Raw genomic sequence first — 138,468 nt, forward strand, 5'->3', positions numbered from 1 at the left:
TGGGGGCAGAGTCTGACTGGAGGAGGAGAGGGGAAAGGCCGTCAAGGGGACTATATAGAGGAAACGGCAGGACTGGAAAGGGACTGGGAGTTTTAGTTTCCCTGTCAGAGGGACTTCCCCTTCGTGGGGGATTTTGGCTGGAAAGTTATAAGCAATCCGGATTCCACTGTCCCGGATAGTCTTTCCTCAAAGGTGCCCAAGAGTTGAAAAGAAACTAAAAGTCATGAAGAAGGGAGGGAGTTGGGGCAAGGGCAGGCTCCACACAACCCAGATAACTGGGTTGAATTTCTGGTGACCTCATAAAGCTTGGGAAATTGAGCCAGGAGCACGAGACTCTGCTTGCTATCAGGGCAACCAAGCCCCGCAGAACTGAACTAGGCAGAGAATGTGCCATCCAATCGGCATATGTGCCATCCACCCTGCCCTGGCACCAGTAGCACCTCCAACCCCTACATACACACTTGAAATGAAAGGAAGGGGAAGGAAAAACAAAACAAAACAAACAAACAAACAAACAAACAAAAAACCCAAAAACCAAAAGTTCAGGACAGCCTAAGATTGCAAAAGGGAATTTTCAGAACTCCCCTGAAGCAGCCCAGAGTTCACTCACTCTCTCAAGGCTCAGAACTGACCAGGAGATTACAGAGCTGATACCTGCTGATAACTGAGCTAGAACCCAGAGATGCCAGGACCATGAGAGGTAACCCTGGGCCCAGAAGTCAGGATTTGAGGGTCCTGTCCTTGCTGGGCTCCTCTATACCAAATCCCTGACAGCTCTAAAACACCTAAAGTGTTTTTCTGGATGCCTCCTGCTGAGCCCAATGCTTGGTCCCTTTGTTTCTGAGTATCAGGAAACAGTTTATTGTTGTTGTTGTTTTCTTTCTGGTGCTGGCTTCTTGTTTTCAGCCTACTCCCCACAGAAGCTCCTGTGCTGGGATTCAGCTTCCTGTGACAATGGGAACTGTGAGGGTTGTACCTCCCGGATGCTAGGACAATGTATTCAGTCAATACCATTGCCGTCTGTCTGAAGATCTCTCCTGTGCTCAGGGATCTGCTTCAATCTCCATTCTGGAAGTTCTTGCCTCAATCAGCTGGTTTCTTCTCAGGCCCTCCCTTGAGGCCTGCCCCACCCAGGCAGTGCTCCCGAAGCCTGGGTACTTCCTGGATGACCTCACACAGCAGAAATCAAAGGCCCTGACTCCCCCCCACACACACACACCCCCAACCGTTAGTTGTGCGTTCAAACTGGCCTGTTGTCCCTCTGAGGTCACTAGCTGCACTGTAGGCTCTGGCCTTTGGCTCAGGAAATATGTGCATGTCACTTGATGATCTCCTGGACCTCCCTTGGACCCCTCAAACAAGATTCAGCAACTCCCCAAACTCCTTTAGGATGCCCAGCCTCAGCCACTGGCTGTCATCCAAAACAGGAAGGGAGGGGCAGCATCACCCTGTCCCCATTGTCTCTACACTCAGTCTCTGTATCCTAAGGTCCTGTCTCCCAGACTTGTCCCAGGCTAGGCCCTTCCTTCTACCCCTACCTGCATAGGAAATTCACTGCTTCCACTGTGTACCGCTAATCTAAGCTCTTCCACCACAAGGCCCAAGGGCCCCTCATCCAACCTGGAATCTGGCTCTTCCTCAAATCACTGCATTGTCTCTCCTACTGGATAGAAAACTCCCCATGACCACACAACTCTGTAGTGTGTCAACACAGACCCGTAGTGTGAGGAGGAGAGATCCCAGTATGTCCTCATGAGCATGGATAAGGAGCTCACTCACTGTACAGGTCAGTAACCTGAGGCCAAAGAAGAGAGAACACCAGCTATGGAGCCAAGCGAGGTGCTGGCCCAGGCCAGATCTGAGGTTTCTGGTCAGGAAGATGTTTCGGGGGACGTGGACCCTGCAGCTGGGATCCAGGCTACGCCAAGTAGCATTCTCTGGAGCCTGGAGAGAACCAAACGCCCTTGGAAGTCTCCACCGATCCCAAGGGCATCCTTCACAAATGCTGTTTTCTTTATTTTGCGCTCTGTGTGTGTGTGTGTGTGTGTGTGTGTCTGAGACAGGGTTTCTCTCTGTAGACCAGGCTGGCCTGGAACTCACAGTAATCCCCCTGCCTCTGCCTCGAGAAAGGCCAAGAATCCAACCAGAAAGTCTCAAAGAGGCACCAGCTGTCACCAAAGCTCTCTAACTCTTAAATATACTGAACCAAAGATGCAGAATCAATATTTGTTTGTACAACAACAAATGTACCCACCTAGGGTGGGTCGGCCAGTCTGTCGGTCTGTCTGTCTGCCTCTCTCTCTCTCTCTCTCTCTCTCTCTCTCACACACACACACACACACACACACACACACACACACACAATCACAAAGCCATACGAAGTCACACACAGCAAGCAGACACAGTTGCTCATAGGCCCTGGGAGTCCTAGAACAATGGAAGCATTGTCTGTGTTGGCAGCAGCTGGGGAGAAAGGAGCCACAGTGTGGACAGGAGGCCATGGGGGCTGCTGTACACGGCCTCCACAGCCCCGGCCTCTTTCCTTTTCCATGAGTCAGATTCTGCTAGGACCTAGATGTGCTGGGGCCTGGCACCTCCTCCTCAGCCTCCTGGTGAAAGATGCAGAGCCTCCACTGTCAACCAGGCTCTTAGGGGGCTCTGGGCAGTTGGGGTCTTTTAGCCCTGATGGCCTTTCCTCCTGGGATCTCCCCAGACACTTGTCTCTGTCCCCACCAGGCAGTGCCTGGAGAACAGACGCCTTGAGATCTAGTCCTAACCTCTGATCTCACCCCTTCCAGGACACACACCCACGCCCTCTGAATCCTGCCAGCCAGTACAGGCAGCAGCTGGCAGCACTGTGGGTCTCCTAGTGTAGTTGTGTAGACAGAGAGCAGGTCAGATAGAGGTACTGTGCCATGAGGGGCCTGCAGTGGGGACATGGTGCCCTTCCTTATCTGCAAGTAATTCTTTTTTTTTTTTTGGTTTTTCGAGACAGGGTTTCTGTGTAGCCTTGGCCATCCTGGACTCACTTTGTAGAGTCCAAACTCACAGCGATCTGCCTGCCTCTGCCTCCCGAGTGCTGGGATTAAAGGCATGGGCCACCACGCCCGGCTTTCCAAGTAATTCTTATCAGGCAGCCCCGTGTCTGAACAGGAAATTCCTGCAGGGGTTTTTTTCACCCTTAGCTACGAATAGCAGCTGGGCATGGCACTTTCCTATTCTGAACCAGGGGTAAAGTGAGAGAGAGGCTAGTCCTGGAGTGTCAGAGTCAGGGTGGGAACGAGGGACAGAGGAGTAAAGAGAGCGTAGAAACCACTTCATTCCTCTGTGGTCAGCTCCCTGATTTCTCAGGCCCCCCGAAATAGTCCATACCTCACAGCCTCTGGCCTCCCAAGAGGCCTCCCCTAGGAGAGAGGGACATATTGAGCCATTCAGGATGCAGCCTTTCTTTAGAAACACTTGGCTGCCTCTAGCCCCCATCCCTTTTCTACTAGGGGACAAGAGGAAGCAACTGTGTGTGCCCAAACATCTATCTGGGCCCAACTAAAGACGCTGGGGTTCTCACTGGCCTACCTGGTTCAAAGAAGGAAATGGAAAAGCACCAAAGTCTTCAAACAGGGTAGGTTTGGGGGGCGGGGGGCGGTTAGCCCTAATGGTGTGCCTCAGGTATGGAGGAAATCCAATGTCTTCCGTCACTTTCAGGAACTGGTGTCTGAAGTCTGTTGAGTGTCACTGGGAAAGCCTCAGTCTATGGGCACAGGCCTGAGAGGAGGGGAAAGCAGGCCCAGGTCAGATCCAAGTCAGCATCTCTGAGCCCCAGGCTCTTTTGCTTACAAAGGGGGAAGAAGATGCAATGACTTAAAAAAAAAAAAAAAAAAGATGCAATGACTTTTGGTCAAGGGCATACACACACACACACACACACCACCCCTTCCCCTGCCATGGACACACACACACACATACACACACACCCCACCCCTTCCCCTGCCATGGACACACACACACACACACCCCACCCTTTCCCCTGCCATGGACACACACACACACACACCACCCCTTCCCCTGCCATGGACACACACCACCCTTTCCCCTGCCATGGACACACACACTCACACACACTCTCTCTCACACACACACACACCACCCCATCCCCTGCCGTGGACTTGGTAATGGATCCAGACTTCGAGGAGTAAGAACTGGCTAACAGACTGACTCTTGGATCTCACCATTCTGACCTGAGTGACCCAGCGTTAGCACAGCTCCCCAGGTTGGCTGCAGTAGACCCGCAGGGACGTGGGTGGGAATTGACTTCTGGCCCGAGGGGTTGCCTAACTCAGAGGCGGGGGGGCTGCTGCGGGAGTTTTGGACAAATTTCTAGAGCATAACTCAGCGGCAGGCGTCTGACGAGTCTGGACAAGTGAGCCCTTCCAAGAGTTCAAGAAGCCCGTTTAGAAGCAGGGAATGGGGACCTCTCCACTGTGGAGCAGGAGTCAAGCTGAAAGTGGGGCGGTGAGAGCAGGAGATGACTGGATGATTCTTCATCGACGGCCTCCTCCTAGTCCATCTCCCGGCGGGATCCTGAACCCTCCCTCCCTAGGTAGTGCCATGTGTTGGGGGAACCAGACGGCTGGCGTTGCCCACTGCACGAGAGGGGCCCGGGCTCAGGCCCGACCCCGCCTCCGCCCCCGATTGGGTGCTCATTTAAATGTCCGGCCCCGCCCCGAGCCCGTACATATAGGCAGCTCGGCGGGGACGGGCGGCATTCTGGCGCGGAGCGCAGCAGCGGCGGGCGCAGCTAGCGGGTCGGCTGCGGAGCGGGGGTGCAGCGAGCTTTGCCCCCCGTACCCCTCCCCCTCGACGCAGCTCCACCCCTCGGCCCACCGGGCCATCCCAACCGAACTATCCCCTGCGGCGCCAGTGCGGGGCGGCTCCGGGCGCCCCCAGCAGACCCCCATCATGGGCAGCCAGAGCTCCAAGGCTCCCCGGGGCGACGTGACCGCCGAGGAGGCAGCGGGCGCTTCCCCCACGAAGGCCAACGGACAGGTGGGTGCGCTCGGCGCGGTGGGCCCCGGCCCCCTGCCCGCGCGCCTCGCCCCCTCTGGGGCCCAGGGCCGGGGCCGCGCGCTTTGTCCGGCCCGGGACACGCGGCGCCCCCTCCCCCGCCCGGTCCCTTTGTTCTCGGCGCCGCAGCCCCCGCGGGCGAACGAGGGGAGGGGCAGGAGGGGGCGCCGGCCGGGCTCCTCGCCTTCTTTGTTCGCGCCCGGACCGCGGGCGCTGCCCCCAGGCCGCCCCGAAGGCCGCGCGGGAACAAAGGCGCTGCTAGGCCGCGCCAAGGGGGCGTCTGGGGCCGCGGGACTAGTGCTCGGCGCCCAGGGCGCCCCATCTACAGCCCGGATCTCGGCGGGCCGCGGTGGTTTTTGAAGCGGCGGGGAGGGAGCAGAGATGTGGCGAGACTCTGGGGTGGGTGGGGGCTGTTCACACAAAGCGCGAGCCGGGGAAAATAGGCCGTCCAGGTGCAGGGAGGCAGCGCCCCGGGGACTGCTTCCCGCCCAATAGCGCCCGGCAAGGCTTGCCCGCCAGCCCAGGATCCCTGGCCCGGTGAGGTTCCGCGCGGAAAATAGAGAGCGCGCCCCGGGGGAGGGGGGTGGGGGCCCGTTCCCCAGCGCCTCCTGCTGGCTGCGCCCGTCCCCGCGCGCCCGTGAGGGGCGAGGACGATGTTGCATGGGAGTGAGGCCAAAGCCAGACATGGTTGCTGCAGACCCGGGCAGGCAGTGGGATTCCGTAGCCTTCGAAGGGCCAGAAGTGGGCTGGGGGAGGGGGACAAGGGCCCCGGCCCTGACTGCTGTCTCCTCTGCCCCGCAGGAGAATGGCCACGTGAAAAGCAATGGAGACTTAACCCCCAAGGGTGAAGGGGAGTCACCACCCGTGAACGGAACAGATGAGGCAGCTGGGGCTACTGGTGATGCCATCGAGCCAGCGCCCCCTAGCCAGGAAGCTGAGGCCAAGGGGGAGGTCGCCCCCAAGGAGACCCCCAAGAAGAAGAAGAAATTCTCTTTCAAGAAGCCTTTCAAGTTGAGCGGCCTGTCCTTCAAGAGAAATCGGAAGGAGGGCGGGGGTGATTCCTCGGCCTCCTCACCCACAGAGGAAGAGCAGGAGCAGGGGGAAATCAGCGCCTGCAGCGACGAGGGCACTGCCCAAGAAGGGAAGGCAGCTGCCACCCCTGAAAGCCAAGAGCCCCAGGCCAAGGGGGCAGAGGCTAGCGATGCCTCCAAGGGAGGAGACACGGAAGAGGAGGCAGGGCCCCAGGCTGCAGAGCCATCCACTCCCTCAGGGCCCGAGAGTGGCCCTGCATCGGCCAGTGCTGAGCAGAATGAGTAGCTGGGTGGGGGCAGGTGGGTGATCTCTAAGCTGCAAAAACTGTGCTGTCCTTGTGAGGTCACTGCCTGGACCCGGTGCCCTGGCTGCCTTCCTGTGCCCAGAAAGGAAGGGGTTTGTTGCCCCCTCCCAGCCACGTTCCCTTTCTCCCTCCTGTGGATTCTCCCATCAGCCATTTGGTCTTACTCTTAAGGCCAGTTGAAGATGGTCCCTTACAGTTTCCCTGTTGCCCTGAGTTAGGTTAGTGATGTGAGATGCTCCTGTCCCTACCTTCTTCCCAGGCCCCACCCCTGCAGAAGGCAATGGCTGGCTTTCCTCCCCAATTCTTTTCCAAGTACGTTTTGTTTATCCCACTTCCCAAACCCTGAATGTCCAGCCTTTTCCCTTGTTGAGTTTTTAGTCTCTTGTGCTGTGCCTAGTGGCACCTGGGGAGGACACTGCCCCTGCCTGGGTTTTTATAAATGTCTTACTCAAGTTCAAACCTCCAGCTTGTGACTCAACCATGTCTCTGACTTGATAAACAAGTATTAGGCTCTGGGCGGGAGGGAGGTCTGTAATGTGAAACAACTTCTTGTTGTCTTTCCCCCCTCTCCCATCGTTGTAAATAACTTCTAATGGCCAAACCCTGGATTTGTACTTTTTTTTTTTTTTTCTAACTGCTAAAACCGTTCTCTGCCACCTGGATTTACTGTAACATTTGGAAAAGGAATAAATGTTGTCCCGTTGGTGGTGCTTTCCTGAGTGGTCTTCTGGGGCACAGGGTGAGGAAACAGGTAAGCTAAGGGAGTGAAGCCAACCAGGGACACTGCTGACACAAGCACAGGAGGGTATAGAAATGTGCTGTTTTATTACAAAGAGTCTCACAAAATGAAAGTTATCTCAAAAAGGAAGCTAGGCTAACAACCTCCACCTGCAGAATTGGGGGAAGATGATAAGTTTTTCTGCTTGCCTGAGACCAGTGGGAAAGTATAAACAGAACCAATCTAAAGATGGCTGATGGTATCTAAGCCTGAATGAGGGGTTCCAGAAGACCTGGTCACCCCATCTAGAAAACGTAATAAGGGCATCTTCACAGAGCTCCTAAGCAGGCACTTGGCAGTTCAGGATCTTGTCTTGCGGTTGTTTTCTTTCCACTCAGACCCTACATTGTTCAAAACTAAAAACCTGGGGCAGATGGACCATGTAGCTTTGGGAAGAGTTCTCCCAGCACCACTGCCCTGGTCCCTACTCAGTCCCTGGGGACATTATATTTAATATATTTTTTATAAATACACAGAGGAATAGAAAATATAAAATCTGAGAGATTGGGAGAGAGGTCAGAGCTGTAGATCTTGCTCAGGCCAACTTGGCCTCTTCTTTGACCCTGTGGAGAGAAGAGACATGTGTGAGAACACGTACCCTGGAAGGGCTTGTCGCCCAAGAGTGGCTACAGACCCCGGCTGCCCAGGTGACGGCTGGGGTAAGGAGCTTCCTGGTTATGCAGAGACAGACAGACTCGACCCTGAAGGAGGCCTTTGTAAGCTGGAGCAGCCACCCCGGTTTCTCTCCTCCTCTCCCTCAGTGGCAGGACACAAGGGGTGGAGACCTACAGCTCACTCACCCTCTGACTTCTGGCTTTTCCTCCTGGCTTTTCTCCTCTTCTGTGACTTCTAGAACATAAGAGCAAAGGTGTGGTTGAAGGCCTCATCTGAAAAGACCCAGGTCAAGCAGTGGGGCTCTTCTTTTCTGAAACCCCTACTTCAATACTACAGTTCACTGGTTATATAAAAATGAGAAAGGCCCATCCCAGGCCTTGAAAACAAACTGGTTAAACCAGTTTCCAGGCCTGTTTCAGCCAGAACACAAGCAGAAGCAGCCCCCTGGGAAGCGGCAAAGTGCTGGGAAAGAGCTTGGGTGGCTTGTGCGAGGCAGGCTCAGTCAGCCAGCAGGGACCGAGAGCCATTGTTTTGTGGGTCTTGTCATTTCTAGAAGCCACTGAAAGGCTCAAACCCAATAAGAGCTCCAAAGGAGCTGGCTGGGCCTGGGTCAGCTCCTTCCTGTGCCCTACATAGACCCAAGTCCTGGTCCAATCCAAACCCACCTTTTTTCTCTTCTGGATCTTTCTCTTTTTCATCCTCTGTTTTGACTCTTTTGGCTTTTTTGAAGTTAGATGAATTCTTGCGCCCACCTTCTCCCTCCTCATCTGAATCGGAGAATTCTTCCTCACAGGCAATTCGTTTGTCAGAGGAGCAGACTGGGAGGCAGTAAAGAAGCATTAGTATAAAAGCAAGGGGCCATATTTCAGGGTCTATGCCCAATGCCTTCCCAAGTATCCTTCAAAAGATGCCAGCGGCTCCCATCAAAGATACCAAGACAGGTGGGGGCAAGGGGTCTCAAAGCTAAGGTTTCTTAACAGCTAGGCTGCTTGGAGATGAAAAATGAAGGGAAGTCTAGAGCTGCCTACTGAACAAGGTACAGGCCCCAGATCTAGGTCTTACTGGAGATGCGTTTGTCAGGGTCTTCTTCGTCCTCGTCACCACTCTCCTCTGGGATGGCATCCTCAGGTATTGCCTGCATTTGGACCCCAGGGGCATGGGGCAACATCCTCAAGTTCTCAAAGAGCCGCTGCCTACAATTAAGAGAGAGAGTAGACGGGCTCTGGTTAGAGACCATCCAGGGCCTGGCCTACTGGACCTGAAGGTAACGTGACAACTCACTCACTTGATCTTCTCCAGGTACTCGTTAGTGTTCTGGTTAGTCATATTGGAAGGGCTGATGTGAAGCTTGAAATCTGGCCCAAAGTATTCAAAGTAGTCATTGTAGGGTAGCTCTGGGGGAGTACAGGAGAGGACAGTCAAGACACAGCCAATGTATCTTCTGCTTCCTTTTTTTTGAGACAGGGTCTTTCTGTGGCCAGGCTGTGATTACTTAGGACTCACTGTGCCTGGCCAGAATTTTAATCTTTTTTCTTTCTTTCTTGGTTTTTTGAGACAAGAGTTTCTCTGTGTAGCCTTGGCTGTCCTGGACTCACTTTGTAGACTAGGCTGGCCTCGAACTCATAACAATCCGCCTGCCTCTGCCTTCTGAGTGCTGGGATTAAAGGTGTGTGCCGCCACACCCGGCCTTTTTTTTTTTTCTTTTGGTTTTTCCAGGCAGGGTTTCTCTGTGTAGCCATGGCAGTCCTGGACTTACTCTGTAGACCAGGCTGGCATCGAACCCAGAGATCCGCCTGGCTCTGCCTCCCAGAGTACTGGGATTACATACAGGCTGTGCTACCAGGCCCAGCGCAGAATTTTAATCTTTATTCTGTAGAATCAGTATCAGTGGAGTATGTGTCACTAGGAGGGCAGCTGTTTACTAGCCTGTGCAGTGGAAACCCCAAACATGTAAACAGCTGATAATGTCCAGAGCAAAAACAAGCGGGAGAGAAGACAAAACTAGGGGAAACTGATGGTTACAGTGTGCCTAGAGAGAACAGGCAGGAGCCTCAGCGTGAACAAGAGAGGCCTTATGACCAAATGGAAAAGAAGTTGTGAACAAAGGGGCATGAGGTCCAGCTCCCACCCAGCCCAGCTTGGCCCTGCAGCTAATACCATTAGGGATCTCTGTGTCCAGGGCCACGGCTGTTTCGTAAGTCCAGCACCGAGCGACATTACGGATGGTATAGCCACCTCCTCCCAGCATTAGCATAGGCAAGTTGAAACTCTTGACGAACTCCACACACTTGGCATGCCCTTTGGAAGGAAGAGAGGTGTTGGTTTACAGGGGTACCCAGCAGACCCTGCCCACCTGGGTGAGTGCTACCCGGTCTCACCTTTGATGGTCAGATTGAAGCAACCTAACCGATCCCCAGACAGGGAATCTGAGCCACACTGTAAGACCACTGCACTAGGCTGGAACATCTCCATTACTTTGGACATGACCTAAAGAGATACACCTTGGTTATCATCAATCTCAAAAAAAGTGTGTGAGGTTCAAAGGTGGAAAGGACTGGTACAGCATTTTCTTCCTTTTCATTTCCCCGATACTGTGTGGTAGACAAGGCTTTTCCTTTTTTAACCGCCAAGCTCCCAAGCTGCTTCCTTTCAGAGGCTTCCCAGTCTCTAGCTGCATCTGCTCTACTCACTTCTCTCTATAGACTTAAACCACATACGGCTACTTTATTTTTGCTTTTTTTTTTTTTTTGGTTTTTCAGGACAGGGTTTCTTCTCTATGTAGCCCTGGCTGTGCTGGAACTCACAGTGACCCACATGCCTCCAGAGTGCTGGAATTACAGGCATGCGCCACCACCACTTAACACATATTTTATTCTTAAACCTAAGCACATAATGCTACTTAGGAGCCTGTACCTGAAGCTTCTGTCATCTTTCTTTTTTCTGAGACAAGGTTTCTCTGTGTAGCCTTGGCTGTCCTGGACTCCCTTTGTAGACCAGGCTGGCCTTGAACTCACAGAGATCCACTTGCTTCTGCCTCTGCCTCCCAAGTGCTGGGATTAAAGGAGTATGCCACCACACCTGGCACTTCTGTCATCTTTACTAGTGAGCACATAGTGGGCACTTTCTGAATGACCACATGACTTACATTAAATAGTTTACTAACAGTTTCTGTTAATGAAAGTTAAATTCTTCTGGGGCTGGAGACATGGCTCAGAGGTTAAGGGCACTGGCTGCTCTTCTAGATGTCCTGAGTTCAATTCCCAGCAACCACATGGTGGCTCACAACCATCTATAATGTGACCTGATGCCCTCTTCTGGCATGCAGGTGTACATGCAGGCAGAGCACTATATGCATAATAATAAATTAACAAATCTTTAAAAGAATTTAAATTCTATGCTGGGCGTGGTGGTGCATGCCTTTAATCCCAGCACTCAGGAGGCAGGGGCAGGTGGATCGTTGTGAGTGCGAGGCCAGCCTGGTCTACACTGCGAGTCCAGGACAGCCAAGGCTAAACAAAGAAACCTTGTCTCGAAAAAACCAAAAATAAATAAATAAATAAATAAGTAAAAATTAAGTTCTTCAAGCCAGGTGTGGTGGCGTATGCCTGTAATCCCAGTAGTCTGGGAAGCAGAGAAATCCTGTCTTGAACAAACAAACAGAATTAAAATAGCTTCAGGAATTCCCTGAAACTTGAACAAACTCCCCAGGCCTGCTCCCTGCCACAGTAAATAGTAAAAGATTCTCAGATCAGACCAGCTAACTGCCTGGAAAAGGTTGAGACCAACTCAGGCCCCTGAAAAGGATGCTTTCCAACCTGTTGAGCTGCCTGCAGGCTGGGCAGTGTGCTCCAGGTGCCCAGCTTTGTGAGCTGTCCTGCATGCTGGGTTAGGCCTTGGTGACACAACTGTCTTTCAGTCACTTCTGTTCCTGAGGGTACTCTATTACTCTATTACCAACTCTCCCGTCAGTAATCCCAATACAACTGCATGCTTCACCAGGCCAGACTCCAGTCTGTTGTGGGTTCTCTGTCACACAACAACCGAGCACAGGCTGTTGGGTAAATATTGTTTACCGCTCACAAAGACTGTACCTTACATGGTACTGTATTGAGCAAATGGTCACCCTCACAGAAGGCAGAAGCAAATTGCATAGTTTGTCTCCCATCACCACATGACAGTCAAAATTGGAAATACTTCTCCTTTCCCATGGAGCTACTGTGAGGAGCAACCTGAGCTGCCGCAGGTGCTTTGCCATCTTCCCCTAGAGCAATCCCAAGAGCAGCCCACGGGGTGAACCAAGGCACTTACTGGCTTGAAAATGGCTTCATAAGACTCATCATCGATCCCATCTCGGAGCGGGTAGTTAACAGCATAGTACTTGCCTTTGCCAGCTCCAATATCCTAATCAAAAGGGACATTAAAATAAAATTGAAAGATAAAAACAGAAGGGGCCTCAAAGATGGGGTTTGAAGGCTAAGAGAGAGGCAGTGGTTCTATGAGAGACAAACTGAGAGCATGAGATTTTAGCAAGGCCAGCTCACACCGCCCGTACTCCCGAGCTGGACTGGGCAGACTTAATAGCCTGCCCCACAGCACAGGGTCCCTGCCTCTAGCCAAGAGCGAGCCTTCCTCCCACAACTCTGGCCAGAGTTTTACTGTATGTACTCTCCTCTACCTTCATTCTGGCCTTTCTAGGAAGCTGTGGAGGACAATAGTCAGAGAAGAAAGCTTCTTCCACTTAACTTCAAAACAGTAAAAGCTACTTATTTGAATGTTCACTGTATCAGACAACTTAATTAGTAGCATTTTCCACCTAAGGGCAACTGGCAGGGCAAACAGATCTCACTATATTTATGCTAACAGAAACAGATGGAGCAGCCTCAGGAGCGGCACAAGTCCATTAACTGTTCTATGTAAAATTCAGGCTTCCGTGTGTTTTGGGGAGAGTCCATTGCTTTCAGTCATACTGCTAGAGGGGAAGGTGACCTAAAATAAAGAACCTTTGAGATGCCGCCCAAGAGTCATCTCACTGCAAATTCAAGCTTAAGGGACTTTAACAGCGTGAGGGGGCCCAGCTGTGATCAGGAGGCAGCGACAATGAACTAGAAAACCTGGATTCTTTTGGCCCCTTGTGCCCTAATATCGCTCTTCCAGAGTAAAGAACGAGAGATTGTAAAGGTGCCCCAGACAACCGCTGACACCCTGAGTGGCAATGAGGCAAGCAGTGGTGTTTAGTGGCACAGGGTGGGAGTGTTAGAGCTGAAGGTGAGTTGGTTGGTCCCTAAAGGGAGTCTCACCCGTAGGTCCCCAGTCCCTGGGAAGTACTCTCCGTATTTATGGAAGGACACGGTCATGACGCGGTCCGTGGTGTAGAAGGCCTCTTCCACGCCGTCGCCGTGATGGATGTCAATGTCAATGTACAGCACCCTCTGATGGTACCTAGGGTCAGAAGGCGGTTAGCGGCCTGGGCCTCTCTGGGGATGGGACGCGCCAAGGGCGCCAGGTCCCAGCTTACCGGGCTAGCTGCCTCCCTCAGGTATCTCTAAGCACCAGAGACGTGGAAACTGGCTGAAGGAAGGTGGAAGAGCGGCCGGGTGTCTCCAGAGGCCTGACCAAGCCGGCCATGTCCGATCTTCCTACTCTACAGCCAGGGTCAACTCCAGTCACACAACGGCTCTCTGGAGGCAGCGTCTGAGCAGCGCCTGCCCCAGATCTTGCCGTGGGCTCAGATCAAACCAAGACCCCGTCAGGGAGAGGATGGCCAGAGACACTCATGGGACACATCCTAGCCAGCACACCACAAGAAAAGGAAACTAGGGAAGCAAGCCCAGAGGGAAAGGGAAGGGGGAACCTGGCCTAAGTGGTCCTCCAAGACACAAGGCCAGGCAGGCATACTTTAGCAGCTCCAGGATGGCCAAGACGATGTCATTGACGTAACAGAAGCCAGATGCTTCAGACTTCTTTGCATGATGCAGGCCCCCAGCCCAGTTCACAGCGATGTCCGTCTGCTGCTTATTAAGTTTCACAGCACTAGCTGAGCATGGAAAGAGAACACAAGCCTGTTACTAAACCATTCCCTTTCCTCCCAAGAACCCAGTGAGAGGTAGTTTATTATACAGTGTAGACTATAAAATTCACTACTCACCCACTTCTCATTTCATTAGGAAATAAACCTAAGCCTGACCACTTAAGTTTTCAAATCAAGGATGATAACCCATTTATATCCTAAAACTGATTGAGTAGGTTATACATAGTTAAAAAAAAAGCAAAAAACAAAATAAAACAACAAACAAAAAAACCACACACACCAAAAAACAAAACAAAACAAAACAAAAAAACCAACAAAAACCAATCAGAGTAATAGTATAGGTGACTATTCTTTTACTCAAAGAACTTGACTGTCACAGTGAATGAGTGAGTGTGCATACTTATATGCATTGCATACGCACTGGAGTATCCTTGAATGCATTTGTGAAAGTATTAATTACTGTGGTTCAGTTTAAAAAAAAAAAATCTCAAAAAAATAGGAAGGATAGCACTGATTCAAAGTACAAAGAGAGCCGGGCGTGGTGGCGCACGCCTTTAATCCCAGCACTCGGGAGGCAGAGGCAGGTGGATCGCTGTGAGTTCGAGGCCAGCCTGGTCTACAAAGCGAGTCCAGGACAGTCAAGGCTACACAGAGAAACCCTGTCTGGAAAAACAAAAACAAAACAAAACAAATCAAAGTACAAAGAGATCCAAGAAGATGAGACAAATGCACACCTATGTGTAGTGACAGCAATATTAATTTTAAAAGCAACAGTGATGCATGATCCAACAAAAGGGACCAATTTTATTAAAGTGTGCATAGCATGCAATCACCATGCAGCCCCCAGAAACGTATGTAGAATACTACACACGGTTTAAAGTTAAAGTGTGGCGGCACACGATTAGAGCACAATGCCAGCCTGGGCTATAGAATGGGATTAAAAAAAAAAAAGGCTGGTGGAATAACACAGTTAAAAAGCTCCTACCACAGACTAGTGATGGAATCAGGCATATTGTCACCACACCTGGTTCATACATTAGTATTTTAAAGAGTACAAGAGACCCTGTCTAAAAAAAGCAAAAATAAAAACTTAAAAAGGTTGCTAGGTATGGTGGCACATGCCTTTAATCCCAGCACTTTGGAGGCAGAGGCAGGTACATCTCCAAGTTCGAGGCCAGCCTGGTCTACTTAGTGAGTTTAGTTCCAGGTAAGTCAGGGATACACAGTGACCCTGTCTTAAATCAAAACCAAACCAAACAAACTAAACTAAAACAGAAATGTTGCAGTACACATGCATATTGTGTTTACTGCTGTATGAGCATTTGGATGTCTGCATGTATGTTAAGTGCACCAAGCCAGAAGAGGGCATCAGACGTCTTGGAACTGGAGTTTTAGCTGTTAGTTGGGAACCAAACCCCTGTGCAAGAGCAGTAAGTGTTCTCAAATGCTGGGTCATTGGGCTCTTGCCCCTATTTTTTTTTTCTGGTATTTGATTTAATCTCACATTATTCTATTCATAAAGGTCCTGGGAAATAATACGCCATACTATATGTAAAGCACACGGCCTAGATATCCAAGAGGCTAGCTATACCATCTAAATTTGTCTATACTATAATATTTATACAACAAAACTGTTTAACACCACATTTCTCAAAATGTGTCCCCATCCTAAAGCCATGTATGGCTGCATCTGCTAGGGTTTAGGGCGACGCTAAGGTAACTCAGAAGCTGCAGTGGAAATGTCCTTAAGGAATCACAAGTTAATGACTTTTCTTTTTCATAGGACACAGATGTTGATCCTTCATCTTACAGACAAAGTGTTGCTACAAACAGTATCTTAGCAACTCCTTAAAGGCTGCAGGGACCCTGTAGATACGCTCTCTGCTGCAGGGACCCTGTAGATACGCTCTCTGGCAGGAGAGGAGGGTTAAGAACCCCTGTCAGCACTGTGTCAAAGATCTAAGTAAAACCGCACAGGACCATCCTAGCGGGCATAGGTCAGGGCCTCATCTAAAAGGCAGATCTCACTGCACTAGCCCAGCCCAACCCAGCCCCAAGGAGCAGCTTTGGTTTCCTTACCCACAGAGCCACCAGTAGACAACTGACAGAATTCAAACAAGCCATCAAATACTGGACAGTCCTCACCAACGTTGACTTGAAAGAGAAAAGCAAAAGGTTAGTTTCCAGTTTCTATCGGTTCTATTTAGGTATTTATGAGTTGATGAGAAGAAAAGCAGAACTATTTAGATTCAGAAGGCTTGGGTTCTGGCCAAGGTTAACTTCTTGGAGATTTAGTCTATTAACTATAATAAGCAATAATGAAACTCACTTCAACCAGCCAGTGAGAAAATTAAAGAGACCCCTCCCCTGCCATTCTGGAGACATAGTCTCACTGTGTTCCTCAAACTGGCCTTTACCTCCTGGCTGAAGCCATCCTGCCACCCCAGCCTTCTGAGCAGTGAGGACTATTGCACACACGGGAAAAGCATTTAGCAACTTAAAATGACAGTAAAGAGAAACCCACGTAATTCTCATTTGGTGAGGTTTTCAGCATGCCATCACTTTTAAGCACTTTAAATACCTGGTGCATTTATCCTCACACAATCTTCTGAGGTAGAGTTTGGTCCAATCTATAAATGGGGAAATGGGCTCAGAGAGGTAAACTACTAATAAATACTGGAGGCCTCACAATTTGCTCCCCGTCCTAAAGGCTTAAGAAAATGTACCCTGGTCTTTTCCAAAGTGCTTTCACATATACACTCATTTGATTCTCACAACTCCAAGGGTTGGGCAAGACAGGACCACTGTGCACTGGAAAAAGACATGCAAAGAAGGTAAGTGGCTGGCTGAGGCTAGATAACCAGGTACTATCAGAATGAGAACAGGACCTGGGTGTGTTGACTCCCACACTCCAGTGCTTTCTACTACACCCAAGTGACAGCTAGAGTTATTTCAAGCCCATGAGGTAAAAGTACAAAGTAGGGCAAGATGTAGAAACACATGCAAACACTAATGCAAATGAAACAGAGGAAGCACACCTGGAAGGTGGGGTGTCAGAGGAACCCCAGGCCAGCTCCACTCACACAAGAAGGAAACTGTTGAGGCCAGGGCAGGAGTGGGCCCAGTCTGCTATCAGGAGGGGCTCTCAATGCGGAGCACAGAGGAAGAGGCTGAAGAGCCTGGGAAGGGCCATCTTGGACTGTGGTAACATCCCAAAACACAGCTGTTATCTGCAATAACCTCCAAAATGATCACCTCTGGGCCAATGAGCTGGCTCCATAGGTAAAAGCGCGTGCTGTGGAAGCCTGATGACCTGAGTTCAGTCTCATACCTCACAGAGAGGTGGAAGCAGCCAGCTCCTTGTGCCTCCACCCAGACACTGTAACATGATGGCTGCTCCACCACACACACACATAAAAGTTTTCTTTTTTCTTTTTAAAGAGCTAACCTTAACAGCTCCCCAAAGCTGGTGCTCACTTAGGGAGTGGGCAGTAGGTGGCATATCCTCACTTTCCTGGAAAACACTGGAAGAGGCTATGTCATAAGAACTTTGCTCCCTGGGGTCAAGCTGTTTGTCAAGGGCAGTAGTCCCCCGCTCTGGCTGTTTCCCTCAGGTCGAGGTACCTGAGTCTCCATAGATTGGTTTATACTCCTTGTGGGATATGATGTCCCCGTGGGAAGGAATGGGTATTTAGACATGAGAAAAAGATGAACCTTCAGGGCCCAATCAACACACAGCTCAGTCAGCCCACTGATTCTCAGTTCAAGGAGTTGTGGTGCCGAGCACAGTAGATCCCACTGTAACCTCGGCGCCTGGGAGACCAGTCTGTCTTTGGAAACAAAGCAAGCCTGGGGGTCATGGCTGTGGTGTCATCACTCAGGAGGGGCTCTGTGAGTTGAGACTAACCTGCTCACAAAGCAAGTGCCAAGCATGTCTAAACAGTATTAGGCCCTGTCTCAAGTAACAACAACATGTGGCAGCACTGAAGGAAATTGTATAGGATTAAACACTAACTTTAGGTTACAAGTTACACCTCAGCAATAAAGTCACAGAATTGGGGGGGGGGACACATTGCATAGAAACAAGCTGTGCTCGGGTGGCGTCAACTGTACTCATCATGGTTTCTTTCTTGGGCTATGAGGAAACACGAGGTTCATTATTTTTTATGATTACTTTTGAGACATGGCTCACACTGTAGCCCACTCACTCACACATTGGCTGATCTTCAGCTGGAGGCAGTCCTCTCCCCTGAGCCCTTGACGTTAGGATTACAGGCATGGCTTACCAAAACCCTGTGAGGCAGGATAGTTGTTATGGTATACAGCATAGGGAAAGACCCTAAAGGTGAGTACAAAGGCATTCTCTGTTTTGAGACAAGGTCTAATCTAGATCCAAGATGGCCTTGAAGACTCATCTTCCTGCCTCAGTCTTCCAAGTGCTAGGATGACAACGCCCTGGCTGTGAAGGCTTTCTTAAGAGTGGGCAGGAGAACTACAGATATGGAAGGCGCTCCAGATCAGGGGTCTGGAATGCTCTTCTCTAGACTTCCACCTGACCACGTGGCCACCTCTAGGACCAGTCTATAGCTACCTTACCACCCCACCTCCTCAATCCTTCTCATCCTTTCTTTTTTCTTCCTTCTTTCTTTTTTCCGTTTTGGCTTTTTGAGATAGGGATTCTTTGTGTAGCCCTGACTGTCCTGGAACTCACAGGTCTGCCTGCCTCTGCCTCCTGAATGCTGGGATTAAAGGTGTGCGCCACCACCAGCCTCATCGTGTTTTCACTGTGTGGTCACATTCTGATTGTCTGCTCCAGAAATTATATTTATCTAGGTGCCCATTCTGAGTCAATAAATATTAGCAGAGCATTTGATCAAGGCTGTCAAAGTCTCCAAGCAAGTTTTCCTGTGAATGAAGAACACACACAGAGTTGGTATAACTCAGGGTCACACCCCAGGTTAGCTACTATAAGCATTACTAAAGAGCAGACATTTCAGCTAGCACTCCACTAAGTGACAGCTTAAGTCCTGGCTGCTCTGACTCCTGTAACTAAGAATCATGTGTGCAAGGGTTCATTAACTTGAGACTCTCATCCTGTCCACCTTCTTCTTTAAGATTAATTTTGATTTTATGGTTGTGGATGTTTTGGATCCACATATGAATGTGCACCATGTATGTGCAGTGTCCACAGAGGTCAGAAGAGACTATCGGATCATCTGGAGCAGATGGCCATAAGCCCACCATGAAGGTGCTGGGACTCTAACCTGGGTTCTCTGCAAACCCAGCCAGTGCTCTAACTACTCAGCCATCTGTCCAGCTCCACGTCAACCTTTATTTTCAATAAGAAAACTATGAGCCTAATATTTCCCACCCCAAGACAGGGTTTCTCCAGGTAGCCTGGCCTATCCTGGATCACAGCGATCCACCGTCCTCTCCCTCAAGAATGCTGGGATTAAAGGTGTGAGCTATCACACCCAATTTAAGAAATTTGGGGGGGGGGGGGCTGGAGAGATGGCTCAGCGGTTAAGAGCACTGACTGTTCTTCCAGAGGTCATGAGTTCAATTCCCAGCAACCACATGGTGGCTCACAGCCATCTATAATTTGATCTGATGCCCTCTTCTGGCAGAGCACTGTATACATAATAAATAAATAAATAAATAAATAAATAAATAAATAAATAAATTTTTAAAAGTTTTTTGGTTTTTTGAGAGAGGGTTTCTCTTGTAGTCTTAGCTATCCTGGACTTGCTTTGCAGACCAGGCTGGTCTCGAACTCAGAGAGATGCACCTGCCTCTGCCTCCCCACTCCCGAGTGCTGGGATTAAAGGCATGCACCACCATGCCCAGCTGAATTCATGACCTTTGGAAGAATAGTCAGTGCTCTTAACCTTGGAGCCATCTCCCCAGCCCCCTACTGTCTTTCTTATAGAGAGGGAAGGCTCTCTATAAAAGACTCAAAGACTTGGTCAAGACACATAGTTGAGCAGGAGAGACGGTTCACTGGGTAAAAGTGCTGGCAATAAAAGCCTACGGCCTAAATTCAATCTCTGGAAGCCACGACAGGAGAGAACCTACTATCTAAAGCTGTCCTCTGGCCACTGTCACATGCCCCCCACCCCCAAAGAAACAGGAAGGGAGAGATGAGCAGCTCAGTAGGCCAGCACTTACCCAGCAATCTTGGAACTCTGGTTCAGAAAGCTACACCCCAACACACACACACTAGGTGGAAGCCAAGCATTCAAACCAAGACATGAAATCTAAGGACCACCAAGAAAGCTCAGCCAGAGGTGCTTGCCGGCAGGGAGCCTGAAGGCCTGCTTTTGTTTTGTATTGCTTTTTAGTTTTTGAGACAGGGTTTCTCTGTGCAGCCTTGGCTGTCCTGAACTCGTTTTGTAGACCAGGCTGGCCTTGAACTCACAGCGATCCGCCTGCCTCTGCCTCCCGAGTGCTGGGATTAAAGGCATGCGCCACCACACCCGGCTCTGAAGGCCTGCTTTTGATTCCCAGACACAACATGGAAAAAGGAGAGATTCAACTTCAAGCTGTCCCTCTGACCTCCACATGTGCACAAACAGAGACAAACACACAGAAAAGAAATGCTTAAAAAAGAAAGGAAGCTCATTTTCTTGCTGTGACACCTGGCTGCCTCTAATGAGAGCCGGTTTTGTTGATACCTGAGCTCACTCCTCAGTGCGAGTGTTTCATGGAAACCCCAAAGCCTTCTGCAGGAAAGGAATAAACTCATCTCCATGAAGTCAGCAAGATCTTGTCACCCACTACACAGAATTCACATATGACTATGTAGCCTTCCCACAGCTAGAGCAATCTCAATTCCTACAAAGTATGGCTTCTCAGATGAGATGTACCCTGCAGTGGCAGGTCCCCGTGGGCAGGGGCAGTATCACTTCATCTCAAAGATCACATCATCGATTCTGTCTGTTGTGGCCTCTAAATTCTAAATGCAAACTTAGACAATTATACCTGGACAGAAATCAGAAGCCACACAGCTCACCCCATTTTATAGGAGAAAAAAAAAAATCTTAGGGCAAGTATCTTGGCCAGTCAGGTAAGAGCAGGACCAGTGTTCACTGTCTGCTTCTCAGCCCAGGGCCTTTCCCATTACAGTTACAGCACGCCTTGGACAGCGCTATAACCCTAACTGGACAAAGTCCAACTCTATTATTTACAATCAAGAGACAAGAAAAACCAGATGAGATGAGAAAATATGTTGACACCTTTGGGGCGCAAGACAAATCAGCTGTGAACTATTGGAGGCCAAAGAGTGGGCCTCCCATGGAAAAATAAATTCAACAGGGAGCTTTCGAGTTGGGTGGGAATGGAACATACTTACATCTCTGCATCTGCTTGCTGTACTCAGACATGTTATCTGGGCGAATGGAACGCAAAAATTTAATGTAGTCATCACTGTGGTACTTGGTCATCTCCTCAGCATTGGCTTTGTGAGGACGCTAGAGGGTAAAGGAAGAGAGGGTGTGTCTGTGTCAGCACTCACTCTTCTGGTTCAATCACTTGTATTTTCTTTCAGTTCTTCTGTCTGCTTCTCAGCACAGCCAGCACCTTGCCCATTAGTTACAGCTACAGATGGGCCTGCACAGGGCCTTTTAAATTGTTATTATTCAACAACACATAGTCATGGGCCAAAAGCTCCAAGAGTTCGAAGGAAGGTTGACTAAATAAAGATGATTAAAATAGATGGGAACACCCAGCCAACTTCAAAGAGGACGATGAGCATCAAAGAACCTCCTTATGCAGATGGCTTCAAATGTGGCAAACAAGCCACTGGGCAAAATGTCCTCATTCCTACCACAGACAGAATTCTGCCTTAAAAAGGGCAAGCTTGGATGCAGGCAGAGTCAATAGCCAAACTCTGCCAACACAGTCCTCAATAGTTCCTGCCTCACAAATATGTCTGTCCGATATATTGGGTCAGAAGGCTGAAGATGATGCTCCAACATTAAAGGGAGTTTTGGGTGACTGCTCAGGTAGCAAACTGTCTCTGTCACCTTCTCATTTAGGAAGCTGCTAACCTGCACTTCAGTATACTCAGGTAATTAATTTTATTCCTTCTCAAGTCTCTGATGATTAGATACTTTAGTTTTACAATTAAGCTTAGTTGTTTAGGGGTAAAGATGTTTTTAGGTACAGATAGGTGTTTTAAGCTGATAATGACAAGATATGATAGATACTGACTTATGTTCAGAATTTTAGATGCACCAAGATGTTTTCTTCAAGGCTGCCAAATACAAATAGCCAAAACACTAAGAATGTGACATTTATATAATTTCTGATTGTGACATGGTTTTTCTTGCCATAGGTAGCTTATTGTATATGTGTAATAATATAAATGTGTGTGTAAAAATTTAAAATATTTAACTAAAAAAGAGAAAAGAAAACGGATGGGAATTTTGTTATTTTTATTCTTTTGAGGCAGGGTCTCATAAACCCTGGGTGCCCTGGCATTCACAATGTAGACCAGGTAGGCCTTGAGATCTATCCACTTCTACCTCCTGGATGCTAAGATAAAAGATAAAAGATGTAAGCCATGCTGGAAAGCTGGCTCAGAGGCTAAGAGCACTGGTTGCTCTTCCAGAGGTCCTGAGTTCAATTCCCAACAACCACATGGTGGCTCACAACCATCTGTAATGTGATCTGATGCCCTCTTCTGGCCTGCAGGTGTACATGCAGGCAGAGCACTGTGCATATAACAAACAAACAAATCTTTTAGGAAAAAAATAAGCCAAAGCCAGACATGGCAGCGTACACCTTTAATCCCAACACTCGGGCAAAGGCAGGGACATCACTGTGAGTTTGAGGCCAGCCTGGTCTACAAAGCAAGTCTAGGACAGCCAAGGCTACACAGAGAAACTCTGTCTTGAAAACAAACAAACAAAATAAAAGCCAAAACACCATGCTGGGATAATTAGGGGGGTGGGTAGGGGTGGGGTGGGGGAGGCGGTGGCAGTGGTTGGAGATAGTTTCTTTGTGTAGCCTTGTCTATCCAGGAACTGGCTCTGTAGACCAGGCTGGCTTTGAATTCTGAGATCTGCCTGTCTCTGCCTTGGTCTCCCTGAGTGATGGGATTTAGGGTGTGTACTACCATGCCCAACTGGGACTCACACCGATCTGCCTGCCTCTGCCTCTGCTAGGATTAAAGGCATGCACCACCACACCCTGATTGTACCAGGCCTGGCTGAGAACTCTTTTATAAGTCACTGTACCAAGAATTCTGGTCAAGTCCTTTCCACTAAAATTTTCTTGACATGTTAGACCTTTCCTGATGATCCCAACATATCTCTTCACAATATTATCTATTTTATTGCATGTGTATTCGTGTTTTGCTTACACGTACATGTACCAGGTATAACAATGCCCATGGAAGCCAGAAAGGGCATTAGATTAGAACTGGAATTAGACGATTGTGAGCTACCATGTGGGTGCTAGGAATCAAACCTAGGTCCTTGGAAGAACAGCCAGGGATCTTAACTGCTGGGTCGTCCGTCTCTCTACACCCAACCCCACCGGGCCATCCAAGTTGACCCCAAATCCCCATGCCTAAGTCTGAGTGCTCCATCACCAACAAATCTCCTTCCTTCTTCCAAAATTTCTTAACTGAGCAGTGACGTAAACCTCTGCTACAGCACTCAGGAGGCAGAGGAAGACTAGAAATCAGGACCACACGGAGTTCAAGCCCAGCCTAGGGTATAAGATTGCCTCAAAAACAAACAAAAGCCCTCAGGAAACAGAGACAGGCAGATCAGAGTTGAGGTCTATGGAGGAGTTGCCGGCCAGCTGGGGCTCCAGCCTGCCTAGGAGGAGGGAGCAGACTCCCTTCTCCCTACCCCTTAGAGATGGATCACCTTGAAAGACGCCCTCTTCTCTATAGTTCATACAACTTTCATCTACTGAGTCTTTATTCTTGTCATTCATGTGCACAGCAGTTAAAGTGCATAGTACTGTTGCTTTCATTTGCAGAATCTTGCCTGGAAACCAATGTATCCAACTCTAAGCACTACCTTGGACCTCAGTTAACCCTTAATGTAAGGAAAAGTAAACTGATATTAGGTTTCACCAAAACCACCCAGAGTCCAGCTAGAGTAACTCATATCTGGAATCACAGGGCTCAGGAGGCTGGGGCAGTAGAGGGAGCTCAAGGCTAGTCAGGGTCACAGAGCTAGTTCCAGGTCAATGGAAGTTGCAGAGTAATATCATTTCTCAAAAGCAAAGATAGCTAGGCCTTTAATCCCAGCATTTGGGAGGCAGAGGCAGACAGATCTCTGTGAGTTCAAGGCTAACATGGTCTACAGAGTGAATACCAGGACAACAAGGTTACACAGAGAAACTGTGTCTCAAAACCAAAAACTACTAAGGGTTTTGTTTTGTTTTATATATCTGGGTTTTTGCATGTGTGTACAGGCGTGTGAATGCCACAGTATGTAAGTGGAGCTCAGAGAACAACTTGCTGGATTTGGTTGTCTCCTTCCGCTATGTGGGTTCTGGGTGTTGAACTGACATCCTAGGCTCAGGAACAAGTGCTCTTACCCAAAGACCCCATCTCATCAGAGGTCCATAAACCACTTGTTTGTTTTTCAAGATAGGATTTCTCTGTGTAGCTGTCCTGGACTCACCTTGTAGACCAAGGTGGCCTCGAACTCACAGTGATCCATTTGCCTGCCTCTGCCTCTGCCTCTCAAGTGTTGGGATTAAAAGCATGCACCACCATGCCTGGTTAGAAGCACTTTAAATCAAACTAAACAGTTTGTTGTGTGTCCAACAGCACTCAAATTCAACTTTGCTTTCAGAATTTTTCTCTTTTTTTTCTTTTTGGTTCCTTGAGACAAGATTTCTTTTTGTAGCCTTGGCTGTACTATACTTCTGTAGATCAGGCTGGCCTTAAACTCAGAGATCTGCCTGTCCCTGACTCCCTGAGTGCTGCAGAATTTCTTTTCTACCATGTCTGCTAATAAAGCCATATGCACTCAGTGAATGTCTGTACCATTTAAACTCTGGATGCACACATGCACCCACATGCCCCATCTGGAGTGGGGGTATACACAATTCCAGCACTTCAAAGGCGAAGGCTGGAGGATCATGTTGAAGGGCAGTCTATGTTACATAGTGAATTCAGGGTAACCTGAGCTAATTAGCAAGACCTTCTTTCAAGAAAAACGGGGAAGGGGCCCAATGGAGAGACTGCTGCACCTACAAAGCGCTCACAAATGTCTGTAACTCCAGTTCTAAAAGGTCTGATGGCCCCTTCTAACCAAAATGGGCACTGCATGTACATGGTGCACAGACATACATACAGGCAAAACAAAAAACATCCAACAACTAAACATGATATACAGAACCAGAGATAGTGACACTTGCTTTGGAAACTACCAATTTGTTTGGGTGTTGCTATATACAGCTCAAGGGATCAAATCACAAAATCCATTAAGGCCAGGGGATGGCTGGAAGATAATAAAATGACCAAAAGTCAGAGATCTGGCTGTCTCTACCGCCCAAGTGCTGGGATTAAAAGCAGAGTACTCAGTGTGCGTGACATCCTGGGCTCTGGCTCCAGCACTGAATGACCTGGACACACTAGTACACACCTGTAACTCTAGCCTTGGGAGGTAGAGGCAGGTCAGAAGGGAGACAATAAGACTGCCTAAGTGGGGGCTGGAGAGATGGCTCAAAGGTTAAGAGCACTGACTGTTCTTCCAGAGATCATGAGTTCAATTCCCAGCAACCACATGGTGGCTCACAGCCATCTATAATGTGATCTGATACCCTCCTTGCCTGCAGATGTACATGCAGGCAGAGCACTGTATACATAATAATAAATAATAAATCTTAAAAAAAAAAAAAAAAAAAAAAAAGACTGCCTAAGTGTGGGGCCAGTTGGGGTTACATACACAACAAAACCAAAAGAAAAAAGAAAATCCTCTGCATTGCATTTGTTTCTCACTGTCTCTGGAACAGAGTAAACTAAGAATCGGGGCAGATTCAGCCTACAGATACACTGGTGTTTTGATTACATTCCATACATGCTAAAAAATAAAGACAGTTCTAGGGATCACAGCCTATGTGTAAGGCTCTTAGGTTTCACTAACAAGAATAAAAACAAAGACAAAATCCTCGAGCCAACATTTTAAACTTAGAAGGTATTATATAATCCAGTTTTTCTTTTAAAATTGGAAGTTCAGACGAAATTAGTTAGAGCTGTATCTGGAAACGAGGCACCAATTTACAGAGGCTGGAGATGCAGCTTAGCTGCAAGTTTAGCATGTGAAGACAAAGACCTGTGTTCAGGCCCCTCAGCTGCGCAAAAATAGGCACAGTGCACAAGCCTGTAAACTTGTAATTCTAGCACATGGGAAAGGGAGGCCAGAGGATCAAAAGTTCAAAGGTCATCTTCAGCTATGAAGCTAGATGGAGGCAGGCCTGAGATACATGAGACCCTCGCTACTCTTTCCTTTTTAAAAATTTTTTATTTATTCATTTATTTAGTATACAATAATTTATTTATTTATTATACAACGCTTTCCCTGCGTGTACATCTGTACTCCAGAAGAGGGCACCCGATCTCATTATAGATGGTTGTGGTTGCTGGGAATTGAACTCAGGACCTTTGGAAGAGTAGGCAGTGCTCTTAACCTCTGAGCCATCTCTCCAGCCCTCTTTGCTTTTTTTTTGTTGTTGTTGTTTAATTTTTTGTTTTTTGTTTTTTGAGTTTCTCTGTGTAGCCTTGGTTATCCAGGAACTCAATGTGTAGACCAGGCTGGCCTCAACTCAGAAATCTGACTGCCTCTGCCTCCCAAGAGCTGGGACTAAAAGCATGCTTCACCTCTGCCTAGTACATTCTTTTGTTTGCTTTTTGTTGTTGTTGTTGTTTTTAATGAGACAGGATTTTATTCTAGCCCAACTCTGCCTGGAACTCATTCAAGACTGTAGGCCGGGCCAGCCTTGACTTCTCAGCAATCATCTGCCTCAACACCCCAAGGTACAGGGCTACAAGTCAATGCTTCCATGCTTAGCTGTGCACTCACTGAAGACTTTTATCATCTCCCAACACCATGTCATCCTCACTTCTGCTTAGGTTCAACCCTTGACCTGGGACACCAGTCTCTTTGTGAATGCTGGGCTAACTTTCAGTCATTTTCATTCTTTTTGTGGAGGCAAGCTCTCATGTACCTGGGCTGGCTTTGAGTTGACTCTACTGCTGAGGCTCGTCTTGAAATCACAATCCTGCCTCCACCCCCAAAGCTCTAGAATTACAGACTTTCAAATCACCATGTTTTTCTTTCTTTCTTTCTTTCTTTTTTTTTTTTTTTTTGCGACAGGGTTTCTCTGTGCAGCCTTGTCTATCCTGGACTCACTTTGTAGGCCAGGCTGGCTCCAACTCACAGAGCTCCGCCTGCCTCTGCCTCCCAAGAGCTGGGATTAACATTAAAGCTGGATGCCACCGCACCCAGCTTCTATTCAGCCTTCTGAGCCTTAAGGCTCCTGAGAAACATTCCATGGCTCCTTCTTCCTTCATTCCTCACCTGTCTACCATTAACATTCATTAATTACTACACACAAAGGGCTGGAGAGATGGCTCAGGTTAAAAACACTGGCTGCTCTTCCAAAGGTCCTGAGTTCAATTCCCAGCAACCACATGGCAGCTCATAACCATCTATAATGAAATCTGGTGCCCTCTTCTGGCCTGCAGGTGTACACGCAGGAAGAATATTGTATAAATAAATAATAATTACCACACACACACAGACCCCATAGTAAGCCTTGCTTGTTTACAAGTGTGTATTGACACTAAAGTCCTTAAAAATAGAATCTTTAGCCAGACGGTAGTGGTGCACGCCTTTAATCCCAGCCCTTGGGAAGCAGAAGCAAGTGGATCACTGTTGAGTTCGAGGCCAGCCTGGTCTACAGACAGCCAAGGCTGCACATAGAAATCCTGTCTCAAAAAACAAAACAAACACAACCAACTTCATCTACCTGCCAAATAATAGCCACTGAATCAATGAACAGGCAAGAAAGGAAAACAAAGAATGCACACAGGGAACAAGCACTGCCGAGATTAGTCAGGGCAGCACTCCAGGGACTCACATAGATTTCCATTTTTCGGTAGAGACCATAGTTGAGCAGCAAATTGTGAGTCATGCGGATTCGGTGAGGCTTCATTGGGTGGCCTTGTCCATAATAGTAGTTTCCAACATCCCCTGAAGAAGAGAAGATGTTTTATTTTATTTATTATTTCGGTTTTCTGAGAAAGAGTTTCTCTGTGTACCCCTGGCTGTCCTGCAAACCAAACTGGCTTCAATCAGAGATCCGCCTGACTCTGCCTCCCAAAGTGCTGGGATTAAAGGCACTGGAGACTACCTCTCCACTTTATTTAAGATTTTTCTTTTCCTTTTCTGGGTTTTTCTCTGTGTAACAGAGCCCTAGACTCACTTTATAGACAAGGCTGACCTTGAACTCACAGAGATACACTTGACCCTGTCTGCCGTGTACTGGGATTAAAGGCATGTGCCACCACACATGCCCAACCTACATTTTGTTGTTGTTTGGTTTTTGTTCGAGACAGGGTTTCTCTGTGTAGCCTTGGCTATACTGGACTCGCTTTGTAGACCAGGCTAGCCCCAAACTCACAGCAATCTGCCTACGTCTGCCTCCTGAATGCTGGGATTACAGGCGTGGGCTACCACACCTGGTTTCCTGCCTAAGATTTTATTTTCAGTTACACAGACATGCCAATGTAGGTGTCTTTGAAAACAGTCAATCTCCTATGAACGGCCTGATCTGGGTGCTGATAACTGAACCCCAGTCCTCTGGAAAAGCAGCCAGTGCTCCTAACTGCTAAGCAACCTCTCCAGCCCTTAGAGAAGAGCGACACAGGTAAACACTCTCCCAGGAGAACCCAGCAAACTCCCAGAATACTAATGTTCATTTCTAGTTTCCATGATTCTTTTCCACCTTGAATAAGAGTGATTCCTGGAGACCCGACATAACTTAGCACTTAAAAGTGAATCTAAGCCACTTTCACCCTAAAACACTGGGTAAAATCTACTGGGAAAGAGCAGTGAGGTGACTCATCTCACTGTACCTCTAAGGAATTCCCTCCCACAACAAAGCTCACTCTCTACAGTTGGAATAACAACCAAAGCCTATAGATAAACCAAATGTCGTTGCTTGGTTCATGTATAGAAATTGCTTCTAACTGGCTGTTGGCCTTTCATACAGACTGCCATGTTATCACCAAGTGTTTTTCCTAATGCACAGCTCATGACATCCCCCATGTGCTAAAAAATTTTTGAATGGCTACTCCTGCGTACAGGTGGAAAGTCAAGACTTGCTCAACCTGGCTTGTGCTGCCTAGATTTATGTCAATTTGACATAAACTATAGTGTGAGTGGAGGAAATCTCAACTCAGAAAATGCCTCCATAACAAGGCTGGGATGTGGGCCAGCCTCAACAGCATCTTCTTAATTAGTGGTTGATGGAGGAGGGCCCAGCCCATAGTAGTTGGGGTTACCCCCAGGCTGGCTACCTTGGGTTCTATAAAAAAGCAGGCTGAACCATCTCAAAAAAAAAAAAAAAAAAAAAAAAAAAAAAAAAAAAAGGCAGGCTGTGGGGAACAAGCCAGTAAGCAGCACCACTGCATTGCCTCTGCATCAGCTCCTGCCTCTGGGTTCATGCCATTTGAGTTCCTGTCCTGACTTCCTTCAGTGATGGAATACGTGTGAAAGTGTAAGCCTCAACACACCCCTTTCTCTCCAACTTGGTTTTTGGTCATGGTGTTTAGTCACAGCAACAGAAACCATAAATAAGGGACTGCCCCTCCCGCTTCATCTGTGGCTGCCCACCAACCATCACCCTGGCTATCTATTTTCTTTCGGAAACAGCCTTGACCATTAGTTCACACAGCACCTGTGACTGTTTTCATATAACCACAGAGCTGAGTAGCTAAGGAACCGCTAGAGACCCGTTTATTATATAGCAAGATAATGCCCAAATTAAACCAGGTATGGTAATCTACAGCTGTAATCCTTGCACCCAGGAGGCTGAGGTAGGAAGCTAAGAGAGCTAGCCTGGGATACATTGTGAGATACTGTCTCAAAAACAGCAGCAGCACTCAGGAGGCACAGCAGACAAATCTCTGAATTTAAGGCCAACATGATCTACATAGAAAGTTTCAGGCAAGGCAGGGCTATACCCTATATCAAAAACAAAAACCAAACCCTAAACCAAAATACTTACTACCTGGCCCTTCACAGAAAGTGCACTATAAACACACAGATTATCAGCATCACACATGGTATTTGCCAGGATACAACAAATCCTCGGTTGGAACTGCTCTTCAGGCCTGCGTGTAGTGGAATTTTAAACCAGCAACAAGGCTACTCTGGCTGGAATACTGATAAGCCTTTAATCCTAGGAGACAGAAGCAAGCAGATGTCTGAGTTCAAGGCCAGCCTGGTATAGAGCAAGTTTCAGGTAAGGAAAAGCTTATGTCCAGGTGTGGTGGTCCATGCCTTTAATCCCAGCACTCAGGAGACGGAGGCAGGCGGATCTGAGTGCTAGTCAGTGCTGCTGAGGCAGCTCAGTTTGTGTGGAAATTCAGAGGCAGTTCTGTTTTTCTTCCCCACCCACCACCCCGCAAGACGGTTTCTCTGTGCAGCCCTGGCTGTCCTGGACTCTCTCTGTAGACCAGGCTGGCCTCGAACTCACAGAGATCCGTCTGCCTCTGCCTCCCAAGTGTTAGGATTAAAGGAATGCACCACCACGCCTGGCCAGAGGCAGTTTTACCAGATTTTACAGAGACCGGTTAAAGATAAAAACAAGTCAGACACAGATAAAGACAAAACCAGAGAATAAGAAGGAGCCAGAAGATTAGAACATATTGCCTAAGTTAGTATGAGGCCAGCAGAGCAACTCAGTGAGAAACAGAGAAGCCAGACTGAATCAGTCCGCTTGGAGAGGAGTTTGAGCCAGAACAACTGAGTTGAACAAACCAGCCAGGGTAAAGAGAACTTCTATTCATCTGCTTCAGTTGTTGTCTGGGAGGCTAACTGCCTCCTTCTGCTAATCTATCCTAGTCCTGGAAGCTTCTAGCCTCCGTACAATCTAACCTAGGAGCTGGTCAGTAGTGGTACACACGCCTTTAATCCCAGCTCTCAGGAGGCAGAGGCAGATGGATCGCTGTGAGTTCGAGGCCAGCCTGGTCTACAATGAGAGTCCAGGACAGCCAAGGCTACACAGAGAAACCCTGTCTCGAAAAACCAAAACAAACAAACAAGAAAAAAGCAATCTAACCTAGGTATAGAACGTTCTCAGCCTCTGAGACTTACTGCTTAGTAGCTCACCCTTACTTGTTCTTATTGAGCTCTGGGCTGGCTAGTTCAACTCAGCTGTTCTGGCCCAAACGCCTCTCCCGGCTGACTTATTCTGTCTTCTCTCTCTGCCCCTGAATTGCTCTGTTTGACCTCAAACAAACTCCAGTAATCGGCTCTAATGTTCTGGATCCTTCTTATTCACTGGCTCATTTGGTCTTCACCTGAGTCTAGCCTGCTCTCTCTCTCTGCAACCTGTCTATTACTATCCTGGAAAAACTGCCCCCTGCCCCTCTGCCTCCCGGGACCCCTCCCCAGTGTGTTGCTCCCTTAAGTAGCTTCCCTTTCCTCTCTGTTCTCAGGAAAGTTGGGAGTACCCTACTATGTCAAATCTTCCTGATTTGTCACCTTTTCTGCCACTCAACTAGACATAACTTTCAAACATGAGTGCTTCCGTCTACAAGCTAACTTAAGTTTCAGTGTTTGGGATTAAAGACATGTACCAACATGTCTGGACCTACGCTTTTCTTTACCTAAAACTTGCCCTATACCAGGCAGGCCTTGAACTTAGATCTGCTTGTTGCCCTCTCCTGGCTTAAAGGCATGTCTGTATTCTAGCCAGATCACTCAGGCCAAAGTCTTTGGGTGTGATCTCTTGCCAGAGCAGCCATTTTCTGAGCTTCCAGGACTACACCTAGAATAGCAGACAAAGGCAGTAAGCCTCCCAGACCAACAATTACTTCAGGTGTACAAAAGTTCAGTTTACAAGCCAGACTTCAGAAAGAACTAGAAAGAATAAACGTATTTAGTAGTAAGTCTCATAGGCTGAAAACATTCTAGGCCTAGATTAGATTGTACGGATGCTAGAAGTTTCCAGGCTACATTAGCAGACAATAAACTTCTAAGACGACAATAAGGCAAACTAAGGATACTTTTAAACCTGGGTTAGTTTTCTCTTTAATTTTTATTTTATATTTTATTTATTTTGGGGGGGAGGGGGTGTTTCCAAGACAGGGTTTCTCTGTGTAGCAGCCCTGGTTGTCCTGGATTCCCTTTGTAAACCAGGCTGGCCTCGAACTCTCAGAAATCTGCCTGCTTCCCCAGTGAAGGGATTAAAGGCATGCACCACCACGCCCAGCTTCTCTTTAATTTTTAAAAAACCTATTATTAGTAGTACATGTGTGTGACTGAAATGTGTGTGTGCCACAGAACACATGGAGGTCAGGCGACAACTTTTAGGAGTCCATTCTTTCCACTTTCACACAGGTTCTGGAAATCAAACTCAGGCCATCAGGTTTTTGTGGCAAGCACTTCTACTTGGTTTTTAATATATTTTTTTAAGATTTATTTATTATGTATACAGTGTTCTGCCTGTAGGTCAGAGAAGGGCACTAGATCTCATTACAGATGGTTGTGAGCCACCCTGTGGTTGCTTGGAATTGAACTCAGGACCTTTGGAAGAGCGAGTGGCGCTCTTAACCTCTGAGCCATCTCTCCAGCCCGTAAAATGATTTTTGAGTCAGGACCTCACATTGTAATCCAGACTAGTTTAAAGCACATCCTCCTATCTCAGCTTCCTGACTTGATAAAGGGTTTAGGCTACCACACCCAGCTTGGTATCTTTTCTCCTGATGAACTATATGCTACAAAGACCAGCTAAGGCTCCAAACACTTCCCGGTTCAAGTGATTGAACTTTTCAGAAGTTAAGCAGGCCTGGTTAGTTCTTGGATAGAAGAAATCTAGCTGGGCAGTGGTAGCACACACCTTTAATCCCAGCATTTGGGAGGCAGAGGCAGGTAGATCCCTGTGAGTTCAAGGCCAGTCTGGTCTATGAGATCTGGTGCCCTCTTCTGGCCTGTGGGTGAACATGCAGACAAAGCACTGTATACATAATAATATAAATCTTAAAAAGAAAATATTTTTAAAAATTAAATTAAATTAAAAAAGGAAGGGAAAGGTGATCCATGCCTTTAATCCCAGCACTCAGGAGGCAGAGACAAGAGGATTGAGTTCAACACCAGCCTGGACTACAAAGCTGGTTCCAGGACTACCAGGGATATAAAGAGACCCTAGCTGAGCCGGGCATAGTGGCACACGCCTTTAATCCCGGCACTAGGGAGGTAGAGGCAGGCGGATCTCTGACTTCGAGGCCAGCCTGGTCTACAAAAACGAGTCCAGGACAGCCAAAGCTGTTACACAGAGAAACCCTGTCTTGAATAACAAAAAAAAAAAAAAAAAAAACCAACAAACAAACAAAAACCTATCTGGGGAAAAAAGAAGAAAGAAAGAAAGAAAAAGGAGGGGAAATTATATAGTTCTATTATCTAAAAAAAAAATTTAAGTCTATTATGAGCTACCCAACATTTTAGGAAATAGGACAACAGAGGCTTTTCTCCAAGAAACTTATTCTCTATAAGAAGGAAAAAAAACAATTAAACAAACAAACAAAAAAATGAGGTTCCAAAGTGTTGTAGCACACCCCTTTAATCCAGGCAATGGGGAAGCAGAGACAGGAGGATCTCTGTGTCAAGGCCAACCTGCTCTACAGAGTGAGTCCAGAACACCCAAGGCTACATAGAGAAACCCCGTCACGAAAAACAAAAAAAATACACAAATAAACTCAAGCCTGGTGGCATGGTACACGCCTTTAACCCCAGCACTTGGGAGGCAGAGGCAAGCAGATCGCTGTGAGTTCAAGTGCAGCCTAATCTACCAATCTAGTCCAGGTCAGCCAAGGCTACACAGAGAAACCCTGTCTCGAAAAAACAAGCAAACCAAAAAAAAAAAAAAAAAAAAAAAAGATGGGGGGGGGGAGCTGGAGAGGTGGCTCAGCAGTCCAGAGGACCTGGGTTCAATTCCCAACACCCACATAACAGCTCACCACTCCTGTTCCAGAGGATCTGACCCCTCACACATGCAGGCAAAACATCAATGTACATAAAATAAAAATAAGTAACTTAAAAGAGGCTGGGGTGATGGTGCAAGCCTCTAATCCCAGCACTCAGGAGGCAGAAGAGGAGGGATCTCTTTGAGTGGGAGGCAAGTCTGCTTTACAAGGTGAGTTCCAGGACAGCTACAGTTGCACAGAGACTGTTTCCAAAAATAAAAAAAATAGTAATTTGAAAATAGATCTTCTCCACCCTCGACAACTTGAGTTATCACATCTTTTTCTTTCTTTCTTTCTTTCTTCCTTTCTGGTTTTTGGTAGACCAGGCCAGCCTTGACTCACAGAGATTTGCCTGCCTCTGCCTCCCTGAGTACTAGGGTTGCAGGCATGTTCCATCACTCCCGGCTTATCACATCCTTTTCTAAGCGAACTAAAATCGTTATCTGAATTATTTTTTGATGACAATTACCAAAAATATCTGTCTTCTAAATTTCAGACCGAAACCCACCACCTACTGGGTGGCTAGCTAGATGTCCCCTAAACAATCCAACAGTAACTCTTTTTTTGTTGTTGTTTTGTTTTTGTCTTTGTTTTTTGAGACAGGGTTTCTCTGTGTTAGCCTTGGCTGTCCTGGACTCACTATGTAGACCAGGCTGGCCTCGAACTCACAGCGATACGCCTGCCTCCGCCTCCCAAGCGCCGGGATTAAAGGTGTGCGTCACTACGCCCAGCTCCAACAGTTATTCCTAAAGCAAGAAAACAGATGCTGGACAAAGTGGTGCACACAGGAAGATGAGGAGGAAGAAGATTCCTAATTCAAGCCCAGTCTGAGCTACACAGTGATACCCTCTAAAGGCGCTATTCAGAGGAGTTGCGCTAACAGCAAGGATAGCACAACTCTTCTGGGCCTGGTGAGTAACTCCAGTTCTTGGGCCCTAAACACTGACACACATCTGCTCTCTCAGAACGGGCTGAAAGCCCATCTCTGTGTTCTCCAAAGGTGAACATCCCCTTAATCCAGCAGTACCACCGAAAGGAACTCGGGACTTTGGCTCCCCCTTCAGACGGGAACTCAAGGCAGGAAATGTGACCCGATGAGCCCTCTAGCCCCAACAGAAACACTACCTAGGACGGGATAAACTGCCCCACACTGGTTCAATGAAAAGACTGTTTAACAAGTTGCATCTTTCTCCCTGCGTCCCCAGGGAGCCCCATGTCCCAACTAGGAACTGAGGGTCCTACTCAAAGACCTGGGGGATGGGGTGGGGGAGGGGACGTGCATGGCTAGTCCTGCAGAACTTACAAAAAACCAAAACAAAACAAAAACAGGACAAGGGGGGGTTGGATAGGAAAAGATCTTTGTATTCTCAGCAGAAAAGAAGATGCCCTGGCAAACCGCCTCCATCATATTATTCCCCCCACCACCACCAAGGCTTAGCTATCCCACCAGGAGTCTCAGTCCAACTTCACGTCGGATTCCCTGAGAATCTCCACCAACGCGATTACCCCAGGCTACCCGCCCCCGGCCTCCGAGACCCCCCCCATCTCGTCCTCAGCCTCGACTTCCTCTCCTCAACCTCCTCCCTCAGCCTCGACTTTCCCTCAGCCTCCCCCTTCAGCCTCGACCTCCTCCCAGGCTCCACCCTCAGCCTCGACCTCTTTCCGGCCTCCACCCGCATCCTTTCCCCCAACGCCCGGCCACCGACGCCAGGCCGCCGCTCACCGTCGTAGTAGTAACAGACTTTTCTCTTGGTGCCCTGAGTCTGCGCCATCTTGCTCGCCGCCCGGCCCTCCCGTCAGTCTGTCCGCCCGCCCGCCCGCGGCTCCTCAAGGCGTCCGACTCGAGGGAGGGGCCAGCCTCGTAGCCCCGCCCTCCCCGCACGGGCTCACCTATAGCCGCACAGCCCGGGATGCACTCTAACCAATCAGCTTACGCGGGGCCGGGCCCGGAACTCGGCGGGGGACAAGGGCAGCCTAGAGAAGCCGCCGCGGGCCCCCTGGGCCTGTACCAAAGTCCGGGGCGGAGGGGTGGGGGAGTCCGGGGGACGTACCATCAAGTCCCGGGGGAGGGAGACGGCGGCCCCGAAACTCCACAGCCCGGGTCACGGGTCACAGTGGTGCAGAGGTCTGAGGCGAACTTTCTCATTTTACGGAGAATATACGCGGAGGCTTCCCAGGGAAAGAGACTTGCATAAGGTCACTCAGCTAAAAGAATAGGTTTGGTCTGGAGACAGAAAGAAGTGACAAGGAACAGATAGAAAATATCCAGAGGCCTACCGTTCAGGAGCTCCGATGGACTCTTAATGTTAAAACTCCATCTTACTTGGGCGTGGTTGCCCATGTCCTTAATCCCAGCTCTCAGGAGGCAGAGTCAGGCAGATCTCTGTGAATTGAGGCCAGCCTGCACTGCATAGAGAAACACTGCCTACAAATAAATAAATAAATAAATAAATAAATAAATAAATAAATAAATAAATAAATCTCCCGCCATTTTACAGGTAACGCTGAAGAACTTCTGAAGTCTTTGTGAGTTACTCAACGCTACACATTAAATTCCATTTCCAATTAATGCATATTAAAAACAAACAAATAACCCTACATGCCCCAGCACTGTGACAAAAGTAGCAGAATTTGTTTTGGTATTTAATGTATTGGAAGGGGTATTCGCTTGCTATGGCGGGTGGGGTGGGGAGGGCAGGGGGCGAGGGAGGGGGAGAGGGAGATCAGGGCACATCCTGCAAGAGTCAGGAGTTGGTTCTCTGGTTCTCTCCTTTCACTAATTTAAGACCAGGGGATTGAACTCATGTCATCAGGAATGGTGGCAAACACTTTTATGCACTAAACCATCTCACCTTCCCAGAACTTAATTTTTCTAAACTCAAAGCTCACCCCACCCTACACAGTCACCCAGGATAAGTGGAGAGCCTAGATGGAGGAGATTATCCTGTCCTTAGGACAGCACGTTGTCCTTTTCTTTCTTTTTTGTTTTTGTGTTTGTTAGTTTGTTTGGGTGGGTGGGTGGTTTTTGTTTGTTTGTTGTTTTGTTTGTTTCTCTGCATAGCCCAGGCTGTCCTGGAACTCACTGTAGACCACCAGCCTGGCCTCCAACTCACAGCTGCTGCCTCTACTTCCTGAGAGCTGGATTTTTGTTTTTGTTTTTTCTGAGTGCTAGGTTTTATTGTTTTTGTTTTTTTTGTTTTTTCTTTCTTTCTTTCTTTTTTTTTTTTTTTTTTTTTTTTTTTTTGGTTTGCTTTTTGTTGTTATTGTTGTTGTTGTATGTTTGGTTTGGTTTTTTGGTTTTTCGAGACAGGGTTTCTCTGTATCCTTGGCTGTCCTAGACTCACTCTGTAGCCCAGGCTGGCCTCGAACTCACAGAGATCCACCTGTCTCTGCCTCCCAAGTGCTGAGATTAAAGGTGTGCACCACCACACCCAGCTTTTTTTGTTTTTGGTTTTGGTTTTGGTTTTTTTTTTTTTTTTTTTTAACAGGGTTTCTCTGTGTATCCTTGGCTGTCCTGGACTCCCTATGTAGACCAGGCTTCAAATTAACAGAGATCCACCTGCCTCTGCCTTCCAAGTGCTGGGATTAAAGGCATGTACCACCACACCCGGCTGTTTTTGTCTTTTCCTTACAGCTGGATTCAAAGGCATTCACTACTCCTCACTACCCCTACCCAGACCCTGACATCAAAAAAAAATTTAACCTGGATACTACTAACGTTTTGAAACAGAATTCCTTGTTATGGGGGCTGCCCTATGCGCTATAGACGTTGATTGCCATGCATGGCCTCCTTAGATGCCACTAGCAACACACACACTCACACCACACCCCTACTGTGACACCCAAAATTCTCTTTGTTTTAAATTTACTATTTTTTTTCCAGAGTTTCTCTGTGTAGCCCTGTCTGCCCTGGACTTGCTTTGTAGACCAGGCTGGCCTCGAACCCACAGAGATCTGCCTGCTTCTCTGCCTCACTGCCCGGCCCCAAAATTGTCTTGAAGTATCCAGATGAAGGATGCAATCATCTCCCAAGCACCTACAGAACCACTACACCAGATCTTGAATCCATCAATCGTCAAGTAGCCATTACTGATCTACTGAAAGGCTCTGTGCTGGCCTTTGTTTGTTTGTTTGTTTTGATTTGGTTTGGTTGGTTTGTTTTTGTTTTTTCTCAAGACAGGGTCTCTGGGTGATAGCCCTGGCTTTCTTGGAACTTTCTTTGTAGGCTGGACTGGCCTCACAGGGGTCTGCCTGTCTCCCAGTCCCAAATGCTGGCATTAAAGGCTTGTGCCACCATGTCCTACTTTTTTTTTTTTTTTTTTTTTTTTTAAACCACAACAGTTAGGCATAGTGGCACATGCCTTTGCCTTTAATCCCAGCACTAGGGGGTAGATCTTTGTTCATCAAAGCTAGCCTAGTCTATATAGTGAGTTCCAGGACAGCCAGAGCTACACAATGAGATCCTCTCCTGGGGGAAAATAAAAGAAACAGAAAGAGAAAAAAGAACCCTCCGTATTTTGCTGAGTGCCTTCTGAAAGCCACTACTACGATGAGTTTGTTACTCATCTGTGTGGCTACAGTCAATAAAATACATTTTTTTTGTTTTCTTCTGTTTGATTTAAGTTTGGACCTTGCTTTGGACCCAGTTTAGTCCTGAAATTTTCCTTCCGGATGTGTAAGATGCAGTCTTCCTATGTGTTAAAGATTAGTGCCAAAAAGGCTGGCGTGATGCTGACGGCTCGTGAGTTAAGAGCCCTGGGTAGATCCATTTTGGTTCATAAGTGTGATGATTGGGTACTCACGCCTTTGTGTGATATGTGCCGCCCATTGAACCTTGTTACAACGTGGGCACATTATCCATCTGTCATGAAATGGGGAGGGGGGGGGGTTGAGGGCTGGAGAGATGGCTCAGAGGTCAAGAGCACTGACTGCTCCTCCAAAGGTCAGGAGTTCAATTTCCAGGAACCACATGGTGGCTCACAACCATCTACAATGTGACCTGATGCCCTCTTCTGGCATGCAGGTGTACGTGCAGACAGAGCACTGTATACCTAACAATAAATAAATAAGTCTTTTAAAAAACAAAACAAAACAGAGCCCTGGGTACTTTCTTGAAGGATCCAAGTACAAGTCCCACCACCAACATGGTGGCTTTTTTTTTTGTTTTTTGTTTTGGTTTTTTCCGAGACAGGGTCTCTCTGTGTAGCCTTGGCTGTCCTACACTTGCTTTGTAGAGCAGGCTGGCCTCGAACTGGCAGCAATCCCCCTGCCTCCTCTGCCTCCCGAGTGCTGGGATTACAGGCATGAGCCACCATGCCCGGCTCACATGGTGACTTACAACTATCTCTAACCCTAGTTCCAGGGGATCTGAAGCCCTCTTCTCAACTCTGTAGGCACCAGACTCACACATGGCACTCAGAGCATATATAGGAACAAAACACTCAGACATATAAAGTTAAAAAAAAAAAAAAATGTACCACAACCCAGCCTGGATTTGAAATCTTAAATTCAAGGGATCCTTTCAAGAGCTGGGATGGGCCTGGTGTGAGGGTGCATGCCTTTAATCTCATTGCTTGAGAGACAGTTGGGTCTCTAAGAGATAAGGGCATAGTGGCACACGCCTTTAATGACAGCACTCGGGAGGCAGAGGCAGGTGGATCAATGTGAGCTCAAGGCCAGCCTGGTCTACAGAGTGAGTCCAGGACAGACAAGGAAGGCTACACTGAGAGACCCTGTCTTGAAAAACCAAAATAAATAAATAAGCAAATATTTTTTTATTTATAAACTATTTATTTATGATTTATTATTGATTTATAAATTCTTTACTTATTAAACATTTGTTTATTTATTAATACGGTATTCTGCCTGCATGTGTGCTTGTGCACCAGAAGAGGGCACTAGATCTCATGTGAAAGAACAGCCAGTATTCTGAACTACTGAGCCATCTCCCCAGCTCAGGAAGTTTGGGTTACTGTTTTTTGTTTGGTTGTTTTGTTTTGTTTTTGTTTTTCAAGACAGAGTTTCTCTGTGTAGCCTTAGCTGTCCTGGACTCACTTGTAGACCAGGCTGGCCTTGAACTCACAGTGATCCACCTGCCTCTGTCTCCCCAGTGCTGAAATTATAGGCATGCTCCATTGTGCCCGGTTAAAGTCAGAATATTTTTTTTTTTTGAGACAGGGTCTCTCTGTGTAGTCTTGGCTGTCCTGGACTCACTTTGTAGACCAGGCTGGCCTCGAACTCACAGCAATCTACCTGCCTCTGCCTCCCAAGTGCTGGGATTAAAGGCGTGTGCCACTACTGCCCGGTTTAAAGTCATAATTTTAAAACTTAAACTCCAGGGGCTGGAGAGATGGTTCAGAGGTTAAGAGCACTGTCTGTTCTTCCAAACGTCCTGAGTTCAATTCCCACCAACCACATGGCAGCTCACAACCATCTATAGTGAGATCTGGTGCCCTCTTCTGGCTTGCAGACACAAATGTGTATAAATAATAAATAAATAAATCTTTAAAAAAAATAAAACTTCAATGGGTGTGGTGGCACATGCCTTTAATCCGAGCACTATGGAGGCAGAGGCAGCCAGTTCACTGTGATTTCAAGTCCAGCCTGGTCTACAAAGAGAGTTCCAAGACAGCCAGGGATATTACACAGAGAAACCCTGTCTTGAAAAACCAAAAATTGAGTCCAGGACAGTTTCAAAAAAGTAAAATAAAATAAAATTGTAACTCTCAAGCCAGTGTGATGGATTACTAAGCAAAGATTTGCCTATTGTCAAGGCAGATACCTACATTTGATCCTCAGGGCCCAGGTGGGAAAGAGACAAGAGCAACTTCTGAGAGCTGTGGCACACACACTAATAAATATATAAAATGTAATTTAAAATGTGAAGAATTTGTAACTCTGCCCCAAACATGACCATCTCTCATTGTTCTCCTAATATACACCGATTAAACTATATCTTTTTATATATTCTCTTATTAAAATTAAGCACTTTAGCTGGGCGTGGTGGCGCACGCCTTTAATCTCAGCACTCCAGAGGCAGAGGCAGGTGGATCATTGTGAATTCAAGGCCAGCCTGGTCTACAAAGTGAGTCCAGGACAGCCAAGACCACACAGAGAAACCCTGTCTCAAAAATTAAATTAAATTAAATTAAAATTAAAAAATATAAGATGTGAAAGGCTGTGTGTGTGGGTGTGTGTGTTGAGACTTTAGATGGGTCTTGTAGTCCATAATTCACTTTGTAACTGAGGATGACCATCTGGCTTCTACTCCCCAATAGATTATGGTGTGCTGCCACATGGGATCACAGGCTTGCCAGCCCACTTGGCTTCTGTGTAGAATTTATCTATCATAAAATCTAGGGATGGCTAGAAACATGCCGGGAAGAGTAAATACCAATAATTACTTGTTAAATGAACATTTCCAGTATCTGCAAATATCTTGGAGGTTAATTAAAGCCTATCTGAGGTTCAAGGCCAGCCCAGGCTACACAGAGAGACTGTCTCAAAAGAACAAGTAACCAAACAACAAATAATATATATATATTGTGGTGACTCAAGCCTTTAATCCCAGCAGTAGGGAGGCAGAGGCAGGTGGATCTTTATGAGTTCAAAGCCAGTCTGGTCTACTGGTGATGGTGGTGCACACCTTTAATTCTTGCACGTAGGAGGGAGGCAGAAGCAAGCAGATATCTGTGTATTCGAGGCCAAGCTGGTCTTCAGAGTGAACTTCCAGAACACCCAGGACTATACAGATAAACCCTATCATGAAAAAAATAAAAGTTTCTGCATGTGGTGGTGCACACTGGTAATCCCAGCACTCTGGGGGCAGAGACAGGCAGATCTCTGTAAGTTGGAGTTCAGCCTGCTCTATAAAATGAGTCCAGGACAGCCAGGGCTATTACACAGAGAAACCGTCTGGAAAAACTGGGAGGGGAGGGTTGGGGGGGGGGGGGAGGAATGTATATCTGAAGACAAACACAGCCTTTTACTTAGTTTTGGTTTTGAAACAGAATCTTACTCTATGTCCTGGAATTCACTATGTGGCCCAGCATGACCTCAGATTCGTGTTGATCTTCCTGCCTTACCCTTGGAATGCTGGGAACACAGGCAGGAGCCACCACACCTTGATTAAATATGACCCTTCAAACGAATAGCTGTAAAACAGGAAAAAGACTGTCGGCCTTATATAAAAGGGAAGATGGACTATAAACACGCTCACAATTGTCTCTTGGGAGGCATCAAGTACAGAGGCCTTAGACAGGTGAGGAATGTTGGCCTGGGCCGGAGAGTCAGGAGGCAGAGGTACTTGCTGCTAAACCTGAGGGTAGTGGGAGATTTACTTCATTCTGATGTTTATGCCAGATATAACAGCCTTACTACATTTCCCACTATACCTGAGGACCTGAGTCTGCTGCCCCGAGTCCCACATGGTAGGGAGAACCAAATCCTAAGGTTGCCCTCTGTCTCCACAGGTACACCATGACAGTCACAGCCACACATGTATGTACGTACACACACACACACACACACACACACACACACACACACACACACACACAAATAAAGGTTTTTATTTATTTTTTTAATGTAACAGATGCCACCGGGCATCGTGGCGCACGCCTTTAATCCCAGCACTCTGGAGGCAGAGGCAGGCACATCACTGTGAGTTCGAGACCAGCCTGGTCTACAAAAGGAGTCCCGGACAGCCAAGGCTACACAGAGAAACCCTGTCTCGAAAAACAAAACAAAAAAGTATCAGATGCCAGGCATAGGGGCACATACATTAAGCATTCAGGATGTAGTCAGATCTCTGTGAGTTAAAGGGCCAGCTAGCTAGGGTTATATAATAACTTATTTCAGAGAGAGAGAGAGAGAGAGAGAGAGAGAGAGAGAGAGAGAGAGGTCACAAAGCTCACACCTCCATTTGAAGCGGTCTCTAGAACTCTTCCTTTGGCCCCCGGCATCAACATGGTTGGAAAAATGTCAGACATCCACTTATCCCAACTCTGACCCCAAATCAGGCTGATCCAGTTTCCATCTTGTTTTGTTTGTTTTTCAGATGAAATACACCTTAGGAATACTGGCCACTCCTGCCTCAGGGAAATTAGGATAAGAGATCTTCTGGCAACCAACAGAAGAAAGGAGACTCCTCCCACATAGAGGCTTTAAAGGTGACAGGTGCCTGGGTCTGGAAGAGAGGGGTCTCTTAGCTCAGACAGTAGCAGAAGGTAGATAGGACAGAAGGCCATAATCTAGGAAACAAGCAAACCCTGTTTACCATTTTACCTTGGGGCTGCTACATGCTAGGAGCAGTTTAGGGAAAGTTCTAGATAGGATATAAGCTGATTCACACCACAGGAAGCCATCTATGATCTAACCTCCTTCTAGCCTTTTTTTTTTTTTTTTTTTTCCCGCTCCCCGAGTCAGGGTTTCTCTGTGTAGCCTTTGCTGCCCTAGATTCTTTTTTTTTTTTTTTTTTTTTTAATTTATTATTATGTATACAGCATTTTATCTGCATGTACCCTGCACACCAGAAGAGGGCATCAGATCACATTACAGATGGTTGTGAGTCACCATGTGGTTGCTGGGAATTGAACTCAGGACCTCTGTAGGAGCAGATAATGCTCTTAACCTCTGAGCCATCTCTCCAGGCCAGTCCACAACTTTTTGTGTCTGGGTTTGTTTGTTGGTTGGTTGGTTGGTTTGGTTTCTGAGACAGTTTCTCTGCCTGGAACCCACAGAGATCCTCCCACCTCTGCCTCCAGAGCTCTGGAATTAAAAGGGTGCACCAGCACCACCACCCAGCCCAGACCTAGAGTTGTTGTTTTTTTTTTTTTTTTTGCCTTTTTTTTTTTTTTTTAAAGATTTATTTATTTATTATTACAGACACAGTGCCTGCCTACATGTACACCTACCGGCCAGAAGAGGGCATCAGATCACACTATAGATGGTTGTGAGCCACCATGTGGTTGCTGGGAATTGAACTCAGGACCTCTAGAAGAGCAGACAGTGCTCTTAACCTCTGAGCCATCTCTCCAGCCCCCGACCTAGAGTTTTGAAGCAGATCTAGTCTCCCAGGTGGACTGACACTCCATCACCAGCGTTTCACGCCGTAAATTGCACACGATAATGGCTCTTCCCCAGTTTCCTTCATCTGACTCTCCCCCACCCCCATAAAGAAATAAAGTGTTGAGTAGAAAAGTATACAACCTTAATCAACAGACATTTATTGAGCACTTGGTGTATGCTCGGCACCAAGGGAGAACACACAGAGACCTTAGACTGGAGGCCGTCAGGAGCGGAAGTGGTAGACAGAGAGACACAATCGATCAGAGGTCCTCTCCTGTGCTTTCAGGAAATGGAAGGGTCCGGGGGAAAATACCTCAGGTGGTATCCAAGACGTAGGCTCACATGTTCCATGGGAATAAGACACATGTCTAGAGCCCACACAACTACAGACGTGTGTACAAGGCCAAAACTGTATTACGTGTGGCACAAGCACAGGGCTTCACATGCGGAGTGAGAGTCCATGTGTGCACAGGCCACATGGATACGGCACAAGGACCTCACCTGCCCCAGCCAGGACAACGGGATGGGAAAGGGTCTCAGGACCTCGAGGCCTGTCAGGGCTGCGGCTGGTACTGGCCCTCTGTGGCCGTGAAGAAGTCATCCAGGACACTTCGCAAGTAGTCAAACGTGGGCCGCTCCTCTGGCCGCTCCTTCCAGCATAGCATCATGAGGTTGTACAGCTCCTCTGGACAGTTGTCAGGCCGCACCATGCGGTAGCCTCGCTCCAGGTTCTGAATCACTTCGGGGTTGGTCATCCCTGAAAGGGTTGGGGAAGAAAGAAGAACTTCAGGCCTTTAAGCTACGGAAACCTCAACGCAAGGCTGATGCTTAGTTGGATTTCTCTCCTTTTTTCCTATCCATTTATCTATCTTTTTTCTTTCTTTCTTTCTTTCTTTTTTTTTTTTTTTTTTTTTGAGACAGGGTTTCTCTGTGTTAGTCTCCTGAGTGCTGGGATTAAAGGCGTGCATCACCACGCCCAGCAGATAACAACGCCAGGATGTTTTTGTTTTCAGTAAGAGGAAGCTGACCAACACAGGTGATGTTCAGAATACTTAACTACCAATCCAAGGTAGTCCTAGCTTTCACTGTGGTAGAGCACACTACAAGTTGCTGCTGAATGTAGCTGTTGGTTCCAACGCTTGATGGCGCTGACTCAGGTAACCACTCAGCAACATACAAGTTAGCTGCAGGACCTGGAGCCACCTTGAACCTCAGCTCCCTCTGCTAGAACACAGAGAACATTGTCATGCCTCCTCTCTGAGTTATAAAGTTGCCTGAACGATTCAGTGCATACAAGACAACACAATGCCTGACTAGGAGGTGTTCTTTTTATTTATTTATTTGTTTATTTATTTATTTTTGTTTTTCGAGACAGGGTTTCTGTCTGCAGCCTTGGCTGTCCTAGACTCACTTTGTAGACCAGGCTGGCCTTGAACTCATAGAAATCTGCCTGCTTCTGCTTCCCAAATGCTGGGATTGTTATTTGGTGGCAAGAGTGTGGTAGTCAGGGCTCAGGACAGGATGAGAGTCCACAGCCAGGGCAGTGTGGAGATATCTCTAGCTTTGGAACTAGGCACAGGAGACAGATACTGGGCTGACATAGCACAAGCCCAGAGCTGGGAGATCTTTTAGCCTCTACCGGTTAGAGCCATCTAACAGGGCTCACAGTGGTCTACATTCCTGGGGTCAAATTTCAGCTCCCCCAGCCCTGGGCCTGTGAGAAGTTTCTGCTAATCTGGCCTATGTGCTCCTAACCTCCCTACTCTTTTCTGTGCCATTTTTTCCCCCCAAAGGTTGTCAAATTTCTTCTAGAAAAATTCCACCCCTAGGCCTAGAAGTAGAACTCAGTGGCAGTGTGCTAGCTTCGCATGCACAGGACCTGGGTTTAATCTCCAGGCGCTCCAAAACCAGGCCCTTAGGTAACCCCGGCAACGCGCAGTGAGGTAGCAGCAGGAATGCCAGGAGCTCAGGGGCATCTTCAGACTCAGAGTTAGGGGTCATGCTGTACTACATGAGACATTGTCTCAAAACAAAAACAAAAAAACTAATGACTGAAAAAATAAACTTTTGATAGAGTCCCACCCATCATGGCTGAATATAGGGTAAGGGCCTTTTCTAGAAGGAGGGTGTGTCTACGTGTTTTTATTCTCTCTCTCTCTCTCTCTCTCTCTCTCTCTCTCTCTGTGTGTGTGTGTGTGTGTGTGTGTGTGTGTGTCTCTTTTTAATTAATTAATTTATTTATTTATTTTTGTGAGACTTGGGTTTTTGGTTTTCCGAGACAGGTTTCTCTGTGTAGCCCTGGCTGTCCTGGACTCATTTTGTAGACCAGGCTGGCCTCAAACTCACAGATATCTGCCCATCTCTGCCTCCCTGAATGCTGGGACTACAGGCATGCACCACCGTGCCCTGCTATATTTTCTCCCGTAGTTAGCTGTGAAGTTTGAATGAGAAAGGACCAGTGCTTGGTGAGCAGCTCCCGGGGTCAGAGTATTTCTCAAAGTCTCTTGTTTTACATATCGGGAAACTGAGGCTGAGAAGAATGGCATAACTTAACCAATGTAATGATTAGTAATGTCCTAGTATGGCCAAGTATGACCTCACACTTAAAAGGGCCGGGCTGGAGAGGTGGCTCAGTGGTTAAGAGCATTGCCTGCTCTTCCAGAGGTCCTGAGTTCAATTCCCAGCAACTACATGGTGGCTCACAACCACCTATACCCTGTCTCAAAAACAAAAAACCAACAATAAAAAAAACCCTCAACCATCTATACCCTCTAGTGCCCTCTTCTGGCATTCAGGTGTACATGCATATACATAAAATAAATAAAATAAGAATAAATTTAAAAAAAAGAAAAAGAAACAGAGGAGGGTGTAGGGGTGGGTTGGGGGGTGGGGGGGGGGTGGCACACACATTTAATCCTGGCATTCAGTAGGCAGAGGCAGGTGCATCTCTGAATTCGAAGCCAGCCCAGTCTATGAAAAACCGCACTCACACAAAAAGGAAGGTTTTTGGTTTTGTTTTGTGAGACAGGTTTCTTTGTGTAGCCTTGGCTGTACTGGACTCGAACTCACATCAATCTACCTGCCTCTGCCTCCCAAGGCCTGGGATTAAAGGCGTGCCCCACCACGCCCGGCAAAAAGGAAGGTTTTACTATGTGTGCCAGACCCACCTCTGTCATACTAAGCAGCCTGTGCCAGAAGTAAGCAAGCACCGGGGAGGTGAGGACTCAGAGACAGAGATGCAAGACAGCTGGGAAACAAAGCATCTGCTACAGGACATTGGAGTCATGAGCCCAAGTGGAGGGACGAGAAGAGGTGAGCGAGAAGCCATGGAACGGCTGCCCTTCCCTGTAGCCCTTTGGAGTCACTTCCCTTGGTCCTCACCTGGGTAAGGGATGCGACCGTGGGTGACAATCTCTGTCAGCAGGATCCCAAAAGACCACACATCGGACTTGATGGTGAAGGTCCCATAGTTAATGGCTTCTGGAGCCGTCCACTTAATGGGAAATTTGGCCCCTAGAGGGAAGCGAAGTCAGTTCACTGGTGCGGGCTGGCTGCACGGCAGGCCCTGAACCTCCTCTCTAGCCCACACCTACCCTCCCTGGCTGTGTACTCATTGTCTTCAATGAGGCGCGCCAGGCCAAAGTCTGCAATCTTGCAGCTCAGCGTGTCAGACACCAGGATGTTGGCAGCCCGCAAGTCACGATGGATGTAATTCTGGTCTTCGATGAATGCCATGCCCTCGGCAATCTGCAGGCCAGGGATAGGTCAGGGGTCTTTACCACACTGACCCTTGGCCTTACCCGGCCCTTTAACAGTCTCCTCCTTACCTGAGCTGCCATGTCCAAAAGTTTGTTGACATTCAACTTGATGCCGGAGGGTGTCTTCAGGAAATCTACTAGGCTCCCTGTGTGTAACAGCGAGAATTGTTGACCTAAACTGCTCCTAGACCCTTCTGCCCCACCAGGAACCTGGAAGCAGTGCCTGGCAGTAGCAAGGACGAATAGGGATTGAAAGAAACGTATGTGTGCTTGAGGGTGAGGGTGGGATGCTCGGCATGCAGCAAGGCCTTATCCATGCCTGTGTCTTCTCCCCATAGACCTGTCTATTTCACTCTGTCACACATAGTCCTTAGATTCTTCCCACAGATAGTTCGACTCTCCCTTCAAAGTCTTTTCTCTTATCTCTTGTCTCCTAAAAGTGTCTCTCTCTCTCTCTCTTTTATTTTATTTTATTTTTTGTTTGTTTGTTTTTCGAGACAGGGTTTCTCTGTGTAGCCCTGGCTGTTCTGGACTCACTTTGTAGACCAGGCTGGCCTCGAACTCAGTAATCTGCCTGCCCCTGCCTCCCAAGTGCTGGGATTAAAGGTGTGTGCAACCACCACCCAGGTTCTTTCTTTACTTATTTATTTTTGGTTTTTCGAGACAGGGTTTCTCTGTGTAGCCTTGGCTGTCCTGGACTCGCTTTGTAGACCAGGCTGGCCTCGAACTCACAGAGATCCACCTGCCTCTGCCTCCCAAGTGCTGGGACTAAAGTGTGCCACCGCCACCTGGCCTATTTATTTATTTTTAAATGTATGTGCATTGGTGTTTTGTCTGCATGTATGTTTGTGTGAGGGTGTCAGATCTTGGAGTGCCAGACAGTTGTGAGCTGCCACATGGGTGCTGGGAATTAAACCCGTGTCCTTTGGAGAAGCAGTCACTGCTCTTAACCACTGAGCCATCTAGCTCTCCTGCCCAAGTTTCTCTTTTTCTTTTCCAGTCCAGCTGGACCATTCTTCTAGACTCTTCCTACCAGGTATCATAATACTTTCACCATTAGCAGGGCAGTTGTGGCACACGATTTTATCTATCTATCTATCTGTTTATTTATTTATTTATTTATTACAGTGTTATGCCTACATGCATGCTTGCATACCAGAAGAGGGCACCAGCTCTCATTATGGATGATTGTGAGCCACCATGTGGTTTCTGGGAATTGAACTCAGGATCTCTGGGAAGAACAGTTAGTGCTCTTAACCTCTAAGCCATCTCTCCAGCCTGTGGCACATGATTTTAATCCTAGCACTTGGGAGGCAGAGGCAGATATTCTCTGAGTTCCACACCAGGACAGCCTGTCAGGGCTACACAGAGAGACCCTGTCTAGAGAAACTCTGTCTCAAAAACAAAACAAAACAAAATAAAACAAAACAAAAAATCCACAAAGCTGTTTGTGACAAACTGCAAGGCTAAAAATGAACGGAGCTCAACACCAAAATAAATAAATAAATTAATTAATTAATTAAAAGGTAAACTGACCAAGTGTATATTAATAAAAATAAAACCATGTGGTCAGGCAATGGTGGTGCACACCTTTAATCCCAGCACTTGGGAGGCAGAGGCAGGTGGATCGCTGTGAGTTCGAGGCCAGCCTGGTCTACAAAGGTGAGTCCAGGACAGTCAAGGCTACCCAGAGACACCCTGTCTCGAAAAACAAAACAATACAAGCAAAACAAAAAAGCATGTACAAGAATGACAATCCTGGCCCTGGAGAGTGGGCTCATGGTCTTAAGAACACTTGCTTTTATAGAGAATACAAGTTGGGTTCTCAGAACCCATTTCCGGTAGCTACTGTTACCACTTGTAACTACAGTGCCAGGGTCTGTTATGCTCCCTTCAGGCCTCCTCAGGTACCTGAATACATGTACACACACACACACACACCACACACACACACACAAAAAAAGAAACTACTGACTGGCATTAGTCCCAGCACTTGGAAGGCAGAGGCAGGCAGATCTCTGAGGTTGAGGCCAACCTGGTCTACAATGTGAGTTCCAGGACAGCCAAGGCTACATAGAGAAACCCTGTCTCCAAAAACAAAAACAAAACAAAAAACCCACAAAAGCAAGATAAAACAAAAATAAATAAATATAAAACAAAGGCCGGGTGTGGTGGCGCACGCCTTTAATCCCACCACTCGGGAGGCAGAGGCAGGCAGATCGCTGTGAGTTCGAGGCCAGCCTGGTCTACAAAGTGAGTCCAGGACAGCTAAGGCTACACAGAGAAACCCTGTCCCGAAACAAACAAACAAACAAACAAACAAAACAAAAAAACAAAAAATAAAAAATAAAACAAGCCACCGGGAGCGGTAGCACATATCTGTAATTCCAGCACTGGGGGAGGAAGAGGCAGGCGGATCTCTGTGAATTTGTGGCCAACCTGGTCTATGCAGCGAGTCCAGAATAGAAACCCTGTCTTGGGGAGAAGAAGAAGGGAGAGAAGGAGGAGAAGGAGGAGGAAGAGGAAGAAGAGGAAGAAAAGGAAAAAGAAACCTATTTCCCATTTCCAGAACTCATTAGCCAATGAATAGTTTCTTTCTACTTCCTGAAAGATGAACAGATTTCGCACTCCAAACACCGGAACCACAGAAAACCAAAGCAGGACAGGTACTGCTGTCTTCCAACCTCAGAGAGACCGTATGAGGAAGTTGCTCTCTCATCAGTTCCACTATCCCCCACCCCCCCCCCCTGCCCCACCCCCAACTTCCTCCCACCCCCCCCACACCCCCCCCCACTGCCCCCTGTAAAGCTTTTACTTTGAGATATAATGGGGAAACCCTTACAGGCACACATGAGGAAAACATGATCATAGGATGAAATAGCACAATTAATAGCATCAATGCCTGTCAGCTTCACGTTGAAGCTGAAGTCCTGGGAGTTTGACACGATACAGGGGCTCTAAGAATAGATTAGTATTCCTGGGGGCTGGAGAGATGGCTCAAAGCTTAAGAGCATTGTCTGTTCACCCAAAGGTCCTGAGTTCAATTCCCAGCAACCACATGATGGCTCACAACCATCTATAGTGAGATCTGGTGCCCTCTTCTGGTGCGCAGGTACGCATGCGGGCAGAACACTGTATAAATAAAAAATAAATATATCCTTTAAAAAAAAAATAGATTAGTATTCCTCTCCTTCCTCCTTCCCCTCTTCTTCAGCAGAATCCACCCCAATCTCCTCATAACCCTTCTCTAGGGCAGCCATGTCCTCACAGGCCTCAGAGAACTCTCCCTCCTCCATGCCCTCACCCACATACCAGTGCACAATGGCACGCACACCTGGCGTACATCAGATCAAACTTGTGATCTAGGCGAGCCCAAGCCTCAGCAATGGCTGTGGTGTTGCTCAGCATGCACACAGCTCTCTGGACCTTGGTCAGGTCTCCACCACAGAGGGGGGTGCTCGTAATTAGTGTCAACCTTGAAGCCAGTGGGGCACCAGTCCACAAACTGGATACTACGCTTGATCTTCACGGTGGCAGTGGCAGCACTGACATCTTTGGGGACCACTCGGTACAGCAGGCAGCAAGCCATGTATTTACCATGGCGAGGGTCACATTTCACCACCTGGTTGGCTGGCTCAAAGCAGGTGCTGGTGATCTCTGCTACAGAAAGCTGCTCATGGTAGGCTTTCTCAGCCGAGATGACAGGGGGTATATGTGGCCAGAGGGAAGCAGATGCGAGGGTAGGGCACCAAATTGGTCTGGAATTCTGTCAGGTCAACATTCAGGGCCCCATCAAATCTGAGGGAAGCAGTGATGGATGATACAATTTGAGTGCCACTCTTTTTTGTTTTGTTTTGTTTTGTTTTTTGAGACAGGGTCTCTCTGTGTAGCCTTGGCTGTCCTGGACTCACTATGTAGACCAGGCTGGCCTCGAACTCACAGCGATCCACCTGTCTCTGCCTCCCAAGTGCTGGGATTAAAGGCGTGCGCCACCACACTCGGCCCTGTGCCACTCTTTTTTAACTACCTGTATTCATTCAAAGGGGGTGGCACATGCACGTGCCATTGTACATGTATGGGAGACCAGAGGATAATTGTAGGAGTCAGCGCTTTACCTTTTCCATGTGGACGGCAGAGACTGAACTCCTGGTGGTCAGGCTTGTCAGCAAGCACGTGTGCCTGCTGAGCCATCTTGCTGGTCCTAAAACCACTACTGTACAGATCAAAAAGAGCTGCTCGGTGCAGAAAGAAGTGATGTGATCAGCCCAGTGCTATACAGTTACAAAGCCACAACTCTATCCATGCAGTAGCCTCTTGGGTCCTTTATAAATATAATGGAATAATGGCTTGCAGCCAGGTGTGGTGGCGCATGCCTGTAATCCTAGCAACTTGGGAGGCAGAGGCAGGTGGATTGCTGTAAGTTCAAAGCCAGCTGGTCTATAAAGTGAGTCCAGGACAGCCAAGTTTATACAGAGGAACCCTGTCTTGAAACACCAAAAAATAAAGAAAGAAAAAGAAAAAGAAAGACACTTGGGAGACAGAGGCAGGCGGATCGTTGTGAGTTCGAGGCCAGCCTGGCCTACAAAAGGAGTCCAGGACAGGCAAGGTTACATAGAGAAACCCTGTCTCGAAAAACCAAAACCAAAACAAAAACAAACTGTCTGTAACTCAAGTTCCAGGGTATCCCACACTCTCTTCTATTTCTTGGATCAAGCATTCTGAGATCTTGGCAGGCATTGGCTTTTTGTGTGTTTGTTTTGTTTTTCGAGACAGGGTTTCTCTGTTTAGCCCATGCTGTCCTGGACTCACGTTGTAGACCAGGCTGGCTTCAAACTCACAGCAATCCTCCTGTCTCTGCTTCCCAAGTGTTGGGATTAGAGCCGTGGGCCACCATGCCCGGCCCAGCTAGGTGGGCATTGGAAGAAGGCAAACAAAACAAAACAAAAACAAAAAACAAACAAAAAACAAAAAACCCTTGCAGATCGGGGACTCTCAGAATGAGTGCTCATCCAAAGCCTGTGCCCCATAGGGGCCCAGGGAAGCGTCCACAGAAACCCTCAGTAGTAGGCGGGAGGAAAAAGCACATTCCTACCACGGGCGCAATGGATAGCGACCTCAATCCCGCAGACACAGCAGGGCCACCCACCGTTCTCCATGTACTCTGTGATGATGTAGATGGGTTCCTGAGTAACCACGGCGTAGAGCCGGACCAGCCGCGGGTGCTGCAGCTGCTTCATGAGGTTAGCTTCAGCTAGGAAGGCATCTGGGGACATGCTCCCTTGCTTCAGGCTCTTCACTGCCACCTTCGTGTGCCCGTTGTAGTACCCTGTAGGTGGGGTGCGGGGGGCAGGGGAGAGCAGCTGCAGAGGTCATGATCCTGACCTAGGCAGCTGCCCTGAATAAGCCGGGGTGAAAGGATGCTCACAAACTCAGAGAGAGACATCTCCCTCTCTCCCATTGGTCTTGAGGACCACACTCACCCATCCACACTTCCCCAAACTGGCCAGCTCCCAGGCGCTCAACCAACTTCAGCGTCTCCCTGGGAACCTCCCACTCATCCTCCCACCAAGGTTTCTGGGGCTTCTGGGTCTGGCAAGGGCGGCTCAGCTTCGTGCATAACCCATCCGACGCTTCTGCAAGGACAAAGGGGGATAAGGCAGTCATTACGGGAGACCTTGAGTGCTAACCTCCGGCCACTACCTCTCTCCACATTCCACGCAAGGGGGTCCCTAAGGCCGACTGAGGGGGAGACAGCTGCTAGAATGGACACAGTGAAAGCATTCTGCTGGAGCTCACTGGTGTAATGGTGGACCAGCTCGTGTAGTCCGGGAAAAGTAATCCGAGGGGAGATGTAGAAGCCACCGTTGTCTAGGTTACGGATCTTATAATGTTTCACTACTTCTCCCTGGTTCTGGTCGAAGTCTCTGACCGACAGTGAAAAGGATCCTGAGGGAAGATTGGAGAGGAGAGGAGGGAAGAGAAGAGGACAAGTTGAAGAGAAAAAGGAAAAAGAGAGGGAATGCCTTGAGTAAACCAGGAGGCAGGGGAACCCGCTTTCTACAGCTCCCCAGCCCCCGCCCCTCCTCACCGGGAGGCGCACAGCACTCAATTCGCAGCCCCGCCCACACACCGAGGCCCCTCCCACTAGGCCCTGTTTACCTGCTGTGCTTTCGCTTTCCCGAATCAGGAAGGATCCGTGGGTGTTCCCCGGAGCCAAAAGCTGCCGCTCTGCGTCCTTACGGCTCAGATTCTTGAAGAACCAGCTACGCGAAGCAGACGCAAGACTATCGGCTGTTGGTTGATTCTTTTTTTCCTCCGCCCCTGTGTTGCCCTGGCTGTCCTGGAACTCCAACTCCCTCTATGACCAGGGTGGCCTCTGAACTCAGAGGTCGGCCTGCTCCTGCCTCCTTTGGGCCACCTTTGGCTAATTCTTCCTCCATCGTGGTCGAACACTCCCCACTCCCAGGACCATGCCCTACTCTGAGATCCCCGGATGTGCTCGCCCAAACCCACAGAGGTCCCCTGCTCACGGTTCAGGCTCCAGGCTGTTTGCTTTGGCCACGAAGTTGAAGGGGATGAAGCCTTCTTGGCCGGTGGTCAGAGACTGAGCCTTCCACCACTCACCGCTCCTGTGCCGCACAAACCATCAGTAGGGCCTTCATAGCCGCTGGACACCCCTCAGAGTCCCCAGTTAGGCCAGGCCACGCCGCTGCATCCCCTGGTTCAAGCACTCCAGAGCTTTCCACGTGATTCCAAAGCCCTTCACCTGAGGCCAGAGCCTTTCAGGAGTGTAGGAGGGCTGAGGATTCGCGCACACACACACACACACACACGTCAGGAGTGCAGGAGGGCTGAGGATTGACACACATGCACGCACGCACGCCGCACGGGGCAGGCAAGGTGGGTTAGAGGGTTACTCAACTGTTCCAGGATCCGGAGCTGTTCACCCTTCTCAAAGCCAAGGTCTCCATCGTGGGAGGGCTCATAGCTGTGCAGGGCGATAACCAGGTTGTCTGTAAAGATAGCGACAGTCAAGAAGAGCCAGGCTGGGCTGACAGGGACAATGAGGCACAGGCTTCAGACAAAGTGGAGGGTAGGAGGAGAGGGTGTGGACACCAACAGCCAAGCATGCACGGGCCTTACGATTCACACCTTGCAGTGGAGAGGCTGGTGGGAGAGAGCCCTCATAGGTGACCAGCGGGTCGCGAACTTCAGAGCCATTCCGGATGGGCAGCTGTGGGGTAGGAAAAGATGCTGGGGATCAGAGGAAAAGGACTGGATCTGATCCTGGCTCCCCTCCCTTCTGCACTCTCTCCATCGCTCCAGCCTGGCTGGACCACTCTCTGAATTCACCAGCCTTGTGTGGACTTGACCTTAGGAAAGTCTGTTCCTCTCTGGGGTCTCTTCCCTGCTGTACTCCGGGGAGCATGGGTGTGCTGTTATTTCCAGGGCCTTTAGTGATATATTAATATATTTTTTGGGGGGTACACAGCCTTCCCCCACCCCCAATCCTTCACTAGTCCTAGCTCCTCCCACCCCAATGCCATCTTCCTCTTACCGTAGTCTTGCTGTCCAGCGGGACTATGGGGTAATGGCAGTTTTCACACACATCAATGTTCTCGATCCAGTCATCCTCAGGGTTCGAGCTGCAGCCACAGCCCCATGATCCCTAAAGGAATGTAGAGAGAGGCCTGAAGGAGCCCCTTCCAGGCCGGTTCCCCTCCCCCCTGCCCCCATCCCCGCCCCCCTGCCCCCACCCCCCGCCCCCCCAACATCAAACATCCCAGAGTACTGCCCTGGAATTTACAAAAAAGTACCTGAGACAGTCAGCTCGGGGGCCCTCCATTGGCCCCTGAGGTACGCTGGAGAGCTGAAATGTGGGATTCTAGCTCCTGACTGGATTCCTTCTGAGCCCTCAAGCAACAAAGAAGTCCGCAGGCCCCGAGCCCCAAGGCTAGTCCCCACCCTCCCACCTGGGATGGGCAAACCGCCACAGGCGCCTTTGTTAGTCTATTTACCCACTTCCTGCCTCCTCAGCCATGCTACTCTACTACTTTGGGGGAGTACCTGGGAGATATCACACTACACGCTTTGCCAAGCCCTGTGGGGGGGGGGAACCTAGGTCTTCCTTCCATCCTTTGTCACCACGGACGGTGCGTGTCCCGTCTAGTTACAACGCCCCTGCCTAGCTAGTGAAGCCGAGGGGTCCCTGTTCCTCAGAGTCAACCTTCAGCCTCTGCCTGACCCCAGCACCCCCACCCCTACTCACACCACAGTCTCCTTCAGAGGGTTTCTTCTAACACGTTTTTTTGCTTCTTACTGGCAGAAAGGCACCCTCCGCCGGCCCTGTTGGCTGTTTCTTCTTTTAGTGGTGGAAACTTTTTGTCAAATGAAGTCAAGCGGAGCCCCCCCCCCCCCCATTGATACAGCAAACAGAGCCACTCTAACCAAGTCAGCGTGGGGTGGGGATGGGGGTGGGGGGCTCCCTCTGAAGCCTCTGGACTCCCTGGGTACCTCCTTCCCAGACGCTGTCCCTCAGAACTGCTTAGAAAGTTCTAGTCTCAAAGCATGGTTTACCATAAGGAGACGATTTAAAAACTTTTTTTTTTCCTTTTAGATAAAGTCTTACTATGTAGCCTTGGATGGCCTTGAGGCCTGGATATCACTATGTAGACCAGGGTGACCTCAAACTTGACCTTGCAGAGATCTGCCTGCCTCTGAGTGCTAGGATTAATAAAGCCATACACTATTTTTTATTTATTTATTTTTTTGGACCAGTTTGATGTCAAGAAAGACCTACTCTACTTCTCAGTCATTTAACCTATTGTGCGCGCGCGCACACACACACACACACACACACACACACACACACACACACAGCAACCTGCTACCTGCACATTGTACTCTGAGCTATTTTGTCTTTTCCAAAGACCCACCATTATTTTCTGTAGACCATACCTTTGTGTTTATGACTCTGTCCCACTTATTTTTTTAAGTGTGTGTGTGTGTGTGTGTGTGTGTATGTGTGTGTGTGTGTGTGTGTGTGCTACAGTAAGGGTTTGGAGGTAAGAGGACAATTTTCAGGAAAAGGTTCTCTCCCTCCACAGTGTAGGTCTCGGGGGATGAACTCAGATTGTCAGGCTTGGTGGCAGGTGCCTTCCTTGGAGGCGCCATTTTACCTCCCCTATGTTTGTGACTCTCTTATCCACCTGCTAAACGCTAACTCCACCTGAGAGAATTTTCACTCATAAGTCACATCATGCTCCCAGCCTCTCAGGCTTCTACAGTGTTTTACTCAGGCCACAATTGTTGGGTCAGGCACTGTGTGTCTTTCTTTTTTTTTGGTTTTTTGAGACAGGGTTTCTCTGTGTAGCCTTGGCCATCCTGGACTCACTTTGTAGACCAGGCTGGCCTCGAACTCACAGCGATCCACCTGCCTCTGCCTCCCGAGTGCTGGGATTAAAGGCGTGCGCCACCACACCCGGCTCTGTGTGTCTTTCTTATGATCAGTGTGTCAGTATTAATGCTTCTTTCATCACCCTCCTCCTTTAAAAATGTTTTATCTTTATTTATATTTGTATGTCCCTCCATGTGTGCATGTATTCACATGCCTTTGGGACCCCTAGAACTGAAGTGACAACAGATTGAGCCACTGAACTTGACCTCTAGAAACGGAGCTCAAGTCCAGTGATAGAGTGACAAGCACTATTGTCACCTGAGCCATCTCTCCAGCTCCTCTTCTCTGCCCTTGATGGACAGGGGTGCATCAAGAATAGAAGCTGTAAAAAGCTGGGCATGGTGGTGCATGCCTGTAATCCCAGCACTTGGGAGGCAGAGGCAGGTGGATTGCTGTGTGTTAAAGGCCAGCCTGGTCTACAAAGTGAGTCCAGGACAACCAGGGCTACCCAGCAAAACTCTGTCTAGAAAAACAAAAACAAAACAAACAAACAAAAAGATGTGCTTTCTCATAACAGAAGCCTGCAAAACCTACCAGCAGGATGTTGGGCTAAGCACAGAGTCTTCTGCCTACAGCGGTCTTCGAAATCATCGACCCTAACCTCTGATTTCATTTGTTTATGTGTTTATCTTTGAGACGAGGTCTCACCGTGTTTCCCAGGCTGGCCTGGAAGTCTCGTGCTTAATTGGTCTTTCTGCTAAGGTAGCAGGGGCACACACTGTCGTACAGCTTGACGTCTGATTTTAGATGATCAAAGGGAGTCCCCAGGGAGGCCCGCCTAAAGCCACACATTTGAGGTTGAGCAAACCAGGACTTGCTCATTTATGCTATGTCCAAATGGATGTGGGAGCAGGGGCAGTTTCTGGTTAGCAAAATTCAGAAGGCAGGCTCTGGAATCTGAACAACTTAGGCTTCGATATTGGCTGTGTTCCGGACCTCATCCTGCAGCTCTGTGATGCCGGCACATGGAAGGCAGAGGCGGGAGGATCAGAAATTCCAGATCATTTCTCACTCTATAGAGAGTTCGAGACCAACCTGTGTTCCATGAAACCATCTCTCAGAAACAAAACAAACCAAGAACGAAAAACCTAAAACAAAATACAGTAAGACGGTCTTGCCGTGCCTGACTTTGTTGAAACCATCCGGAAAGCCTCACTTTTCCTCATCTGTCACTGAGGCTTGTCAACCCTTTCTCATCACGCTACATTAACTGTCACCTTAGTTTCCTGGGCCTTGGAGAGGTACCCACCAGCATCCCTTCGGTTCTATCCACCCCTACATGGAATCATGGGAAAATGAGACTGGAGAATAATCATCTTCAGGCTCATGTTTTTTTCACCTGAGCCTCTCATAGGCTCTCGCAGGTACCGGAACTCACAATGCGCACCTTCTTATATATTTGACTTTAAACAGTGTGTACCTATATGGAGGAATAATACTACACCCACGAATGCTAAGCTAAACCGAGAGACTTCAGAGGGGCTGCAGACGTAGCTCAGTGGGTAGTGCTTTCTCTAGCATACCCCAGACTTCAATAGTCAGCCTGGGTGGTAGATAACTGTAGTTCCAGGCCTTGGGTGGAGGCAGGAAGGTCAAGAGCTCAAGGTTAGCTTGAAATACAAGAGACCTTGCCTCAGAAACTAGAAAGAGAGAAACTGAAGAAAAGAGTACACAAACACATTCGCTCTCCCGCCAACCCATTGTTGGGAGGCCATGAGGCCGACTGACTCACTGTGGCTCCAGGTGATGTCTTATCAGCTCAACTACCTTTTTTTTTTTTTTTTTTTTTTTTTTTTTTGTTTTGTTTTTCGAGACAGGGTTTCTCTGTGTAGCCTTGGTCATCCTGGACTCACTTTGTAGACCAGGCTGGCCTCGAACTCACAGCGATCCACCTGCCTCTGCCTCCCGAGTGCTGGGATTAAAGGCGTGCGCCACCACGCCCGGCTTGTGCGCCACCACGCCCTGCTAGCTCAACTATCTTATGGCCAGAAGGTGGCTAGCAGCGGTAGGGGCTCCCAGTGGCCGGTGAGTAAGTATCGTGTTTGTGATTTACATGGGCCCTGGGAAAACACAGGTTGGTTAAGCTGTACCCAGAGCACTAACATCAGATGGGCTGTGTGTGCATTTAGAGCAGTGAGGTGCCTTTCAGCCTTGACATTTTTGGAGGCATTGGGAACAGGCAAGAGAGACTGGGCTTGATGGTTCCTGTCTTTAATCCCAGCTGTCAGCACTGGGAGGCAGATGCAGGCAAATTTCTACTAGGTCAAGGTTAATGTGATCTAACGAGTGAGTTCCAGGCCAGCCAAGGCTACATAGTGAGAAAAACACTGTGTTTCACAGGAAAAAAGAAAAGAAAGAAAGAGAAGAGGTGGTGCACGCCTTTAATCCCAGCACTCGGGAGGCAGAGGCAGGTGGATCGCTGGGAATTCGAGGCCAGCCTCGTCTACAAAGTGAGTCCAGGACACTCAGGGCTACACAGAGAAACCCTGTCTTGAAAACCCAAAATGAAGAAGAGGAGGAAGAAGAAGAGACAGAAAAAGAGTGAGGCAGGGGCTGGAGAGATGGTTCAGTGGTTAAGTGCCCTTGTTGCTCCTCCAGAGGACGTGAGTTTGAGTCCCAGCAGCCACATGGTAGCTCCCAACCATCTAACTCCAGATCCAAGCATCCAATACCCCATCTTCTAGGGATCCAATACCCCATCTTCCACCCTCTATGGGCACAGGCACACAAGTGGCTCACAGAACACAGAAAATAAAAATAACTTTAGAAAACAAAGAGAAGAAGAGTGATTTAAGGCCTGATGAAACAAGATTGAAAGGTGGGTTGCTGGGGCAGGAAGACCCAGAGTTTGAGGCTAGCCTGAGCTACCTTACAGAACCTATGTGGAGTAAGAGAGATGGCTCGGTGCTTAAAAGGCATGCACTGTTTTGTACACAGAGTCCGAGTTTGGTTCCCAGCACCCACAGTGCGCATCTCACAACTGCCTGTAATCTAGCTCTAGAAATATCCCAGACCTCCAGCTTGCACAGGCCTCTGCAGCCGTGTACACATGCCACCCTTCCCTCCATAGAACTAAAAGTAAAATTAAATGTTTTTTTTTTAAGGGCTGGAGAGATGGCTCAGTGGTTAGGGCCATTTGTTGCTTTTCTAGAAGACAAGATTTTAATTCCTTGTACCTATGTAGTGGTTCACGACCAGCTGTAACTCCAGTTCCAGGAGATCCACCCTCTTTCTGCCCTGCTCTGGCACAAGGAATAATTGGTACACAGACATATATACAAAAAAAATGTACATACTGTCTCAAAATATAAATACTGTCTCAAAAAAAGGAAAAAATAAAAAATAAAACCAGGCAGTGGTAGTGCATGTCTTAAATTCCAGCATTTGGGGGGCTGGAGAGATGGCTCAGTGGTTAAGAGCACTGTCTGCTTTTCCAAAGGACCTGGGTTCAATTCCCAGCACCCACATAGCAGCTCACAACTGTCTATAACTCCAAGATCTGACACCCTCACACCAATGCACATAAATTAAAATTAAATATAATATAATAAAAAAAATATTCCAGCATATGAGAGGCAGAGGCAAACATATTTCTGAGTTTGAAGGCCAGCCTGGTTTATGGAATGAGCTCCAGGACAGCCAGGGTCACACAAAGAAATGTTGTCTTGAAAAAAAAAATAAAGAGAGAGAGAGAGAGAGAGAGAGAGAGAGAGAGAGAGAGAGAGAGAGAGAGAGAAGTAAATAAAATTTAAGAAAATAAAAGGGCTGAGAGCCATGTATACTAGCCCAGATACTTTAGAGAGCTGGGCTCTTGAAGTTTGAGGCCAGCCTGAGAAACTTAGGTTTCTGGTTTTGTTTTTTGTTTTTTTTAAGATTTATTTATTATTTATACAGTGGTCTACATGTACATCTGCAGGCCAGAAGAGGGCATCAGGTTGTGAGTCACCATGCGGTTGCTGGGAATTGAACTCAGGACCTTTGGAAGGGCAGCCAGTGCTCTTAAGCTCTGAGCCATCTCTCTAGCTCAGGTTTCTGGTTTTGTTTTCAGTTTTTTGAGATATGATCTCCCTGTGTAGTGTTGGCTGTCCTGGACTTGCTTTGTGGACCAGGCTGGTTTTGAATGCACAAAGATCTACCTGCCACAAGTGTGTACCACTGGGTCAGGACCCTGGGAAACTTAGAAAGACTTTATCTTGCCAGACAGTGGTGGCACATGACTTTAAAACGCAGGCAGGGGGGCGGGCTAAAAAAAGCCGGGCTTGGTGGCGCACAACTTTAATCCCAGCACTCGGGAGGCAGAGGCAGGTGGATCGCTGTGAGTTCGAGGCCAGCCTGGTCTACAAAGTGAGTCCAGGATGACCAAGGCTACACAGAGAAACCCTGTCTCGAAAAACCAAAAAAAAAAAAAAAAAAAAAAAAAAAAAAAAAACACGCAGGCAGATCTCTGAGTTGAGGCCAGCCTGGTCTACAGAGTGAGTTCTAGGATAGCCAGGGCTACACAGACACTGTCTCAAAAAAAGAAAAAAAGAAAAAAAAAAGGCTGGGTTGGGAGTATACAGTTCAGGGCACCTTTCAGCACACATCAGGCTTTGGGTTTGACCCCCAGCACCACCAGAAAAAAAAAAAAAAAGAAATAATTAGTTAGACAATTACACTGTTTCTTCAATGTATACACATTTAAATTTCTAATTAAAATTTAAACTATGGGTCAGGGCGCAGGAGAAATGATGGCTCAGCAGTTTAGAGCACTTACTGCATGCATTTGCAGAGGACCCCAGTTCAGTTTCCAGTGCCTCTGTGGCAGCTCAGTGCTGCCTGAAATTCCAGTTCCAGGGAATCCGATGCCCTCTTCCGGGCTCTGCGGGCTTATGGTACATATAAACTCACCCAGGCACATACACACACACACACACACAACACATACACACACACCAGAACAACAACAAAACCAAAAACTTTTAAAAATGTGGTCTCTGTGCATGCTTAGCATGTATGAAACAGTACATTCAATCTCTAGCAACAAAAAAAAAAAAAAAAAAGGAAGAAAAAAGAAAAACAACAAAATAATGTTGGTGTGTGATACAACAAGAAGAGGAGGGGAGCCGGGCGTGGTGGCGCACGCCTTTAATCCCAGCACCCGGGAGGCAGAGGCAGGCAGATCGCTGTGAGTTCGAGGCCAGCCTGGTCTACAAAGCTAGTCCAGGACAGCCAAAAGGCTACACAGAGAAACCCTGTCTCCAAAAACCAAAAAAAAAAAAAAAGAGAATGGAAGAGTTTTAGATAAACTGATGTAAGTCACACCAGCTTTGTTTTCGTCTTTTGTTTTTTCAGTTTTTCTTTTTTTTTTTTCTTTTAGTTTTTTTGTTGTTTGTTGTTGTTTTTCGAGACAGGGTTTCTCTGTGCAAGAGCTATAGCTGTCCTGGAACTTGCTCTGTAGACCAGCTGACTTCCAACTCACAGTAATCCACCTGCCTCTGTCTACTGGATGCTGGGATTAAGGGTATGTGCCACCACACCTGGCCTTTTTTTTTTTTTTTTTTTTTTTTGGTTTTTCAAGGCAGGGTTTCTCTGTGTAGCCTTGGCTGTCCTGGACTCACTTTGTAGAATAGGTTGGCCTTGTACTCACAGTGATCCACCTGCCTCTGCCTCCTGAGTGCTGGGATTACAGGCGAGTGCTACCGCCCTGGGCTCCAGAAGGAATCATTTTAATGGCTCAGCAGGTAAACGTGCTGCTAACCTTAACAACCTGAATTCAATCCTTGGGGTCCACATAGTGGAAAGAGAGATCCAATACTCCCAGCTTTGTCCCCCAAACCTCCATAGGCATGCTGGGGCCCCCTGTGTATGCATGGGCAGGGGCACACAGTGTGCACATACATAAATAATATTGGCATATATACTCAGAGGCAGCATTGGCTACCAAGGCTATCTAAAAAGAAAAGAAACCAGGAGTGTTGGTACACACTTTTAAACTCAAGAGGGTGAGGCAGAGCTGGGTGCAGCAGTGCATGCCTTTAATCCCAGCATTCGGGAGGCAGAGGCAGGTGGATCTCTGTGAGTTTGAGGCTGGCCTGGTCTACACAGTGAGTCTAGGACAGTCAAGGTTACACAAAGAAACCCTGTCTCAAAAACAAAATCAAACAAAAACCAAACAAAAAAGAGGCTGAGGCAGGAAGATTGTGGGGATTTCAAGACCAGCCTGCGGTGCAAGGTGAGACTAAGTGTTAAAGGGAACAGGACAGGGAGGCAGCCACTAAGATGCTCAGAAGATCACCTTGTTTGCCACCAAACCAATGACCTGACTTAATCTCTGGGACCTACCTGGTATTGGGAGAGGCCTAACGCCTTTCATTTGTCCTCTGGGCTCCACATACACACTATGGCATATGCACACACATGTGTAGACACAATTTTTAAGGAGCAGAGGGTGTCTAGGGGAGAGATCTCAGTCAAGAAAGGGCTTGTCACACATTACAGGGACCTGAGCTCTGCCCTCCGCTTCCATGTGGACGGCCTGGCGTGATGATGTAATTTCCATGTGAGGGATACGGAGAAAAGTGGATTTGTCTAAGCTCACTGACCAGCCAAACCACCACAGAGCCTCAGATGCCAGTGACGAGACCCTGCCTTGAAACACAAGAGAGACAGTTTTCTAAGAATGAACCTTTTTCTGAGTGTGGTGGTGAATGTCTTTAATCCCAGAGTTCAGGAGGCAGAGGCAGACAAAGCTCTGTGAATTTGAGGCCAGCTACCTGGTCTACAGAGTGAGTTCCCAGACAGCCAGAGCTACAAAATGAGATCCTTGGTTTTTTTGTTTGTTTGGTTTTGGGTTTTTTTGGTTTTTTTTGTTTGTTTGTTTTTGTTTTTTCGAGACAGGGTCTCTCTGTGTAGCCTTGGCTGTCCTAGACTCACTTTGTAGACCAGGCGGGCCTCGAACTCACAGTGATCAGCCCGCCTCTGCCTCCCGAGTGCTAGGATTAAAGGCGTGCGCCACCACGCTCGGCTTTTTTTTGTTTTTTGAGACAGGGTTTCTCTGCGTAGCCTTGGTTGCCCTGGACTCACTCTATAGACCAGGTTGGCTTTGAACTCTCAGAGATATGTCTGCCTCTGCCTCCCGAGTGCTGGGATTACAAATGTGCACCACTGTGCCTAGCTATGAGATTCTATTTTAATAAAAGAAAAGACACCTGACCTCTGGCCTCCATATCTACATGCATGCAGAAACATCTGCATACATGTATGCACAATGTGCAAACACATATACACAGGATGGAGAGATGGCCCAGCAATTAGAAAGTCACACACTGCTTTTGCAGAGGACCCAAGTTCAGTTCTCAAATTCCACAATGGTTGTCTCACAATCACCGGTAAATCTCCCTCTAGGGTGTTTGATACCCTTTCCTGCCTCCTTTGACAGACACCTGCACTCGTGTGTGTGTGTGTGTGTGTGTGTGTGTGTGTGTGTGTGCGCGCGCGCCACACACACACACACACACATACAATTAAAAATACACAGACACCAGCCAATGAATAAACAACAAGCAGGGAGGGTCTATGAGATGGGGAGGCTAAGTGACCTTCCCAACAACAGACACTGGTTTCCAGCAAAGGCCAAATCCAACCACAGCTGGCAATAGTGGCCCACCTCTTTAATCCCAGCACTCAGGAAACAGACAGACATATCCCCTTGAGATAAGGCCAGTTTTATCTACACAGCAAGCTGCAGAATGACCAAGATCACTTAAAGAGACCTTATCTCGAAAAGGAAACAAGAAGAAGACCGACAAAACAAAACAAGAAATCAGAACCCTTCATCCTTCATCACACACCTGGATGCTTCTATTAGCACCCAACAGCTGGGTCCTGAGAAATCAAGAAAAAAGCAAGGCACGTAAACAGGAATGGAAAAGAAAACCTCTGATTCTAAATCATGACCACTGCTGGGTGTGGTGACACACACTTTTTTTTTTTTTTTTGAGACAAGGTTTCTCTGCATAGCCTTGGCTGTCCTGGAACTCACTCTCTAGACCAGGCTGGCCTCCAACTCACAGAGATCTGCCTGCCTCTGCCTCCCAAGTGCTGAGATTAAGCACCACCAAAGCCCTGCTGACACACACCTTTATTAATTCCAGCACTTCCTGGTAGAGGCAGGAGGGTTTCTGTGAGTTCCAAAACTCCCTGGGCTACATACAGAGTTCCAAGGTAGTCAGAGCTACATGGTTACATTGTCACAAAATACTCTCTCTCTCTCTCTCTCTCTCTCTCTCTCTGTTTCACACATACACACAAACTCAGATACATACACTTTATATATATACACACACACACACACACACACACACACACACACACACTTGACCATTATATTGTCAACAAAGGCTTTTCTTACCAAGACAGTTCTCTCTCTACCTGGAATGCATTTCGATCTACATTTACCTGACCAGAGAACGCAAATCTGGGCACATAATTCAGTGAGTATATTGCTTACTGTGTGCAAAACCATATGTTTGCTAGATTCCCTGTGTAACAAAACGCATAGCGCGCAAAGCCATGCCTATGCCTGCGTTGTAAGGTGCTTCTTTTTATACAAAATGTGAGTCTTGCTTCTCCGGTCGTAGTTTAAAACAGATTTCTGGGTAGTCAACGTAGTCTAAGCAGGTTAGGAACAAGGTCAATACAAAGATATCAAAACCGGAGCTGGGCGTGGTGGCGCACACCTTTGATCCCAGTGCTTCCGGAGACAAACACAGGCGGATCTCTGTGAGTTCGAGGCCAGCCTGATCTACAAAGCGAGTCCAGGACAGTCATGGCTACACAGAGTAACTGTCTTGAAAAAGCAAAATGAAATAAAGATAGCAAAGCTCTGGCTGGATAGATCGATGGCGCACTCCTTAAAAGCACAGGCTGCTCTCCCAGAGGACCAGGGTTCTAGTCCCAGCTCCCACATGGCGGCTCACAACCACCTGTAATTCCAGACCCAGAAGATCCAACGCCCTTTTCTGGCCTCCAAGGACACTGCATACATATGGTATACACTTTCAGGCACTTGTACACATAAATTTTTTTCAATTTAGGCAGGGCATGGTGGTGCACTCCTGTAATCCCAGCATTTGGAAGGCAGAGGCAGGCAGATCTTTGTGAGTTCCAGGCCAGCCTGGTCTACAAAATGAGTCCAGAACAGCCAAGGCTACACAGAGAAATCCTATCTCAAAAAACCAAAAAGAAATAACTAAATAAAATAAAGATTAAAAATAAATAAATAAAGAGATCAACATTAAAACAACGTAAACTTCTCATTGTCTGAAATGGAAAGGGGCGGGGGGCGGGGAGGTCTTCAGGGCTCTTAGAACCATGAAGGACAGATTCTGGTGGGAAGGAAGAGCCTTTTCTTCTTCTGCTCATTGCTCAATAATGAGAGTAGTAAGGATTCTAAACTATCTCTGACTAGGACTTGCTCTTGGTCAAACTCAGAGCAGCATACGGTCCACTAGGCACTGTGAGCCCTTATACAAGGGCTTACCCACTCCAGTGTTCCTGACGTGGAGGATGGAGTCAGAGCCGGATTTCAGTCTGCACCTTCTGTGTTGCTCTTTAATTCAAGGCCACCTACCTGGCAGGCGCAGTAGCCTTGCTCGTGTGGCAAACAGCATACAACAAATCAGGCTGTTAAAAGTGCCTGAAGTAAGTCCTCTGTCTGTCTCTCTGTCTCTGTCTCCCTGTCTCTCTGTCTCTCTGTCTGTGTTTCTCTGTCTCTCTGTCTCTCTCTTGCGCGCGCGTGCGCTCTCTTGCTCTCTTGCTCTCTCTCTCTCACTCTTCATTCTTTATTGTTTCCAGGTGTTTCCTGGCCTTTCATTCCACCATTTAGAAGGCAGAAGCAAGTGGATCTTTGTTTAAAGCCAGTCTATATATTGAGTTCCAGGCCAGCCTGGGATATATAGTGATAACCTGCCTAAAGCACTAATGATTAAAATATTACTAATATTAATAAATAAAAATTTATTGTGTGTGTGCATATGCTCCCTTATGTGTGCGCACGCCACTCCATAGAAGTGGAGGTCGGAGCGAGCATAGTGGCACATGCCTGTCATCCCAGCCCTCGGGAAGCAGAGGCAGGCGAATAGCTGTGAGTTCGAGGCCAGCCTGATCTACAAGAGTGAGTTAGGATAGCCAAGGCTACACAGAGAAACCCTTTCTGGAAAAACCAAAGAGAGAGAGAGAGAGAGAGGTGGAAGTTGGAGAACAAAGGTCAAGAGTTGGTTCTCTCCTTCCGCAATGTGGGTTCCATGGGTAGATGTCATGGCTGTCAAGCTTGGCAGCAAGCACCTTGGCCTGCTGAGCCATCCTGCGGGTCCCTGCATTGGATTTTCCTATTCCAGGATTGTTTAGAAGTCAAACACATCAAAATGAGTTGTGATTCTCATTGATTGGGTCATGGTTCCCAGATTTGCTGCCACCGGCTCTTTTCCTACTCCAGCAGGAGACCTATTGATTTATGGATGCGCTGTCTGGAGTGTGTGCCAGCGTCTTGCCTGCGAGCCCGGCCCACTGCTTTACATGGCACATCGGCAGGCCAGGCAGTGGGTGGCGAACAACATCTTTGATCCTAGCACTCGAGAGGCAGAGGCAGCAGCTGGAGCTCCGAGTTCAAGGCCAGCCTGGTCTACAAAGAGAGTTCCAGTACAGCCATAGTTGTTACACAGAAAAACCTCATCTCAACAAACTGAAAAAAATAAAAATAAAAAAATCCCAGCACTTGGGAGGCAAAGACAGGCAGATCTCTGTGAGTTCTAGGCCAGCCTGGTCTACAAAGAGAGTTCCAGGATAGCCAGGGGACATAGAGAAACCTTGTCTTGAAAAAACAACAACAGCAAAACCATAAAAAAAAAAAACCATAAACCTCACACACACACACAAACACATAAATATATACACAGACACACAAAAACATGCACATATAAACACACCACACCCACACGCACAAACACATATACATACAAACATACACATAAGCATACATACACACACATACACACAATCACACACACGCATGGTTTCTTTGAAACAGGTTCTTGCTGTGTAGGCCAAACTGACCTCCAGCTCTCAACAGTGCCCCTGTTGAGACCTCTCAACTCCTGGGATTACAGGTCTGAGCCACCAAACCCAGTTTAGATTTCTGAACCCTCAGCTCCTCTTCTAATTCCTGTATCTGGAAAATAAGAATAAAAACAGGACCTGCATCTTGGACCATAATGAGCATTATATATGACACATGGAAAACCCTGCAGTGTAAAATGCTTCTTAAGATGCTTGGTACACACCAGGTGTGGTGGCACACGCCTTTAATTGCAGCACTCAGGAGGCAGAGGTAGGTGGATCTGTAAATTTGAGGCCAGCCTGGTCTACCAAGTGAGTCCAGGCCAGCCAAGGCTACGCAGAGAAGCCCTGTCTTAAAAAAAAAAAAAAAAAGGACTAAACAGATGAGCATAATTATCATTTAAGGCTGACATGTGTGCTTCTTTCTATATCTTCCAGGTTGAAATTGCCTGTCATTCTGTCTTCATTCTTCCTCATGATTTTGGGCCCTTTAGCTCTGAAGACCAGGCTGGCCTGGAATTCACAGACATCTGCCTGCCTCTGCCTCCTGAGAGCTGGGAGGAAAGATCATCTGGCTCCGCTTTTCCCTCTTTAATACATTTACCTGAAATAGAAGTTTCCCTCCCGAGCCGGGCTTAGTGGCGCACGCCTTTAATCCCAGCACTCGGGAGGCAGAGGCAGGCGGATCGCTGTGAGTTTGAGGCCAGCCTGGTCTACAAAGTGAGTCCAGGATGGCCAAGGCTACACAGAGAAATCCTGTCTCGAAAAAAAAAAGAAGTTTCCCTCCCATAAATGGAAAATCAGCGTCACTAGCCATAAGTGGCAGTTACACATAGTCAAACTTTTTTTCTTTCTTTTTTGGCGGCGGGGCGGGGGGGGGGGGGGGGCGGTGGAGGTGGTGGTTTCGAGACAGGGTTTCTCTGTGAAGCCTTGGCTATCCTGCTTGCTTTGTAGACCAGGCTGGCCTCAAACTCACATCAACCTGCCTGCCTCTCCCTCCCGGAGTGCTGGGATTAAAGGCATGCGCCACCATGTCCATCTACACATCGTCAAACAGTAGGACATATAAATTACATGCCCATCCATCAGCCTCCAAAATGTCTCACACAGTCAGCATTTTATCCACCACAGCGTGGGAGACGCAGCCTTGTGGGAGGGAATTGGAGCTGAGCTCTCAGCCCTAGCTGCCATCTGCCCGCTCTGTGACAAAGAGGGTGTCCCTCAGTGGGCCATTTCCTTTTCACCCAAGCCTGTAAGGCCTACTGGCTGCTGTCTGATCGGGTACTGCCGCAGCTTTGAGCAACCCGTTCTCACAGCGACACTTTTGAGGAAGTAACACCAAAACCATCGCCATGGCCCATTCACCAAGCCAGCAGCAGAGCCCCATGCATGGACAGGGGAGACTCTAAGGTGCCTCAAGCCAAGCTCACACTTGTAGCCAGTAAATTAGCTTGCACTTAAATGTATCTAGAGGCCCAGGTTGGGTGGCAATCATTTTTTTTTTTTTACATAGTTTGTGTGATCTGCCTGGCTTAGTGTAACTGTCATAGTAGGCCTATGAAATAAATGTCGCCAGATGCAAAACCGAGGCTGACACTGGCTAAAGCGATTTGCCTGAAGCCTCCTAAAACACAAATGAGGGGGGAATTGCGGCAGCGTGTTGGTTTACCTTCTGTCTCTCAGCAAAGGTACCATGGGACCATCCAGCAGGAGGCAGCCAGCTCCTAGGGACACACCCCAAAAGTGTGATGGAGGAGGCTGGCTTTCTGGTTATCTTTAGATGCCGCTGTGCTGTTTGACTTTAAAAACAAAACAAAGCCAGCCATGTGCTAATTTTGAAACAGCAAATTAAAAACAGCAAAATCACCACCAGCAACGCAGAAGTGCTATTAAAAACATCTCCCTGTTCCCTCTTTTCAGACAACATCTGGCGATAAAGCCCAAGCTGGTGCCCTGAGGCTCATCCTGACTCCAACTCTGCAATGCTGGGGTAACAGGTGTGTGACACGGCACACTGTGAGTGACGATCCTTTGGGGACATACTACCTGAACAGCTCCCCTGCCCTTTCATCCCGGGCCTAGAATAGGTGGTAGAGGTATTAAAAAAAGAAAAAAAAAATAGTTTTGTGACTGAGACGTTTAGGAAATAATAGATCAGACAAAACAAATCAGACTTCTTCTCTGCAGAGGTGTAGCAAGCCAGCATTTACTGTGAAACTCCCACGGGACATTTGTCACTGAAGCAATGTTGGTTGGCTCTAAAACCTTTTCATTCCAGGTGCATCATGGACTTTTTTTTTTTTTTTTTTTTTTTTTTTGGTTTTTCGAGACAGGGTTTCTCTGTGTAGCCTTGGCCATCCTGGACTCACTTTGTAGACCACGCTGGCCTCGAACTCACAGCGATCCACCTGCCTCTGCCTCCCGAGTGCTGGGATTAAAGGCGTGCGCCACCACGTCCGGCTTTTTTTTTTTTTTTTTTTTTTTTTTTTTTTTTTTTCATTCACTGATGATGCAACATTACGAATTCAAGATCCACACTGAGAAGAACTCTTAAAGATCACAATTTTAGCCGGGTGGTGGTGGCGGGCACCTTTAATCCCAGCACTCGGGAGGCAGAGGCAGGCGGATCACTGTGAGTTTGAGGCCAGCCTGGTCTACAAAACGAGTCTAGGACAGCCAGGGCTCTGTTACACAAAGAAACCTTGCCTCGAAAAAAACCCAAAGAAAACAAAACAAAACCCCACAATTTTAGACTCTGGGTGCAGCTTCATGCACTTAGCATGCATGAGATCCTGAATTAAAGATGAGGGAAGAGGGGTGGGGCATGGCAGTGCACACCTTTAATCCCAGCACTCAGGAGGCAGAGGCAGATGGATTGTTGTAAATCTGAAGCCAACCTGGACTACAAAGCAAGCCCAGGACAGCCAGGGCTACAAGAGAAACCCTGTCCAAAAAAAAAAAAAAAAAAAATCAAAAAGAAAATAAAGGAGGCAGGGAGGTTCCTACTTCACTGGATACTATCCTGGGCCTAGCTTTGCCCTACCCCGACACCCTCCTCTGAATTGAACTTGGCTTTTGAAGCCATCAATCAGCCTTTGGCTGTGTAGGGCTTGGTAGGATCCCAGCACTGAGCAAACCTGCCCACGGATCACACTTTCCTATGACACATAAGAAGCTTTGAGCAGGGAAGACATGGCTGTGAGCGTGTATGCGTTTGCTCTAAGTTAATGTCTAGCTCTATAGCCCACGCTGGGCTCAAATTCTCCATGCCCCTGCCTCAGCGTACTGAGTGCTAGACGGTGCAAAATGGAGCCTATCTCTCCTATGACAGATCCCTTCTTCGCAGGTCAGAATCTAGCCTTTCTGAGTTTCCACGGTAGATACAGGAAACGAACTCGCTCACAAAGCCGTACCACTAGCATGAGGGATGGCACGGTTCACTGTCTCACCAAGTGCCAGAGGAGGTGTAACTTTGAGTGTGAACCAACACTCTGCAGGGAGGGGAAGTGCCCAGCTTCCTTTAAACACCTACTGCATGTCAGTACTACCTGGGGCACACTGGCATCATTATCCTTTTGATTTTGCCAGGCACTTTGGAATCGAGAGCTTTGCTACTGTGTCTTTATAAACAGACTGAAGTCTAGAGTGGATAAACCATTCGCCCAGGCAAGCAGCAGGCCCAGAATTGTTCCTAGGCTTCTCTGATGCTGAAAAGTGTGGTTTGGGGGTTTTGTTTTTAACACTGTATCACATCTCTGGGCTCTTGCACCTTTGACTTTATTCTGAGGTTTCTGTCTCCATGGTCCCAAAGAGCAGAACTTTCGGTTTGTTTGTTTTGTTTTGTTTCCTTTTTTTTTTTTTTTTAATTTATTTATTTTTATTTTATGTGCATTGGGGGTTTTTGCCTGCATGTATGCATGTCTGTGTGAGGGTGTCAGATCTTGGAGTTATAGACAGTTGTGAGCTGCCATGTGGGTGCTGGGAATTGGATCCGGGTCCTTTGGAAGAGGAGCCAGTGCTCTTAACCACTGAGCCATCTCTCCAGCCCCTTGTTTTGTTTTTTGAGACAGGGTCTTTCTGTGTAGTCTTGGCTATCCTAGATTCACTTTGTAGACCAGGCGGGCCTTGAACTCACAGCGATCCACCTGCCTCTGCCTCCCAAGTGCTGGGATTAAAGGCTAGGACCTTTGCTTTATGTCCTTAGCTCTCTCCAAAATGAGCCCCTCCTCTTCCCACACTGCCTTGTTCAGGAAGCTTCCAGATCCCCTTGAAGGACACTTCTCCCTCATCCGGTCGGTCTCAAGCCCATTCCCTGCTCTTTTGAAAAGAGCCACTATCCTGAGCTCCAAGGACCCTGCGTCTCAGTCAGCACAGGACTGGTGGAGGGGCCTGCTGTCTTTGCCTCTTCAAGGACACACACAGGAAGAGCCGGTGTGTTTTCTGCCCCTGTAGGAGGCCGAGAGGTCTTGGAGACGGCTGGCATATGCTGACGAGACGGAATATGTGTCACAAGAACATCTCCATCGAGGCAAGGGAAACCTGGAGAGTCGGCGGGGGGTAGGGGTGGAGACTGTCCCCCAAAGTTTAGAGTTAGAATGTGAGGGGAGGGGAGGTGGCTGGTGACAAGCTTCTGGGCTTTTACCCTTTGGTGTCGGAAGCAAGAATCAGATAGACCAACTTGGACCCGCAAATACAGCTGGATTGAGACTGGAGAGGACAAGGGCAAAGGCGAGGACATCCTGTCCTGACACTTGGCAGGACAGGAATGGCGGCTTTCCAGATGGAAGCTCAGAAGTTCATGCCCTGAGCCAGCGGTACCCTGTCCCGGATAAAAATAGTCCTTCCGCTTCCCTTCTCCCATCATTCTCACTCACCATCCGCTTCCCCAGGGACCACACATCCATGCAGATAAGCATCTCTCCCAGATCCATCCACTTCCCTAGCAAATCCTCCGTCCTTCACAGTCTGGTCACTAAGGCTCAAGTCAATTCTCATGCATCCATCTGGATGCCCCGGGTTACTCTTTCATGAGTTTTTTTGCCGCTCCCGTCTGCCCCGGGGACGAGGGAATTGATTCCCAGGACCCTGCACTCAAGCCTGTCCAGCCCCTCACCCTATGTATGACAGGAGTAGGTGGAGTCCAGCTCAAGCCATCACTCTCCGCAGGTTCTGCTCTACCACTGTCCGGGCCCATGAGGAGGGATGGGTTAAGCAGGTGCATGGCCACCTTTGGGCCTCAGGAACCTCATCCTATGAGCTCAAGGAACTAGACCAGTGACTGCTGATGGCTTTCTTTCTTTCTTTATCCCTGGCTGGCTGTCCTGGACTCTCTTTGTAGACCAGACTGGCTTTGAACTCACAGGGATCCACCTGCCTCTGCCTCCCGAATGCTGGGATTAAAGGCATGAGGACATGCCCGGCTGCCGATGGCTTTCTTAATATTTGACATTGTGGGATGGATCTCCAAGGAGTGCGCTCCTCGAGGGGAGGGAAAGATGGAGAGTAGAGGTGAGAGCCACCAACCTAGTCAACTTCCAGCAAGGCGTTCTGAAAGGCTACTGTACAGCTAAGGAGCCTGGCCCTCCACACAGATGCAGTCCTCTGTTGCCTGGCTCCCACCATAGCACCCCCACACCCCCCACTGTTGTTCCAGTACCCCCTTACCTGCCCAGCCTGGGAGCCTTCTGGCCCATTCACATGATGTTCCTGGCCTGGCTTGGCTGCCAAGACCCACTCTCAGCTCCCCTCGCCTTCGCAGTCACCACCTGTCTCTCGCGCCCACGTTCCACCCTGACTTCCTGCCTCCTTCTGAGGGCTCGGCAGCCAACCCAGGCCCAGCAACCCAACCACAAGCCTCCAGCACCCCAAGCTTCCTGCTGCCATAGCCCTACACCCCTCAGCCTCTTGGGTCCCAGGCATCTCTAGGCCAGCCCCTACTTATACTGAGGGAGGCACTTAGGGGAGTGAGAGCTGAGGGGAGGTCCATCTGTGATGGCTCAGGTCTATAATCCCAGCACTCTGGAGATAGAGACCAGAGTGGCTGTACACGGAGTTCTAGGCCAGCCTGAACCCCACAAGTCCCTGTCTCAAAAAACCAATAATAATATAAACTAATAAGAGGATTCTTTTTTTTTATTTAAATGCAGGGTCTGTGTAGCCCTGACTGCCCTGGAATTTGTTTTGCAGACCAGTTCAGTCTTGCCTTGAACTCACAGAGATCCACCTACCTCTGCTTCCCTAGAGCTGGTCATTATCTATGGCAAGAAAAGATGCCTGATGGAGCATCATTCCTACCACACCCGGGGGAGAGATCCAAAGGGAGCCTTTACCCCCGTGAGCAAAGGACAGCAGTTACAAATTTAGCACACAGGAATTGAGGATTTAGCTCAGTGGTAGAGCGCTTGCCTAGCAAGTGCAAGGCCCTGGGTTAAAAGACGACAAAATGACAAGTTCAGCAAACAGGGACGGGAAATGGTTTAGCCTGACAGCAAAAGGCATCTCTGTTGAGAGTTGAAGCTTTAACAAACGACGTCGACGAGATTGCACGTGCTACAGTAAAAAAAAAAAAAAAAGAGAGAGCCACAGTCACTGACAGAGCAGGATCCTTGTCATCTTAGGGCACAAGACAACAGCTGTGTCGGAGTCACGGGGCAGGTCCCTTATAGTTGAACGTTGACAGCCTGTTTCAGGAGGCAAATGAGAAAACCTCATGCCTTTGGGAATATGGTGACAGGCTGGGGCCATGGTGGTGCATGGGTTTAATCCCAGCATTTGGGAGGCAGAGATCCGCAGATCTCTATGAGTTTCAGGCCAGACTAGTCTACACAGTGAGTTCCAGGAGTCCAACCAGGGCTATATAAAAAAAACCCTGTCTGGATAGATAGATGGATGGGTGGGTGGATGGATAGACAGATAGACAGACAGAACGGAATAATAGGCAGAGGGTAGGACAGCATGCCTGAAGATGGTAATTCAAGTTGAGGCAAGGCCACACGCCTATTGGAGCACACAACCTGCACCACCATCTCTTGCAGAAGGCAGAGCAAACATGCTGCACAGGCATCTGAGGCAGCCAGCAGACATCCTGACATCAGCAGGAGTTAAGAACATTGCAACATGCAGCAGACAGGTCAAAGGTGAGAATGACGCCCATGCCCATTACAGGCAGAAGGCTAGGCTGCCGGTGACATGAGGAACCCCCCCCAATAGCCCCTATTGGGGGCCTAAGAATAGGTCCTGACCTCCCTGGAAGGAAAGTAAAAATGTGTCATCTCCTGAGCTATGCTGAGTGAGCAGGTGGGGGAGGGGAGCCCACAGGCCATTGTTGGGGTTTGTGAGGTGGGAACTGAAGCTGTGTGCACCTCAGCTGCAGAGGGAAGGGGGTGGGGGGACAGGAAATGGGGGTGGGGGTGGTGGAGGAAGTCTGAGTTGGAAAGTCAGACAAAGAGAGTCACACAGAAACAAAGGCTGAGAGACTCAGGGTGGGGGGAAAAAACAACCCTCAGAGAGACATGGCCGGCAGATGTGCCCGCAGACCCGGTGCAAGGCCCAGCCACTCTCACTTACAGACCGTAGCATTCTATAGCTCACCTCAGCTTCAGCTCACACCTTGGAGGGATAGCACTAAGAAGCAATGCTTGGATTTATTGGAGGGCCTCCTGGTGTGTTCTAAAGTAAGACCTTTCTACCTGCCTGTGGAGTAAGAATTAGCAGCTAGCTTGGTTTCATTTATTCATTTGCCTGTTTACTTGTTTTTGGAATCTTGGACAGGGTCTATTTCTAGGTAGCCCTGGCTGGCCTGGAATTCACTATGTAGATCAGGCTAGCCTCAAGCTCCTCCTAGAGCTCTGCCTTTCTCTGCCCCTTGAGTGCTGGGATTAAAGGCAGAAGCCTTCATGCTGGCCAGATCTCCCCCACTGTCTAACAGCAATAAACAGGGGAGGCTGGACATAGTGACGCATGACTTTCATCCAGATCAGATCAGGTCAGCACCGGGAGGCAGAGGCAGGTGGTTTCCTTTGGTTTCAGGCTTCCCTCTCTCCCTGTCTGCTGCATGGCATGGCTGGCATACCTAGAACTCTACCCTGGATTCCCTAGCCCAGCCCCCACCCCCTCTTCCTCTTTCCTGGAGGTTCATCACTAAATAATCCATGTATTTTCATTACCCCTCCTCTGCTCTCCTCTCTCTTTCTGTATCTCTCCTCTTCTCCTCCTTCTCCCCTCTCTCTGCTTTACTCCCTCCCTCCCTCCCTCCCCCTGCATGGCAGCTGAGAGCTGCTTCCAATAAACCTGCATTAAAATATAACTTCCTCTTGCTTGCAATTAGCTCATTCTGATATTTCAGTCAGATCACTGTGCGTTCAAGGCCAGTATGGTCTACAGACTGAGCTCCAGGACAGTTGGAGCTCCACAGGCTCTGTCTCAAAACACAAATAAAGCAAAGAAAGAAAGAAATAGGGGAGTTGATTTCGAGAGTTCAATTCCCACAACCACATGGTGACTCACAACCATCTATAATGTGATCTGATGCCATCTTCTGAGTGTGTGAAGACAGATTACCCATATACATTAAAAAAAAAAAGTGGCATAACATTTTGCTGGGCTCAGTAGTCAAAAGCGCTTGTCAGAATCCAAATGAGGCAGCTCACAAAATCTTGTAACTCCAGCTCCAGTTAACCCAATAACGTCTCTGGTGTCTCTGGGCAGACACACAGACACACACACACTTTGTTTTGTTTTGGTTTTTTGAGACAAGGTTTCTCTGTGTAGCCTTGGCTGTCCTGGACTCACTTTGTAGACCAGGTTGGCCTCGAACTCACAGAGAACCACCTGCCTCTGCCTCCCGAGTGCTGGGATTAAAGGCGTGCGCCACCACCGCCCAGCTACACACACACACTTTGAAAAATACAAGAAATATTCTTGTTTTGTTTGTTTTTTGAGACAGGTGTTCTCTGTGTATTCTTGACTGTCCTGAACTCACTTTGTAGATCAGGTTGGCCTCAAACTCACAGCAATCCACCTGCCTCTGCCTCCCAGTGCTGGGATTAAAGGCGTGCACCACCACACATGGCAATATTTTTTTTAAAGATTTATTTATTTATTATCTATACACTGTTCTGCCTGTCTGCCAAAAGAGGGCACCAGATCTCATTACAGATGGCTGTGAGCCACCACTGTGGTTGTTGGGAATTGAACTCAGGACCACTGGAAGAGCAGACAATGCTTTTAACCTCTGAGCCATCTCTCTAGTCCCCAATATTCATTAAAAATTCAGCTACTCAGTGGTAGTTAACACCTTTAATCCCAGCATGGGGGAGGCAGAAGCAGGTGGGTCTTTGTGAATTCCAGGCCAGCCTGGCCTACAGAGTGAGTCCCAGGACAATCAGAGCTGTTACACAGGGAAATGCTGGGCAGTGGTAATGCATGCCTTTAAGCCTAGTGCTTACTCAGGAGGCAGAGGCAAGCAGATCTCTGAGTTCCAGGCCCACTGGTCTAGAGAGTTCCAGGACAGCCAGGGCAACACAGAGAAACACTGTCTCGAAAAAATTTACAAAAAAAGAAAAGAAAAGAAAAGAAAAAAATTTCTTCCCACTTCTGGTTTTCCTAAGGTGGAGAAATAGAAATGGAGCTATTGGGGAGCCTGGGTGCCATCTACCCTAAGCAGGGTCTTGTCTCGTGCTGTGGAGTCTGTAACCCAGGGATATACAGTAGGCATACAACAACGTTCAGCCTCAGTGAAAGACCTCGATGGGATACAATGTGTTTTTATTAAGAAAATTTGGAGCCGGGTGGTGGTGGCAGCAGCGGGTGCACGCCTTTAATCCCAGCACTTGGGAGGCAGAGGCAGGAGGATTGCTGTGAGTTCAAGGCCGGCCTGGTCTACAAAATGAGTCCAGGGCAGCCAAGGCTACACAGAGAAACCCTGTCTTGAAAAGAAAAGAAAAAAACAAAATAAAAAAGAAAGAAAGAAAAAGAAAATTTGGGCTTAAGCTCCCTCTCTTTTTCCCCTCAAGGGGGCGTCGGGAGGCATGTTGAGCTTTCTGAATTCAGCTTTCAGAAATCCAAGTGTGCCTTCTCCCTCACCAAGCACCACATCCTCTTTCTTCCTTCTTCCTAGATAGTCCAGGAGACGACGCTCAGGTGCCCTCAGCAGAGGGTGAAGCGCCTAGCACTGATGTTCATGCGGGTGAGTCCCAGATGCCGCAGCGGTGGGGCCAGAGCAAGGCCGGTGCCGCCAGACTCCAGCTCCAACTCCAACTCGGCTTCATCCAGAAGCTCCTGGTGCAGGTGACAGGCTTGGTCTATTTTCAGTCTGTGCAGCTGTGCCCGCAGCCTCAGCAGCTGTCCCGCCAGCTGCTGGTCCTGAGCCCGCATCTCCTGCTGTGACCAGTAGGGGGTATGAGTTTGCTAGCCCAGCCTCCAGCCTCACCAGCCATGGTTCCCTTTCTGTGAATATTCTTTGCATAGACTGGCTCAAAAGCCCCTTCTCACCTAACTCCATCCTTCCCCCGTCTCTCAGATCTTTTTCCGTGTTGGTGGTTCTCAAAACCAAGTATGCAAACACAGGCACGACGTCGCAAATCAACTGAGATGACTCACCGAGCTTAACTGGACATTCCTATATCCGTACAGGTTGGGTTGACAGCTAATATTCAACCCAACCTGACAGCAAAGTTGGGGGTCACCTTTCTTTTTGGATTTTTCGAGACAGGGTTTCTCTGTGTAGCCTTGGCTGTCCTGTACTTGCTCTGTAGACCAGGCTGGCCTCAAACTCACAGTGGTCCGACTGCCTCTGCCTCCCCGAGTGCTGGGATTAAAGGCGTGCGCCACCACGCCCGGCTTGGGGGGGGGGTGTCAACTTTTTACTTGGCTGTCTCTACTCTCTATAACAATGGTTCTCAACCTTCCTAATGCTGAGACCCTTTAATACAGTTTTTCATGTTGAGGTGACCCCCCCCCCAACAATAAAACTGTTTTTGTTGCTACTTCATAACTGTTATGGTTGTAAATCTTAATGTAATATAAGTATATGATATACAGGACACCTGATATGCGACCTCCCGGATGGGTCGAGACCCACAGGTTGAGAACCACTGCTCTAGGGCGTTGGTTCCACAATTAAATAAACCATTTGGTAAGTGAATCCCTGGCTCCTCTGTGCCAGTGCACAGCAATGAGGTACTGAGGATTATGGTCCAGTCTCACCTCCTCCCAACCTCAGACTTGGGCCTTTAAAGGGACTGACTTAAAGACCCTATGTAAGTCTGCCACGCCCACCAAGACTCACCAGCTCCAGTCTGAGCCACTGAAGTGCAGACTCCATGGAGTCGAAGCCACAGATGGTCCCAGGTCTTGCCGGCTCAGGTCTAGCTTGGGCTCTGCACCAAGCCGGGCTCTGGATCCTGGCAGTCCACTCCAGATACGAGGGCCGTCGGGTCTGTAGCTGCAGCTTGGCTGTCAGCGCCTTCACAGAGTCTAAGCTCTCCTCCTCCTCTTCCTCCTCCTCCTCGCCCACTGCCTGGAATTTCAGTGTCCCTAGGGACATGGTAGGTCTGTGACTATCAACGGGGCAGTGAAGGGAGAGCCTGGCTGTGTGGCCCTGGCGGAGGTGGAAAAAGTGTGCCAGGAGTGTGCGGTGGTAAGCATAGAAGGGCAAGGGAGGCTAAGTGTGCCCAGGGTAAGTGAGCAGATGGGTGTGTGAGGCTAAGTGTGCAAAGGATGGAATTTTCCTGGCCTGCTAACTGGGGCCACGTGATGCCCATCCGGGTGGGGGCAGGAGGAGACCTTCGGATGAATTTTATTGTCTTTGCCCAGAACGAGGTTCCCGGTTCCCAGAAAGGAAGTAGCAGCAGGATAAGAAAAGCATCACCCACAGCCGACTTGGCCCTCCTCCCAAGACCCGAGGCAAGGAGGACAGGAGGCTAACCAGCGCCCCTGTTCTCTTCGTGGTACCTCTCAGGCAAGGGAGTGAGGTGAAGCTGCCTAGGGTGGGAGTCAGGAGCCCCGGACTCTGGTGCTGCTTCGATGGAACTCTGGGTAGCTCTCTGACTTCTCTGAGCCTCTGTCGCGACAGGTTAGTGACTTCAAGCTTTCCTCTAAGGAGCCTTAGGTTCTGTTGGCAAATCACTAAAAAGCTCTGACAGCTCAAGGGCCTGTGTTGCGGTTAATTTACCAGTAAGGCTTAATAATGTTTATTATCAGGCCTATACTTATTATTATTATTATTATTTTTTTTTTTGGTTTTTCGAGACAAGGTTTCTCTGTGATAGCTTTGGCTGTCCTAGACTCACTTTGTAGAGCAGGCTGGCCTCGAACTCACAGTGATCCACCTGCCTCTGCCTCCCAAGTACTGGGATTAAAGGCGCACGCCACCACGCCCGGCCCTCCTATAATTATTATTACGACAGTATTTTCTAACCCACTGGCAATCGATCAAGACACAGACACCTTGGGGCTGGAGAGATGGCTCAGTGGTTAAGAGCACTGTCTGCTCTTCCAGAGGTCCTGAGTTCAGTTCCCAGCAACCATATGTTGGCTTATGACTATCTATAGTGAAATCTGGTGCCCTCCTCTGGTCTACAGGCATACACGAAAGCAGAACACTGTATATGCTATAAATAAATAATTCTTAAAAAAAAAAAAAAAAAGACACAGACACCTGTTATATTTTTAAAATAGCCTTAGTTAACCTGGGGCAGGGCAAATACTAATCCCCTAAACTACTTCCCATAGTGATAGGTGTCCCAATCCCATGCCATCTGCTTCTAATAATTTCTATCAAGCTGCCTCCCATCCATAATCCCATAGTCTTGCTAATGTTCTTCATCTGGGCCAAATCTCCATCCAAGCCGGCATGTGCTTCTCCTCCACCTGACCCATGGCAGCCTTCTTTCTTCTTTCTTCTCTGATTCTCTCCCCAAGCTGGTGAATCTTAGCCACTCCTAACCCATTTGCCCTGCCCAGGTGTGATGGCATTTTATTGGTTAAGCAGGTTAGGCTCTTAGGGATGGTGGGTCAGAGACAGCAAGCAGTAACTAGCATCAAAATACATCAGACCAGCCTCCAACATTGCCCCTTTTCTGTCTAAATAAGGTCATTCTTTTTTTATATACAGTAAGAACAATTATAAAAACCAATAGGTAAGACTTACATACATAATATCTAATCAAAAGGTATTCGGCAACTTTAAAGAAAATATTATCTATTCTATCTTGGTTAGTCTAAAGTTTTGAACCTAAATCAGTATGTATCAAAGCTAAAAATATCTATCTAGACCTAAAAGTATCTTAACTCCCAAACAACTAGCTGAATTTTAAAACTAACTACCTGGTGTTCAACCCCATCAGAGACTTGAGAAGGAATACATTCTATTGCCTGAGTAAAACAGGAAGTAAGGTTAGCATCTTCCAAAATGAAAAAAAAAAAAAAATGACAGAGACAGTTTGCTGCCTGAACAGTCACCCAAAACTCTCTATAATGTTGGAGCATCTTCTTCAGCCTTCTGGCCCAGTATATCTGACAGACATATTTGTGAAGCAGGAACCATTGAGGACTTGCTTACCCTGTCTTGGCAGAGTCTAGCCGTCAACTCTGCCTGCATCCAAGCTTGCCCATTTTAGGCAGAATTCTGTCTGTGGCAGATACATGGACATTTTTGTCCAGTGGCTGTCTGCCACATTTGAAGCCATCTCCACAAGGAGGTTCTTCGATGCTCATCATCTTCTTTGAGGTAGACTGGGTGTTGCCAGGAGCTAACCTGTCTAATTGTCAACGATTCTCAAAATAATAATAACATTTTAAAATACCATATTCTGTAGGTCTCTGAGGTTTTTGAAGACCATATCTAACTATTTTACCTCATCTAACTGCAGAATCATATCTTTCTGTTAAACATAGGATATATATTCCTGTACATGACATGACCATGAATCGATCAACTAACAATTGGCTTATATTACTTAATTACCCTAAACAGCCTGCACTAGCACTGTCAGAGTATTAGAAAGAAACCATGTATTGAGTTGTATGTGGACCATACCTCATATTAAGAGTAGAAATAATGTGTGAAGAATATTAAATTTAAATTCTATTTCAATGTATCAAAATTAAACTTATTTTGCATCAATATACAAAATTCTATATCAATTAAAATTAACCTTATTTGTGAGTAACAATTAAGGCCTTGAGTTGAGAAGTAGATTCAATAATCTACTTTTTGTCCTGTCATCCCTGTATATTTCTATATTTTCCCTTCTTCCTTTTCAACCTCTAACTCCATATGTAAGAAAGAAAGAGAAACCCCTGAGTCTAACCTCATTTTCTCTCTGAATAAGACCAATAATAACTTATAATCAACTCTCAAAGACAGTAAACATCTATAGCCCAAAGAAAGCAACCAAAAACCTACCCAACCCCCCTTAAGGGAAATGGGGCGTCGTTCTCTTAAAGTTACTTCTGGCTGGTTTGGGGCGAATAATACCTATGTAGGGGCCCAAATAAAATTGGAAAAAAAAAATGGTTAAACAAGCTAGGAATAGTATTTGTGGTACAGTCTCTAAATGCTGAGAAATTCCAGGCTTAATATAAGTCCTGTGTGGGACAGTCTGAAATGGTGGACCAATGGGGATCAGGAGCCTTCTTTGAAGCTGTCTTTTTCTGATGAGGAGCAGCAACCGACACTTGGGGTTAGAACACGGAGGATGCAGGATGTCAGCGTCTCAGCGTGCTGGAGGAATGAATCCTGTCAGGTCTGATCCAGCATCAGTGTCCAGTTCTTTAATTCTGAAAACATATAATTTCTCACAAGCATTATATAGCCCAAAAACTATAAAAGTTATGAGGTGTGTAGGATGCACAGAAAAATTAAGGATGGTTCTCTGCTCTTTGTATGAGCAGAAAAAAAGACATCAGTAAATCTTCATTCATGCCATATGAATGGCATCTAATAAGAAATCGTGGGGGTTCTGTAACCAACAGGAAGCTTTGGCTATGCATAGACTTTCATGTCTCAGCCAGTCTCAGAGCTACTCCCATGTAGTGGGATTAGCAATATAAGTTAACTGCTTGTTCTGCAGTTTGAATTCATGTGACTGACTTAAGTTAACGGTCTGTTTCATTTTGACCTCTTTCAAAGAGGAAGTATAACCTCACCATTACCAATGAGCATACAACCATTATCATATTGAAATCAAAACAAGATTGTAGAGTTCTAAGTGTCCTTCTCTAGGCTCTATGGCCCCTGATGTGTACCAGGCCGCCTCCTATTTCCCGAGAGAATGCTTCTGCTTTTAGAGACACACCGGTTGCCCTGAGCTAAAGAATAGGAATTCTTTAAACCTTAAATAAACTCCCATCTTATTTTAGAGTTTATGCATACCATAGGCATCTTTTTTTAATTTTTAAAAAATTTATTTATTTTTTTTACTATGTATAGTGTTCGGCCTGCATGTAACTCCTGCATGCCAGAAGAGGGCACCAGACCTCATTGTGGATGGTTGTGAGCCACCATGTGGGAACTGAATACAGCTTCAAGAGCAGCCAGCTCTCTTAACCTCTGAGCCATCTGTCTAGCCCCTACCATAGGCATCTTGTATCTGTGTTTTTATATTTGTTGTGGGTGGGGTTTTTTTTTTTTTTTTTTTTTCTGAGACAGGGTTTTTCTGTTATCTTGGCTGTCCTGGACTCGCTTTGTAGACCAAGCTGGCCTCAAACTCACAGCGATCTGCCTGCTCCTGCCTCCCCAGTGCTGGGATTAAAGGCGCGCGGCATCACGCCTGGGTTCGTTCGTTGCGGGTGGTTTTGTCTCGGTCCTTCTCCTAAGGGGATGGATGCTTCCACCTTTTACTTCTAACTGTTCTTCTTTAGGCTCTGTGGCGCCTGATGTGTAGGCCAGGCCTGTGTCCTGAGAAAATGTATCCTGTTTTAGAGACAAGCCGGTTGCCTTGGGCAAAAGAAAAGGCATTAAGCTTACCCATTCATCTAATGGAGCTCCTCTTTCCTTTAAGGGTCTAATTGCCCTCTTACACTCAGCATTTGCATTCTCATATGCCATGATGACTTTCAGCGCCTGCTTGGTCTCAGAGTCTGGCACGGCTCTATCTAAAGCTGTATCCAATCTCTGCAAAAATTCGGTAAAGGCTTCCCCAGGCCCTTGAAATACCTTAGTAAAGGGAAGGGCTGTCTTACCAGGTTCCTCTACCATGTCCCAAGCTCTTAAGGCTGCAACACGACACTGCTCAATGACTCTGTCTTCAGATTGAATTTGTTCCCTTAAGTCAGCATAACGCCCTTCACCAAGCAATTGATCTTTATCAACGTTTATCCCCCTCGTCCTGTTTTCTTGTTCGAGTCTCCCGGCTTCACTTCGCCACCACGAGGCCCACTGTAATTGCTGTGCCACTTCTAATACCGCTGAAACCAACCTTTTCCAATCTTGGGGAACAAGTCTATGTTGCGTGGCCCAGTTATTTAACATTTGTTTAACGAAAGCCGAATGCATTCCATACCAGAGGATACATTCCCTAAAATGTTTTAAATCCAACCTATCTATTGGACGCCGTGCCGTCTCAGCATAATACCCCTCGGCGCCATTATGAGCAGGCGCGTGTCTTACAGTCACTGGAAAAGCTGGTGGTGTCTGAGTGGCTCTGGAGGGTTCCTCTATCGGAACATTTTCCTCCAAAGACCTTTTTGTCTGTCTGCTTTGCTGATCTTCTAGTTTCTGCTTTTCTTCACCCTCTTTTACCAAAGGGGTGTTTTGCTCTCCCCGCCCTTCAGTTTCCTCCCGCACTTCCTCCAGCTGTTCAGCTGGGTCTGCCATCCTTTCCGAGACGATAGAATTTACTGACACCTCTCGTTTTTCTTTCTTATCAGCCTTTCTTCCAACCCTTCTAAAAATGAAATGCAATAAAAAGACAAAGAAAAAACAGAAAATTCCTCCCTCTGAGTATAAAGCAGGAAAGAGTTTTGCTACGGTAGCTGCGATTTTGCTGATGCCCTGAAACGGCGTTTCTATATCCTCGAGATTTGAATCTTCCCTCATATCATTAGAAAGTAAAGAACCCATCGGGCCCCACGTCGAGCGCTGCTCGTTGGCTCCGACTCCCTAAAAATTCTACTTTATTAGGGATTTATTAAAGGTATGTACCTCCCTTTACAACCCAACTACCTTAAATAGGAGGGAAAGGAGACTAAGGAGAACCTTCTGGGTTTCCGTTCCGTGAGGCAATTCCCCTGGCGTAACTCTTCAGGAGTCTAGCAGATCATCTGCCCGACAGAAGAAGCTGCTGCACCGAACTTGGAGGTCTCCACAGATACCGCCACTGCCGCAAAGCCTCAAACTCCGGGGGCCGCGGACGGGAAACTCCAACTCCTCTCTGGTTCTCCAGTCTTTGTCTCCTCCCTCAACCCTTGTTTCCTCCCTCCCCCGCCCCCCCCAATCCAGGGTCGTTTTTGCAATACAATACCCCGGCGGGAGTCACCTGCCCCTGCCTTTTGTCTTGGGCCAACCCTTCCCCCCTCTCAGTCTATACTCAGCTCTTTATCAGTTTCCACCTTGGGCTCAGACTAAGGCAAGATTGCAATCTAGCATCCCAAGACTGAAGAAGACGGACTTCTAGCCATCCCTCATGGTGCCATTCACAGGGTTTCATTCAATCTCTCTCTCCCTCTCCCTCCCCTCCTCCCTCCCTCAACTCATAGAAATTTGCCTCTGTCTATGGAGTGCAAAGACTAAAGTGTGGCCCACTGTGCTGCTCTCTTTCTCACTTTTCTTTTTTTGAGACAGGGTTTCTGTAAAAGTGACTTTTACATCGACCTCCTGGCTGCTGGGATTAAAGATGGGTGCTACTGCTGCCCTGCTCAACTTGTTTCTACAATCCAGGGACCCACGGGCAGCACCTATTCCTGGGTCCAGCATCAGTCATGAATGCCACATGCTGGGCATGAATAAGCTCACTCTTTCTGAATTCTGCCTGGCTAGTTCAAGTCAACTATCCTGGCTCAAACTCCTCTCCAAGCTGACTCAAACTTGATTCTCTGGTTTCTGACTGAATTGCTCTGTTTGGCCTCAAAGTAATTCTAGCAATCTGTTCTAATCTTCTGGCTCCTTCTCATTCTCTGGCTTGTTCTGTCTTCACCTGCCTCTAACTTTTCTGTACCTGGAACTTGCTCTGTACCCGGCTGGCCTTGAACTGCTGGGATTAAAGGCATATCTGTATTCTAGCCAGAGTAGCCACATTGCGGGATTAAAATTCCTCTGCAGGTTTCTCTGTGTAGCCCTGGCTGTCCTGAAACTCACTCTGTAGATCAAGCTATCCTCGAACTTACTGAGATCCTTCTGCCTCTGTCTCTGAAGTGCTGGAGTTAAAGGTATATGGCACTGAAAAGATAGAAAAGTTGTCAACCCTGGCCACTCGGTACCTTCCAAGATGGCCTCAGGGCTATTCTAAAACCACACCCTTATATCTGTCCTGAGCACCTGACAGGACTTGATGTCCCAAGCTGAGCTCTTCCCCCCTCAAGGATAAAATAACTAGTAACCAATCTTTTTTTTTTTTTTTTGGTTTTTTGAGACAGGGTTTCTCTGTGTAGCCTTGGCCATCCTGGACTCACTTTGTAGACCAGGCTGGCCTCGAACTCACAGCGATCCGCCTGCCTCTGCCTCCCGAGTGCTGGGATTAAAGGCGTGCGCCACCACGCCCGGCGTGTAACCAATCATTTTAAAGGTCAACTAACCAGCAGGGCATGGTGGTGTACACCCTTAATCCCAGCACTCAGGAGGCAGAGGCAGGCAGACCTCTGTGAGTTCGAGGCCAGCCTGGTCTACAAAGTGAGTCCAGGACATGCAAGGCTACACAGAGAAACCCGGTCTTGAAAAACCAAAAAAATAAAAAATAGAAAGCCGGGCGTCGTGGTACACACCTTTAATACCAGCACTCCACTCGGGAGGCAGAGGCAGGTGGATCAAGGCCAGGCTGGTCTACAAAGCAAGTCCAGGATGGCCAAGATAACATAGAGAAACCCTGTCTCGAGGAAAAAAAAAAAAAAAAAAAAAAAGAACAGAGAAATGGAGGTATCGCCATACAGGCATGGTGACAGCAGATTCCTCAGTTTGTATTCTCTTCATTGCTCCTGTGTGTGCTTACACAGGGACAAAAACCAACCAACCAGCCGGGCGTGGTGGTTCACGTCTTTAATCCCAGCACTCGGGAGGCAGAGGCAGGTGGATCGCTGTGAGTTCGAGGCCAGCCTGGTCTACAAAGTGAGTCTAGGATGGCCAAGGCTACACAGAGAAACCCTGTCTCAAAAAACCAAAAAAACAAAAACAAAAACCAACCAACCAAGAACCTAACAGAAAATAGGAGTGGTGACACACACCTGTAGTCCTAGCCCCTGGTAGGTAAGGACAGGACGTCATTCTTGGTTTCATGGTGAGTTTGAAGTCAACCTGGAATACATGAGGCCATAACTCAAAAACAAACTAAAGCAAGAAGGATAAGAGGAAGAGGAGGAGGAGATAAAAGAGAAAGGTACAGTTTGGTAAATTCTTCCAAGTAACAATAAAGCAGCACAGAGGTCAAATGAGCCTTATCTCTCGGGGCGGGGCACTTCTCACATTCCTCTGCCCAGGGTAACATTCTTTAGTTTGTTTCCAAATGAAAGTGTGTGTGTGTGTGTGTGTGTGTGTGTGTGTGTGTGTGTGTGTGTGTGTAAAAGAAAGAGAGGTGCCAGGCGTGGTGGCGCACGCCTTTAATCCCAGCACTCGGGAGGCAGAGGCAGGCGGATCACTGTGAGTTCGAGGCCAGCCTGGTCTACAAAGCAAGTCCAGGACAACCAAGGCTACACAGAGAAACCCTGTCTCGAAAAATCCAAAACAAACAAACAAACAAAAAACCAAAAAAAAAAAAAAAAGGGAAAGAGAGAATGTATGTGGGTGTCTGAGTGTTTAGATGTGTGTGTGTATGTGTGTGTGTGTATATATAATTTTTGAGATCCTAATTCTTTTCTTTTTTTTTTTTTTTTTTTTTAGACAGAGTCTCACCTTAAGATGACCTGGACTTATTCTGTAGTACAAACTGGCTTCAAATGTACAGGGACCCTACTGCCTCTGCCTCTAGATCCTGGGGTTACATCCACGAGCCACCATGCGCTACCTTCCAGTTTTTTGGTTTTTTTTGTTGTTGTTATTTTTTTCAAGACAGGCTTTCTCTGTGTAGCCTTGACTGCCCTGGTCTCACTATGTAGACCAGGCTGCCCTCGAACTCATAGCGATCCACCTGCCTTTGCCTCCCGAGTGCTGGGATTAAAGGCCTGAGCCACCACCGCCCGGCTGATTTTGCCGTTTTGTATACTTTCCAGTGCTCCTCCAAGCCTGGTGTGTGTCAGCATCACCTGGAAAGCTAATACAGGCCACTTCCACCTGTTCCAGATTCAGTATGAGTATACGGGACAGGGCCTAATCTGCATGTCTGTCAAATCCCCGTCCTTGAGGCTTTTGCTTGTCTGGAATTTCATAGCTTGCTCTGTTTTGGGTTTTACATTTAGAGGAGACCTCACTGTGCAGTCACGAGTGGCCTCAAGCTTTGTCAGCGTCACCAGTGTCGGACAGGTAGGTGTGCGGCCCCAAACCAAGCTATAGTTTGTACTGTGTCAAGCTTGGCTGCTTTCAAAGAGCAGCTTCAGCTTTGTTTCTGTTACCTGACCAGCCAAGGCGTTTCTCCAGCCCATCATCACTCCCTCTTGTTCTTGTCCCTCCTTTCATTTAGTCCTCTTCCATACTTCTCTTAGCCTCCTTTCCACTGTCACATCCTGTATGGCTCATTTCACTTAACATTATGACCTCCGGTTCAATCGTTTTTCTTGCAGATGTTGTAACTTCGTTTCCTTTCTAACTAAATAAAACCCTATTGTGTGTGTATTCAACCCATTTTCTTCACCTGCTTGTCAGTTGATGAACCTCTAGGATGCTTCCCCCACCTCGACTACAGAAACAGGTGCAGCAATAAACATTTATCATATAAAGTGAGGACTTGACACTTGCAAGTTGGGAAGGTTCTTATTGCACATATAAGGGAAAGCTCAACCAGAGGTATCTGGAAGAGTCTGGAGCAAGGAGGGAAAGTAATAGACTAAATGTGGTCAGCAGAGTGGACCAGGTCCATGATGGGGGAGGGGAGGAGGAAAGCGAGGAGAACCAAGCTTGCCCATGGCCAACATGGCTGGAGAAGTCTGAGGTATGGATAGGCGTGAGAAGAGCTGAATGGCGCACGTCTGTAATCCCAGCACTCGGGAGGCAGAAGCAGGTGGATTGTTGTGAGTTCCAGGCCAGCCTAGTCTACAAAGCGAGTCCAGGACAGGCAAGGCTACACAGGGAAACCCTGTCTTAAAAAACAAAAATAAAAAAACTGATGAAAGCCAACATGGACGCTGTAGCAGGTATTTTCTATGCTGAGAGGACCTGGAGGCCAGCACAAGTTTTGGTGTGCTAATAGGCACCACAGTTAGTCATTGCTTTTGAACCTGGCAGTTATAGTAGAGGATATGAATGCGCCGGGGGCTTTGTGGTGGTCTGCTGACTTAGAACCCCAGGGTAGCACAGCTGGGTCACGATGGTGGTTCTATTTTTGTAGGGTTTTTGGAGGTTTTTTATTTTATGTGTTTAGGTGTTCTGCCTGCATATACACATGTGTACCATGTGTGTACCTGGTGCCCACAGAGGCCAGAAGAGGATGTTGGACTTCCTGGAACTGGAGTTAAAGATAGATGGTTGTGATGCCATGTGGTATAGGTGCTAAGAATCAAACCTAGGTTCTCTAGAAGAGCAGCAAACACTCACTCTCTCCAGCACCCCATTTTAATTAAACAAGGAGACTCCATATTGACTTCCATAGTGGCTACTCCAGTTTTATATTTCCACCCAAAGTGTATAAGGGACTCTCCATTGGTTTACCAGCATTTACTGGTACTCTCTCTCTCTCTCTCTTTTGTAAAATTTTATTTTTTATTTTATTTATTTTTATTTTTTGGTTTTCTTTTTTTTTTTTTAATATTTATTTATTTATTATTTATACATATTCTGCTTGTGTGTGTGCCTGCCTGCCAAGGGAGGGCACCAGATCTCATTGTAGATGGTTGTGAGCCACCATGTGGTTGCTGGGAATTGAACTCAGGGCCTCTGGAAGAACAGACAGTGCTCTTAACCTCTGAGCCATCTCTCCAGCCCCTATTTTTTGGTTTTTCGAGACAGAGTTTCTCTGTGTAGTGTTGGCTGTCCTGGACTCACTTTGTAGACCAGGCTGGCCTCGAACTCACAGAGATCCATCTGCTTTTGCCTCTTGAGTGCTGGGATTAAAGGTGTCCGCCACCATGTCCAGCTCTTAAAACGTTATTTTTATTTTATGCATATGAGTGTTTTACCTACATGAATGTATGCACACCACATGTGTGCCGTGTTGGGCTTTTGATTCCTTGAAACTGGAGTTACAGAAGGTAATTTATTTTTTATTTTTTCAAAACAGTGTTTCTCTGTGTAGCCCTGGCTGTCCTGGGCTCATTTTGTAATCCAGGCTGGCCTTGAACTCACAGAGATCCAACTGCCTTTGCCTCCCAGAGTGCTGGGACTAAAGGCATGAGCCACCACTGCCTGGCTTACAGAAGGCAATCAGGTAAGCTTCATGTGGGTACTGGGACTCCAACCCAGGTCCCCTGAAAGATCGATAAATGCCCTAACTGCTGAGCTATCTCCCAGACCCTATTGTTATTTTCTTGACGATAGCCATCAACGGGGGAGGGCTTTTGGCAGCTGAAGCAAGATGGGCTCCTGGGAAATTATGACATGCAACAGATCTGGTGAAAAAGAAGGTTATTGGGGGAGGAAGGAGGAGTGGAGACTTAGGGAAGGATAGTGGTGGACAGACAAGTGGACGTGTAGAGGAACAGACAGGAAACTGAGAGAGCCATGGGGGGCAGGGTGCAGAGAGGGAGGGAAAGCGGGTGTGTGTGCAGGGAACAGAAAAAAGAAGAAACACAGGCAACAGAAAGAAAGAAAGAACCCTCTCTCGTCTTTCTCCTCTCTTGCTGTCTCTGTCCCTCAGGCTCTGTCTTGCTCTCAGGGGTGCCCCTCCCACTTCCCTGCTCGCCCATGGTCATATAATAAACTTCTCCATATCATAAAAAAGAAAAAAGAGAGAACCCCAAGGACAGAGAGAGAGAGAGAGCTGGGGTTCTGCTTTTGTTTTGTTTTGTTTTGTTTTGTTTTTGTTTTTGTTTTTTTTGAGACAGGGTTTCTCTGTGTTAGCCCTGGCTGTCCTGGAACTCGCTTTGTAGGCCAGGCTGTGTGGGAAAGACTGTAAGCTTTGTCACAGGTGAAAGCAGTCTTGGGAGGCCTTTACCCTTGGGCACCCCATGGATACCTTGTGATATACTGAGTGGAGCCATCCTGGGCCTGGAATTCAGAAGCAGACCTGGGGACTCCACCTGGGTTATTGTTTTTCTAATCGACCCACAAAGGGAGAAGGAGACTGCCCTTCACATGTGACACCGGCAGGTGGAGAGGAGAGAGCAGCAACAGGTGCAGATCCAGCTTGAGCACTGGCTGATCGGCGAACAGGCTGGACCAGCACGCAGGCCAGAGACACCTAAGGACCCGTCCCGTGGAACAGACACCTGAAGGTTCACTCTTCTCCCTTTAACCTTTTTTCCCTCTTGTGTAAGCTAGCTGGGTTGTATAATAAAGTTTAATTGTTAAGAAACAGAGCCTACAAGGCTAGCCTCGAACTCACAGAAATGCTTCTGCCTCCCTAGTGCTGGGATTAAAGATGTGCCACTGCCACCACCACGCGCCCAAGCTGGGCTTCTTTTATAGTAGCACAGACCTGGTGTTGGCAGGTGATGAGGTAAGCAGTTCCTAGGTCCCTGAGAGCAGGCTAGTGGAATGCCTCTATGTTAACACTTGGGACCTAGGTTTAATTCCCAGCACCCACATGGTGGATCAGAACCACTCATAACTCCCGTTCCGTGGGATCCAATGCCCCTCTTTGGTCACCAGGCACACACGTAATGCAATAGACAGACATTCAGGCAAAACACCCATGCACATGAAGTCTAAAAAAAAAAATTTTTAAATTAAAACTAGGTGTGCATGCATGACTGGTTGAATGAACCCTGTAGCAAAGTCAGTTGAGGTTTCTATTGTAGTTACCAACTGAGGCATGTAGCTTGCTAGGCTGAAACCCCGTGAGCATAGGGTCCTCTTGGGTCCCTATACCAAGAACTTGGTCCAGTTCATTGTATGGGCAAGTCACACTTTAATGAAAAGGATGCACTGGAAAGGCCTGAGCCCCTCAAGTTCTGAGTTGGCTGCTTGGAAGGACAACTCGCAGTGGACTGGGAGGGGCACCAGCTAGAGGGCTGTTTGCTTTTAAGGTGGACCTAGGGATTTCCCCAACCCAAGCTTTGGGGGGCGGGGAGGAGAAGGCGGTTCCCAGTTAACCCACCCACACTTTCCAGCCCACCCACTAGGGTACAGAAGGGAACAAATAGTTATTATTCTTTCTCTTTATGTTATCACGGTGCCAGCACCCCAGGACTTACCAAAAAAAAAAAAAAAATCCAGAACCTTAGGGTCTCCAGCATAGAGGTAAGCTTTAGGTAATACTGGTATCAGCAATTCGCTGACCATGAGACTTAGATTTCCTTAATGGACTCTGTTTTTGTTTTTGTTTTTGTTTTTTCTGTTTTTCGAGACAGGGTTTCTCTGTGTAACTTGGCTGTCCTGGACTCGCTTTGTAGACCAGGCTGGCCTCGAACTCACAGCGATCTGCCTGCCTCTGCCTCCCGAGTGCTGGGATTAAAGGCGAGCGCCACCACTGCCCGGCTTCCTTAATGGACTCTGGATGGCAATCCTAAGAAAACCTGAGAATCTGTGACTAGGGGAAAATGTCTGTGGAACTATGCGGTTCTTTCCGGAAGGGCCTCTGTCGATGTCTCCAGCTGCCCACCTTGTCCCTTCCAGAACCTGTGGGGCTACGTCACAGGGTTGCACTAGCAAACTGGAGTTCTAGGAGCTGATCTGTCCATGGCTGAGCCCAAACCAAACTCTGAGCTCCTTGGCACCACCTGCTGCTGTCACCAGGGCCCCATGAGGATTCGAATCAGTGGCTGGCTGCCGGTGTGCGTGTGTGTGTGTGTGTGTGTGTGTGTATGTTGACTGTCCATCGAGAAATGGTGAGAGAAGGCAGAGGCTAGAGGAGAGAGGGTGAAGGGATTGCATATTCGGAGATGGCACCTTCCTGCACATCCCGATCTATGCAGCTGGATCAGTCCATCTCCAGCGTTCCAGTGTCACAGGTGTCCCAGGTACCACCTCTTCACACCATTAGGTACCCGAGGATGCCATAAGTGAACACCGGGCAGTGGAAGACACGAAGGCTCTCCAGTTCTCTCAGAGATTCTAAGGGGCGCCGTTGAGACGCGGACACTATTCTTTGTGTCTTTAAAAGAGTTAAAAGAAGGTGCTGTAGAGCCAGGTGTGGTGGCACATGCCTTTAATCCTAGCACTTGGGAGGCAGAGACCAGCGAATCGCTGTGAGTTCGAGGCCAGCCTGGTCTACAAAGCAAGCCCAGGACAGCCAAGGCTACACAGAGAAACCCTGTCTCAAACTCTGTCCCTCCACCCCCCCAAAAAACAGAAGATGCTGTGAAGTGTTTTCTCTGTATGCAGTTATTCTGGGCATAACCAAGTAGGGAGCATTGAGATTCGTGGAGTAGCAGGGACTGAGAAGAGACTGAGAGACCATCGCAACTTTCCCTCAGGCGCTGTCCTTGGAATCAGCCACCATCTCCTTTCTTCTAAGGTCCCAAAGGCCTGGGACTAGGAGACCCCGGCCCTTCCCCACGCCAGAACGCTGTAATACAGGTTAGTGGCTCGCAGAGATGGGAGTGGTCTCTGGGAGGCCTTTGGGTGGGGAATCGAAGAACTGGGAACTAGGACAAAACCCTCGGTAGGATGCTCTCGGCCACTACCATGCTCTCAAGACGTGGCTCCCCAGCATCAGGTCCTTAGACATATAGTCCTGGTCCTTTTGAACCCTTGCCTTGCCAGTTCCTGCCTGACCATTGGCCCCCTTTGGTTGCTGGCGCCCCACCCCCACCCCAGCCCTTTCGAATTTTTTTGTCCCTTTGTCAACCCTGGGCAGTTGCTTGGTCCTTTTCCATTCCCAGCCTAAGGCCTCCCTGAGCCCAGTTCTTGAAACCAGGCTGGCTAACACTCAAGCCAGCCTGCTTAGAGCTGTGCCTAGGGCAGCTCACCTTGGGGCGCAGGGCTTCATCAGGGAGGCAGGATCGGCATCATCATCCATCATCGATCGGCCTAAGGCATTAATCACGCAGGAACAAAGTGCTGCCGACTCAGCCCAAGGCTGCTTATCCTGCCAGGACGCAGCAGCCAGACTCTTTGCTACTAGACCCTCCACGGATGCATGAGGAGGGAGGGAGGTCTGCCAGGATGCTGTTGCCCACTTCTAAACCCTGTGTATCCCAACCTCTGCCTGGAGAGAAAAAGCACTTGTTTTGTTGTTGTTGCTTTGTTTGTTTGTTTGTTTCTGTTTTTAGAGACAGGGTTTCTCTGTGTAGCCCTGTCTGTCCTGAACTCGATTTGTAGACCAGGCTGGCCTCCAACTCATTGAGATCCGCCTGCTTCTTCTGCCTCTGGAGTGCTGGGATTAAAGGTATGCGCCACCACGCACGGCTTTTTTGTTTTTTCGAGACAAAGTCTCTCTGTGTTAGCCTTGGCTGTCCTGGACTCACTTTGTAGACCAGGCAGGCTGGCCTCAAACTCAGTGTTCTACCTGCCTCTGCCTCCCAGGTGCTGGGATTAAAGGCGCACGCCAGCACTGCCTTGCACTTCTTTACGCTCAGCTGAGGCTGGCCATCTATCTCACACGCCACGTCTCTGACTGCCAGGTCTGCACAGATGTGTGCTTCTTTCTTGCCTTCAGGTCACGTCAGTGCCAAGAAAAGGTCCTGAGGGAGTGTTTGTACTTGGAGGAGGGTGGACTGCTTCCTTATAAACACAAAGCTCTCTTTATTCACTTATTTATTCTTCGCTGAGCACAGAAGCTGCCGTGGTGGACAGCCTAGTATGACAGAGGCTGAGAGGGAGATGGGGGGGCACTGCACAAAGGCACCTTCTTGTAGCTGTCTCAAAGAGGTTGTCCAGGGAATGGGGTGATTTCTTTTTTCTTTTTTGAGGGTGGGGCTGGGGATGGGGTTGAGAACAAGGGTTTTCTGTCTAGCAGCCCTGGAATTTGCTCTGTAGACCAGGCTGGCCTCTGCCAGCTGGGATTAAAGGCTTGCCTCACTACACCCTGCTGGGAATGGGATGATTTCTAAGACCCTCCAAAAGGGAAAAGGAGAAAGCTAGAAGGAAGACTGAGTCACCAGTCACCAGGGGAAGCAGCTGAGGGAGGTTGCTTTTGTCCTATTTGAGAGGAAGAAGACAGAGTAAAGGTGGTAGAAGGTCTTTACTGTGAGACAGGTTGAGGGTGACAGGCAGCCTTGAAAAATCTCTCTTCAAGCCGGGCGTGGTGGCGCACGCCTTTAATCCCACCACTCGGGAGGCAGAGGCAGGCAGATCGCTGTGAGTTCGAGGCCAGCCTGGTCTACAAAGTGGGTCCAAGACAGCCAAGGCTACACAGAGAAATCCTGTCTCGAAAAACCAAAAAAAAAAAAAAAAAAAAAAAAAAAGAAAAAGAACAAAAAGAAAAATCTCTCTTCAAAGACCTGGGAGGAAGCCACTTGACCCTGAGCAAAGCAGTCCCTGGAAGGTAGGAGCAGTTGCAGATCCCAAGGATGTTTTTCCTTAGTCAGATTGGGGTTTTTCAGGGCACCCCATTGCAACAAGGTGGATCACCCCAAGGGTTGTGGCTGTTCCTCATTTGAATGTGGAGCCCTCAAGGGAATAGAATAATTTCCATCAAACCTGGGCTCTTTTTTTAAAAAAAATATTTGTTTATTCTTATGTATATTAGTTTCTATCTGCATGCACACCAGCATGCCAGAAGAGTGTATCAGATTACATTATAGAGGTTGTGAGCCACCATGTGGTTGCTGGGAATTGAACTCAGGACCTCTGGAAGAGCAGAAAGTGCTCTTAACCACTGAGCCATCTCTCCAGCTCCCAAATCAGGGCTCTTCAATAGTGTGGCGGTTTGAATAAGTATGGCCCCATAGACTCGCCTATTAGAATGCTTGGCCCAAAGGTAGTAGCACTATTAGGAAGTGTGGCTTTGCTGGAGAAAGTGTGTCAATTTGGGGGTGTTTCAGGACAACCAGGGCTACACACAGAGAAACCCTGTCTCAAAAAACCAACCAACCAACCAAACAAACAAACAAACAAAAGAGTTGATGTGGTCATGGTGTCTCCTCACAGCAATGATACCTTAATTAACACAAATGGTCCCCAGCCGGACATAGTAGCGCATGCCTTTAATCCCAGCACTTGGGAGGCAGAGGCAAGTGGATCCAAGCTGTGAGTTTGAGGCCAGCCTGGTCTACAAAGCGAGTCCAGGACAGCTAAGGCTATATAGAGAGACCCTGTCTTGAAAAACCAAACCAAACCAAACAAATGCGCCCATGTCTCTATAGATTGGACTCCCCAAAGAGTCCTTGTTTATGAGGTGGGCTTCTGGGAGGGCTGTGTCTCTCTCTTTTGGATAGAACACTTGCTCCATCCCAGGCTGGGATCACCAAGAACCTGAGGCAGGGAAACAATGACCAACCGTCATTTGACTAGGATGTGTAGGAGGAGACCTGTCCAGGAGAGCCTGGGAGGCCACTGAGACTGGAGACAGAGAGAAGCATGTAAGAACGTTGTCTTGGTTGGCTAGAATGTGTATATGAGGGACCCAGTGCCATCTGCCTGGCAGCCCAGAGCATAAGATAAGGTTCCTACCCCAGGAGACTGAGGGCAGGCATAGCTCTCAACCCTGGCACAAAACCACGGCTTGGTGAAACACACATATTTCCTTAATCGTACAGTCTAGAACTCAGCGAGCATATCTTATTTTGTCCTGGCCACCCAGGCAGGGAAGGCTCTAGTTGCCAGTGTTAATAAGCCCTGGGCCCACAGGGGAGGATTCTGTACCCTGGCACACAAGGTTGAAGGTGTTTGGGATTTTGCTGTCTAAACTCATCTGAGGCCTTTTGAGCCAGATCATGACTGGTTTCTAAGAGTTTTGAGGGTGGAGTGGATCAGCTAAACCCAAAGTCTTCTCCCTGCCCTTAGACTGGCCACCCCTTCCAGCTGTGTTATGCCTCCATGGCCTTCTCTATGCCTGCCACAAACATAAGGCAGTCACCTTTTCCCCTCTTCCTGCACTGCAGGGGGCAGTGAGGCTGCTAGTTCCTGAGGTTGGTGCAATCAGGGGTGGGGGTGGGGCGCTGCTGTTGGCACTGCTTGAACACACCTATCCTGCTGTGTCCCGGCCCGTGGGACAAATTGAATCGGGGTTCATCTGAAAGAGGGAGTGGGGATTGAAAGTAGGGTACAGAGACACGAGAAATAACGAGTCAAGTCTAGAAGTTTCTGATCAAGACTCACTTTAATGCATGTAAGAATATATAGAGAGCAAGATCAATAGGATCTATTCTAATCCCAGTCACCCTAGCCCCCAGGCAAGAATACAATAGCCAGAATTGCTCCCTGTAGAACTTCCTACTTCTTTTTTGTTTTTGTTTTTCGAGACAGGGTTTCTCTGTATAGCCTTGGCCATCCTGGACTCACTTTGTAGACCAGGCTGGCCTTGAACTCAGAGCAATCCGCCTGCCTCTGCCTCCCGAGTGCTGGGATTAAAGGGGTGCGCCACCACGCCCGGCTGAACTTCCTACTTCTGAGTAGCTCCCTGTAAGAACTTCCTTGATCCTCTGGGTGGTTCCAAGTTGGGACTTCCCTACTTCTTTCAAAGGTAAATAGTCCAAGGATAGCCTAGAACACAAGACCTCATGAGGCAAAGGTCAGGAACTCAAAGGTCATACCATGCAGCCTAAGCACAGGATTTCTGACATGGCAGAATTTGGCATGGCTCCCCACACTATTCTCTCTTTGGCACATTCTTTTCTTTTTTCTTCTTTCTCCACGACAGGGTTTCTCTGTGTAGCCTTGGCTGTCCTGGACTCACTTGTAGACCAGGCTGGTCTTGAACTCACAAAGATCCACCTGCCTCTGCCTAAGTGCTGGGATTAAAGGCGTGTGCCACCACCGCCCGGCTTGGCATGTTCTCTTTCAACAGTGAAGAGGTGGGCTTGAGGAAGAGAAGCCAAGGGGAAGCAAAAAATGGCAGATGCCTGCTATCTCAGTGGCCCGCTTTTCATTCCATATTTTAAAGATTTATTCATTATGTATACAGTATTCTGCCTGCCATGTGCCTGCTCACCAGAAGAGGGCACCAGATCTCATTACAGATGGTTGTGAGTCACCATGTGGTTTCTGGGACTTGAACTCAGGACCTACCTCTGGAAGAACAGCCAGTTCTCTTAACTTCTGAGCCAGCTCTCCTGCCCTCGATTTTTTTTTTTTTTTTAAGGTGAGTCTTCTCTGCAGTTTCACACTTCTTTTCAACTTCCAAAAACCCAGAATGCTGGTCCACAGCATACTCTACTCCCAGCCAGAACTGCACTCCCACCTCAGCAATGATTACAGAGCTTGCAGGGACTGTGGCGATTTGAATTATAACCCCCAAAGGCTGGTAATTTGAATGCTTTGACACCAGGGATTGGCACTATTTAGAGGACTTGTGTTACCTGGGGTGGGCTTTGAGCTTTCAAAATGCCCATTCCAAGCCCAGCCGTTTTCTTTCCCTGCTGCCTGTTTCAACTACGCCTCCAGCACTGTGCCTGCATGCTGCCATGCTCCCCACTATGAAGACAATGGACTAACCCTCTGAAACTGTAAGCAAGCCCCAATTAAATGCTTTCTTTCCTAAGAGTTGCTGTGTTCAAGGTGTCTCTTGCCAGCATCGAACACTAAGGGGGGAAGAGAGCTTGCTCTGCACACACAAGGCTCAGGCTCACTCTCTAGGACCACAATCAAATCATTTTTCAGCCATGTGTGGCGACGTAGACTCTTCCCACTTGGAACACAGAGGCAGGCAGATCTTTGAGTTTGAAGCCAGCCTGACCTACACAGTGAGTTCTAGGACAGTAGGGGCTACACAGAGAAACCAACCCTGTCTCAAAACAAACCAGCAAACAAATTAAAAAAACACCCAAATATATTTAGGGGCTGCAAAGAGCTTAGTGGTTGAGTATTTTATTTTTGTTTCTCTGTGTAGCCTCGGCTGTCTTGGAACTTACTCTGTAGACCAGGCTAGCCTTGAACTCACGGAGATCCATTTGCCTCTGTCTCCCAAGTGTTGGGGTTATATGTGTGAGTCACCACTGCCCGACTAGTGTAAAGTTTTGAAGTGTTGATCCTCTCACTTTGTGGGTCCCAGGATTAAACTCAGGTTACCAGGTTTGTACGGCTACAGGCAGTTGTGAGCTACCCGACATGGGTGCTGGGAGCTGGGAGCTACCCATTCTATACCCCCAATTCCTTAGCCACGGGGCTTTCTGTGTAGTCCCAGAACCGGTGCCTGTGGTGCGGTATCCCCAGTTGCTCCCTGAGAGAATTCTCTCCCTGCTGGGTTTCTTTGCCTTTCTTCCTCTTTAGGCCTTTTTCTCTGCTGGCCCCATCCACCCAAGCCAAATGAGTCAAATAGTGACAGAACAGGAGAGAAGGTTCTAGCCCTCAGCCAGAGCCCCACCTTAACACTCACTTCCTTCTTGAATGTGATGGAGTGGTTGGTACCAAAGCCTCTTTGATGAAGGCGTCTGTAACACAGGCTGGGCCAGAGCAATGCAGCAGATGCCTGGGCAGACAGAAGGCCTGAGTAATCTTCCTTATTATCAGGAATATATGAATATTTTATATGAATTATATGAATATTACATGAATTATTATTATGAATAGTGCTCATTATCAGGGGTGGGGAGTCAGTGAAGAGGGAAAACAACCAGACAGGCTGCGCAAAATGTCCAACAAGGAACTATTTTTAACAAACTAATTTATTTCTCAGCCTCCAAAACCTGAGCCGCCTCCCTGGTGTGGATGGAGATTCAGCCCCTTAGGCCTCAAACTCAAACTCAAAGTACTGTGGGTCGAAGTAGTGGATGCGGACGTAACCGTCTTCGCCACCGCTGCTGTAGCTGGGGAGAGAAGGACAGGGTGGTCAGATGCTGCCGCTGCAGGAGGGAGGGGAGCAATGGGCAGAGGTCCTGGCCACTGAGACCCGTCCTTCACTGCGGCCATACCTCTTGCCATCGGGGTGGAAGGCAACGCTGTTGATAGGTCCAAAGTGGCCCTTGACCCTTCCAAACTCTTCCTCAAAAGCCAAATGGAAGAACCTGGGGAGAGAAGACCCAGTTACTTAAGTGTCTGCTTCTTTCCAAAACACATTTAAGGCAGCTTTCTACAAAATGAAGACTGCGGAGGCAGTGTCCTATGTAACAAAACAGAGGGGAGACATTAGAATAAAGGAAGGAGCGGAGGAAGTTAGGGGAAGACTTGGCCAACATCTGCCTCAGCATACAGCAACCACCAGGCTTCAGGGCTCTGAAGCTTGGTCTTACATCACTTACTTAATCTGCACACATTTCTGAGGTGAATATATTATGCCCGCCCAGTAAACAGTCCAGGATCCCGGGGACAAACAAAGACAGTGACACCTAGGCCCTCAGAATTCATGATCTCTGCCGCTGTTTAGAGTTCAGGTCCCACTTAGCCCAGGTGAGTTGGAGCTGACAGAGGCCAAGGACGACCTTAAAGTCATTCTCCGCCTCTGGAGTGACTGGAACTGTATTACAGGCTTGGGGCCACGGCCCGTTGGTAGTGCCAGCAACACAACGTGGTGTGCTAGGCAGGCACTTTAGCCAGCTGTCTGCCCAGCTGAGTTCATGACCCCATCTGCCACATCCAACATCTGCTGCACGCCCTGTGACCCTTAGCGGTCAGGAGGCTGGCGTTCATTCTGGAAAGAGTTCTCTGTGTGGTCTCAGCGTGGAAGAGTGTTCTTCCCTTTACCTGGCCTCGAACTTGCCAATCCTGGTGGAGGTGGTTGTTACGTCCATGGCTTCCTGACCACCTCCCAGCACCACCTAAAGGAAAGAAAGTCCAGTGCAGCCAGGACTGACTGACTTCAGCCCTCTGCTCCCACCCAGAGGGAGGAGCCTCAGCTCAGGGACAGGGCGAGCAGCCATTTAAAGTACCTCCAGCCCAGTTCCCTGGCGTTGATCAGCATTGGAACAACGCTAGGAGTCCCCCTTCTGCCTGAAACCATTTCCCCCAGCATTGCTGGGCTAGCATCCAGACTCCAGAAGTTTTAGCAGGAAGCCTGAGCCACTTCTTCTTACATGATCATAGTTGGGAGAGAGGGCGGCTGAGTTGACAGGACGCTCTGTCCGGAAAGTCTTCTGATGTTCCAGGCTTGTGGAGTCGAAGAGCTGGAGAGAAGGAAGGGGCAGAAGCCGTGATGGGCACCCCTCCGACCAGGTCAGACTGGTCCAGTGTGCGTCACAGGGCAAGCGAGGCTCCACCAGACCCTTACCCAGGCTCACCTTAGCAGTGTTGTCCTTGGATGCGGTGACAAACATGGTCATGTCTCTAGACAGCTGGATGTCGTTGATCTGCCGGGAGTGTTCCTTAACGTTCACCAACACTTCTCCAGACTGGAGGGTGGGGGTGGGGGGAAGGAAGATGGAGGAGGGAGAATAGGAGGGGGAAGAAGAGGAGAAGGAGGAGTTAGACTAACTTGCCAGAGTCCCAAGTCACTACTCCCTAGAAAGGGAGACAAGTTAGACATGACTTTACCCTTCCTTACCTCCTTGACCTAAGCTTGTACCCAACCCCTCCCTGCAAGCCTCATTCTTGGTGCCAGGATTGGCTGACCCCAAGCACTCTATCACTGAGCTGCATGCCCAGATATATTCTTTTATTAAAAAAAAAAAAAGTATGTGTATGGGTGCGTGCCTGCATATACACTTTATGTCAGTGCCCACAGGTGAGAGGACAGAATCCCCCTGGAACTAGAGTCACAGGTAGTTGTGAGCTACCTCCTGATATGGGTGCTAGGAATGGAACTCAGGTCCTCTGCAAGAGTAGCAAGTGGTTTTTTTTTTTAAAGATTTATTTATTACTATGTAAGTGCTCTGCCTGCATGTACACCTGCAGACCAGAAGAGGGCATCAGATCACATTACAGATAGTCATGGTTGCTGGGAATTGAACTCAGGACCTCTGGAAGAGCAGACAGTGCTCTTAACTGCTGAGCCATCTCTCCAGCCTCCCCCGCCCCCCCCCTTTTTTTTAATAATTCATTTTTATGTTTTGGTTTTTCGAGACAGGGTTTCTGTGTAGCCTTTGCTGTCCTAGATGCACTTTGTAGACCAGGCTGGCCTTGAACTCACATCAATCCGCCTGCCTCTGCCTCCCAAGTGCTGGGATTAAAGGAGTGCGCCACCACGCCCGGCTAGCAAGTATTCTTAACCAATGAGCCATCTCTCTAGGACATATCTTTTTTTGTTGTTTTTTTTTAGTTTTGAAATACAGCCCCACTAAGCTGTCTAAGGTCTGTCCTGAACTCACTTTGTTTCTTTTTTGAGACAAGTTTCACTATGTGTGCTTGATTGGCCTGGAACTGGCAATGTAGACCAGACTGACCTCAGACTCAGGTTCGCCTGCCTTTGCCTCCAAGGACCGATATTAAAGGTGTGTGTCACCTCAGCTCGCCTCAAGCCTGCAACTTTCGGTCTTCCTGCTTCACTGGTCCCATCTGTTACTAGGTTACCACCACACCCACCTGTAAACGCAGTGGGTTTTTTTTCTTCTTCTTTTCATTATCCTCTCTCCTCTAACTTTGGTCTTAGAGTCTTGTTACCCGTCAATCACTGAAACTTAGCTTCCCAGGTAACTAGGACTACAGTGTACACTCTTCTACTGGACGTCTAGATATCATGTGACTGTTAAAACTCTATATCCTCATGTGTACCGCCTAGTTCAGGCCTATTCTCCAAGCTGTAGCTGGAGAGGCTTTTTGTTTTGGTTTTGTTTTTTTTCCAGACAGGGTTCCGCTGTGTAGCCTTGGCAGTCCTGGACTCGCTTTGTAGACCAGGCTGGCCTCGAACTCAGAGATCTGCCTGCCTCTGCCTCTTGAGAGCTGGGATTAAAGGTGGGTGCTACCACGCCCGATCCTGTAGAGTCCTTCTAGATGGAAATAAACCATCTACTGCCCAGAGAACCAGATCCTTGCCTTCTGATATTCAGACCTTCAAGCTCTAGTCTAGCCCACTTTTCAGAGGACAGCATTCATGGGCTTTGACTGTACCACTTGCCCTAGGACTGGGAGACTGAACTCAAGGCCTTATCCACGCTAAGCAAGTGCTCTGCCCGTGGGCCATACTTGAAACCTTCACTGCTACTATTCCTTCTGCCTATAGAAATCTACCCTTCCAGCTGGAAGATATTTTTATTTTAAACATTTGCTCATTTTTATTTTATGTATTGTTAAGTATTTTGTCTCTCTGAGTACGTATGCGTGTGCCACGTGCATGTCTGGTGCTCAAGGAGCCAGAAGGTATCAGAGCCCCTGGAACTGGGGTTCAGGACAGTTGGGGGCGGCCATGTGGGTGCTGGAACCTAGTTCTTCTGCAAGAATAGCTCGTGCTACCCGGCTTGGTGGCACATGCCTGTAATCCCATCACTCGGGAGGCAGAGGCAGATGGATCACTGTGCGTTCAAGGCTAGCCTGGTCTACAAAGCGAGTCCAGGACAGCCAGGGCTACACAGAGAAACCCTGTCTCGAGAAACCAAAAAGAACAGCAGACCATCTTCTCTAAGTGCTGAAAGCTGTACTTATTTTTCATGGCTCCGTGTACACATGTACACGCCACCTCCTCTGTGACAGAGGACACTCTGGATTTAACTGAAACGTGCTGACTGTTGTAAGCTGGTGTCTGATTGTTTTCCTAGGAGCCTCACGTACGGTCTAGCATTCTCTACGGGCTTACTGTGACCACCGTACCGTGTCCTGAGTGCCTGGCGACACTTCCCCATGCCTACTGTGTCCTTACCTTGGCGCTGTACTGGTTGAGCTCGCCGCTCTCGTGGCCTGCGATGATGCACTCCCCCAGAGGTCCCCACACGGCACTGGTGATCTTGGAATCATTGCACGGGATCTTCATGTAGGGTTCATTGCTGTCTGCGCACAGCAGCAGAGGTCAGGCCCTGGGAGCTGAAGCCACACCCTCCACCCGCAGCACTCCCACTCCCCCTCCCCCCCCCCCCCCCCCCCCCCCGGGCCTGCCCTCACCGATCTGGCTGGGATCCCGGAGGTCAAAGAAGCTCACGAAACACTGGTACCCCATCTGCTTGTCTGTGGAGAACATGACGATGTTGCCTCCGAAGTCAAAGCCACAGGTGCGGACGGCCGAGTTGGTCTTGAGGAGAGCCAGCTGCTTGCCTGGGGACGGGCAGTCTGGTTACTCTGGTCTAATGGGGTCACGGGGAGGACCTGTCGCACTCACCTACCACGTCTCACAGGGTTCCCTCCCTGATGACTGCAGGCCACCACTCTCCTCCCCGATGCTGCTTTCTAGTCCCTTCCTCATGAACCCTGCTAATGTGGCTCTATGCACGGTGGGTCCCAAGATGTCTTCCTCTCAGACTCTGTTTCTCCTGAGTATCCCAGCATACAAGCGGCCGCACAGCAATCACTCAGTAGTAAGAATATAATGGCCTCCCCGCTCCCCACGGTCAGTTCCTTACTGCATGGACTTTGTTCAAACCCACCAGTCCCCTACTCTTCCCTGCTGATCAAACTCATCAGTGCTATGTTTTACAGAACAAAACCAAGTTCTTTGTCTTTTAAGAGCTTAAACTGGACAGGTGGCTGCACATGCTTTTGATCCCAGCACTCAGGAAGCAGAGGCAGGCAGATCTCTGAGTTTAAGGACAGTCAGGGCTACAGAGAAACTCTGTCTCTAAATATAAATAAGGAAATAAATATTCTGAAGAAAAAAACACCAAAACTTACACCTAAACTGGAGAGATGGCTCGGTGTCTAAGAGCACTGGATTTTTTTTGTTGTTTTGCTTTTTCGAGATAGGGTTTCTGTGTAGCCTTGGCTGTCCTGGACATGCTTTGTAGACCAGGCTGGCTTTGAACTCAAATCAATCTGCCTGCCTCTGCCTCCCGAGTGCTGGGATTAAGCGCTACCATGCCCAGCTGCACTGGCTGTTCCTACAGAGGAGCTGGGTTCAATTCCCTGCACCCACAAGCTGCTCTCAGCTTTCTGGAACTCTGGTCCCAGTACATCTGATGCCTTCTTCTGGCATCCATGGGCAGTGTACACACATGCTACCAAGATACACGTGAAGGCAAAACAGCCATCTACAAATAAAATAAAAAAACAAAAACCTGAGATGGAAAAATGGAGTAGCAGTCAGGAGGGCTGGCTACTCTTCCAAAGATGCTGCATTCAACACACGGCGGCTCACAACTGTCTATAACTATAGAGGGATCTGAAGCCCTCTTCTGGTGTGCTGACCAACGCAACCAAAACATCCTACACAAAATGCGTTAAGTCTTAAACTGGTGCTTTTTCTTTTTATGCTTTTCTTTGTTTTGTTTTCTTCAAACAGGGTTTTCTGTATAGGCTTGGCTGTCCTGAAGCTTGCTCTATAGACCAGGCTGGCCTCCAACTCACAAAGATGCACCTGTTTTTGCCTCCAGAGTACTGGGATTAAAAGTCTATGCCATCACTCCCTGGCTTTTTTGTTTATTTGCTGTTTTTCGAGACAGGATTTCTCTATGTAGCCTGGCTGCCCCAGATTCGCACTCACAGCAATCCACCTGCCTCTGCCTCCCAAGTGCTGAGATTAATGGCGTGCACTACCACACCTGGCTTTTTTTGTTTGTTTGTTTTGAGACAAGGTGTTAGCCTTGGCTGTCCTGGACTCACTTTGTAGACCAGGCTGGCCTCGAACTCACATTGATCTGCCTGCCTCTGCCTCCCGAGTGCTGGGATTAAAGGCGTGCACCACCATGCCCGGCTCGCTTGATAGTTTTATATGCATAGATAATATATTGATTACTCTCCTTCCCACAGCTATCACCACTCTTCTATGTCACCCAGTCTATATCCCAGGTTCATCACTTTCTAGTCTTGTTCTGTGGCCCATTTAAGTTAACTAGGGCTGTCTGAATGACCACAGTGGATTGGAGTGTCCACGAGAACCTGCTGGGATCGCCTTTCTTTCCTTACTTAGAGAAATCCACCTGTTTCTGCCTCTGGAGCGCTGGGATTAGAAGCATGCGTTATCCACTGTCCATCTTGAAACTAGGTTTTTTGTTTTTTGGCTTTTCAAGGCAGAGTTAGCTTTGGCTGTCTTGGACTTGCTTTGTAGACCAGACTGGCCTCGAACTCAGAGATTCGTCTGCCTTTGCCTCTGGAGTGCTGAGATTACAGGCATGCACCACCAAGCCAGGATAAAATTAAATTCTTTTTTTTTTTTTTTTTTTTTTTTTCTTCAAGACAAGGTTTCTCTGTGTAGCCTTGGCTGCCCTAGACTCACTTTGTAGCCCAGGATGGCCTCAAACTCACAGTGAGAAATTAACTCTTAACTTCAACATTCAAGGCTTCTCTGGCCTCGGCCTCTTGTTTCATCTACCCCACCCCAAGCTAGCCTACAAGTCTCCATTCTCCTGTCTCAGCTCCGCAGTGCTGGGATAGAGGTGTGTGCTATCACACAGCTTGTCCTAGCCTTTTACCTGGAAAATACTTGCTTTGATTCCTGCTTGTGCCAAAGTGAGCAAACACTTTGCCACTCACGAAAGCCCAGCTTACAGGACAGTTCCCTAGACGCCTTCCAAGGCCACTCCTCCCCACTCCAGGAGGTCCACTGGCTCTTTCTCGCCCTCCTTAAACATGGCTCACTATCGATGTAAAGCCTCTTTTCCCAGCTTAGACCCTTGCTGTTTTGTTCGTTAACTCTTACGCTCTGGACCGGACCATCCGTGAATTTGCTTAGACAGGCACACTGTAGTTGGCAATTTTTTTGCTGAAAAAGTGAATGACCCCCAGGCTTACCTGTTTCACAGTCCCAGAGCCGACAGCTGTTGTCAGCTGAACCAGTAAGGACGTGCTTGGTGTCCCCTGGAAGAGGTGTTAAGAAGCATGACCAGGGCTGGAGAAATGGCTCAGTGGTTAGGAGCACTGGCTGCTATTCTAGAGGACCCAGGTTAGATTCCAATACCCATGTGGTGGCCCACAACTCCAGTTCTAGGGCATCTAAGGGCACCAGGCACACATATGTACATGCAGGCAAATCACTCCTAGACCCAGAATAAAATAAAAACGACTAGGGCTGGAGAGCGCGCTCAGTGGGTAAGGTGCTTAGTGTGGAAATATGAGGACCTTAATTCAGATCCCTAGCACTCACATAAAGACTCTCTCAAGTTTGTTACCTAGGTGTGGTGATGCACACCTTTGATCCCAGTACTTGGGAGGCAGAGGCAGGCGGATCTCTGAGTTCGAGGCCAGCCTGGTCTACGGAGAGGAAGTTCGTTCCAGCACAGCCAGGGCTATAGAGTGAGAGAGACGCTGTCTCAAAAAGGTAAATGAATAAATAAATATATAAAAGGCAGGAGACTGAAGAGATGGCTCAGTGGACCCAGGTCAGATTCCCAGCACCCACTTGGTGGCTAACAACCATCTGTAACTCCTGTTTTAAGTGATCTGATGCCTTCTGCTGGCACTGCACACACATGGTACACAGACACATGTGCAGGCAAAACATGCATAGAAATAAAACTAAATCTCCCCCTCTTCCTTAGTTTTTCGAGATAGGGTTTCTCTGTGTAGCCCTGGCTGCCCTGGAACTTTCTCTGTAGGCCAGGCTGGCCTCGAACTCAAAAGATTCATCTACCTCTGCCCCCTGAGTGCTGATACTAAAGGCACGCGCCACCACTGCCCAACTCTAAAACTAAATTTTTAGGGGGAAAGAAAAGGTTGAAGAATGATTGAAGACAACGTGATACCGACTTCTGACCTCCACAATCCACACAGAAACACACACACACACACACACACACACACACACACACACACACAGGAAAATGACTCAGTCCACCTGAATCCATGTCCTTTTGGAAGCCATCCAAGCATCTCCCAGTTCAGCCCCAAAGAGCCTTGCTCACTTTTACCTCTGAGCGTTCTGACCTTCCCATCCGAAACTCGAAGCACCCGGGAGGAGGGAGTGTTTTTCTTAGACCACCGTAGCATGTCAAACTCCCATCCTCAAAGGCGGCATCTCCAAGATGGGCCTGAGCCACAGCAAAAAGGATACAGTCAGCGTCCACACACCACACAGCTCCAGTATGGCCCATGTAGGTGCCTAGCCTCTCTCCATTCACAGAGTACCACACATTGACGATCTGGAAGAGAAAAATGACAGGACGGGTCACATCCCTGCAAACGCAATAGCTTGTTTTGCCCGACAAACCCTCTGTAGACTCTAGCCAAGCCAAGTCTGACTTTTGCTCATTTATTAAGTGGAGAGCTGATTTAAAAAAAAAAAAAAAAAAGCCGGGCGTGGTGGCGCACGCCTTTAATCCCAGCACTCGGGAGGCAGAGGCAGGTGGATCGCTGTGAGTTCGAGGCCAGCCTGGTCTACAAAGCGAGTCCATGATGGCCAAGGCTACACAGAGAAACCCTGTCTCGAAAAACAAAAAAACAAAACAAAACAAACAAAAAAAAAAGGACCAGCTTAGGTGGGCACAGTGGCACACACCTGTAATCCCAGCACTTGCCGAGGCAGAGGCAGGTGGCTGTCTCTCTGTGAGTTTGAAGCCAGCCTGGTCTACAAAGCGACTCCAGGACCACGACCAGCTCCTGGGTTTTCCTCCCTTCCTAAAGGTGAACAGCAGTGGAGTCAGGCCTGCAGTAGCATCCTCATTATCTACTTTTGTTTGGACCTGGCATCTCTCTGAAGAATCAAAGGCCAAGTTGAGTTCCAGTCTAAAAAAAACCTTGCGTGTCCTGTCCAATCGGGAACAGATGGCAGTAAAGACTGTATGGGCCCCAGTGCTCCATCACTAGCTCACTGCATGAACTTAAATACAGTGCTTCTTCCCTTTAAAAGGGTTGGGACAGGGCTGGAGAGCCGGCTCAGGGGTTAAAGAGTACTGGCTGCTCTCTCAAGGAGCTGGGTTCGATTCCCAGCACCCACATGATGGCTCACAACCATCTGTATCTCCAGTTCCAGGGGATCTGATATCTTCCACCAGCCTTCTCTGGCACCGGGCACACACATGCTACACAGATATGCAAAGCAGGTAAAACACCCTGTCATTCTACATATACATATATATATATATATATATATATATATTTTTTTTTTTTTTTTTTTACATACATATATTTTTAAAAGACTGGGACGAGCTGTGCATGGTAGCACACACGTGTATTCCCAAGACCAAGAGGCTGAGGCAGGAGGATGCAGCAGGTGCAGGCCAGTTTGCAAAGATACCTTACCCCAACCAACAGCTCTCTTCAAAGGGCAGCTTGTGAAGCGCCAATAAAATGCTGTCTACCGAGACTTAAAATGTAAGTGACCAACATATACCAGGTATGGTGAAAAACTGTTTACAAGGATGACTCACTTTGTTGAGGGAGGTACTTAAACTACCCATGTTTTATTAAAAGGGAAAATTGTAGTTTAGAAATCGAAACGTCATGTTCGAAGACACACAGCTAGTAGGTGCAGGAGACCTCAGTTTACTAACTCCTTGTGTAAATGCCTCAAAGGGTAGAACCCAAAGGGACTGTGCACTGAGCACCCTTTATGGCGTTAAGGAACCAACCCCAGGGCTGGTTGGATATAAACCACTACAGTCTGAACTATAACCCCAAGACCCCCATAATGACACAAGCTCACTGCCATGGACCAACGTTCTCCTCTGGGTTACCGGTTCTGATTCTTTCCATCCTCGGAGTCATTAGAGTTGACCTCGTCCCCGTCCCGTCTCCAGTCCCCCTTCCACAGTCTCTAATTTTTCTTCTCCCGGGGTACTCTTTCTTTTCAACCATCAAGTTCTTCCAAGTCTGACGCTAACCTATCCCCGTATGGGTGGTTTTGCTTTTTATAGGAATACCTCTCAGGAGGCAAAGCTCGTTCACCCACTGTCCCAGCGGCGCGAACTCGCCCCTCCGGCTGCCCCACCCGCCCGCGCGCGGTAGCTCACAGGGTCTTTGGCCACGGTGAAGAGGAGGTCTCCTTCGCGGTTGTATTTGATCTGCGTGATGGACCGCTCATGGCCCTGCAACAGGATGGGCTTCTGTAGGGACAGAACCGGAGTGTCAGTGCCGTGAACCCCATGCCATGCTGACAGAAGCCCCCGGGACCTTGGCGCCCGCGCATGGAACTCACCATCCTTGCGGTGACGCGAGGAGAGAGGCAATGTGAGTAGGACCGGAAGAGGACTAGGGTGACTTCCGGATGGATGCATGGTCTCCGCCTTCTCGCTCCCGGAAGTAGAAGGGCCTGGCGTCTCCATGGCGGCGTCCCTGGGTGGGTAGCTGGCCCCGCCCCTTCACGGATTCTGACTCTGGCTAGAGCATCTTTTCTTACTCTCCTGGGACCCCAGAAACCGAAGCCTGTTAAGCCCTGGACCCTGGTCCCTCGGACTCACTTCCGCCGGCCTCCGGGCGGGTCCTCACTACCTATCGCTGCCGGGCGCTCCACGCGGGAGGGAGATGGAGATGGGTCTTACCGGGCTGGAGGAGGCCGGGTCGGGCCCGGGTGACTCTCTGCCCTTTTGCTTTCAGGGCAGGTGCTTGCCCTGGTACTGGTGGCCGCACTGTGGGGAGGCACGCAGCCGCTGCTGAAGCGGGCCTCCTCCGGCCTGCAGCAGGTGCATGAGCAGACATGGGCCCGGCAGCTGTTACAGGAGATGAGGACTCTCTTCTTGAATACTGAGGTACGCTCCCTGGGAGGAGCCGCTGAGCTTTTGATCACTGGTCAGCCAGATGCCCAGCCCACCTCCTACTCACTAGAAGCTCCAGGAGGATTCATTTATCCTCTGTGAGCCTCAGCTTCATCATCGGTAAAATGGAAATGTTAATAGCCTATGTATGTCTAGGGCTAATAATAAGAATTGAGGATAGACACGCAAAACACTAGCATTGAGCGTAGTACAGCATGTATGTTCAGTCTATGATTGCTATTTTTTTTAATTTTATTTTAGTTTTTGCTTTGGTTTGTTTCTGTTTTTCGAGACAGGGTCTCTCTGTGTAGCCTTGGCCATCCTAGACTCGCTTTGTAGACCAGGCTGGCCTTGAACTCACAGTGATCCGCCTGCCTCTGCCTCCCGAGTGCTGGGATTTACAGGCGTGCACCGCCACGCCCGGCTTATTTTTATTTTTTTGAGACAGGGTTTCTCAGTGTAGCCCTGGCTATGGCTCTGTAGACCAGGCTAACCTCGCACTCATAGAGATCCGCCTGCCTCTGCCTCCCTGTGCCTCCACTGCCCGGCTCCATGACTACTATTAATGTTATTGTCACCCTGTCAATTATATAACTGTTGTGAGCCTTTGCAGAAGCTTCTTCGGGCTCAGGTTGTCCTGGGGTAGAACATAGGGCTATCCGCGGCTGCCAGGGTAAACTAGCGAGATATGCAGCACTCTCAGGACTAGGGGGAAGGAGGAGGAGGGCCGTCCAGATAGAAGTACTGTATGAATTGGGAGTACAGAGATGGAGTTGCAGGACTTGGAAGGGGTGACAGGGCTTACACCTGTGGGGAAGATGGGACCTGGCCACGATGAGGGAGAGGGCATTTAGGGCAATAGTGCACATTGAATGTGTTTCTCTCTTTGCCCCAAAGGCAAATACACCAGGTTTCCCTGGGCATTTATAACCATCCTTGCCCCCTGGGGGAAAGGCATATGCTGGAACAGGCGTTCTCAGACTGTGGGTCGTGATCCCAAAGGGGTTGAAAATCAGATATCCATTAATCCCAGCACTCGGGAGGCAGAGGCAGGCGGATCGCTGTGAGTTCGAGGCCAGCCTGGTCTACAAAGTGAGTCCAGGACAGCCAAGGCTAAGACAGAGAGACCCTGTCTCGAAAAACCAAAAAAAAAAAAAAAAAAAAAAAATCAGATATCCTTATAATTCATAATAATAGCAAAGTTAGTTATGAAGTAGCCATGAAAATAATTTTATGGCTGGCGTCACCACAGCATGAGGAACTGTATTAAAGGTTCGCATCATTAGGGAGGGTGGGAGCCACTGAGCTAGAAGATTAGAGAGACTGTTGCCTACGTAGGCAATCCCTGACAGGTGTCTCCTTTTTCCAGTACCTGATGCCCTTTCTCCTCAACCAGAGTGGCTCTCTTCTCTACTACTTGACCTTGGCCTCAACAGGTAGGTCTCTGGCTTGGCCCTCCTCTCCAGGGGCAGTAACCTGAAACACCTTGCACCTACCAGTGAGAGCAAACACCTGTTTCTGGTCCTTCGCTGGGCCACAGGGCAGTGAGGGGCCTGTGTGTGTGTGGCAGACACTTTGGCTGGCTTGACAGCCTTGTGCAGCAGTGGAGGGAGATTCATTTTGCTGTTATTTTGTGAGGAGAGGGAATTCTGTTTTCCTTTTCTTTCTTTCTTTTTTTCTTTTTTTTTTTTAGACAGGGGTTCTCTGTGTAGCCTTAGCTATCCTGGACTCCTTTGCAGACTAAGCTGGCCTCGAACTCACAGCGATCTGCCTGCCTCTACCTCCCGAATGCTGGGATTAAATGTGTGGACCACCACGCCTGGTGGGATTTCCCTTTTTGGTGATAATTTTTCTTTTTGTTTGATAGTTTTAATTTTGGGAGGGGCGAGGAAGGTTGCTTTTTGGGACAGGTTTCTCTGTGTAGCCGTGGCTGCCCTAGAACTCACTCTGTAGACTAGGCTGGCCTCGAACTCACAGAGATCCGCTGGCCTCTGTTTCCTGAGTGCTGGGATTAAAGGCGTGTGCTACCACCACCTGGTAGTTTTAATTTTTTATCAATTTATTTGTGTGTGTGTGTACAGAGAATAAGTTTTGGGAGTGGGTTCTTTGACCTTGAGATTCTAGTCATGAACTCAGATCATCAGTCTTGAAGGCAAGTGCGTTTACTTACTGAGCAGTTTCACTGGCCTCTTGGTTTTGAGGCCAAGGCTCACTGTCTAACTCAGGGTGGCTTCCAGTGTCTGTCTTCCAAGTGATGACAGGTGTTCACCAAATCCACATGGAAATGATGCCCTGATGCCTTTGATCCCACTGTGCACTGCCTGCCTGGCCTAGAGTAAGCCCCTTATTTGAGCCTTGGTATTTTACCGTGGGCTTCATAGCATTGTGAAGATCAATTCAGTGTAGGAGAAGAATCTAGCAAAGTACCTGACGTGCAGCAGAGGCGCCAGAAATAAACATCCTTCCTCCCGATGTGCATTCACTGTTCCTACTACATAAGATTACACATTTTATTTAGGTTATGACCTTCTGAAACAAGCATGTTTATCCTCATTGAGAAGTTGTAACACTGGGCAATTTACTATGCTTGTCCTGAGCCCAATAGCGTGCTAGTGCAAAGGGATTTAAAGGTTCATATTAGCGGTGTGAGCTGGTTTATAACCATGGTGGCTCATGCCTGTAACCCAGCATTCTGAGACTGAAGCAGAGAGCCACACCTTCATGGCCATCCTGGGATACTTAGTGAGTTCTAGGTCAACATGTCCTTTAAAAGAAAAAACCAGTAGGAAGCCAGGCGGTGGTGGCGCACACCTTTAATCCCAGCACTCAGGAGGCAGAGGCTGGTGGATCACTGTGAGTTGGAGACCAGCCTGGTCTACAAAGTGAGTCCAGGATAGCCAAGGCTACACAGAGAAACCCAGTATGGGGGGTGGGGGGTAGGGAGGGGAGAACCAGCAGGAGACTCTGCTCCACCCCCTAGATTTTTGCCTTTGAACATCTGCAAAAGTCTCCTTGCTTTGGTTTTGTCTGTCCTAGAGTCAAGAGGCCTAAGAGGAGAAAAAGACCTGGTGAGATGGCCTCCAGATCTGTTTGGGTTTTTTGTTTGTTTGTGTGTTTATTTGTTTTTCAAGACAGAGTTTCTCTGTGTTAGCCTTGGCTGTCCTGGACTCACTTTGTAGACCAGGCTGGGCTTAAACTCACAGCTATCCACCTGCCTCTGCCTCCTGAGTGCTGGGATTAAAGACATGCGCCACCACGCCTGGCTGATGGCCTCCAGATTTGATACTTGGGATTCAAGTAGAGAGACAGTATGCATAAGGCGGGCAGTGATGGTGCACGCCATTAATCCCAGCACTCGGGAGGCAGAGGCAGGTGCATCGCTGTGAGTTCAAGTCCAGCCTGGTCTACAAAGTGAGTCCAGGTCAGCCAAGGCTAACACAGAGAAACCCTGTCTCAAAAAACAAAAAACAAAACAAAAAAACAAAAAAAGGATTTAACTACTAGGCTCGAGAGCTCCACAGGTAAAGGTACCTACCACCAAGCCTGATGACCAGAGAGCCGATTCCTGTAACTTGTTCCCTGCCCTCTGGCCTAATGCAGTTCCTTCGGGGAGGACGGCACTTACTATCCCTTAGCTGCATCTAGCTATATATGAAGTTTTTAGTATTCTCCCTCCCCCTTATTTATTTATTTTTATTTTGAGACAGTTCCTCTGTGAAGCCCTCATTGTCCTGGAACTCACTCTATAGACCAAGCTGGCCTCAAACTCAGAGATCTGTCTGCCTCTGCCTCCTGAGTGCTGGGACACCGCCTGGCTTGTTTATGGAGCTTTTGTCTTTCAGTGTTAGGGATAGAATTCAGGGTGTTAAAATTGGAGCAGCCGGGCTGGAGAGATAGCTCAGTGGTTAAGAGCATTGGCTGCTCTTCCAAAGGTCCTGAGTTCAATTTCCAGGAACCACATGGTGGCTCACAACTGTCTGAAACTCCAGTTTCATAGGATCTGACTGACACCTTCTCACAGACACACATGTAGGCAAGACACCAAAGCAAATAAAATAAATAAATTATTGAAAAAAAATTGGAGCAGCCAGCCTGGCATGATGGTGCACACCTTTAATCCCAGCTCTCAGGAGGCAGAGGCAGGCGGATCGCTGTGAATTCGAGGCCAGCCTGGTCTACAAATGGAGTCCAGGACAGCCAGGGCTACACAGAGAAACCCTGTCTTGAAAAAACCAAAAAAAAAAAAAAAAAAAAAAAAAAAAAAAAGAATGAAGTCTTTACACTCACAGAGAATGCAGATTTCAAGGTTATCAGATAGCCAGGCACCAAAAGGCGCATGAGAAGGCTGGGCTCCTGTGCTGGGCGCTCCCTGGGCGCTCTGGCAACTCCAATGCATTTGCACAGCACAGCAAGAATGGTATCACCATTTAGGGGCTAGAGAGATGGCTCAGTGGTTAAGAGCGCCGCCTGCTCTCCCAGAGGTCCTAAGTTCAATTTCCAGCAACCACATGGTGGCTCACAACCATCTATATAATGTGATCTGGTACCCTCTTCTGCAGCACTCATATGCAATAAATAAATCTTAAAAAAAAAATTATCACCATTTATTTATTTTTGAAACCAAATCTTTTTTTTTTGTTTGTTTGGTTTGGTGTTTTGTTTTGTTTTGTTTTGTTTTGTTTTTGGAGACAGGGTTTCTCTGTGTAGCCTTGGCTGTCCTGGACTCACTTTGTAGACCAGGCTGGCCTCGAACTCACAGTGATCCACCTGCCTCTGCCTCCCGAGTGTTGGGATTAAAGGCGTGTGCCACCACCGCCCGGAGAGACCAAATCTAATTATTTCGCCCCAGCTGTCTTGGAACTCCTAAGGTAGATCAGACTGGCTTTGAACCCACAGAGATCTGCCTGCCTCTGCTTCCAGAGTGACTGAATGAAAAATATGTGTCACCAAGACTGTCTTGAGTTGCTCTTGTAAAGGTGGTGATGGTGATGGAGAAGAGGACAGAGAGGAGGAAATGTTGCAACTATTTTGTCCCTAGAAAGGCATTCTTTGCATCTAGGAATTTTTTTTTTTTCTTTTCTTGTTCTGACTGCCCAGATCTGACTTTAGCTGTGCCCATCTGTAACTCTCTGGCCATTGTCTTCACACTGATTGTTGGGAAGGTTCTTGGAGAAGATATTGGTGGAAAACGTAAGTCCCAAGCTGCTGCACGGCAGGTGATGGCTGCTTGGGCCTTGGCATGTGTGAGCATCTCCCCTGTGTGAGAGAGGAGAGGCCTTCCCTTATCTTGCCCTTTGCTCTGCAACAGCTCCCCTGCCTGATTGTGGTTGTCAGTTTCAGTTTCCTTCCCCTGGGGAATCTGGGGACAGAGGCCGGGGTGGGAATCAGGACTAGGCCCATCAGTCTTCTTCCTTGGCCGTGCTGACCCCCTGCCCCTTGACGGTGTTTTCTTTACCTCAGAAGCTGTGGCCGGCATGGTGCTCACCGTCGCAGGGATCACACTTTGTATCACAAGCTCAGTGACCAAGGCCCAGGGTCAACCATTGGCCTCGTGAGTGGGCCAACCCCAACTTTCAACTCTCCTGTGCTCAGCCAGGCACTGAGGTGCAGGCGAGCTTCCTCAGCCCTCAGCCACACCTACCTCATGGGCCACTAGAAGAACAGTACTGTCCATCATTCCAGGACAGGCCTCACAGAGAAACCCTGCCTCAAGACAAACAAAGATAACACTGGCAAGATTTTGTAACCGTGGGTGGGTTCAGCTGTTGGGATTTAGCACTGGAACCAGGTATGGTGGTCCCCGACTTTGATCCCAGCAATTGAGAGGCAGAGGCAGACAAATCTCTGTGAATTCCAGGCCAGCCTGGTCTACAAAGCAAGTTCTAGGACAGCCAGGGCTACACAGAGGAACCCTGTCTCAAACAACAACAAAGGATTCAGCAGCAGAGACTTTACACACAGCCTCAGCAGACCCCGCCCCAGCAGCCGTTTTGTCTTCCTACTGCTGTCTCAGGCAGCTGCTGTCCAGCCTCTATCCCTTGACCTGCTGGCCTGCTCTAGACTGTCAGAATCTGGCTACAGTCTCTGAACCAGGAATGTCTGGAGGTCTCCACAGCCCCATGACAGTGCCTTGGGTGGCTGGCGATGGAATTCTGGGAGAGAGGTTACATTAGAATGGCAGATGGAAAAAAACCAAACTAGCTGGCCCTGGGCAAAAATGCTCAATTGTCCATCCCTCAAGTAGACAGCTGTGTGCCGAGCAGCACCTAGCTGAAGCAAACACCTGGCCAGTAGCAGCTTTTAATAAATCTGCAGCAAACAAGCTTAGCGAAGACTATTTTATTGTGAGGCGCCTGCTCCTAAACCTAGTTTGTGGTGCCTTTCTCAGGCAGGAATCACTTAAGGAAGTAGCCTCCACAGAACTTGCTGGGCTATGACTGGGGAGGGGCTGAGAAGGCCACACCCATGGTGAGCACTAGGAGGGATGGTTTCTCAGGAGCAGGAGCTGCTGAAGGCTGAGCCTAGCAGCTGCTTGGAGCGGTTGTCCTAGGTGTCTGTCTGGAGCTCTTGGCTCTTAAAGTAATGGCGCACAAGTGGAGGGTGAGACTACAGTTCCAGGCCCAGGCTGGTGTTGAAGGGACAAGGCTTCTTCCACTGTCTCTGCTGCCTCCTGGTGGACGGGTGGAGACACAGCTATCTGTACTGCCTTGTTTGACTGCCAGAGGCCCCAAGCCAGGAATGGGAATTAGACCCCCTGGCAAGGAAAACAGGAAGCCAGGCTTTCAGATTTAGGTCCCCCAATCACCAGGATGATGTGTCTTGGAGCCCAGACTTTAGCTAAGCCCTCTGCCCATCTCAGTGTAAGCCTTACCTGATCCACAGGCTCCTCTATGCCGGTGTTTTCATCATCATCCACTTCCTGAGCCCCCGCTGTCTCCTTCCTTGGGTAGGGAGCCTCATACACTCCCTTAACTCCTGATAAGGAGGCAACATTGGCTGAGCCCAGGCTAACCCAGTTCCTTCCCCTGAGCCTCATTCTCCACTGCCTCAGAGGGAAGTTGAAGAGGCCAGCCTTTACCTCCCAGCTGAAACTCCCACCTCTGAAGCCTCATGGCTTTAAGATTTATTTATTAATATGTATGTAGTTCTCTACCTGCAGACCAGAACAGGGCACCAGATCACTTTATAGGTGAATTATCTTTTCCCTTTACTTTTCAGATAAGTCCCTTTCACAGAAGCAAGGGACTGGGCAGAGAGATGGCTCAAATACTAAGGGCTTGCCATGTGAGCCTGCCATGCCACACTCGCTGCTCTAGAGACCCATGTGAAACTGGAAGCTTGACTCTGCAAGGCTGTCCGCTGGCTGCTGCAGGGGCCGTGGCATTCGTGTGCACACACATCCGCCGTGCTCACACACCAATGAATGCAGAAGCAAATAGAAAGCACAAGGGAGATGCGGGTAGAGAGAGGCACCCAACTCCACGGAGGCATCCTTCTGCGGCAGACATGCCCCATCAGCATCAAGGACCAGCCGTCCTCTTACATCAGAGGAAGACTGGTCTGAGTCCCTGCTCTCATAGCACGGGCAAGCATAGGGGTAGGGATGTGGAGGGCCAGCCCCAGGGCCTCCTACCTGGTGCAAACGAGAGAGTAGAGAGCTTGCTCTGTGGCTGAGTGTGTTGCTGGGATCTGGCATAGAAAGGGGATGGCTCCGTGTCCTCAGGTTCCTTTGGAGAGAACTGGGCTGCCTGGGCCTTGTGGCCCTGGGCCTACAGAAGGGACACTGGGTTAGAACCCCACATGTTGATTGTTTTCACCTCTCCTGCTCCCCAACCATGCCTCAGTGTGCCCTGCTGCAGGCTTAGGAGAGGGCATGTCCCCATCCTCAGAGTCTGTATCCTTCCTTCCTGCCTGTGTTCCTGCTGGGCTCACTCTCCAGGAATAGTGCAGTCGATACTGGCATTCAAAGACGCCCAGTGAACCCAGGCTGCTTTCTACTCTTGTGCCCCATGGTCACTGACTCGCCTGGAATAGAGGCCTGGGATGGGACAGTGAGTGGAGGGTCCCTTGGGCCTTGCTATGCCAAGTAGCCAGTTCCAACATCCAACCTAGTAAGGCATTTGGTATGGCATGTGCCACTATGTAACTGTCAGCCTGAATGAGCGGTTTTTTGTTTATGTTTGTGAATGTCAGTTCCTTTCCCGAGAAAGGTGGAAGGAATCACTGCTGCACCGGATTGCTGAGCAGGTGCCTGGGGTAAGGCCAGAGTCCTCACACTCCCCTTCACCCCATGCAAGTGTGCCCACTTGTCACCTACCCCCTGCCTCTGCCTGTGGGATTTATACTTCAGGCCTGGAGGATACCTGCAGTGAAAGGAAGATTTGTAGTGAGTAGAGAAGACAGTTGTAGCTCCCAGGCCAGAGGCACTTCCTCTACTGTGACCTGTGACCCTCCACCTCAAACATACCAGCAGCCCCTGGACAGAGAGGGGCTGGGCACCAGCAGCTCCATATAGGGGAGGGCCTTGAACCCTTCGTCTCCAACAGCCACGTAGTAACGGCCATTCTCCAGAGCAGTCCCTGGGGACAGTGGGAGCCCCTCAAGGGTGCAGAGTCTGGGAGGAGAGGTGATGAGGGCTGATCGGTAAGGAAAAGGCTGTTTCCCACCCAGTAGGTGTGGAGCTCCCTCAGGACCTTCTGACTCTGGTCCTCTGGGCAAGAGTTAGCCTAGGTTCTGCCCTAACTAGAAGGGCTGGGTTAGGGAACCCCTCTCCTAGGGCACAGGAGGAAGTCCCACTGGAGAGAACACACCTTCCCTTTGGCCTTTTTGACAAAAACACTGGGGTTCCTTGGGGGTGCCCACTCTCCCTTGTTCCCATGCTCACGTGTATACAGTCCCACTCTGTAACCTGGCCTTCTCAGTCAGCAGCTTCAATACGGTTTCCCAGTCCTGGGGGGCAGTCTGGGACAGCTTCAGACTAAAGGGGGGGCTTAGTAGGTCCCCATTCCTGAACACACTGAGACAAAGAACAGCCAGGTAAGGGGAAGGACCCCCAAGACTCCCTACATGTGAAAAGGGGGCACAGGAAGCAAGTGGTCCAAGAACCATTTACTGGCTGGGTTTTTTAGTCTTTCCACTTGTATTAGGGCCTCCTGGGGAAAGCCCGCTCCCATTCGCTTGGTCCCATGAGGCACCAATCTATCCCTCAACTCCCTGTTGCTAACACTCACTGGATATAGCACGGGGTGTCTGTTGGCAACCACTGTCCAGAGGCCCCATCACACGGGTGGTGAGACCTGGGAGGCTCCTGAAACCAAGTGAGAAAGTTCAGGACTGTGGTTGGGCCTGGTTGGTTCTAAGAACATGGGGTGAGCAGGCAGGAGCCAGACATGAGCAGGGCATCGAGTGAGCAAGGACTGGTCTGGTCACAGAGCATCTGTATTCCTGTCCCCTGCCCTGTGTTTCACAATTTACTCATTCCTTTTGGGATTAAGTAAAAGGCTGGGACTGTGCAGCAGTTAGTGTCCTGAAGTCCCATGACCCAGGACAGCAACAGGTTCTGGAGTGGGTGTGATGTGATCCCTGAAACCGGCAACTCCTGCGGCATCTGGGAGCCTTTTCACCCACCAAAGTGGAACAGTCCTAGGAGGGATGGGACAAAAGAGGCTGCAGACAGTCTCCCCCATGACGTACTTGTGGTCGGCTCTTCCCACCGGGGTGTTTCCTTCCAGGAGGCAAATAGCTGAAAGAACAGATAGGTGCCAGGTCACCTTACGGAAGTCTGAACCTTGGCCAACCATGATTGTGCCCAGCATAGCCAAGACTCCATCATCACCAGGGCTGGTCTGAGGAGACCATTCTGCAGGTTGACCTTCCCCTGACAACACTGAGAAGGGATGGGTATGGCAGCCCATGCCTTTAATTCTAGCACTCCTTTGGTTAGGTGGTGGTGGCTCACGCCCTTAATCCCAGCTCTTGGAGGCAGGCGGATCATTGAGGCCAGCCTGGTCTACAGAGTCAATTCCAGGACTACACAGAGAAACCCTGTCTCAAAAGAACCCAAACAGCGGGGTGGTGATGGCAAATGCCTTTAATGCTAGCACTTGAGAGGCAGAGTCAGGTGGATCTCTGAGTTTGAGGCCAGCCTGGTTTACAAAGCCAGCCCAGGACATCCAGGTTGACACAGAGAAACTTTGTCTCCCAAAACCAAAACCAAACATTTTTTTTTTTTTTTTTTTTTTTTTTAATTCTAGCACTCCAGAGGCAGTGACAGGTGGATCTGAGTTTGAGGTCAGCCTGATCTACCTAGTGAGATCCAGGCCAGCCAGGGCTGCAAAGTGAGACTGAGATGGGAGGATGGAGTTTCTCAAATAGTCCAGGCTAGCCTCTATTCAAGGGGCAACAGAAGATGACCTTCAGCGTCTGGCGCCCCCACCTCCATGTCCCCATGTTCCTACGCCCAGCCTGGCACCAAAATCTTTCATTTGATCTCCTACCCTCACACCTCCCCCCGACCCCTCCCCCCCAACAATCATTTGTCCATACTTTCTCCCTGCTGTAGCTAAGCATCTCAGCTAGGACCACAGCCCTCTGCGGGATGGTGCCATCTTCCAGTAGCTGCCCAGCTCCTTAAGCATCCCTCCTCACTGGAGCACTGTCCTTTTGATCCAGGAATGTGGATATCTGAATCTGCCTTAGGATCCCTGATTACTGAGAGGCAGGCTATAAATCCGGGAGCCTTTTAGGCAAACCACACTGTTGAAGGCCAAGGGAAAGCCCTAAGCATTTTACTATAGTACAGACATTCTCTCTACTCATAGGATGAGTTTCCGGTTTTTGTTTTTTTTGTTTTGTTTTGTTTTGTTTTTTAAACCAAGACAGGGTTTCTCTCTGGAGCCCTGGCTGGCCTCGAGCTCAGAGATCTGCCTGCCTCTGTCTCCCTAGTGCTGCGATTAAACGTGTAAACCACTATGCCTGGTTTTAAAATAAATTTTAAAAAGGTAACTCCTAGGCTAGACAAACAAAAAACAGAGCAGAAAAACATCCAACTTGTAGAATTGTCCCCACAGGCTGCTCCTGGTTGTGGCGGACACACAACTTTGTCACAGAATGCAATCTGAGTTACAGCTCCACTTAATCTTAGTCACGTAGCCTCAGGCCGCTTTCTCAATGTGTTTCTGCCCTCGGTAGTACAGCCTCTCCCAGGCTTTTGAAAACTTGGCCTGTTGACTTGGAGGTAAGTACCAGACACTCCGCTAACCCCACCGCCCTCCGCAGGCACTTTGGCCTGCCCCCGCGCACTCACTGGAGCTTGTGGAACCGTTCAAAGCCAGCAGCCACATACTGCCCTCCATTCTGTAAGTCGGCCAGGTCTGTGACAGGGCGGCCATCACTAAGGGTGTAGAGGGCACGGACAGCCAGTGGGGCTTGCACAGCTGATGTCACCTCATAAAGGAAAGCCTCCATGGTGGGGTAGCGGCGTTGGGTCACCACCAGCTGGTGGCCTGGGAAGAAGGGGTCCCCATTTCGATATACCAGCACCCTCCTGGCTGCCATAGTATATCCTCACTCACAGACGCAGAGCTGTTGCCAAGCAACTAAGCCAAGGCTGGAAACTGTGCCAAAGTTGGAGTCCTGCCCTCTTAGCCAGGAATGCTTCAAGCACCTTGGAGAGGAACACTTCCTTGCCTGGGGGTCTCAGAGCCACCCTGGATGGGCCTCCCAGGAGCAGAGCAAATATAATCACCCTTTCCTCTGTTTTGCAGAGTTGAGGCTAAACCCTTGCCCTTGTGTGTTTGGCCAGCGCTGGCACTGAGCTCTCTCTCCAGCCAGGCTAGTCACATTACAAAAAGACAACCTTGGGCTCAGTGAGAGGCAACAGCTCTCCACACACATGTCCAGTCTTCTCCAGGGTTTGAGCTCCTTTGAAGACCTGAGACTGAGGACAACCAGCCTGGAGGCTGCTTCCCAAGGAACATGGCTAACTTCCTTGGCCATGGCTGCTAGCTGGCTCTGGAGATGATGCTCCCTGTGAGGGAGGTGAAGCAGATGGCTCACAATCTATCCTGCTCAGAGGCAGGAAATAAAAGCAGACAAGCTCAGAACCCGAGACACTTTTATTCTCCACAATCCTCCCACCCTGCTTATCCCAAGAGAGTGAACTCTGGTTTAAGTCACAAGAGAGGATAAAAGGGAAATGTCCTTCATTTTCTCCTGCTGTAACAGCCCAATCCTGCTGCTTCTCTCAGTCTCAGAGCTACCGATGGCCAGGGGCAAGGACAGGAGATACGGGGGGGGGGGGGGGGGGGGGGGCACCAGGGAGGCAGGACAGGAAGCTGCATCCCTTATCTCCTCACAGCATCCATTCCTTTTGGGAACTCCTCTTCTCCTGGATGCCCAGGTCCTGCCTGATGGTGTTGCTCCTCGCGATCTGCCCCTCCACTCGTCCTCTCTCCAGTGGTCTTCACGTCCACAGCAGAGTACTCTGCTCTGCCCATCCTTCCCGCCTAGGCTCGGTGGACGGTTTATGGCTGGAACTGCTAGCACTGGGAGGTCGGCTCTTAGGTGCTTTAGTCCTTCTGAGAGCCAGGCTACCATGTTCATGCCCTGCCAAAGTCCTATCCTGAATCCTGTGGCCTTCCGAGATACTCAGATCGTGTGGCCTGGCTCTTTGGCAGTCAGCCTCTTTGTAGCTTGGCTCTCTGGAGTATCTGTCCTCAGTATCTGGGTTTTCATAGAGTGTGGCCCTCTGTGTCACAGCCTTTCCAGAGTAAGGACTCCTAGGCTTGGGGTCCCCACGGGTCTGATCCTCTAGGAGTTTCAACTGCTGTAGGCAGGTTCCTTTAAAGGGCTGTTGTGTGTGGTCTAGCCCTTTGGTGACCCTGTCTCCTCCAGCCTGGCTCTCTAATACAGGCAGCTGTGGTCCAGCCTTCTTATAGCAGAGTTCCCTGACCTCAGCCCCAGCAGGGCCTCTGCCTGTACTGGTTATACTGTCTGGGGTTTCCTGGGGCTTCGGTTTGCCCTCCTGGCAGAAGTCATCTGCACGATGTAGCTCTCCCATAGTCCTGTCTCTATAGGATTGAGTCTCCAGAAAGCAGCTTGATTGCAGCCAGGCCTTCTCGCAGGCCTGTCCCTGGGGGTTCAGGCACATGTTAGCAGGCTTGTCTCTGGTCTGGCCTGCTTCCGGGGATCTCAGTGTTTGCTTGAGAATTAGGTACTGTTAAGAAAGAACAGAAGCTTGCTCAGGCATGGCGGAAGGCTCCTCCCCACCCCTGATGTGCTTAGAACGGGCGCTCAGTCAGTGCCTACCTCCTTCCGACTGTTGATGGCCTGTTGTAGCCATAGCAGTTCCATGGCCAAGTGGTTGCGCTGGTCTTGGAGCTCCTGTTGGCTCTGGGACAGCCCTAGATCTGTGACTTCAATGAAGGAGGACAGGAAGGAGAATGCCTTGAAGGGTAGACACTGGGAGCTAGTCTAGCCCTAGATTCTGGCAAACCTTCACTCCCATCGGGCCAAAGGGTAGGAGGGAGAGGTGGGCTGCAACTGCTCCTGCATACCTATTCATGTTTCAGATTGGAGGCTGAGCCCCAGAGGAAGCTGGGAAGTACCTGCATCAGTTGCCATTTTGGAGACCTGGGTATCGCCGGTGTTCCTCTGGCTGGCTTTCCTGCCCTGCTCAGCCCGAAGCCAGGCGCTGTCATCTCTGCAAAGACTTCCTGGTTTTGCGGGGCTCTCTTCTCTCTTCTTCTCTGGGTTTGCTGTGTTCTCTGCTTTCCAGGGGCAATGAGATTTTGCCTTGTGAGAAATCAGAGAGGTCTGAGAATCATGGGGCTACCCCCACCCCCACCCAATGTCTGGAAAACACAGTCTAGTGGGCAAGTGGGTAGAACTAAAGACTGGCGAGTGAGAAAGTGATGCTGCCCTCTCTTTCCAATGCCTACTGAGACTTCCGGCCAAATGAATGGGGCCCAGCCTATCTTTATTCCCAGCACCTGGGGAGGCTGAAACAGAAACATCCATTGAGTTCAAAACCAGCTTGTGCTACGTCTCAAGTTCCAGACAAGCTGGGCTACCAAGTGAGGCGCTGCGCTGTCTCTACAGCGTTTTGGAGCTGGCTGGAGAGATGGCTCGGCATATAAAGGAACGTGCTCGAGGTTCAATTCCCAGCACAGCTGTCTGTAACTCCACTTCCAGAGGGTCTAACGTCCGTTTCTGACCGCCTGGGAGACGCCAGGCACACACATGGAGTACAGACAGCAGGCAATACACCCACACACATAAAATAAATCTTCAAAGACAGGAGCTGCACCATTCCCCAGAACCCTGTACCAGGTTCGCCTTTCCTTTTCCTCTGGGGTGTGGACTACCTCTGGGAGAAAGACGGGCTTGGGAATGCAGCCCGCAGTCCAATGAAGCGTGCCGAGGTCACCCTCGATCTCCCGTACAATGGCCTCATACTCAGCTCGAAGGTTCTGAAATTGACGTCGAACCAAGAAGCCCCGGATGCCGGCCTAATGTGGAGAACAAGCAGGAGAGATGCCTCTTAACATTTTTAGAAAAAGGCTATCTTGGCAAGCACGTTCGACTTTGTGGTTGTTAGCAGCTGGAGAAGCAAGTCCAGGGCCTTCCACTTGCTAGGTAAGCGCTCAACCTCTGAGCTACATCACTAGCTCAAAAGGGAGATCTCTGATGTTTCTGGAGAGGTCATTCCGGGGGATGCCGGGGAGTACACGGTCATGGGGAAGGTTTAGGCAACTCTGCTTAGGGGCTCTGGCGTGTGAAGAGAGATGCTGAGCTGGACCCTCGTTCTCTATTCTAGCTCTTCCCTAAGCACTCTCCAGCTCGGCATTCTTCAGGGTAGTGCATGTAAGGGACATTTTGTGACAGCTGCACCTCGCCAGAAGGTCCCGGTCCCTGACCCAAATCCACTCGGAGCTCCATCCCGACCTGCAATAAAGACACCTTCCGAAGGAAGAGGTCGGGCTCCATCTCATCGCCAACTGCCCGGTGCTGTGCGTCGTCCGAATGCGTGCGCTTGCGCGGTGAATCTTTAGGCCGCGCCGCTCTAGGGCAAGCGCAAGCTCAGAGCTCCGCCCGCCGTTTCCGGGGTCACGTGCCAGGCTTCTCACGCTGACCCGCCCACACATCCGGGTCCGACCGAGGCCTTCCCCCCCCACCCCCCCAGCCCGTACATGGCGCAGTGAGAGCAAGAACACTGAAGAGTTGCTTTTCAGTTTGTTTTAATTCCAAGAAGTGCCCCCGACCCCATAGCACCTGGGGGGCTGCGGAATACCCCAATCCGTAAAAAGTCACAGTTTGAAGGGAAGAAAAGAAGCAGACTAGGCGACACCTACGCCGCTGGCTGCTCCTCAGGCTCGGCATTCTCTGCCAGGTGCAGTTTCTGTCTGTGCCAGTTAAGGACTGTGACACATTGGACCCCAGCGTTTCCACCTGCCTTCCCATCCATCCTACACGTGTGTGTGTGTGTGTGTGTGTGTGTGTGTGTGTGTGTGTGTGTGTCTGTGTCCGTCCACTGTCTCCACACCAGGCCATAGTCTAAGTAAGGATCATTGTTAAAAGCGTGGTGACACATGCCAGCACTCAGGAGGTAGAGGCAGATGGATCTCTGTGAGTTCGAGGCCAACATGGTCTATAGAGCTAGTTTCAGGACAGCCAGGACTAAAAGCTGAAAGGGTAGGAGACTATCAGACAAGTCTTGCTAGGTACTGGTGTCAGCTTCAAACGATTTTTACTCATGCCACAGCTTACACAGTGCGACTCTATCTCAAAACAAACTAAAAAATGATATTTTAGCAGTGTGTGAGCCACGGTCCCTATGTGCATTTTTTTTTCTCTCCTCCACCCGCCCCGTTTTGGTTTTAGCTTCTGTTGTTTTAGATCCTGGCTGTCCTAGAACTCACTATGTAAATCTGGGCTGCCCCAAGCACAAGACATCCACTTGCTTGCCTCTGCCTCCTGAGTGCTGGGCTAAAGTTCGCGCCACCACACCTGATGCGCTTTTTGTCTTAGAATTCAGGGAAATTCTACATTCCTCTTCTCAAGTGGGGGCAGGCTGTGGCTAACTCTGCGTCAAGGCAGGACTGCAGGCGGTAGGAATTTTTATTATATGTGGCCACCTAAAGGAAGGCAGGAAGAAAGAAACTGATTTACCACCCTTCATTTCTTTCTTTCTTTCTTTCTTTTTTTTTTTTTTTGGTTTCTTTTTTTTGTTTTTGTTTTTCAAGACAGGGTTTCTCTGTGTAGCCTTGGCTGTCCTAAACTCGCTTTGTAGACCAGGTTGGCCTGGAACCCACAGTGCTCTGCTGCCTCTGCCTCTGGAGTGCTGGGATTAAAGGCGTGCGCCACCACGCCCGGCACCCAGCCCTCATTTCTTCCTCACCTGAGAGACTCCCGGGACCCCATCAAGTCCCTTGAAAAGGATACATGGAATTGCTAAGATCTTCTAGCTGTCGATAGAGGGAAAAGGAGGTTCTTGTCAGGGCACCCAAAACAAACCTGGGTGCTCTGGGAAAAGCCCCACTAGTCCATTGGAGCTTGAGTGGCTCACAGCTCTTGGGTTCATGCACCCCCTTTCACTGGGGATTTGGGAGCCTGCGCCCTCTCCCCACAAGGTGTCCCCCGGATCTAAGACAGACAGCTTTATGACTTACATTGCTGAGCAGCTGGTCCAGGTTGCGGTCAGCCATTGTCTTCTTCTGCTCCTCAGGCAAGCCCTCTGCGACGCCGTCTTCTTCCTCCTCCTCATCCTCCTCTTCCCCGCACACATCCAGGCTGAAGTGCAGTCTGGCCAACTTCTCCTGCATCTCCCGCACGTGCTCCAGCTGCTCGAAGGAGCATTCCTTCCCTGGACACCGCCTGAGTTTAGGAGCCAGCCTGGGACCCTAGCCCCAGCATGCCGCCGCCGGCTGGCAGACCGGGACCCCAAAGCCCCACCCACAGAAGTACCCTGTCCCTGGACTTACCAAAGGCTTGCAGGCGGCCTGAGTGAAAGTCATTGAGCAGGTTCAGCAGTCCCCCCTCCATCTCATAGACGTCGGTCACCTCGGTCAGGAAGGAGTGCTGGAGGGGTGTGCCTGCGGAGCCGCCCCCACCTCCAGCCAGAATCGGTCGGCATTTCTCCTTGCCCGCTCTGGGTAAAGTGGAACATGCCCGTGGTCATGAGCGTGGGGACCTGCCAGGCACACCTGGATCTCTTGTGCCACCTCTCTCTGCACTACCCTCCGCCCACTCACCAACACAAATGGATGTCTGTCCTCAGCTCCTGCCCTGAGCGGTGGGATGGGTAGAGGGCAAAGAGGGAATGGACAGGAAGAAAGAAAGAGGACACAAATGCTGCCTGCGGCTAGAGCTACCGCTGCAAAGAGACTCCCTGTGGCCCCTAAGGGTCTGGATAGGTCGCTGGGCTCGGCCTTTGGAGCGTCCCCCTTTACTGTGAGGCACCTCCTGCCCCACATCTTCCACTCTGGTTCCAGCGGCTCCCTGCAGGTGTGGCTCTGGCTACAGCAGAGTACCACATTCCATGTGAGTAACACTGAACACTGGCCAGAGGGGCCTCCCTTCCCCCGCCAACTGCACTTCCTACCACCCTCCGACAGCCCTGAGCTTCAGATAGATACAGCCTATACGGCCATGCTGGTACGCGCTTGCGCTTGCCAGGCAGATGGTATGGAGTCCCACAGGGGACACTGGTTTTACTTAGAACACTAGGGAAAAGGACACATTGTATTTATGGCAACAAATATGGACATAGGGTAGGATCCAAATGATTTTTTTGTTTTGTCATTTTGAGACAGGGTCTAACTGTGCAGCTTTGGCTGGCCTGGAACTCACTGTGTAGACCAAGCTGGCCTCATAGAGAGCTACTGACCTCTGCCACCCAATGCTAGGATTAAAGGCATTTGCCATAGTACCTGGCCACCACATTTTTTCTTGGTTTTTCCAGCATGGGGTTTCTCTGTGTAGACCAAGCTGGGCTTAAACTCAGAGATCTACTTGCCTCTGCCTCCCTGAGTGCTGGGATTACAGGTGTGCACCACCATGCCTGGTACCACCAAAATTAAGAACATTGATTTCCCTCCCCCCCTAGGCAGGGTCTCTTGTAGACCAGGCTAATTCAAACTCTCTTTGTAGCTCATGATCCTTGAACTCCTGATCCTGCCTTCGCCACCCAGGTGCTGGGATTATAGCCCTGCACTGCCACTGCCAGACAGATTTCCATTATTTAAAAAGAAACCCCCCCCCAGGAGGAGAGAAGGTAAATGGGTTAGGAAGGTAGCTCAGTGGTGGGGCACTTGCTGAGCTCGCCCTCTGTCTTGAGTTCAATCCCCCAGCGTCACTAAAGTGAACCAAAACAGAGGAACCAAGCCACTCACTAGGTGTTTGCTCCCTACTCTTCTGGAGCCTTTCAGTCAGTATCTTTGCTCTTATGGCATGCAAAGTTTTCAGCCTTGAAAACCCTTCCCTTGAGCCGGGGGCGGTGGTGGCGCACGCCTTTAATCCCAGCACTTGGGAGGCAGAGGCAGGAGGAGCTCTGTGAGTTCGAGGCCGGCCTGGTCTACAGAGAGAGTTCTAGGACAGTCAGAGTTGTCTGACTGTTGACAAACCCTGTCTCGAAAAACGGAAGGAAAAAAGAAAGAGAGAGAAAAGAAAAACTCTCCTTCTTCAGTGTCCAGTAGCCTCCTCTCTCACATTCACTCACGTTCTTCTCTGTGAGGGTCCAGTGATCCCCCTGGCACTTCCCCCCCCCCCCCCCCCCCCCCCGTGCACTTAAGATCTCCATCACTGCTTCCATCACTATTGAACGTTGAGCCAGCACGGGGAAGGCATCAATTCACTGCTTAGCGGCTAATGTCGGAAGGCTTTCCTTTTCACAGTGCTCAACCCGTGGGTCGGGGGGGGGGGGGGTCTCTGTTTTTGCCAAGCACCCCTTCCCTTCCGTACTCACCTTTTGAACTTGGCTCGTTGCTTGGGTGACGGCAGATGAGGGAGTCCCAGGGCCAGGGAACCACTGTGACTGGTGGGCACAGGGACTCTACGTAGTGTGCCTGGGGCCTGTGCTGGTTGGGTCAGGCAGGGCTTAGGGCTCCGTTTCTTCTTTTTGTCATCCATTGGGTGCTTGTTGGACCTCAGGCCTGGGAAGGAAAATAGTGAGGAGGTGAAAATCATCCCTTCATTCAGCAACCCCCTGAGGACTGACAAGAAGGGTCTTCAAATTTGTCCTTTGTCCAACAGTCAGGGGCTCTGTCCCCCCCTTGTCTGTACAGGGCCAGGTGCCAGCCTGCTGCTGGACTGTGGCTATGCATCTGAAGGACCTTCCCAGGCCACCGAAAGCCCCGTTGTTCCTGAGAGCCCCATGGGCCTGCCCGAGGGGCCTGGAGTGTACCCTGGTCATCTTCTTTTCCTGTTGCTGCAGCCCAGAATCTAGGGCTGGAGAGGACAATGCTCAGAGACAGGGTAGATGTGACTAAGGGAGCCAGCTGAGGATCAGCAGTGTCTTAACTTAGCCCCACTCTGTATGTGGTAGATACTGACACTGCAGGAGACGCAAACGGAGTAAGGTAGGGGCGCCTGGAAATGCCCTAGTGTCAAGCTGCCAACCATATCGGCCAGGAATGGCAGACTCATCACTTACATTACTGGCATCTCTCTACCACTTCGCTTCAACTACACAGTGCCAGGGATGCCTAGAAACTCCACGGAACAGCTTCTCCCCCCCCCACCCCCCACCCCCGTTAGAAAATCTCTAGGGTTAGACCTCCAACAATGTCTGTAGCTGTGGCTAGCACTGCTTAGCATGACTTCCGAGCAGAGCAGCCCCACCTCCCAGGCTTGTCCTCTCCAGGGGGCGGGGGTCCGAACTGTTGTTAACTGGCTTGTGCACTTCACTTCTGAGATGTGGAGGGTGGAGTAAGCATTTAAGCCAGCATGTGACAGCTGGGTGGCATCAGTGGGGCTGGGGTGGAGAAGGGAGCAGACTTCAGTCTCTCCATGCAGCAAGTGACCCGCTATGTGACCTAATGGAAGCGGCAGCTAGAGCTGCTGTCTGTGCTCAGCCCGGGAAGCTGTATCCATCAAAGGAATCGCTCAGTTCTCAATTCTGGCGTCAAAGAAGAGCATCAGGTGGGCTACCCTGCCCCTTCCTTGGTCATCCCTTCCCACATCCCTTGGGGAGCTACTGACCTGGATGTTTGGGGTCTGGAGTGTGGAATGGTGCTCCTTTGCAATCTCCCTCCGCCCCGCTTTCTCTCTCCTCCTGGGAACTAGAGCTGGTGGGAGCTAAGCTGATTTGCATTTAAAGAGAAAGTAGCACTGTTTGGGTTCACAGGAAACTGACGGGAGGAGACTCCTCCGTTGACTAAACAGATCCTCTTACCCTACCTCCCACAGGAATAAGGGAACTCTGTTAGTTGTGGGATAGGGATTTAAGAATGCTTTCCTTTTCTTGTTACGTTTGCAGGGAATCCCTTACAAAATGGTGGTGGCTTTGTGTGCAGGAGTGGGTGAGGGGAATAAATGAATGTGTGGGTATAGGCAAAAAAGTACGTAAGAAAAATAAACAACAGCCACCAAAAGAGAGAAGACAGCCATGTACACCCCAGTGCCCTGTTATGCCTTTTATGTACATTTAATCCTTATAATCTTGAGATATAATTGTTATCCCAATTTTACGGGAAGTAACCAATTTTCACTCATTACTGAGAAATGTCATTGTTCCGTCACATCCAGACACTCCAAGGCTGTAGGCGCTGATGAACTGGCAGGACCTCTTCCCACTGCCTACATAGGGAGAACCAGAGCAAACAGGAGCCCTGGCGACCTGGCAGGAAAAGGGACTTGTACCCAGAACTGTTGGTTGTAGAGCTGGCCAGGAAGGAGGTCTGATCAATGAGGCAGCTATTTAAAGACCTGGCAGAGGCTCCGGCTCAGTTCTCCAGAGCAGCAGCTGATGCCACCGGAGAGGAGGGAACCCTTAGCCTGGCTCCTCAGCGGCTCAAATTAAGACCTAGGAAACAACCATCTTCCTCCCCCCTCCAGCAACAGCAGGCTTCCCTGACCTGGGCCCCTGGCTGTTGGGTACCCAGAAGTGGTCTTTCTTTGGATGCCAACATAGAAATATTTCCCAGGTGCCTTTTAACACCCAGACAGCTCTAGAGAGCGGTATTAATTCAAAACTTCTGAACAGCTGAGGGCCAGCGGGAGGGGAGGACAACGGGGCTGTTCCTTTCTTCTTCTCACAGTGGCAGAAGGCACAGAAGCACCTCTGGGGCTCCTACCTTCAGCTACCTCCCTGAGGAGCCAGGAGCATTTGCAGAGCCTGCTGCATCTGGAAGCTCCTGAGTTGAAGCAGGAAATGAATCCTCTCCCACCCTCCTGGAAGATCTTTGGAATCCATGTGGTGTGCAGCATGCATGGAATATTATTAGTCTATTGCCTCTGGCTAGAAGGGGCCAAGGCAAGGCACTCCTGGGTCAGTGAGCTAGCATTGCTCCTGTAAGGCTGAGCATTCATACCTTTTCTGCCTAACCAACCCAAAGAGAATGGGTGCTGGGTGATGCCGCTGGTAGGTTCCCACCTACAGGAAAGCAGCTGAATTAAGGAACCAAATCATCCCCGCATAGTTCCTTGAGGAAGGCCAATGGCGGACCCCAGTGTCTTATTCTGTTCTCAGCTCTGTTTGAACACCATCAATGGGTCTTTCTTGCAGACTCCTAGGATGACACCTAAGCTCTAGGCATAAACCTCGTCTGTTCCCTTACCCTTCTCAGCACCTTGCACTGAGATAAGGTTCCATTAGCCCTCGCCAGGCTGGAACTTGATGTGTAGACCAAGCCGGCCCTGACCCGCCTGTCTTTGGGATTAAAGGCATGTTCTACCATGCCATGGTCAACTAGATATGAAACAGGCCTTTTCTGCCTGTCCTTTTCAGAACCACTCCTGCTTTAAAAGTACCCCCCCCCTTCACTAGTCACTTAAAAAAAAATTATACGTAGCTGGGCGTGGTGGCACAGGGATGTAATCTCAGCACTTGGGAGGCAGAGGCAGGCGGATCTCTGTGAGTTCGAGGCCAGCCTGGTCTACAAAATGAGTCCAGGACAGCCAAGGTTACACAGAGAGACCTTGTCTAAAACAAAACAAAACAAATTATACATACTTACTATATGCACACCTGTGTCTTAGGGAGAGCAAATGACAAATTGAAGGATTGACTTCTTCCCACCCTGTGTTAGGGACAGACTCACTTCATCTACTGGCAGCCGCCCCTCCACTGCATTCCCACCCTATTTTCTGTGAGACAAGGGCTCACTATAGCACCCTTGCTAGGCTGGACCACATGTGTAGACACTGACGGCCTCAGATAGAGATCTTCCTACCTTTCCCTGTAGAGTGCTGCGACTAAGGGAATGCCCCACCATGTCTAGAGGCCCCGAACCCCCTATCCTCTGAGCTAGGGTTTCAGTTTATAACCCTAGTTGATGTAGCCTTCAACTCAAGAGGAACCCTGCCTCAGCCTTTCAGTGCTGGGATTACAGGTGTGCACCACACATTATTGAAAAGTTAAAAATCCTATTAAAGTCCTTTGATGTCCTATGCCGAGCGCAAACACAGCATAAGCAAACCGTGAGGGTCCTGAACTTGTGGCTGCCAGTAGAAGCAGGGCAGCCTGGAAGATGCAGGATGCCAGGACACTGTCATGGCCACTTTGCAGACCTAGACAAGTCTATTACAATGGAGGAGACAAGATGGATCCAGAAACATCAAATGCTCATTAACAGATACAAGTAAGGCAATAGACTATTTAATGCGGTGTAAAATACATCAATATCAAGTCCCTGGCTGTTGTGAATACCAAAAGTAGACTGGGAAGGGGAGAAAGAGGAAAAGAAAAAAAGAAAAAAGCTGTCAGCACAACCTCCAGCAAGTGTGGGTGGCAAAGGAAAGTTATTATGGGGACAGAGGTGGCCTTCCTATCCCACCCGTCAGGAGGAGTAGCCAGATATCCATCAAGCCTCCAAGTGGGAGGGCTGGAGCAACTCTCAGGCAGCCTCAGCCTTCCTGCAGATGCCTGGGCAGCTCCACTGGCCTCTGGGACAGCCCTGACTAGGAACACCATGATGGGTATTACACGGTTAGATAACCCCTATTTGTAAGGAAAAAAAAACATTCTTATAGAAAGTGCCTGAGCTTTGCCCATGGTCCAAAAGCCTCATAGAAAACAAAGATAAAATGAAAAGTGCTGCTGACTGGCAGACACGAAGCTCTCAAGTGGACAAGGACCTATCACTGTCAAAGGCATAGCCAAGGGCCCTTAGGCTCTAAGCCATACCCACTGTGGCCCTCTAGAGAAAAAGCTAACAATCTAAGAAACCAACACAGCTCTTGGTCCTAAAATGAGGTCACATGCATGGGACTCACCTAAGTGAGGAAGGCAACAGCCCTCACTCAGACAGGCCATCTCCCTGCAGCTGGCCCAGGCTCCTGGGCTGACTTTGGAAGCAGAGCATTTGTAGTGACTGTTAAGATTTGGTCAGCATTGAGGAAGAGATTGCCACCCACACATTGCCCTGGGTGCTAATAGCCAAGGTCCTACTGACACTTTAGCCTCCTAGCCTACCACAGAGACCTAACAGCTATAACCCCTGCACAGGCTTTAAGAGGTAGCTAAGTGAGGCAGGCCAATTTATGTGGGCCACAGCAGGCTTTTCCATTTTTTCTTTTTGAGACAGTTTCTCTATGTAGCCTTGGCTGTCCTGGACTCCCTTTGTAGACCAGGCTGGCCTTGAACTCAGAGATCTGCCTCCCTGAGTGCTAGGATTATGGGCATGTGTCACCATGCCCAGCTGGCTCTTCCATTTTCCAAGGAGGCAGAAAGATGCCTTCTCTCTCTATACCTGTGGCCTAGCAAGCCCCATGGGTTAACAGTTCAGCTCTCAGCCCGTGAGAGCCGTGAGGCCTTACTACAATAGGAAGAACACTGATTTCCAGGGAAAAAGACCTTGGGAGAAACTCCACGGGAAAACAGATCCCAGCTGGAGATGGAAAAGGCCTCAACACTCACCCAGCTCCTGGGCACCCTGAGTGAATAAATATACCAGGGCATAAGCACTTGAAATGGTGCCCAACACAGGGACGGGGTCATTAATTTATAATTTCTGGTCTTAAAACACATGATTATAAGCATGCGATCTCTCTCAGTCTTTGACTTTTTGGTTTTGGTCCTGCTTAAGCCCAGACTGGTTTGCAGGTCACCACTTGTTGAGCTCTGGGATTACAAGAATATACCAGAGCCAGCTCAATCTGAATGTGTGTATGTGGGGCTCAGAGGCTGGTTATGAAAGATGGCAACTTGCAGGGTATGCAATACAAAAAGCAAAATTTCATCCAATCTCAGTCTCTGGGCCATTTACAGACGCTGAGACTGATTAGAAAGCTGCTGTGGACACTGGCTAGTCCCCTGCCAGGTGTGCAACAAGAGCCTGTGCAGAGCTGCCACAGAATGCAGACCCCAGTCCCTGCAGCTGTTTTGGTTCTTGACCTAAGACACCTGGAGGCCCAGGCAGAAAGAAGGAAACACCAAGGATGCAGGCAGCAAAGCAGTCCTCACAAATTGCTCATCTAAGTTGGGAGGGGACAGGAACAAAAAAGTGCCCATAAGCCAAGGAGCATCTGGATCTAAGGCCCTTGTTGGCAAGGGGTGCAGGGAGACGGTGACAGCAAACAGTGGTAGCCTCCCAGGCTGAAATCCATAGGCAAGTTTGTGGCAAAGCCATTAGAAGTCTCTTCCTTTCTCTTAATCATGGCATCTTCCCAAACATGACACCTTGGTACCACATAGCAAAAGACCCTGACAGGCTGGTTCCAGTGGGGCACTGGACGCCAGGCACATGGGACCACTGGCACAGTATCCACCTTCCCTCCTTTGGAGACCTTTACTATGAACTCTTACGCAAAATGAACAAAAATATAACAGAAAAAAAAAAACCTTTGGGTGACCTTTTGTCAATCTTTTGTGCAGACTAGAGGCACCTGTGCGTGATAAGGCTACTGAGAACTGAGAAGCAACACTGGCCTAGAACCGGAGCTAGCAGAGGGGTGCGGTGCCCAAGGGGCTCCTTCCCACACAGGCGCACCCTCAGCTTCCTTGTCTTGGGCAGGAAGGAAGCTCACCAGCAGCTGTTCCCCACAAAGGCTCTGCCAGGGACTCCACTCCCAGGTTAAGAGAAGCAGTAGAACCTCCAGGGCAGTGACAGGAGCCAAAACCACCCAAGTTTTGCTTACAAAAAAAGAGGAGTCCAGGCCTCAGTGTTTTCACTTGTCACGAGCTCTGAAAAGGGCCAAGAGGGGTCTGAACCTCAAAACCAGGCAGGTACACAGGACATCTCCTGAGACTCTTCAATTTACAGAGGAGTCACCAACTTCATCTGTACACCCAACCCTTGATCAAAGTCCGCAGTACACCCACAGGGTTAGCCATGTAACTGCACGAGGTGTTGCACACCGGCCCCATCCACGTACGACTAACCCACAAAATTCAAATTTGCAAGTGTCCAATGCCCTCCAGGTCAGGACACTCTGGCTTCAGCACGGGCTGCTCAGCGTGGAAACCTTGTGTGGACCAGGCCTGACTGGGCTGCTGCTCCCTTCCAAGCATGCCCAAGCGCCATCATCTCTAGGCGGTGGCTGAGGTAGGCTCCTGGGGCCCTGCCTGGCCTATTTCTCTGCTTGGTGCTCCAGGGCAGCCAGGAGCTTCTGTGGCCTTTGGAGAGCTGGATGGTTGAGCCCCAGGCCTCTCAACACCTTGTTCCTTGGAAGCGGTGGCGGCCTCTGGCCTCCGTTCAGTGCCAATGGCAGTGGGGGCAGCCTGGCCCCCTGCAGTCAGGTCCTGCACCCGCTTGTTCAGGTCATTGCGCTCTGTCTGCAGTGCTCGGCACAGCTTCTCCAGCCGCTGGATTTTCACCTGCAGGCCTTCCAGCTCTTTGTCCCGGAGAGTTTTCTAGGTAAAGAAATGGAATATCCAGTGAGACTCATTTCTTCAAGTTTGGGCAGCTTAAAACCAAAAGCTGGCCCCACCGAACACAGCGCTAGCTCAAGGTGTGACTCTGTTGTCAGATGAGGTGCTCCTTTACTGTCTACCAGCTGACCATGGCTGAACCCTTGCAGCTTCACACTTTCAACTGTTCAATCTCAGGTATCAAATGAAGGTCCAGAAAAGCAACAAATATGAAACATTTGGGAGAACTACTCCTTGCACATAAATTAAGTAATTATTTAATTAAAATAACAGGGGCTGGAGAGATGGCTCAGAGGTTAAGAGCACTGGCTGCTCTTCGAGAGGTCTTGAGTTCAATTCCCAGCAACCACATGGTGGCTCCCAACCATCTATAATGACATCTGGTGCCCTCTTCTGGAGTGCAGGAAGAACACTGCATACATAATAAATAAATTAAAAATAAAACAAAACAAAAGAAAAACCAGAAACCATTTGTTAAACCTGGATGGCAAGGGGCTGGAGAGATAGCTCAGAGGTTAATGGCACCAGCTGTTCTTCCAGAGGTTCTGAGTTCGATTCCTAACAACCACATGGTGTCTCACAACCATCTAATGAGATATGGTGCCCTCTTCTGGCATGCAGGTGTACACGCAGGCATAACATTGTATACTTAATAAATAAATAAAATTTAAAAACACAAAACAAAACCCCAACAACAAAAAACTGGCTGGCAGTTGCTGCCAAACCACTGTTCCTGTCTTGTACACTGCAAGCCACAGTCACAACTGTCTCCAATGTGACTACACCAACCACTAAGTACCATGCTGCCTGTCAGCTGTCTGCTCCATTGGGTTCCACCTGAGCCACAGCCTGGTGCGTTCCTGCTAAGGGCAGCAGCCAGTGCTGTCAATGCACTTGGATAAACAGCCTGGAAATGCAGTGTGCAGGTCACTGACAGACCCAAACT

At 48.9% G+C, this 138,468-nt stretch overlaps 10 protein-coding genes and 1 non-coding gene across 12 annotated transcripts in view; 3 read left to right on the plus strand and 8 right to left on the minus strand.

The window, feature by feature from the left end:
• The first annotated feature begins 4,767 nt into the window (after positions 1–4,767).
• Positions 4,768–7,089, plus strand: Marcksl1 (MARCKS like 1). The gene is made up of 2 exons (XM_051171033.1): positions 4,768–5,043; positions 5,863–7,089. The coding sequence occupies exons 1-2, from the start codon at positions 4,957–4,959 to the stop codon at positions 6,376–6,378; spliced, it is 603 nt and encodes a 200-aa protein (XP_051026990.1). The 5' UTR covers positions 4,768–4,956; the 3' UTR covers positions 6,379–7,089.
• Positions 7,090–7,590: 501 nt separating this feature from the next.
• Hdac1 (histone deacetylase 1) lies at positions 7,591–35,919 on the minus strand. Its single transcript, XM_051171032.1, has 14 exons — positions 35,766–35,919; positions 27,931–28,043; positions 21,170–21,287; positions 15,898–15,972; positions 13,686–13,824; positions 13,088–13,229; positions 12,099–12,191; positions 10,169–10,277; positions 9,948–10,088; positions 9,076–9,184; positions 8,853–8,983; positions 8,456–8,608; positions 7,976–8,024; positions 7,591–7,738 (listed from the first exon to the last, which is right to left on the minus strand). The coding sequence occupies exons 1-14, from the start codon at positions 35,812–35,814 to the stop codon at positions 7,711–7,713; spliced, it is 1,449 nt and encodes a 482-aa protein (XP_051026989.1). The 5' UTR covers positions 35,815–35,919; the 3' UTR covers positions 7,591–7,710.
• Positions 35,920–38,805: 2,886 nt separating this feature from the next.
• Positions 38,806–38,909, plus strand: LOC127212110 (small nucleolar RNA U13). The gene has a single exon (XR_007833493.1). It is a non-coding gene; the product is annotated as a small nucleolar RNA U13 (small nucleolar RNA).
• A 5,509-nt stretch (positions 38,910–44,418) lies between these two features.
• Positions 44,419–73,323, minus strand: Lck (LCK proto-oncogene, Src family tyrosine kinase). Its single transcript, XM_051172055.1, has 13 exons — positions 73,294–73,323; positions 55,427–55,537; positions 55,021–55,102; positions 54,791–54,881; positions 54,399–54,497; positions 54,028–54,131; positions 53,665–53,814; positions 53,349–53,501; positions 53,015–53,194; positions 47,938–48,014; positions 47,704–47,857; positions 47,492–47,623; positions 44,419–44,867 (listed from the first exon to the last, which is right to left on the minus strand). The coding sequence occupies exons 1-13, from the start codon at positions 73,321–73,323 to the stop codon at positions 44,665–44,667; spliced, it is 1,566 nt and encodes a 521-aa protein (XP_051028012.1). The 3' UTR covers positions 44,419–44,664.
• A 5,169-nt stretch (positions 73,324–78,492) lies between these two features.
• On the minus strand, positions 78,493–80,177 carry Fam167b (family with sequence similarity 167 member B). The gene is made up of 2 exons (XM_051171560.1): positions 79,707–80,177; positions 78,493–78,799 (listed from the first exon to the last, which is right to left on the minus strand). The coding sequence occupies exons 1-2, from the start codon at positions 79,962–79,964 to the stop codon at positions 78,566–78,568; spliced, it is 492 nt and encodes a 163-aa protein (XP_051027517.1). The 5' UTR covers positions 79,965–80,177; the 3' UTR covers positions 78,493–78,565.
• Positions 80,178–100,543: 20,366 nt separating this feature from the next.
• Positions 100,544–111,061, minus strand: Eif3i (eukaryotic translation initiation factor 3 subunit I). Its single transcript, XM_051171557.1, has 11 exons — positions 110,938–111,061; positions 110,753–110,845; positions 108,856–108,943; positions 107,598–107,663; positions 104,820–104,969; positions 104,581–104,708; positions 102,071–102,181; positions 101,867–101,956; positions 101,538–101,611; positions 100,769–100,861; positions 100,544–100,663 (listed from the first exon to the last, which is right to left on the minus strand). Exons 1-11 carry the CDS (start codon positions 110,938–110,940, stop codon positions 100,582–100,584), a joined length of 978 nt encoding a protein of 325 aa, XP_051027514.1. The 5' UTR covers positions 110,941–111,061; the 3' UTR covers positions 100,544–100,581.
• On the plus strand, positions 111,037–117,174 carry Tmem234 (transmembrane protein 234). Of its 2 annotated transcripts, none has more exons than XM_051171558.1 (5): positions 111,037–111,078; positions 111,336–111,487; positions 112,863–112,929; positions 116,591–116,683; positions 116,954–117,174. In XM_051171558.1, the coding sequence occupies exons 1-5, from the start codon at positions 111,063–111,065 to the stop codon at positions 117,046–117,048; spliced, it is 423 nt and encodes a 140-aa protein (XP_051027515.1). In that variant the 5' UTR covers positions 111,037–111,062; the 3' UTR covers positions 117,049–117,174. The 2 variants fall into 2 exon arrangements, with proteins under 2 accessions (XP_051027515.1, XP_051027516.1); XM_051171559.1 differs by having other exon boundaries at positions 116,957–117,174.
• Positions 117,175–118,238: 1,064 nt separating this feature from the next.
• Positions 118,239–123,140, minus strand: Dcdc2b (doublecortin domain containing 2B). Its single transcript, XM_051172074.1, has 9 exons — positions 122,799–123,140; positions 121,187–121,235; positions 120,724–120,800; positions 120,378–120,509; positions 119,961–120,107; positions 119,811–119,856; positions 119,127–119,262; positions 118,365–118,468; positions 118,239–118,247 (listed from the first exon to the last, which is right to left on the minus strand). Exons 1-9 carry the CDS (start codon positions 123,047–123,049, stop codon positions 118,239–118,241), a joined length of 951 nt encoding a protein of 316 aa, XP_051028031.1. The 5' UTR covers positions 123,050–123,140.
• Positions 123,141–123,956: 816 nt separating this feature from the next.
• Positions 123,957–126,562, minus strand: Iqcc (IQ motif containing C). Its single transcript, XM_051172075.1, has 5 exons — positions 126,440–126,562; positions 125,860–126,003; positions 125,101–125,287; positions 124,802–124,902; positions 123,957–124,709 (listed from the first exon to the last, which is right to left on the minus strand). Exons 1-5 carry the CDS (start codon positions 126,479–126,481, stop codon positions 123,957–123,959), a joined length of 1,227 nt encoding a protein of 408 aa, XP_051028032.1. The 5' UTR covers positions 126,482–126,562.
• A 280-nt stretch (positions 126,563–126,842) lies between these two features.
• Positions 126,843–131,854, minus strand: Ccdc28b (coiled-coil domain containing 28B). The gene is made up of 6 exons (XM_051171865.1): positions 131,693–131,854; positions 130,458–130,644; positions 128,476–128,642; positions 128,164–128,357; positions 127,937–127,959; positions 126,843–126,897 (listed from the first exon to the last, which is right to left on the minus strand). The coding sequence occupies exons 1-6, from the start codon at positions 131,802–131,804 to the stop codon at positions 126,843–126,845; spliced, it is 738 nt and encodes a 245-aa protein (XP_051027822.1). The 5' UTR covers positions 131,805–131,854.
• A 4,222-nt stretch (positions 131,855–136,076) lies between these two features.
• The window catches only part of Txlna (taxilin alpha), an 11,797-nt gene continuing 9,405 nt past the window's right edge, over positions 136,077–138,468 (minus strand). Inside the window, exon 11 of the mRNA XM_051171305.1 lies at positions 136,077–137,504. Coding sequence (XP_051027262.1) covers positions 137,181–137,504 — 324 coding nt within the window. The 3' untranslated portion in view covers positions 136,077–137,180. The remainder of the gene's footprint in view (positions 137,505–138,468) is intronic.

This window comes from Acomys russatus, chromosome 29 (genome assembly GCF_903995435.1).
Source record: "Acomys russatus chromosome 29, mAcoRus1.1, whole genome shotgun sequence".
In the NCBI taxonomy this organism is placed as follows: Eukaryota; Metazoa; Chordata; class Mammalia; order Rodentia; family Muridae; genus Acomys; species Acomys russatus.

Bases quoted from the DNA above. Each gene is read 5' to 3' on its own strand.
- Hdac1 (XM_051171032.1), bottom strand. From the start codon at position 35,814: ATGGCGCAGACTCAGGGCACCAAGAGAAAAGTCTGTTACTACTACGAC. The intron at 12,192-13,087 runs GTGAGACTCCCT...CCTTTTGATTAG, and splicing joins CAGGGACTGGGGACCTACGG to GATATTGGAGCTGGCAAAGG. The intron at 10,278-12,098 runs GTAAGTGCCTTG...GTATCTCTTTAG, and splicing joins ATGAAGCCATTTTCAAGCCA to GTCATGTCCAAAGTAATGGA.
- Lck (XM_051172055.1), bottom strand. From the start codon at position 73,323: ATGGATGTGTGGTCCCTGGGGAAGCGGATG. The intron at 47,858-47,937 runs GTAAGGAGGAGA...CCTGGCCTGCAG, and splicing joins TTTTGGACATGGCAGCTCAG to ATTGCCGAGGGCATGGCATT. The intron at 47,624-47,703 runs GTAGGTGTGGGC...GCTTCCCTCTAG, and splicing joins TGAGTACACAGCCAGGGAGG to GGGCCAAATTTCCCATTAAG.
- Dcdc2b (XM_051172074.1), bottom strand. From the start codon at position 123,049: ATGGCAGCCAGGAGGGTGCTGGTATATCGAAATGGGGACCCCTTCTTC. The intron at 119,857-119,960 runs GTATGTTTGAGG...CTTTCACTGCAG, and splicing joins TCTCTGTCCAGGGGCTGCTG to GTATCCTCCAGGCCTGAAGT. The intron at 119,263-119,810 runs GTAGGTGACAAG...TCCCTTCTGTAG, and splicing joins CCCACAGGCAGAGGCAGGGG to GCCCAGGGCCACAAGGCCCA.
- Tmem234 (XM_051171558.1), top strand. The intron at 112,930-116,590 runs GTAGGTCTCTGG...CTGACTGCCCAG, and splicing joins CTTGACCTTGGCCTCAACAG to ATCTGACTTTAGCTGTGCCC. The intron at 116,684-116,953 runs GTAAGTCCCAAG...TCTTTACCTCAG, and splicing joins AGAAGATATTGGTGGAAAAC to AAGCTGTGGCCGGCATGGTG.
- Fam167b (XM_051171560.1), bottom strand. From the start codon at position 79,964: ATGTCCCTAGGGACACTGAAATTCCAGGCAGTGGGCGAGGAGGAGGAG. The intron at 78,800-79,706 runs GTGAGTCTTGGT...TACTGGTCACAG, and splicing joins AGTGGCTCAGACTGGAGCTG to CAGGAGATGCGGGCTCAGGA.
- Eif3i (XM_051171557.1), bottom strand. The intron at 104,970-107,597 runs GTAAGCCTGGGG...GCCCGTCCCCAG, and splicing joins GCTCTGGGACTGTGAAACAG to GCAAGCAGCTGGCTCTCCTC. The intron at 101,957-102,070 runs GTGAGCCTGGGT...CCTTCTCTCCAG, and splicing joins CCAAGGACAACACTGCTAAG to CTCTTCGACTCCACAAGCCT.
- Ccdc28b (XM_051171865.1), bottom strand. From the start codon at position 131,804: ATGCAAATCAGCTTAGCTCCCACCAGCTCTAGTTCCCAGGAGGAGAGA. The intron at 128,643-130,457 runs GTGAGTACGGAA...CACTTTACCCAG, and splicing joins CAACGAGCCAAGTTCAAAAG to AGCGGGCAAGGAGAAATGCC. The intron at 127,960-128,163 runs GTAAGTCATAAA...CTCTATCGACAG, and splicing joins TGGACCAGCTGCTCAGCAAT to CTAGAAGATCTTAGCAATTC.
- Iqcc (XM_051172075.1), bottom strand. From the start codon at position 126,481: ATGGAGCCCGACCTCTTCCTTCGGAAGGTGTCTTTATTGCAG. The intron at 125,288-125,859 runs GTAGTCCACACC...ATTTCTCACAAG, and splicing joins AGCCCGTCTTTCTCCCAGAG to GCAAAATCTCATTGCCCCTG. The intron at 124,710-124,801 runs GTAGGCACTGAC...CTTTCTTAACAG, and splicing joins CCATCAACAGTCGGAAGGAG to TACCTAATTCTCAAGCAAAC.
- Marcksl1 (XM_051171033.1), top strand. From the start codon at position 4,957: ATGGGCAGCCAGAGCTCCAAGGCTCCCCGGGGCGACGTGACCGCCGAG. The intron at 5,044-5,862 runs GTGGGTGCGCTC...TCTGCCCCGCAG, and splicing joins CCACGAAGGCCAACGGACAG to GAGAATGGCCACGTGAAAAG.